At 41.8% G+C, this 118,280-nt stretch overlaps 4 protein-coding genes, 1 long non-coding RNA gene and 4 other non-coding genes across 12 annotated transcripts in view; 1 reads left to right on the forward strand and 8 right to left on the reverse strand.

Moving 5' to 3' along the window:
• LOC130179805 (AT-rich interactive domain-containing protein 1B-like) overlaps nucleotides 1-21,040 on the reverse strand; it is a 174,365-nt gene extending 153,325 nt beyond the window's left edge. Inside the window, exon 1 of the mRNA XM_056392867.1 lies at nucleotides 19,140-21,040. Coding sequence (XP_056248842.1) covers nucleotides 19,140-20,390 — 1,251 coding nt within the window. The 5' untranslated portion in view covers nucleotides 20,391-21,040. The remainder of the gene's footprint in view (nucleotides 1-19,139) is intronic.
• A 653-nt stretch (nucleotides 21,041-21,693) lies between these two features.
• On the reverse strand, nucleotides 21,694-50,410 carry LOC130179806 (uncharacterized). 2 transcript variants are annotated; one of them, XR_008829327.1, is made up of 5 exons: nucleotides 50,241-50,410; nucleotides 49,661-49,734; nucleotides 49,249-49,383; nucleotides 47,055-47,150; nucleotides 21,694-21,866 (listed from the first exon to the last, which is right to left on the reverse strand). It is a non-coding gene; the product is annotated as an uncharacterized LOC130179806 (long non-coding RNA). The 2 variants fall into 2 exon arrangements; XR_008829328.1 differs by lacking the exon at nucleotides 21,694-21,866 and adding an exon at nucleotides 44,123-44,264.
• A 5,169-nt stretch (nucleotides 50,411-55,579) lies between these two features.
• LOC130179899 (kelch repeat and BTB domain-containing protein 11) lies at nucleotides 55,580-61,051 on the reverse strand. The gene is made up of 2 exons (XM_056393033.1): nucleotides 59,986-61,051; nucleotides 55,580-59,320 (listed from the first exon to the last, which is right to left on the reverse strand). Exon 2 carries the CDS (start codon nucleotides 59,227-59,229, stop codon nucleotides 57,322-57,324), a length of 1,908 nt encoding a protein of 635 aa, XP_056249008.1. The 5' UTR covers nucleotides 59,230-59,320; nucleotides 59,986-61,051; the 3' UTR covers nucleotides 55,580-57,321.
• Nucleotides 61,052-62,442: 1,391 nt separating this feature from the next.
• Nucleotides 62,443-111,899, reverse strand: arhgef10 (Rho guanine nucleotide exchange factor (GEF) 10). Of its 3 annotated transcripts, none has more exons than XM_056393031.1 (30): nucleotides 111,705-111,899; nucleotides 104,437-104,546; nucleotides 100,253-100,645; nucleotides 98,578-98,922; nucleotides 97,459-97,495; nucleotides 97,086-97,174; nucleotides 96,715-96,771; nucleotides 95,960-96,147; nucleotides 94,785-94,901; nucleotides 94,018-94,129; nucleotides 93,674-93,786; nucleotides 93,511-93,588; nucleotides 93,251-93,430; nucleotides 91,546-91,662; nucleotides 90,995-91,087; nucleotides 90,268-90,438; nucleotides 89,272-89,417; nucleotides 88,411-88,595; nucleotides 83,900-84,015; nucleotides 82,421-82,548; nucleotides 80,822-80,922; nucleotides 80,360-80,481; nucleotides 78,766-78,852; nucleotides 77,597-77,823; nucleotides 76,831-76,988; nucleotides 73,378-73,520; nucleotides 71,269-71,443; nucleotides 64,387-64,509; nucleotides 63,354-63,879; nucleotides 62,443-63,265 (listed from the first exon to the last, which is right to left on the reverse strand). In XM_056393031.1, exons 2-29 carry the CDS (start codon nucleotides 104,471-104,473, stop codon nucleotides 63,374-63,376), a joined length of 4,344 nt encoding a protein of 1,447 aa, XP_056249006.1. In that variant the 5' UTR covers nucleotides 104,474-104,546; nucleotides 111,705-111,899; the 3' UTR covers nucleotides 62,443-63,265; nucleotides 63,354-63,373. The 3 variants fall into 3 exon arrangements, with proteins under 3 accessions (XP_056249006.1, XP_056249004.1, XP_056249007.1); XM_056393029.1 differs by having other exon boundaries at nucleotides 98,566-98,922; XM_056393032.1 differs by lacking the exon at nucleotides 94,785-94,901 and having other exon boundaries at nucleotides 98,566-98,922.
• trnai-aau (transfer RNA isoleucine (anticodon AAU)) lies at nucleotides 79,372-79,445 on the reverse strand. Its single transcript has one exon. It is a non-coding gene; the product is annotated as a tRNA-Ile (tRNA).
• Nucleotides 80,125-80,198, reverse strand: trnai-aau (transfer RNA isoleucine (anticodon AAU)). The gene has a single exon. It is a non-coding gene; the product is annotated as a tRNA-Ile (tRNA).
• trnaf-gaa (transfer RNA phenylalanine (anticodon GAA)) lies at nucleotides 102,389-102,461 on the forward strand. Its single transcript has one exon. It is a non-coding gene; the product is annotated as a tRNA-Phe (tRNA).
• Nucleotides 104,264-104,337, reverse strand: trnai-aau (transfer RNA isoleucine (anticodon AAU)). Its single transcript has one exon. It is a non-coding gene; the product is annotated as a tRNA-Ile (tRNA).
• A 504-nt stretch (nucleotides 111,900-112,403) lies between the features above and the next one.
• On the reverse strand, nucleotides 112,404-116,485 carry cln8 (CLN8 transmembrane ER and ERGIC protein). The gene is made up of 3 exons (XM_056394372.1): nucleotides 116,389-116,485; nucleotides 115,313-115,948; nucleotides 112,404-114,889 (listed from the first exon to the last, which is right to left on the reverse strand). Exons 2-3 carry the CDS (start codon nucleotides 115,850-115,852, stop codon nucleotides 114,563-114,565), a joined length of 867 nt encoding a protein of 288 aa, XP_056250347.1. The 5' UTR covers nucleotides 115,853-115,948; nucleotides 116,389-116,485; the 3' UTR covers nucleotides 112,404-114,562.
• Nucleotides 116,486-118,280: the final 1,795 nt, after the last annotated feature.

Here is a 118,280-nt window from a genome sequence, read left to right on the forward strand (position 1 = left end):
CAGTGTTGCTACTCTACAGGTATCATCAGGACTGCAGGGTCTTCATACAACCAACACTGTAATAAAAGATGTTCTCTCATATGTGCTTTATAGGCTACAATCAGCTGTATTGAGCGACGGCTGCTTCAGAAATTGTTTGAACGTCAAAAGAGCAATTTAGTGAACTATCATGATCCCTTATATCACCTGGTGGCTTAACGCTGCCTCCAACAGCTTCTTCCTGTTGGATAGGTGACAGTACTGGTGCTCTACACCTTATATATATGTAGCTGCTTGGATACTCTTGCGTCTTCAGTGTGATGTGCAAAAAAAATTGATTCATATTTTTCAGCTATTAAGTGTAAAGACCTATTTGGCACTCACATGGCGCAAATTAGCACCGTGTGAAAATGGTTCTGAATATCACCTTAAAAAGATGCATCAAACCTGATTGTGTATGAAAATTAGCCCCAAGATGCCTCTTTTGGTATTGATTATCTTCTCTTTCTCTTGGAGGGACTACTAAAGAATCCCAGCTCTTACTCCTGTGTAATGAAACCATTTTAGCCTGTGTGTATTTGTGAGGAGAAACAAATAAGGATAATTATTGTCAACGGATCCTCTTTATCCTCAGTGCCGCGTCTGTCTCTGGAGAATCAACATGCTGCAGCCAGAGCCGGCTGGTCTGCTGGGACAATCAGCCTTGTCTTTTATGTTATTTATTTAAACCATGCAGCAGAGCACTCTCCAATTCCTATTACACTGCGGGGCCCAGCGTTGCCTCGGCCTCCAGAACAAAGCTCTGCATTTCAGGCTTGAAACCCTGTGCATTTGGGCCTACTGTTTCAAGCAGAAAAAAAAACAAAAAAAAAAAACAGAAAGGGTGAAAAGAGAAAAGATAGGAGAGGAGAAGAGGGAGAAAAAGGAGAAGAGAGACTGCAGCTGTGGGCGAGTACAGATCGAGTTCCATATTAATGTGTGCAAATTCCCCCGCTCCTGCTGACTAAGATTAGAAAAATTAATTTCATGGATGCAGAGACAATACTGATGTCATCAAGCGGAGAGGAGAGGAGCAGCGCGCTGTTAACTCCTCCCTGTCCGGCCTCCATGAGGAATGGATCACTCTTTAGCATCGGTTCATCACTTCATTTCACTGCCAGGATTCAAGCAAGTTAACTAAATACTAAATCCTGTCAACCAAACACAACACTTAGCCTAGACAGATCTTTTTTTTTTCTTCTTCTATTTTTTCACATCAATGTATCCCATTCTAAAAACAGAACTTGTTGTGTAAGTGTGTAGTGAAGTAACTGAGCTGTGTGCATGCTGGTGTTCCCTTGTGACTGCCGCATCGCTAAGAGGACCAAATTCAGTGAATTATGTCTTGAAACACAATCCCATCCTGCATCTCAGTACGCACGCCTTGTTAGTAAAAAAAAAAGTCTCGTAACGAATGACAGTGTGAAGAGTAGCACTGGTCCGCGGGGAGCTGGGTAGAGCCAAATTGCCTTTCCTCAGCCCGGTATGCCTGGATGGCACAGGCAGCTAGGCATGAAGGCTGGCTAGCAATGAGAAGTATGAAATCATCTGAGGAGAGAGAGGTGCAGGCAGTGACAGTCATAGAGGAGATTGGGGTGGCGGTGGGGGGGGGGGGGGGTGTATGCATACATACACAGTGTATGTTTGGCAGTGATGCTGTGAGTTGAGAAAGAAAGGCAGACAGAGAAAAGCCAGATAACAGGCTGTTGTTATGCGGCCGGCCAGCCTGCCTTTGTGTTTGGCGCAACGCACATAATCGGTCTCTCTCCTGCGTTGTCCTCAGAGCTGTTGATCGGTGTGCCCTCTGCGTTTGACACCAATATTTACACCACACACAAACACACTCACACTCGCACACACATACATACACATCAGAAACTCGCTCAGTGCTCAGAAACACACCAACCACTTCCAACCCCCTCCCATGTGCATCAGGAAAAGTTGCCGGGCGTTCGGTTCGTCACGGCCAGCACAAAGACGTCATTAAGAGAGGAGAAGGGAGGTGGGGGATGGGACAGAGGAGGGGAGCGGGGAGGGAGGAAGAGGGAGAAGGAGAAGGAGAGAGGCTGCTTCATCTGTCTCAAGTGAGATTGGGGTCGAAGGGTCACCGGAGCCCTTTTCCTTCGCCGAGACTGAGAGTGAAAGAAGCAGCGGGGATACACACACAAAAAAAAAAAACCCTCAATGACAAAACGAGATGCGCCTGACATGCCGGCGACACACCATTAGAGAATGAAAACAAATAGAATGCAATTGTCTGCAAACAGTAGAGGAAACACGTGTGGAAGAACAGAGAGTGCATATTTGCCAGTCAAACCTCCTGCTAGGATGCAGTTTTCTGAAGAAGACTGAATTTATTTAGATTTTCACCACTGTAATACAAGGAATAGGGAAGACTAACGGATTAAAAAAAGATAAACATGTACAGGTTCTAGTAAGGGGGGGGGGGGAAGACTTTTTTTAATGGGACATTTTGTAGTGTTGTTCAAGTCTGGTCAAAGATCAAAATTCTCCATTCTCTTCTAACACGCTGACTGTTTTTACATGTGCTGAGCATGTGTTTTCAAACCATATGACAAAATGCTTTCAGGAAATAGTGGAGGCACCTCTAGCAGGGCTGCTCGCCTATTTTCATAGAATCTGATACTGATGTAGAAGAGTGCAGGCCTTGCTACAATCCCAGTCTTTTCTTGTCTCTCAGTCCTGTGTTCTTCCTGCCTGCCGTGACCCTGGGACAGAGGAGAGCTGCCGAAAAAGCCCATTTCATCTGAGGGCCGTGGTGGAACGAGAGGAATGCGCTCCTCTCTAACTTCCCCAGCCCGCAGAACCCCATGGAGAGATGCTGTTACACAGCCAAATGAAAGAGAGAAAAAAAGGGGCAGGAGAGAGGAAAATAACAATAACTCCATCTGCCCCAAAGAGAAAGAACAGGCTATTTGAGTAAATGCACTGCCCTTTCGCTTCCCACGTCCCCCGTAGCCGAGCCAAAATGCTGGTATTAAATATGCAGCCTAGATTCCCCTCTTATTCAAGGAAATCACCACCTTTGCTAATGGAATGGTATTGGAGAGGAACTGCGTTTCTGCAGCTTGGATAATTATGAACGAGGTCCCGTATCACCAAGTGTGTTTATGAATTAGCTATGGTTATTCATGATATTGTGCTCAGAGTAGGGTGAAAATACATAAGTGAATACTAAGCGAGCAGACCAACAGAAACGATGCTAAAGGGTCCTGAGGGGGCTTTCTCTGCCATCCATTAGTCTTCCCTGTAAGGCAAAGCTTAACAAGCTCCTCAGGCTGGGAGGCTGCCCATTGAAGGGAGAGGGAGGAGAGTAAATTATGAATGTGAAAGCTCCATCTAAAGCAAGTCCACAATAAGTCCTCCTTGTTATTAAGCTCTTCTCCACCTGATTTTGTTTGGCGCTCCTGAAACAAAGGTGTAATATTCCAATTAAAAAAAAAAAGTATTTTAATCAAGGATAAATATTAATAAAAAAGCAAATGTACTGTATCTATAAAAAGCAAATAGTCAAACTAGGTCACACCTGTGGTGCGGTTAAAGAGCCTCCCCTGAAAACAAGGATTTACATTCACGCTGTTTGTTTTGGAGCACTGCCCAGTCCTCCGGGGTGGAACCATCCATATTTCTCCTGCGGGTGATCCATCACTTAAAAAAAAAAAAAAAGACACACAAAAACACAAATAACAAACAGATATCCTGACCTTCCTTCCTCAGGCGGATATTAAATACTCATTAAAAGTCACCTGAAACAATTTGAACCAAATTGATTTCATTATCGGACTCGGCACGACACACGAGGCCCCCACTTCTGATAGCTCAGCGGGAAATTTACAAAGTTAATTAGAAAAAAAATTGATTTTCATATAATTTTTTTCCCCCTCCGCTCGACCATCATAAAGTGACATGGAGAGGGGCCTGTTGGTGCGTGGCGCCGGCGATGTTTTCAGTGTGGATGCGAACACAGCAGGTTAGAGACTTGAATATTGTAACTGGGTTCCAGCTTTCCGTGGTAATTTAACAGTGTGTGTGTGTGTGTGTGGTTATGATAGATTGTGTAATAGCATGTTATGGTAGTGTTGTTCCCCTTTAAACCCCGCTGCACCAATATCTCTTCACCTCTTCACCTCCTGTATACATGCACTGAAACTCACTCCACCCCACTTTCTTTCTCCCCACACCTCCACATAGCAGCAGCAGACATGGCCTTAATTTTCTCCTGTAATGAATGTGAGCCTCCACTCTTCCACCCCACTGTGAAGGCTTCCCCAGAAATGGGCTCCTCAACCTGGGTTAGGGGCCCTGGAAATAGGCTTCCCTCCTCCCGCAGCCCCTCCAGGTCACCCTCTGGGAGGCCGCAGGCTCTGTGAGCCCAGGCCAGGCCTCCCATCTCCTGGGCCATGACTGGGAATCAATCACAGAAGCTGGCTGGGAACATGAGGTGGGGGAGCTGGGTCGATCAATGAGAGGCTCCAGGCCTGTGGGAGCCTTGATGCATGGCCTGACTGCACATACACAACCATGATTCACACTGAACTCCACCATTCACTCCTATTATTGCTAAGCCCTGGGGCAGCAATGTTTATGGTGGACTGGCTGTGCCAGACCATATGAATAACATATGACTGAGAAAATTGAGTGACATTTGCAACTAAAGGGCCTTAATTAAATTTGGATATGATCACGCTGAAAATAACTGTCTATATACATCCCTTTTAAGTCTTTTTTCATCTAAAAGTTGAACGTTTTCATTTGCCCCATCTGTTTTATTCTGAGAGAATAAAATGAAACTAAAGCTAAATCTTAATGCCATTAAATTCAGTACTTATTAAGACTGCAAACATCTACAGAATCTGTATCAGAGCAAGCTACTATGTGGCCAGAATAAGTACCCTGATCATGAGTTGTTTTACACAGTGAACCTTGACCGACCTTTTATGTTCAGGTTTTTATTAAAGGCCAGACATATTAAAGGGATGCACATATTTCCCAGGGGAGGCAGCAGATCTTTTGGCAGCAACACATAGATTTCACCATGTGTCCAAATCTGTGAAAGAAGGTGTGTGTGTGTGTGTGTGTGTGTGTGTGTGTGTGTGTGAGAGAGTAACCAATGTATGTATTCACCCATGAGGCAATGTTCGTGTGAACCAGTGTATATATATTTTACACATTGCGGCTGATAGTAAAAAAAATGATTTTGAAAACAATATGAGTAAACTATATTTGTGGATATGAATGTGTGTGCATGCACGAATGCACACACACACACACACACTGGTATATTAACCAACTGTAAATGCACGGCATGTCTGTGAATGTCTGCTAGTATCAGTAAAACATGTGTAGAAGTATTTTGTGCATGTGTGTGTGTGATCAGTGTGTACCATCTGTGTCCAGATGTTGTGTAGAGAGCAGGCTGCGTGGACAGCCAGACAGTTGGCAGGCCTTCTGACAGGCCTGTGTTCCTTATTGATAGAGGGATCACAGAGACAGAGGAGTCAGCCGTGCTCAGCTAGACCACAATATTGTCCTCTCTGCTGTTATTCATCCAGTCAGCCAGGAGAAAATGGGATGTTCTGAGCCAAGTTTATAGCTGTCAGATCTGGGCCAAATAGGAGTTGAATAGGTTTCAAACATTTGGAAAACAGCATGAGGGACGTTTGATTTGTCATACAGATGCAGCCAGATTCTTGTGCCAGAGCTAAAGAATTTCATTGTATTTCAAGTCTGACAAGGATTTTAATACAGATGACTTTAAAGCTGAACCTGACATGCACAGCCCAGTGCGTCGGGGTGAGCGGCGGCATGGGCCAACATGTTGGCAGAGTGGTTAGACTGGTTCCTGAGTGCTTATGGAGGTGAGACTGAAGCACGGTGCAGCATAACAGAAAATACTATCTAACTCTATCAACATGTTTACTTAATCTAGTAATCCCTTTGATCTACTCAGTGTTTACTACACCTCATGAGCTCAAATACATCAAATACTTTCGATATCAGAAGCCATTATCGTTAGTACAGATACAAATATATTATTAGAAAATGAAGTCAATTTGCCAAAACTACAATAATTTCTATTACTATGAAAATCAGAGCCTTTATATCTTGGGCCTCAACAATGTCACACATTACTTCAGTTTCTCCACTTTTTAGTCTCTATAAAAAGGCATCTGTTGACTTTGCTTAGTTTCCATTATTGCCTTGCAGATCTATCTCCCTGACCCCGCACCATGTGCCATCTTTCTTCCCGGGCTCCTGCCAGAGTTATGGAGCAGGGCCGATGTTTATGGAGGGCAGACCTTCTTCCCAAAGCTTTGATCCAGAAAGTTCTATAGCCTATAGTTTTGCAGGGGTCATCCAGGAGGAGCCATGTGGGCAAGCAGTGTGCGTAAGTGAAAGCACATTGAGCTGCTCGTTTTAAGCGGAGCCCCGGTGCGGAGGCTAGTGCAAAAGGGCCTTGGAGGATTTGAGGGGTTATAAGGTGCATGTTGGGTGTGTGCATTTGTCTGCGAAGACTATGTACTTGTGCGGGTGTGGGAAAGGAAGAGATACTCAGCACTAATCCATGAGAAAGAAACACACAAAAATGAAAACAAGTGCCAGAAAATAGTGAATCGAAGGCCGACCCAAAATTTCATCAGGCAATATAACGGCTTTCATATCTGTCATCTCTCTTTCATCAAACCCCTCCGTCCCCTATACAAATTATTCATGCCAGCAGCTAAATGTATTCAAACCATTCTGTTTACTTTATTACTCCACTTTTATTCTGCTCTTTTCCCCACATTTGTTTACAAGAATAAAAGCCTACTCTGACAGAATTATCCCTCTGCACAACAAAAATAAATCACAGCGCTTGCACACACATCATTCACATTCAAAGAGCACAGCTAAATTATAGATGGCCCCTTTCTCCCCAAATATGCATTTCATTAGCATTTCCTTCGCCTGTTGTCTTTTTTTTTTTTCCTTCTGCCCGCCTGTGCGCATGACCCACTGACGTGTGTGTGCATGTGTGTGTGTGTGTGTGTGTGTGTGTGTATATGTGTGTGTGGGGGGGGGTTGACTAGAGAATGGGAACAGACTTGCAGCAAAGCAGGACGCGTCCCCTTTCCCAAGCCTAATTTAGGATTCAATTACAATACTCTTTAAAAAGCGTCGACTTCGCAATTAATTATTTTAAGATTAGCCTGACAGTAATGGGCCTCCCACCGACGCCAGCCAGCACAAGACTGGCCGCCTGCACCCCAGGACCACTCTGTCTCTCCACATATATATACACACCTTTCGCTTTCTTTCTTCATCCCCTTCATTCTCTACCTCTCCCCTTCACACTTTTAGCCTGCCTTCTCTCCATCTTCCTCTCCTGAGGAAGCAAGAGATAAATCTTTCTCCTCCTCACCTTCATCTCCCTCCCTCTGTCCTTTCTTTTTTCCTACCTCCACTCACCGCTGCATTAGACTTTCTTTCTTGTTGTTTTTCCCTTTCGTTATTTTGTGTCAAGCTCTGATCTCCTTGGTGGTTGCCGCAGAATTGATATTGCTTCAGTATGGCGGACTGCTTTTTACGAGCCACAAGGGCCTTCTCCCACGTCCTCCTGCGTCCCCAGGAAACACTGACGGATGAGCCCCGTGACAATGTGCACACGCACGTTAACACTTGCACTCATACATACATGTGCATACACAACCGTCTGTCACCGCTGCTGCCAGGCGTAAGCGAAAAAACACCACCGCCGTCCTCCGCCCGCTTTGATTGGAGCCAAGCGAAGCATTTTTTCTCCCCCTTCTTCTCTGCAGCTGCTTTTTTTTTTTCTTTCCTTGTTTCGGAAATGAATGTCATCATCCATCCCCTTCCTCTCTCCGCTGCAAGTCCACCCCCCCCCACCCCCCCCCCCCCCCACCCCCCGGGCAAACCTCAGCCGAAGCCCCCGATTCTGTTTATTTAAATATTTGATATGTAAGCTGTCATAAAATAAATGTCAGAAGAGGGAAAGGGAATGGATATGTGTGGTGTGGGGAAAGAGGCCATTATGGGTAATGGTTTCTGATGTATGCCACGGCCCTCACAGTGTAACCCCCCCCCCCTTCTCCAACCCCACCTTACAGACAAACCTGCACATGATGAAGCCGAGACACACTGAAGCAACAGGGGAATAGATGAGGCGGGGGCATGTACAATCTGAATGTGTGTGTTGTGTGTCTGTGTGCAACAGCTACACATGCAGTGACACACTTGTTCGGCTAGCGATATGGAAAATAGGCCCTCCCATGCACAATTGACTTCTAATACATTGTATACTCCTCAAACCATCCATTTACCAGGCATTGCAATTTCAGGGGCCCTGAAAGCAGCACTTTGCAAGCACTTTGCAAAATACCTTAAAAAAATCTCCAGCCTTTACAAATGCTCTATCTCACTAACTGCCAGTTCTTACATGTCTGTTAAAGTGTCAACACAGCGTTCACTGGTATATTGAACATTTCTTTATTGACTTGCCAGGATTTCCATGCTGGACACAAGACCCGGTGCTACCTACTGTTTAAACACCCTGCCGCCAATAACATTACAAACACGCACACGTCTCTCCGAATGCGTGCACACGTGTAAGTCTCCCAGCTAGTGGCACCCAAAGGATTACACGGCTGTGACAATTTCACCCAAGAACTGATAAAAAAAAAAAACGAAGGTAGGCGGGGTGAATAAATCAAGCGCAGCTGCTGAGAAAGCGAGAGACAGAGGGAGAGAGAGAGAGAAAGAAAAACTCTTGGTGAACAACCTTGAATTTCTCCTTGATGCAGAGATGCTAAAATATTGCAGATCAGCACAAAAAATCCTAATTAAGAACAAAAATCATCACAAAACGTTCATTAGCGCTGATGGTATATCGGCTTGGCATTTCAGGGCCTTTTATTCTCAGACCTTTGCCTAACAAGCTCCCTGGCCACACCAAAGGGGTGAGGGAGGGGGGAGTGACATCACACCAGGGTCAAAAGTCAAAGAGGTGTTGCCGGCTGTTGACCTCTGTCACCTCTAAATGCTCAAAAGTGCCGGATCCCCCTGTGTTTTTCCCCATCGGTCAGCACACAGGAATGTCTGAAAGGAGCTTTGCCTTATAATGTACATGTAAAACACACATACATCGTAAACGTCTGTAGGCTTAATACTCATATTCACTCATATAAAAAAAAAATCATAACACCGACTACATATACACACACACACGCCTATATTCAACCACTACACATTCTCACATACATTGTTGATACAACTATAACTCTCTCCCACTAAAGAAAATACACACCTCTCTATTACATTAATACACACACCTATAATCACCTCCGCTAACTCACACCTCATGTACTCATGCACACCTTCCCTCATACACACTGTTTCTGCGCGTATATACCTAAATCTCCTCCACACACACGCCCCCTACACCCCTCTGCCCCCTTCAGAGTCCGGGTCAGGGTGCCCTCCAGAGCGCTTCGCCCTCTCCGCTGTTAATTACCACTAATTGGCCCCGCTCGTTTTTTCCCCCTGCCATAATGGAACCATTCATCTTTACTACTTAATGAGTAGGCACTGTAGTCACCAGCCAAGGTCACCCACAACTAGCATCCAAAAGACAGAGAGAAAGAGATTTGGAAACAATTGGGGGAAAAGAAAACGAGGCGAGACAGAACAGTAGAGAGAGATGGAGGGGTTGTTTATGCTTTAAACAACCAGAGGAGAAAATGTGAATTTGCAGAAGTTTCCACACATGACTCTGCCTTTTGGAATGTGGCCAATGTGAAAAAAAAAAAAAAAAAAGGTTGAGAAATGTCTGGGAGCTGTGGGAGTCTGCAGTGTCCAACACAAACCACAACACACACAGGGAATTTCCAAAGACAGACTAATTAAAGTGCCTGTTATGCGAGTGAAAACAATGGATCCCTCAAAACAATGCTGAAAGCGCAGTCTCGCACAGTCAAACCGAGCTGTAAATATAAAATGTATTTTTCAAAATGCAGAGAGAGCCTCTTCACTGGCTTATGCACACATAATTATCAAAACAATCACTGCGAGTGTCGGCACAGACTCCAGCCCCAGCGGGTGAGAGGGCAACATGTTAGCCACCTCAACTACCATAAAACATCTAATTAACACTGAATGCTTTAAATATTAGTCCAGTGGCTGCTTTGTATTAATTTCTGTGGTGATTCTCTAAAGAATGCAAGTAACTCCTGGAAAAATTGGCCTTATGACTTAAGAAAATAACAAATACAACTAAGTTTGCTGCAAAATTGTGGAGATTTTGATAATGAAACACCCGGAAAATATATTCTCAAACTCTCATACTAACACAGTAGTAAATCTGGCATTCAGAATAAAATTTAACCACAACCTTCTCATCAGGAAAAAATAAAATCAAACTTTACAGGAGGATCTACATTAGTCTGATTCCAATAAACTCTTGCCAAATCTACTACTACCCACTGAATTATTAGAACTTTTCACAGTACACAGCAAAGTGTTTGCACGTGCACCCAGCAGCCAGCACATCAGACAAGACAACAACATCTTTTCTATTTTCTACCTGTGTGAGCAATGTAAGCTGCCAGACTCAGGTAGAGTAGAGGAATGCTTCACGTTCAAGCATCATAATTTGTCCTGGCGAGTAATGCCAAAATCTGACAACCAGCCATCGTCCTTGGAAACATCTTTCCGTCAGACAAGTCACATTGCGTCGTAGTTCTTCCATTCAGTCTCATGCAGCGTAGCGGAAGCAGGAACAGTCATGTGCTCCTGCAGCACTGTGGCGATCGGCCTGCACGGCAATGTTTGTAAATGGGACAGTTGTCTATGGATTATGTTAATGTGGTATTCCACACTCCCCTCTGGCATGTGTCTGACATTACAGTAACCTTTGCATGTTTAGCCAACAGTAACTATGGCTGTTCATTGAGTAGGGAGACGCACACGCGTGCTTGCACTTAGAAACACATGGAGACACACTGGCACAGTTGCACAGGGAGATTAACTGTGCACAGCAAACACCTGCTCTTGCAAACCGCGTTGATGTCCTTTGGAAGAATTAACATCTTAAAGAAATAAGACATTTAAACTCCAGAATAAAGTTCACTTGTGTTGTCGATAACTAATCCAGTTCATCCGGTTTGTGTCAGAGGGGTGGCTGGAATGTCGAACACAAGTTTGGCCATATCAGAGGTGTGTAATGCAAGAAAATGAGAGAAATACCAAGACTAAATATCTCTACTCCACATCCACTGCAACACATTAAAACTAAATTTCTAACAAAACATCTACTCCCACATACAGTTTCTCCAGTGACCAGTGTCAACTATGCATATGTGTGTATGTTAGTGTGTGTCTATAAATGTGTATGTCTTTGGAAGAGGATGTGGTGTGAAGTTGTTTCCTAAATTGCTGTGATAAAATTGATCTAAATGAGTAGCGTTAAGCCAGGAGTGACCACGAGTGTCCTGCCGTGACTGGTGTCTATAAATCAACAATATATCCACACACCAGCTCTGTTCACACACACACACACACACACACACACACACACACACACACACACACACACACACACACACACACACACACACACACACAGCTGTAATGGACAATCCTAGCATTGGTAGGAAAGAAAGAAGATGAAAGGAACATGTTGTGGCTGGGAAAAATACATGGTTGACCAGTCAACACAAAAGACAGAGAAAGATGTGCACACATAAGTGTTTGTTTAAGTGTATGTGTGTGAGAGAAAGAAGAGGATGAAGAAGAAAAAAAAAACTGAAGTGGGACTCGAAGAGAAAAAGAAACGACCCGGAGAAGCAGACAAAACTCATTAACAGAAACTCGGTGCGTTGTCCGTGTCCCATCGTTTTTCTATTTTTGTCTCTCTGTGCTTCACAAACAACAGACAGCACCTTGCTGGTGCTGTTTGGTTGTATTTTTTTTTTTTTTTTTGTAGCTGAGCAAATTGTCCCACCGTGCCAACGCTGATTAGGATCAACTCAAACCAAACAGCAAGACGTGTAACTGGAGTGCACAGTCTACAGTCTGGAAACAGAGAGGAGTGCAGAGGCTTTGATGTGTAAAGTGACAGATGATGGTGATGATGATGATCATGTTGATGATGATGATGATTTTCTCACAGGCTGGTGAGAGGATGGGAGGATGGTGACGGCACGCAGTTCATGTGTAGTCACACACACACACACACACACACACACACGTCGACTGTATAGATTACATGCATTTACATTTTTATCACTGATGTGACCAAAGATGCAAGATTATGCAGCAGGTTGTTGATTTTTTTGCAGCACACTGTGAGAACCAAACAATGAAAAAAAAGTACTTAAGTGTTAATGACATCCAAATGTGAGTTACATATTGTTACATGCTGTAATAATAAACACAGCTAATGAAACAGAAACCACTTAAAAATGATGTCTTTTTACAGTAAATAAAAAGACAGTAGCCTGAATTTACAAAACAAGGAAAATCTGTGATTGGATTTGCATCTAAAAATACTTTCACCCTCACCTCTAAGTTTTATTTGAAATGTGCTCATTTTGTTATTGGTTCTTTTTGCTCAAGGTTAGCAGAAATTCTAATAATATATAATAATACAAAGCCTTAATGGAAAATATTGTGCTGCAAAAATCTTCTAAATTCATATAAATAAATAAAACTCCCAGGATAATCTGCCAATTATCCTCTTCTCTTCCCTTTTGTATAGCTGAACTGTCGGACCATTAGTTCTATTATACAAAGAGGAAAGCGGTGGAGAGTTTGGTTGGATCTTAAAAATGTCACGCTGTGTCTTTGAATTGGAATTAATTGCTGCAATCACAAAATTGCTCATTTCTGGAGGGGCTGACCCGTATGCTTCCCATTTCCTCCACTGCTGGCCAGAGAGGACACAAGGGAACAAGGGAAGGCAGCAGTTATGGTAGTAGATCTGTTCAGTATAGCGTATAAATATTCAATAGGATATGTTGGTTGTCTAAATACCTCTGAACTGACTGCTGATCCCTTGGGAGACCTAGCTAGCTACTGAGAGCCAGGGACACAGAGGCAGATAAAAGAGGAGGGACTGTATTTAAAAAGAAAACAGAAAACAAAAAGAGAGGGCTGCAAAAGTGAAAACAATATGTACAGAGAACCTTCTGTTTAGTAAAGTATACTTTAACTTCCATACGTTTATTTAGAAAATACTCAAAGAAGGAAAGAAAGAAAGATCACCCCTCCTTTGGGATGAGAAGGAGGAGGGGATCCCTCCATTCAGCAGCTCCACGTGGCTAATTAGCATATGTGAAGGTCAGGGTGCTGGCTGTCGAGGGGTGGGGGGGGAGTTTGGGGCACCACCATAGCACCCACCGCCATGCGCTCTGGCACTCTGCCAGCCACACACACACACTAGTAAGTGAGGAAACCCAATATATTTGTGTATGTGTGTGTGTGTATATGTGTGGGTGGGGGAGGGCTTTTGGGGAGGGGGAGCCCAACAACTCGTAAATACTTCTTTTTCCTTGCATCGTTCACAAGGCTGAAGCAGGGTGAGATCCAGAGGGAGAGGATTTTAACTAGGCTGACATTTGCCAGAGTTCAGATCCTGATTTTTTTTTTCTCTCTCTCTCTCTCTCTCTCTCTCTCTCTCTCTCTCTCTCTCTCTCTCTCTCTCTCTCTCTCTCTCTCTCTCTCTCTCTCTCTCTCTCTCTCTCTCTCTCTCTCTCTCTCTCTCTCTCTCTCTCTCTCTCTCTCTCTCTCTCTCTCTCTCTCTCTCTCTCTCTCTCTCTCTCTCTCTCTCTCTCTCTCTCTCTCAGCCAGGCCCATTCCTGAGAAGTCAGCAGCCCTCCATGTGACTCACTTCAAATATCGCCTACATTTCTACATCTGTGGCCTTCCTATACTCCCCCCGTCTCTGCTCACACAAAGAAGACAGCAACTAAGTCTCCATGCAAGTATGTTTTTGTAAATCATGACCCTATGAGATGAAAGAGACAAATGAAGTTTCAATAAAATCAACATACAAAAAACATGAACCCACCGAAGTTACACTTGTTTGTGTTCAATGTGTTTTTTGTTGTTTTTTTTAAATGTTGTAATACATAAATATTAGCGGAAGTGCATTTGTTGAATAAATAATGACAAAAGCAAAACATCTGCTGCGATATAAAGCTTTGCATCCACGTTGAATTTGTGATTTACATGATTGTTGTAATACTGACAAGAGCTTTTCTTTGTTTTAGTGTTCAGGCTACATGAAATACAGTCAGTATAAGCTTGCAGTTTAGAACAATATCAATATGCCCAGCACTGTTAAATTATTGAAGACTTCATTTTTGCTGGTATGTGTAACTGTGAACAAAATCAGAGAAGCATGTTTATTCAGTTTAACTCGGCTGATACGGGAGGGAGGGAACAGTAATTTGCAATTTGTTTGCTGTGACGTTTTTTAAAGTTTTCTTTGTTTTTGATGGACTCATGGCTGTAAAAGAAAGAAACTATTGGCAGTAGTTGTTAGGTGCTGTATCTATAGCTCATCTATAGTTGCATCTGATCCAATAAAACCTGAGATAAATCCCACAAATCTCAGAATGCCAGAGGATGGCTCTAGTTTTCATAAATGGTCATCCTCAGTAGAATCCACCTCTGCTGACATAGACTAAATAAGGTTGAGAAATGAAATTGAAATGACAATCAAATCAAACCCAAAAGGCTTTGCACTACCTCAGCCACACGGAAAAGTCAAATTTTCCCAAATGAACAATTAACTTTCTTCCCCCAAAATTGCTTTGGTTTTGATTTTTCTGCTAACTCCTGACACCGACACTTTGGATAAGACAGAGCTGAGAAACAGCTGACACCAAATCAGCGCCTGCATGCAGTAATTAAATCCTTTCTTCAGGGCGTTTACACATCAACCTTTGACTCCAGGGGATGTTGTTAGTGCACAGTGGGGCCAGGCAGAAAAACTACAATTATCTTATTAGCCAGCTAATAATACATGAGCTTATGTCCAGTGATGTAACTGGACAGTTAAAATTTTCATTATTATTATTTTTTTAAATCAGAATTAAATGGCGTCTTGTGGAAACCACATGCAGACCAGGGATAACATGCGCCTGCCAATTACCTAAGCAGGCTCTGTGTTTCATCCAAGGAAGATGAAAAACGCTGCACGGGGTCCTTATCGGACGCAACAGAGTAAATTGAAATTTCACTCTAGTGCTGCTAATCAGCACTGTGCTGGCTGGCCAAGACAGAGATGTAAACAAAACAACATAAACAAACGACTGACGGGAGGTGGCAGAGAGTGGGCGAGAGAGAGGCACATTGTGAGAGGGGCGGGGTTGAGGTTGGACTGCTTAGTGCTGACGAAGGGGCTTAGCCTGCTCCTGCCTGTGAACACACTCACACATACACACAAACAGAGAGAAGGAACACACACTCAAGGACACACATGAGCACAAATATTAAACACACACCCAGAATAAAGAGAAGCACCCAAACACACACACACACACACACCTGCGTGCCCATTTCCTGACCAGACCCCATGGGCTGTCTGTCCGATGGAGAACATGCACCATAAATTAAATTCCAGCAGCCACAGTCAGGCCCATCACTATGCACAAGGCTCCCTGAGATAGCCGCATAATACAATGTGACATTGATGCATAGCTCCCATTATAAACTCTTTGTTCGTATCACACTAATAATTCATAAGAGAGAAATGTAAACAGTATGCACTGGAGAGCACTGCGAAGCAGGGATCATTTCAAGGTAAGCACATTACCAAGGATGGGATTGGGTCTCGTCTTTGATATGTAGAACTACTGAGCTTTGATTCCAATTCTAAAGAAAACAAAGGCAAAACACTGAGCATAATAGTGATAAATTAGTAGAAACTGTACTGTAGATATCCATTCATTTTTGTTTTATTAGGTCAGATTTTAAATGAGTTGCTGCTGTAATTATCTAAGCAACAACACTCTATTTCCAACTTGCTAGGCCCTCATTATTATCTACTAATTACTTTTATTGTTCTGTGTGCGTGTTGTGTTTGTTCTGATTAGTGGATAACAGACGGATCCTTGTTACACATATAGGATGAGACAGAAAATGCTGTTTGATTTATGAAATAAACTTAAATAAGTCATTTGGATTGCACATATGCCGTTATATTATTGCCATAGGTAGATGCTGTACGTGAGGAAGAAAAACACATGCTGAGTAGGAATGGCCTGGATTTAAAGCAGCTGAAGTGCAGACAAACATTCACGCAGAAGGTCACAAACTAAACACTGAATATTGTTCTGTTTTCCCTCAATCAAATAGGCCATGGTAATTTGAAAAACTAGGACAATGTCATTGTGATGAGAGCAGATTCAACACACACCTAAATATCTCATGTATCTCTGATGTGTGCACACACACAACATATATACACACACACACACACACACACACACACACACACAGTGGTGGGGCTCTGTCTTCATTTTGGTGAGTGGCCAGACAAGTGAGCGTGAGGGGGGGAGACAGCAGTGTAAATGAGGTGCACTCGTTTCGCTCACAGCTTGCTCCTGAAGAGAGGCAGTGGGGAGGGAAATTGAATTTGAAAGAGGGGAAACTGTGCCAACAGGTGACAGAGGCGTGCTCCGACCAAACGCACTCTGAAGTGAAGCGCAGTCATATCACGGGGCCAATTTGGAGGCAGTATTATGCACTACACCGCTCGCCTTTCTCACACAGCCTGTCAGTGCACAGGAGAGCAGTGCTGCTGCTCCAAATATGAATTAAACATAGGTCTTTTGTAGCGTGAATATACTGCTGCTGAAATGTTGGTCGAGTCAAGAAAAAACACAGTAGCACATGCACTTATTCCTAAAGTGGAGAACTGAAAAAAGAAAAGAAAAAAAAAAAAACAGAGATTTGCGGCATAAAATCTTAAATGTAAGATTTGTTTTAGGGGCTGGTTTGTTGGAATAATTATTGGCACTAACAATACATGAGTTTGGCTCATATAAGCTGTATGCTCTGACTGAAGGATTCATTAAAATGACTTTAATAAATATGTATATTTAATACCAAATACACACAACCGCTAATAATTATTGTAATAAGGAGTGAGATTACTGTAGGTTTCCGGTGACCATCTTATCAGCACGTAATTTGCTACAATCAATACCACAGCAAACCCTCCCACGCCATAACATTCACTTCATTTTCCCAGCATACAACGCAAATTGCCTTTGATTGAAACAATGTAGGCTAATGAACTGCTTTTGTTTTGTGAGAGGCAGACAGTATAAGCTATGCTCAACCACCTAGCCCTCCAGTCGTCCAGATGTGCCATCCAGCAGTGCGCATAATATAGTGCGTCAAAAACAACTGCAGAATGACGGCTCTTATGGAGAAACACTGTGGAGTCTTGGTCCAGAGTTCTGAACTGGCAGCAACTCGCTCCCCTGGCTGCAGAACTGCACACTATTGACAACACAATTAGAGAAGTATTTCAGCACAGGGTTCGGGAACACCCAGGAACTCTTGATTGCAGTCCCTCAAAACAGAAGGAGGACTAGTTGAATAATTAGTAACACTTGCTTCCTTTCCTCCATTGTTGCAGCTTGAGTGCCCTCCAGCAAGGCATTCAACCCCAGCTGCTGCAGTGCCCAACAGTAAAAGTCAGCTTCAGGGGTTATTATGTAAAACTGTGGTTAACTGTGAATAAGGGAGCTGCAGGAACAAGTGTTTCCTTATATTCCAAAATGTTAGAGCACAAACAATTTCGTAATGCTTTAACATCATATGTGCATTCTGAATCTGTATCAAACAGAACAAACAAAACTGAAATATCTTCACTGTATAAAAAGTAATTTAAGATCTCCAATTTAACCCTACATTAAAACACATTATTATTTTTCATTGAGAGCTGACACTGCAGTGTTTTTGTATGTCTGGATGTCTGTTCAGTGAGGAAAAATTATGAGAATAATTATAAGGAGCAGCCTAAACCTTCATAAAACTTCAATTATTGCGTTGGATGGCCTCCAAGTCTGGAGTATTCCCATAAGACGTGAATGCAGCATCACAACAGCGCCATGGCCAAAGATCCCTGCAAGAATGCTCCTCTTTTTTCCCGAAGTGCAGTCTGCCCAGCGGGGCCACGGGGAGCCAATCAGATGGCAGACTGGGTGTCAACTGTGAGCCAGGAGTACGGAGAGCTTTTAGCCAGTTTACCTCCACTATTCAAATTCTGAGCAGAGCTGCATGGGAATAAACGAGGCGCACAGAAGCGCTCCGGCTCGACACGGAGCGCACTGAGAGGGACGTGCCGACTTTGCACGGCCGCAGTGTCCGCTTGATTTTTCAAATCGGTTAAAAAAAAAAAAAAAAAAAAAAGTCAGGCGATTGGTAGTGTTATGGTACGTTAGCGTTTCTCTTGAGTATTCATGTGCATTTTCTATAGCAATATTTTACTTTGTTCGACGAGCGCCTCGAATAGGCTACAACACGTCCTCTAAACAGGGCGTTTCGCAACGTGTCTGACACCACGTCGGCAGAGAGGTGAATCTGCCCAACATGAATATTATTTTTTAGTCCACTAAAACTAAAAATGAAACAATACGGAGAACACACAACTGAAATATCAACTACTGAAATGTGGTGACAGAAACACACCCTCTGATGCAGCCTTTTAATTATTTTAAGCTAATTAAAATGGCCTTATCAATGAAGCTTCTTTTTTAATAAATAAATGCGAGGTCTCTTTCTGTCAAACTAAAACTCATGTAGGTCTAATATTTGACACGTTTACACAAGTCAGAATTATGTAGCCAGCCTGTAATGGCTTTTCTTCTGCATATAAATGGCTTGGTAAAATATTAACCCACGTTATTTTTCGAATAATTCACGTACAAACTTCAGTACATACTGGACGTTGTCCCAGGTACACCGACTGTTTTTGTCAACACACACAGACACACAGACACAACACCTGGTAATTATGAGTGACATATCAGCGCTGGGAAACTCAAGTTCACTGATGCGCCTGACTGAAGTTCCCAAAAACTCACCTGCGTCCTGCCGAGGCCTGGCACTCCGTTTCCCGGGCTCATTGAGTGAGGGTGGTTTCTCTGCTGTCCTCCCCAGACGTGAGCCGAGGCTGCTCCGTACTGGGCCCCCACATCTTTCCCCAGGCCCATACCGGCTTGCTGCTGCGCCGTGGGGCCACTGTAGTCTTGATAGGCACCGCCATAACCCCGCATCATGGGGCTGGGGGACGTCAGCAGCTGGTTGAGGGTCGGGGTGGCCCCTGAAGGATGCTGTTGCTGCTGAGTTTGTCCCGGGAACCTCTGAAAGCCACCCGAACCAGCTCCCAGTGGAGACTTGCCGTGGCTTGTTGAGGAGTTGCTGCCCATCATCATGTTCCCTGGTTGCCGGCATCCAGAGGGGCCCATCATCCCGTAGGCCCCGCCGCCGTAGCCCGCCCGGTACGCCGGGTATTGGTTGTACTGGCTGTTGTGGAACCCCGCTTCGTGGGAGTTCTCCATGCTGTTATGCGCCGAGGAGTGCGTTATCCCCATCCCACCGCTTTGTTGCTGCTGTCCGCCATGTTGCTCATAACAGGGCCTTGGAGTATAATAGTTGTTATTAAACTCTGAGTTGTTAGTAGTTGGCCCCAAGTTAGAATGTTCGTACCTGGTACTCGTCATCCTCTCCGCGGGTTTACAGGTGAGGTCCCCCTCACCTTTCCCTGGCATGTGCTGCTGCTGTGGCTCCCCGTGCCCCCCCAACAGGTTCTCTTTGCCTCCGTGGTGTTGGTGATCCATACCCCTGTCCCCCCGAGGCCCCTGGCCGTTGTTATTGGCGGTGTTATTACTTTGGATCTGTCGCTGCTGATGTGGCGCAAATTGGCCGAATTGCGGCGGCTGCTGCTGCTGAGGCAGCGGTTGGGACTGAGGGGAATCTCCGCTCCCCACACATTTCAGCTTGTGGTTCGCGATCAAACCCGTTTCCATCGAGGAAGTGGTTGAATTAGTCGACGCCGAGGCGGACGTAAGGTTATTCCCATCCTTGTCGTGGCCGTCCGGAGCGTTGTGAGTCGTGGAAGTTGAATGGACCATGTTGAGCTCGTTTCGGCGGTGATGGTCTACATTATTCAGAGTCCCATCTCCGGCACCCAGCATCGGTCCAGTTCGCTGTACGGTCCCTCCTCCTCCGCCTCCTCCGGATTTCCCCGAATTGAGCTCCCGACCCAAACCGCTGGATAATTTCTTATTTTTGTTATTAGTTCTGGTCGGAGCCGATGCCACTTGCGCAGCCATGGTCACTCCAACATCTCAGCGCGCAGTGACAGCAAGCTCCGACCAGCCTTGCACACAGAAAATGATACAAGAGGGGAAGAAAAACACAAGCTGGGTGGTGAAAAATATATTCAGTGGAAAAGCAAGCTTTGTTCTAGCGCTGGTGTTGCTGTTGTTGTCGTGAAATGGTGCGTCAGTGAGGCTTCATGTTGAGAGTTTCTCTGCCAGGTTTAAACGAAACTTTTTTTTCTTCCCCCCTCCGCCTCTCCTCCATCCCGGTTCTCGGTAATATGTAGCAGCGTCTCCCGGAGCCCTTGTGGCCCAGCATGGCATGAGAGAGAGCGGGCTCTACCAGCTTATCCACCTCCAGGGCTCCGGCGCGCCTCACATGGAAAATCCGGACTGGAGTAGCGAGCCATAACGCACACTGCATTTTGTTTCTGTTTTTTTTACGATGATTTGCAGGCTGGTTTTACAATAAAAAAAGATATACTGACGTGGCAGCATCTTGACATGACACACATTCCCTTATTTTCAGAATAACATCGAGATTTCGTTCAATAACTGCGTGTCAGGCGGACAAGGACTGGCTCCTTCCCTTGAGTTTAAGGTGCATTTTATTTTTCAAACAACCAATAACCGGAAAAATGTTGTGATTCCTAAATTACGCACGGACGCTGTTCCTCCGCTGCGCACAGATCCTTCAAATAAACGCACCACAAGATGTTAACTTTGCGCGAGCGAGTTTCTACGCAATTATCCAGATCTGATTTTCCCTCTTCCCACCATCTCTGTCCCTCGGCTCAAGCCAGTTCTCTGCAGCTCTGACAGGAGTTGGACACGCAACCACAAGCTGTGCGCAATAATGTTGCCATCGGAATAAGAATGTAATCACACTTTATAGCAGCTATAATGTTGTAATATCTGTAAGCACAGAGTTCATCCACTACGCCATCCACTGCCAACCACTTCTTTTCAGACTGAAAAGGAATAATGTTCCCCTTCAACAAAGAAGCACAGCAGTCCTGTAATAAGCTGGATACCAAGGAAATATCTCCAACTATAAACTATATGATATTCTCAGAACTATTCAATGTGATAGCAGATAAAAAATTGCCATTCAGTACAATTAGGTCAGTATGAAATCACTGTAAGTCTCCATAGGAATGCAATATGAATATTAAAGCCAGTCTTCATTAGGGTCTTAAAAGGCTACATTCTTTAATATCCTCCCTTCGATTTATTTGTCAGAGACAAACTTGTCTGAAGTGATAATGACAATGAAATGAAAAAAAAAAGAAAAAAAAAAAAGATCAACCTCAGGCTGCAGTGTTGGACCACACAAAACCAAAGTCTACAAGATATGCTCTCCCATCAGTGGTATTCAAACATGAATGTAAAATAGTGCTTAGTAAAGAAGCCGGGGTGTCTGTTGGGACTTGAATGAGCAGAGGGTCCGCTTTGATGAGATCAGATGCATTTGATCAACAGAGGGAGCTGCGGATGAAAGAGGGGGTGGAGGGGGGGAGGGGGGTGTGTTGGAGGGGAAGAGAAGGATTTGGGGATGAGAGTTGTGCTGAGGATAGCCATGATAATGATGATGACGACTGGTGGTGGGAACACATGTGAGGAAGATGATGCCAGTGGCAGAGGAAATGATGGCTACAGTAATGTTGATGACTACAGAAGTAGCGATAACCACATTTTTTAACACCTAACTGTTGCTTTAGGTCACACATGTTCAAAATAAGGAGGTACAATTCACTCTGCCTAATACTTCTGGCATACTTTGTGTATAGTGGAGGATAATTCACTATGAAGCCATGTCCGTGACAATGGGAAGACCCCTGCTGGAGATACAGTGTTAGTACAAGTTGGAGCTTTAAAAAAAGAAAATGTATTTAAAAAATAAGCAGAAACATACTTGGTATTCAAGTAGGACAGAACTGAATAAGGAGAAAATGTCAAAGTATAAATTTGTGATTTTTCCCCCCCAAATCACAAATTCATATTTTCACATAACAGCAAGAGGCTTAATACAGTTTTTCCAAATGAAAGCTCACTCGTTGCTTTGGAGACAAATAAAAGCAAGTGACATCCCCAGAAACCTTTCCCTACCGTTAGTCTTTATGAGCCCATATGGCAGAGAATAAAAGCTATAACATTGTTATGTTCCAACTACAAAGTCTCCATGGTGTTCACCATTCAGTATGCTCAGGCCCATCCTATAGCAACACCACACCAGATGGCCGTTTATCTATAGGACAACCTGAGAAGACATCACATTTACATCCCCTGTGAGTGTGTGAGAGAGAAAATGTATAGGTGACATAAAGTGACTGCTGTTGGTGTGTGTATCTGAGTAGAGGCAAAACTATATCTCCTTAAATGATTAAGGATTTCTATGTGTTAAGTGTCATCATCACTGGTTATGGGCACCTTTTCTGATTAGAACAAGCCTCATCCACACCCTTCCTGCTCTCTGTACTTTGTGCACATGACGATTCTGGCTCCCATCAGCATCCCAGATCAAAGCCTCAGCTCTGATCTCATCTAGAGCATCACTAAGGCTGACAGTGAGGGGACCTCGGGCATTAGCATATTCTATGATGGCGCCCGGCTTTTCAAGCCGTTGCCTCGGCTGCAGCTCTGGGTGTGCCGCGCTGTGGCTTTGCAACTCTAATTTCCCTCTCTCGCTCATTAAAAAAAGCCCACTGTTCTCCTTTTAATTCGCAGACACACTGATCTGTTTGAATGGCGAGGATGGGTGTGTGTGCGGGGAGGAGGGAGGTGGAGGAGGGCAATGGCTCAGCGCATTTGCATTTATGTTTAATTTATAACCTTCAGGGGCCCCCTGATGCAGCAAGATTGAAACAATAACTCCAGACAAACACGGGGAAGAGAGGAGGAGGAGCTGGAGGAGGGTGGATGGAATTAAAAATATACAGATCTGGGATGGTATGTGCTTTGAATATGTGTGTGTGTGTGTGTGTGTGTGTGTGTGTGTGTGTGTGTGTGTGTGTGTGTGTGTGTGTGTGTGTGTGTGTGTGTGTGTGTTGGCAACGATGTTGTTACAGCCTGTGCACCCTGTGCATGCATTTTTGTGAGTATTCATTCATGCATCTGCATCAAGGTGTATCTGAAACGCACACACACACACACACACACACACATACAAGCACTGACAGAGAGACAGAGGTCTCCAATCCGCAGGGGGGTAACATGCCACGGTGAGTGTCTGTCAGGAGGAGAGCTGGAGTCTGTTCTGGGGGAGTCTGCAGGGATCTCCCCCTTGCAGCACAGCAAAGAACAGCACAGCAGACAGCAGCAGCAGCAGCAGCAGCACAAGCCTGGCCAAGCACAGAAAGTGGGTCAGCCCAAAACACACACATGCACACCCAGATACACATACACACACACGCACACACAGCTCAGATGGATGCAGCCCCGGTGTCACACTGTGGGTGTGTTTGAAGGAAAAAGAGCATGCAGAGAGAAAATGCATAGATGATGGTTTGTGTACATGAGAGGCAGCATAGTAGTATAGTTTGCATTTGTGATGTTGAAGGGGTTTGGGGGGGGGGTGTGTCTTGTTCAAGATGAGGGGTGGATGGATAAAGAGAAAATGGAGGGGGGGTGTAGCTGAGACAAAAAGCCAGCCAGCTATTGTGAGAACACCCTATGGAAGTGCATCAAATTGATCCATAGTCTTTTCATTTCAGGCTTGGGTAAATAACAGCATTTGCATTGATCAGTCTGCAAAACCAGGCAAAGATGGGCTTGGGAGCATACAGTATATGTGTGTCTGTGTCTGTGTGTGTGTCTGTGTGTGTGTGTGTGTGTGTGTGTGTGTGTGTGTGTGTGTGTGTGTGTGTGTATGTATGTTCGTGTGGCTGGTAATAAAACACATCTCTTATTCCTTTCTGCTCCTTGTGGACTTGAGGGCCTCACCAGAGCCCTACAAACGGCTATGATGGATAAAATGTTTTCAACAACACTTGAGAAGAGTGGATGCTATTGTGTCCGCCTGTATACTGAAACACAGAATCACAGAATTCCCAGGACGCCACATGCTCTATTTATGTGTTATGAAAAACATGACTCAAAAGAAAACGGAAAACAGCTATGCTCTACTTTCACTGTCAGCTATCATGTGAAGTGTGAAGGGGAGGAAGACGATGAGAGCAAGATGCAGACAGAGAGAGGAGAGTGATTTTCTTCATCCACACGGATCCGATCCCGATGGTGACAGGGGAGTGGGCTCTCAGAAACCCCCCGCACCTCCACCCTCTCCTACCCCATACCCACCCTGTCCCCCCCAGTCACTGCTCCTCTCCTTCCCTCCCTCCCTTCTACTGACTGGAGGAGTGTGTGAAGTGTCCCCCGAGAGGCACAGACTCAAAGACGGTATTTACAAGATCCACACTGAGCCCACTTTTAACTGCCTGTGAAGAACTTCTCCCGCCGCCTTTGATGTGCCAACCTAATGGGGAAGAGCTCGCCGGCAGTCATTGCATATGTTAGCGAGGCAACGTGAGCTAATCCGCTAGCATTGCAAGGTAGACTTCATGCTGCTTGCAGTAAGTGAACACTTCAAATGCTGTATAGCTTTGGTGCATTGCTGCCCTTGGTAAAATCCCTACTGGCAAACAGACGCTGATACGATGCGTCAACTTTTACAGCAAATTAGAGGCACCAGCAGCAAAAGGCGAGCACTTTGCTTATTTCATGGTGGACTTAGCATATTCATGACTTTACATAAAAGCTTGCTGATGTGATCATCAAGACTATAATAAAAACTCAATAAGACATGCAAATTATAAACCCAATCATATGATCATTTATCCCGTTTATAGTAAGTATACTAGCAGATCCTACACCCATTTTTATTTCTACTTGGGTTGAAAAAACTATGGTGCAAAAAAATTAGACAGCTTTTCCATTCCCCTGCCACTTGACATTTCTACCCAGATGGGATGAGTAACATCAACAAAAGAGTCAGCTAAGCGAGCTCTCCCACATCGAAAAATCCACTACAGCCTGCAAGTCTGTCTAAGGCAGGTTAGCTTTGCTCTCCTTCCTGGCACACGTTGAGCAAGAGGACTGATGCATCAGACTGACTGGTGCCCCATGCCTTCTGTTAATTGTGAGGTCAAAGGTCACATGACACATTTAGGGACTCATTTTCTTAGTTGACCCACACCCTCAAACACACACACATACACACACACAAGCAAATACACAGAGGTAAAAGACTGACGCTTGTCCAACTTAGTTGTATCTTTAACAACGGCACTCAGAAGGAAGGCTTTCATAACAAACAGAGGCATTTGGAACGATTTTGAATTAGGCTAATTAGGTTTGTGTTTTGTTTGTTGTTCAGGAGGCATGATCAAAGTGATATTTCACCAATTTGTGTCAGTTCCGGAGGAGAGGAGGAAGAGTTTGGAGAATGCTGCCTATTAATTTCCTCAGGTTCGGCACGCTGTGCGTTAGGGACGGTAATCAAAACAAGAGAATTATGAATAATGAAAAGTGTTGATCAGAAATGAAACAAAACAGAAGATTTGTGCTTTATTAGCAGCTTATTAGTAACAGAATTGGACTCTACGTGTTTTTTTCCCCCGTTTTCCAGCTCTTTAAAGGGGGGGGGGCTTCAATTTCAATGCATGCTCAATCCTCCATGCTCAGCCTGAGTGGAAGAACAAAAATCAAAGGGATGTGGATGGCTTGACCCAGGAGCTCAGAGTCTGAGAGCAACCGGCTGTTTTGATATTATCTAATATTTATGAATAACTTCCTTGATATTTCCTTCGCTCCATGAAGCCGTCCGCTTTTACAGTGTTACACAATGATGTCTTAGAGGGGTGATGACGGAGATCAAACGGGGCCTGGGCTCAGTATACAGAAAGTGCTCTCTCTCTCCGTAGCCTGGAAGGAATCACAGCAGCGAGCTATCTAACTCTGTGTGATTGAAATACAAGCTCCACTAGGCTGCAGCGTGAAGTGTGATGATATTTGTATTTGTGTCTTTGTCAAAGGAATATGGGCACAGAGAGGGAAAACACTGTCACCATTTGAGCATGAAGACGTGTGTGTCTGTGTTTCTGCTTGTGATTGCCTCCTATGCATCTCCGCCGTGTATATGTGTGTTTTCTGCGTGCGATGGAGATGATTCCGCTGTCTGCCTATCCACGGCTTTCAGAGCCAGCCACCACACAACTATTCAAGGCTGTTTGGATCAGTTATGGCCTCAGATGCTTTTCACTATCTCTTCACAAAAGTCAAGTGTTCTCAACATGTTATTTGCCCAAAGTGGCCTTGTTCCATGGCTCTATTGTTAGACTAATGGAGGCTAGACGACACTAAGACTCTAATTATGGACATCAACGATCAGCCCTGATAATATTGCGAGCAAAGTGGGTAATTTGTGGCTGTTGTGCTGAAGGGTTGATGGGAGGTGAATAAAGAGGAAGGGGGGTGGGGGGTTGGGAGGGGGAAAGGGGAGTTGGCGAGGAGACGAGAGGTAAGGTAGTTGTTTTCTTGTGTCATCGCCCCATCGTCCGTCACCTTCATCATTCCTCCAGAGAAGAAAGCCAAGACGTGGGCACAGCAGGAGAATATTAATGGACTGTGTGACATTATGGTTCCCGCCCATTCAAAAGGAATGTTCTATTACATTATGGCCCATCAACAGGTGATTTCTCACTGCTCACTAGGCTTCATCGAAGTATACCCGTATTTCATAAAGTGCCTACACGGTACAGCTCAAGTGCCCATTCGTCTTATTTAATACAGATATTGCACATACAGTGGAGTCATGCTTAGAGATCAGTGGCTTGTTTGTGACTAAGCTTGCTGCATAGCTTTCCTCACATCTACTTCAAAGATTATCCAATAAAAATCGATTGAGTGTCAAGATTTGATTGAATGGATTTTTGCATACAAATCCAAAAGAGTGGAGCAAGAAGAAGTCATCTCTTCATCATAGCGCTTTCCCGTAACATAATTCCCTCAACAACAGCTACTGTGAAAGGTTGGACAAAGCTTGGCCTTTAGCTTAAGTGCGGACTGTGGTAAACAGCCTATCACAATCAATACAGTGCAGTGCCAGAATTGGCAAGACAGACACCAAAGCAACTCAGCAAGCCTGTGCCTATTCTGTCAACACCCAAAATCAAAGCCGCTCTCCCTTGAGTGATCTGTCCAAACAATTAAAATGGAACCTCTTTGTACCATCACACTTAACATGTCAGACAGAAAAATGAAAGGAGCCTCGTGTATTGGAGCTGCATGCCGTGACGCCTCCTGTGACAAGCCCCATGGAGAGAGCGGCACACCACAGGAATGACGGCACTGTTCAAATTTTAAATATGTTTTGACACAAAATCAAAAGTTGCTCACCATTATGGGGGAGAGATTCCCCGTTTTCTGTGTGATCACTTATTAGACCCCTAGGTGAACGAGGCAGAAATACTGACACCTGAATATTCTCTGCGCTTTCTTTGACATTTTTTTTTTTTTTTTAGCAGATCTGGGAATCATTTCACATTGTGAGATATCATTTCATAGTAAGATTGAAGCTCTGATCTCTCCACATCTGAGGCTCACGAAAAGCCACCAGTGATCAATGAGGATTCCTGAGTGAGTTGCTGGGTTTTATCTGCCTCACATTCTCCCTTCTGGTGTCCAAAGCTAGGTTTGCTGCTGTTCCATTTCTGATTGTAGTGGTATAGAAGATTTGACAGCTTTTCTGTTGCAGCTCCGACAGCGAATGTTGGGCTATTTCTAACAATCCTGAAAATATACTGAACTAGAATTACCAGGATTTTTCTGTCTGTTTGAAAGCTGATTGGTTTGATTAATTTGATCCCCGAAGCACTGACTAATCAGCCAAACAATCCCATCAATCAAAATAGCTGCCATCTGACATCTTTTTGTCATTCAACAATGGCGTTATGTGGATAATAATACATTTTCCTTTCACATTAATAAGCTTGAGTGGCTTTAAACATAATGGAAAGCAAGAATATTTCATGGGCTTTCACTGTACTCTATACATAATTCTGAAGATGAAATTCCTAATCTTCTACCAAACAGGGGAGAGGTTTTTAAAGCAAGACCCCAATTATACCCAGCCACAAATTAGCATGTTTAATGCAGCAAAATGTTTTAATAAAGAATAAAAGCAAGGCAGTAGAAAACAAAAGCCAACTGGGTAATAAGATTATCTCTGCCAGGCGCCCAGTGCACATCATTGTAGTTCACACAAATGGAAGAGATTATAAGTCACATTCAAAACAGCCTAATCCGTGAAAGACTCCCGATATGATTACTTTCTATTACATTTGGTGACTGAGAGCGATGGATTTATCTGGAATCCTGAGGAGTCTTTAAAGTACAGTTGGACATAAAGGCAAAGAGCCAGTTGAAGATTAGTTGAATCCATCTGTGATAAGCTTCAGCAGTTTGGCCACAAACAGAGATAAACACAAATCTGAAGACCAGATGATGTAATACACATTCGACAGCTATAGATTATCCCTGCAGATCAGAAATTTACATAATGTATCAAAGGCGTTATCGCTTTCCAAAATACGCAAATAGATTATTTACTCACGTCTGTCAAGAAACTGTAAGATTTTCAAGTTTTTAGTCACTACAGATCTGACTCAATGCCACCCCTCCTGCTGTATAGTGTTTACAGAGTTCTTAGTCATTGTTGTAGGTGCCGCGTCCCATCTCTCTTGGGCCGATTACAGCCTCCGTCATCCCTGACCTCCTCTTAGTTCCTGACAAGGTCAAACATCTCCCATTAGGGAAAACTAGGCCTCGCCTTTTGCCAGAGAAGTATCCAAGTCGTACATCGTGAAGGTCAGGGGCTGCATAATGAACTGGAAAATGTCACTTATATTACTCCCCATTTAAATAGCGGATTTTCCGGCACCAGGAACAAGGGTGATATTTACTCTTTTCCTGCGCAGGCCCGGAGCGAAGAGTCCTCTTAATCCAGCTTGGGGTGTGAAATTGAGTCGTATGTGTGAGGGAATGTGATTTCCTGGTTCCAGAGATGAGTGAGTATGCTATGCTATACTACACTACAACCAAGTGTTCTTCACCAGGGGAAAGACATGTGGAGAAAAACTGTAATACCTTTGTCCCTGTGCATTAGTGGCACCCACAGTTTTCAACAGACAGTCCTAAGCATCACACCTTGGATGCTAAAATACAGAAACGATAACAGTGAACATAAGAGGGAAAACAACAGCTAAATAAGATAATAAATGCATGATTGATATTATTCTAATGCCAAAATATATGCCCACTGAAGTGACGGAGCAATTACTAATTATTAGTCTGATTATTCACATTTCCCAGCACATTCACACACCGACAGGAATGTCAATGGCTGCATAAATTAGCGTGAGAATAAAACAGGAGAGGCGACAGTGCTGAGATGACAAAAGGGCATCCAAAGGAGAATGTTAATAATGATTCCTCTAAAACAATTTCCATTAATTTTCAGCCATCTCGCCAGGGAGTAATATCTACATGCCCGAGGCAGGTTTAAATTGCATAGTCTGTCTGAAAAGGAGACGAAGACTCCCCAGTGTCCAGCTGCTCTCATCAGAAAAGGAAGACTTGAGGAACACCCAGGAGACAGCACCACAATAGTGGCAGCTAAGCTATTAGCACAGCGTCAAAACCAGGAGAGAGGCTTACTGGATACTCATTGTTTTGAATGATGCTGTGTAACAACACACATGAGAGACATGTTCACGCCAAAGCTGGATTTCCTGGATTTTTCTTCACTTGATGTTGAGACACGCAACCTCAGGTGGACAGTGCTGCCAGATTGTAGCTCTATCTGTGCTGCCCTCTGCACAGCTAACAGGCAAAGTCAAAGGTAGGACGTGAATAATACGATCATTTCATATTCTGACTCCCTGCCAGGGAATGTGTCACTTGGACACCGGGTCACATACCCAGTCAGCATGTGAAGGCAAAGTTGGGGCCGCCAACTTCGCCGAGAGGAGAGGGAAGGCAGCCAGCTAATGTCACACATACCACCATCAGGGATCCTCTCCATCGCCCCTAAAGTTATTCTGTGGCCGAGCTGGCATCTCGTCTCTCTTCACGGCCAATGTGAGCCCGCTTTGCTCAGTGACACCGGGCACGTCTCCTGGGTATGGGCACACCTGGCAGACTGTCAGCGGGCACAGGTTTTAAGAGAGGGCAAAGAGGGTAAGGCAGGGAGGGGCTGGAGCTCTGGGATATCTTTAGGCCAGAGGTGACAGTGTGTAATAAACACACTACGGCGCTTTGCAGAGCAAGTCAGCTGACTCCACTCGCCTTCTGACTAAGTTTTAAGACTAATATAGATTTTGACAGAAGCTGCAAGTACTTTATATTTTCATGTCATAAATCCAGTATTTTCTCTATCAGACTCTGAAACATTTAATAAGTATTATTGGCTGATAGTATCTTGATGCAGATATATCAGCATTGCCACATATATTGTCTGGTAAATAATAAGAAAATTCAGAACAGAAATACAATAGATCAGATTTTTCAATACATAACTTGGAACATAATTCGTTAAAACCCTAATTTGAGGGATCCTTATCCCTTAAAATATTATGTTTATATTAATTTATGTTACAAAATGAATATCAGCCAAAATATCTTAAATATTGACATCAGTTGCAGCCTCAAAAAACCTATATGGGTTTGGTTGTAATCATGAGCTACTCCCACCTAAAATTTAAAAACAATTCAGTAATATTAAGAGAAATGCGTTCTTGCTCTGTCAAATAAGCTGAGTCCATCCTATCTGTTATAAAGATACCCGTTATAAAGACAAAATTCAAAGTTTTCTGTCCACATCAATGTGAATTATATTCACATAATTAAACACCTTGATTTATAGGTGAAAAATCTACATTCTGAGTGTTCCTCTGTTGGTCATGGCTAAAAATATAGGTCTGCTGTAAACACTAATAAAAAAAGACATTAACTCGGGTTTTTCTAATTTTACTCCTTGTATGTACTCCTTGTACTGTCAATCAATTTGACAGCAATACAAACCTCTAATCTTGTATTTAGTTTTTAATAGTAGGGAGGTGACTATTTTGTTTACATTTGGATCAATTGTCCAAAAAAAGCAACATACTGATATTACCTGACTCTCCATAATGTACAGTATTTGTCAGCTATAAAAAGTTGCAAGGGAAATACAAAACCACCAACAGCACCACGCACATATAGTATCTCCTGCCGCAGTCAGTCACTCAAGAACATATAATGAAAACAAAGTTTCCTCCCAATGAAACTTTTCTAATATCCTGTCCCTCGCCTGCTTCTCTAAGAGGTTGGATGTCTCATTTGCAAGTGAGGGCCAGGAGAAGAGACGGCTGCCCACCAGCCTGTCCGTCAGAGGAGCTCACTGGGGAGAGCGTGTGCGCGAGCTTGACAGAGTGTGTGTTGATTAATATCAGGAGGGCAGGGCAGAGCTCGGGCTGCGGCTGTCGGTGAGAGCGAGAGAGGACAGTTCTTCTCGCTGCCGCCCAGGGAGAAGTCTGCTGGCGGAGGGGGTAATGAGCCAGAAACAGGCTGAGAGGAGAGAGAAGAAGGCTGAGAGAAGAGGAGTGGAGGAGGCACAAGGACAGGCCACACTCTACCCGCCACCTCACACACACACACACACACCCTTCACTCAATCTCTCTGCCTCCCTTACCCTGCCATCTCTCTCTTACCCACAGTAAGCCAAGCACCATCAAGGTTCCCCTGGATTTTTTTTTTCTTTCACCATTTAACACTCATTCCCTACTTCCTTCTGTCTGCTCCGCTCTACATCACACTCTAACTCGAAAAATACATTTGTATATGCTTGCAAGCACAGAGTCACAGGTTACCTACACACATGTCCTTGTATTACTATTCATATGGGGGACTTTCCATTGTGTAAGGTTACATGTACACTACTCTCACTTCACTACACCAAATTACTGTGAATAAGATAGCAATTAATGAAGGTTACTTAGTTTAAAACAATTACATTTCACAAATAACACAATATTGTTTTTAAAAGGATGTACTGCCATTTTGGAAGATGAGTCAGAAAAGCAGATAACACCTTTGTATACTTAATATAGTAGATTTGGGATGTGTTTAGCCTAGCTTAGCACAAAGACTGGAAATTAGCCTTCATTGAAGTACAGCATTATCAGAACTGTTTTACTTGCATGTTGTATCTTGTTAGCTCGCAAGCTAATACATCAATTGTCATAAACAATTAAACAGGACCACAAATAAGACAGGAAAAATGTCACAATCAGAGCGCTGCTCGCGCTGCATACTTCTGTCCGAACCACAGAGAGCAGTAACTGAGCCCGACCCGAACCCCACATTCTGTTTGACTCTGAAGACGCAGTCTGCATCGAAACGTTAGTCATTGCACCTGATCATTACATTGTTGAAGTGAATCTTGTGCTCTGGTATCTTACTTGTTTGATCAGTCGTTCAGAAGTGAGTCATTGAACTCTTTGAGACGTTCTGTTTTTTATGTCCAAACCTGACAAGAGCCGAATATGGTTCATGTAAGCTGAAGCACTGAATTTCTGTTAACCTATACCATGGTCAAAGCTTGCCTGTTTACCCTGATTACACATGTAGGCTCCTTGTAAATGACAACGGCATTGCTTTATATAGGCTATGAAGATTGTTTTAACACACATACATTATGCACGTCACCGGCAGTTCTTCACACATACAATATGCTACATTGGCACTCATGCTTTGAACACTAACAGCACCTGTGGTTAGCCGTGACTTCACCCGACCCAAACTCGAACATTTCTAAATTTCTGTCTGAGCCCAGTCTGACCCATGAGGTCCCAACTTGGGTCAGGTATTCAGCCTCTATTATAGGCTGTAGTATTTGCTGTATTATTGTAGGGGTTACTACATCTAATTACTAAGAGTTAAAAAAAAATCAAACTGAAAGCTCCTCTGATCAATATTGTTATATTATCTAGGTGAAATGGGTGTCTTGTAGTAACAAACCCACATAGTATTATCACCAGACTGCAGGGTTTCAGCATCTTTCAGGCCATTGTCCTGCAACTTTATGTTTTGGTTCAGTCTGACTTCTCTCATCAGTTTCATTTCAAATGGTGGAGACTAAGACAGGGCTAAAAGAAGAGAGAATATTGGACTTACATTTTCCAGCTCTAATGCTAATGTTGCTGGAAGTGTAGCTAAGTAGGCAACTGTTTGTCCACACATTCTCCACAGCTTTATAATGTGATAATATTTCATTATTTTGATCACAGTTTGTTCCACAGGCCCCAAGTGGCCAAAAAATCAATTAATGCAATTTAATTTTTAGCTAAATGTAACCCAAATCCAGATCCTAACCCAAGTGTGGTCTCTTCAAATTACAATGGTTCACTCCTTAGATCAAAAACTAAAACAAGTGCAAGCACTCTGTTATTCAAAAATGTCTTCTTAAATGCATAATTCCATATTGTGGCTACCACTCTCTCTACCACTCAGTCCTGAAACAGGTGCAGTAGTTCACCATCATGTGAAAAAAAATGTTTCGAGGCCCTGTAAATCTCTCTGACTACACCAGCACTCAGACAACACTCATAACAGCAATGGCCCCAGAGCAGTAAGCCATAAAAAAGACACAGCCACAGGAAAAATGGGGCAGCATGTGCCTTTTCACAGTGGCCAGAGGGCGACGAGGTAAACAAGAGGCCATGGGTGGGGACTAAGAATGGACACCTCAGTGTTACGATGGGGTTGTGGTGTCGGGGGCTAGTCGTGCTGTCTGAGAATATTACCCTCTGGATAAATTTGTATTTTTGTAGAGCGTTGGCCACTGAGCTGTGTGCTTTCTGGATGGAGGATTGGGCCATGTGGGGACTATCTGCTGAGAGAGGATGCATGCACTGAGACTCATGAGAGAGAGCTGGGCACTAAGGGGGGGGTGGTGGGGGGGCAGGAAATAACATGAGCAATTTCATAAATGGAAGGGAGAGGCTGTGACTTCCTAAATCGTCTGTGAAAGACAGAGGAAGGGAGCGGCGAGGCGGGGGAGATGGTGAGTGAAGGGGACGACAGGGAGAGAGATGGAGGGAGGCAAGAGGGAGCGTGACGCAAAGTGTGAAAGAGAAAGAAGAGAGAGGAGTGAAGAGCCGGGGCTTGGTGGTAAATGGATGTAACTGGGTGAGAGAGGAAGGGGCAAAGTGAGAAAGAGAGAGGCTGCAGAGATGAAAAGATGAAGAGGGCAGATTTCCCACCAGCTGCAGGAGCACCTCTATTACCCTTTCCCTCTCTCTCTCTGCCTTTCGTCCCCTCCTCTATCTCTGTGTCCTATCAGCCTCAGTGTGGCATCCTCTCACATCAGATTAGCTCCAGCCCTGAGAGATGGTTCAAACTCCTCTGTCAAAGTTATTTAAAACACATCTGATGCTGAGGCCACGCTCCGTTCTGCTCCCTCCCACCATCTTTCTTTCTCTCTGTTCGTCCTTGTCATGGCCCAAACTTAGGCTGAAGCTGGAGATCCAGCCTCAGCAGCTCAGCTGGGATGCACATCTCCCCATGGCGTCGAAAGTCACTATCAATCAAACATGAGGGTGCGGGGGAGGACCTAGGTGTGGCAGGAGGCAGGAAGGAAGGGAGACTGCAGGAGACTTGCATAAATCACCAGCCAGGGGAAAGATGTCAGAGATAAACATGACCTGGATATTAACATTCATATTTCTTCTTTGAGCGCAGATCCAAGAAAATGGCCCTACAGAGGAACCGCCATTTAAAACTTGATTGTTTTCTTGTCAGCAAGACAAGTTACTTTGACCAAGAGCATAACAGCGTGCTTGGTATCCTCTTTTTACGATTTTTTTTTTTTTTATTCCTACAAATCAATAAAAACATGTTAGGTGAGAGTGGAGCACTGCAATCCAATACAACAGTTAAGAGAGGCCTGGCTTTATAGAGGCATGACTGTGCATTGACCAGCACACTATGGATGACTCTTGTGAGTGAGAGGAACAGATCACGCCATGAGCCACTGTGTCATGGCTTCATCCCTCCTGATGAGAAAGGCCAGTTCCGTGTGGCACGGCACTGCCCGGCGCAGCCCATTTTCTGACAGAGACGGCTGTTTGAGCTCTCCAGTCATGGTCTCTGTGATGAATGGCCTCCACTGCCGGGGAAAGAAAGGAAAAGGGGGCCTGGGAGCCCTCCGAGGATCAATACGTACGCACAGGAGGACCTGCTTCGCATGTTAAAAACCCTGATCCAGCCCCAGCCCCCCTGCCCGCTCGCTCCGCTGTCTCCTGCATCACTGACGGACAAGCCTCTGGGAGCGAGTGGGCGGGGAAGTGGTTCTGAGGAGGGAGGACTTCAGTGTGTGTATGTGTGGGTGCATGTGTATCTACATGAAGTGTGTCAGCAGGTTTCTAGAGGGGCTGGCATGTCAGCAAACTCAAGGTCGACATGGCACACACAAGCGCAAGACGCACAGTCGCACACAGACACACACGCTCACACAACTCTGTAAATCCACCCACTGTTGATGCTCTGAAAGGGGCCACACTGTGACATGGTAATTCAGAGGTGTCTAAGGCGATGGATATCCTATTAATGAGCCCAAAACAATGACTAGACTAATGAGCTTATAATGGGAATATTGAATGCATGGGAATGGGATTGGGCCTTGCGTGAGCCAAGAAGGGGGACCATTGAATGAGAGCCAATGCACAAGGGCTAGAGGGCTAGAAGCTTGAGACGAATACAAACTGCAAAGGGCGTAGCAGGGGCTGTAGGAGTAGGGCTGTGTGGTGGGGTGCACAGTCAACCCAAATCAATACACCCCTACCCGCCTCGCCTCGTTGGGTTTGTGATATACGAGAACAGGCAGCTTCTCTGAGCATAAATAAAACATGAAAATGCAACAAATTATCAGGCCGAATGGACAGAGATCTATTTACTCAGTAATGCTGTATTTTTTATTTGTCAGATCAGACTGGGGTAGGAGGGACTGATTGTTACCCTGCATCCAATTTGAGTCGACCAAGTGCTGAGATGTGATTCAGCCTCTGTTTGTGAATTAATGAATTAATCAAAGACTGGTTGGTCGGGGAGAGGGACGAGAAGCGAACCAGGCAAATGAGTGTACGGCAAGCTGTGACGGGCTAATAGCTGGAAAAGGAATTACAGTCCAATTGCTCTGTCTTATTCTGGCCCTAATGCTGCCGAGGCCTTTTGCTGCAGCCCCTCCGTGTGATTTGATTCCATTTGGAGAGCCTTATTTTCCTCTTGATCTCACACATTAAGGACCTTGCTATTCACCAGAGCAGAAAAAAGGGGGAGGACAGTCAGAGCAATGAAATGGATTAGCACACAGCTGTTGAGACCGGGCAGGTCAATGTTTTAAATCTCTGGCCCTGTCCGCTTAAATCTGCTGGCCTGTACTTCACAGACACTCATGGATCTAAAAGGGATGAATAGCTCTGAGCAAGATGGTTGAGAATGAAAAAAACCTCTGGTCTTGGAAAGGGTGAGGTGGTGGCCTTGTAAAATAGGCCTTTAGTTGCCAAGTAAGATAATCCTTCGAAGTGGTTTAAAAACAACAGAGGCCACATGGAAAAGATCCTAATGTGGAACAGCTGACTGGTCCCTCCGCCTTGACCATAAAAGATCTCAAAAGATGATCTTGCTAAACTGAAAGTGTTTAGTGCACAATAAAACACATATATTTAAAGAATGCTCAATTTCAAAATCCCTTTGGATCACTAAGAGGTTACAGGACTACCATCTTTCTGTCTTAAATTCCAAGTTATTACATCAGACGTAACGTTGACCTTCATTGGGCAGATGTCTCTGCTGTGTGTGTGTGTGTGTGTGTGTGTATGTGTGTGTGTATGTGTGTGTGTGCGCGTGATGCTGAGGTAAGGGATGGAACTTTACCAGCAGTGCGTGTCTGCCCAGAGCGCAGCCAGCCAATTATCCCTCTTAATTATCTATTGACGAGATGGAATTGATGTTTTTGGAGCGCTGATTGGATAATCAGGAATGTTGGCCACAGTTATTCTCCTTGGCTGATCTCACTCATCTGTCCAATCTGGTCTCCTTGTTTGAGTAATCTGCTCAGCTGCACAACATATTCCTACTCAACAATAATTTATGATCACAGTCAAAGGCATGGGAGATGTTTTGTTTTGCTACTGAGGTTAGCATTATGTATATTCACCAAGCACTTAATTCGGATCACCTGTACAATTGCTTATTTATGGTAGTTAGCCAATCATGTGGCAGCAGTGCAACACGTAATATAAGGACGGATCAGGAACTTCCGGAGATTTCAGAATGGAGAAAGATTGCGATCTTAGTGGCTTTGACCGTGGCATTATTGTTGGTGCCAGAGAGGCTGGTTTGAGTATTTTTGAAACTGCTCATCTCCTTGGATTTTCAGACACAACAGTCTCTACAGTTTACTCAGAATGGTGCGAAAAACATCCAGTGTGCAGTAGTTCTGTGGATGAAAACACCCTGTTGATGAGAGAGGTCAGAGGAGATTTGCCAGACTGGTTGGAGCTCACAGACAGGCCACGGTAACTCAGATAAACACTTTTCTAACTGTGGTGAGCAGGAAAATGTCTCAGAGTGCACAACATGTCCAACCTTTAGGCCGACGGGCTACAAAAGCAGAAGACCATTTTGGGTTCCACTCCTGTTCTCGGCTCAGCTCCTGTTTCGGTTTGGACAGGCAGATGGTAGGGTCAGAATTTGGCATCAACAGCATGAACCTATGGACCCAACCTGCCTTATGTCAACACTGGTGGTGTACTGCTGTGGGAATGTTTTCTTGGCACACTTTGGATCCTTAATACAAATCAATCATTGCTTTAATGCCTCAGCCAATCTGAGTATTGTTGCTGACCATGTGCACTCAGTTTACAGTTTACCACCTTCTAATGGCAACTACCAGCATGACAATGCGCCATGTCACAAAGTCACCTAAAGCAGGATTCATGAACATGACAATGACTTCAGTAAACTTCAGTGGGCTCCCCAGTCACCAGATCTGAATCCAGTAGAACACCTTTGGGATGTGGTAGGACAGGAGATTGGCAGCATGAATGTGCATCTGACAAATCTGCAGAAATGAAGTGATTCAACCGAGGCCGTTTTGAGTGAAGCGAGTCCTTACCCAGTATTAGTATGGTGTACCTAATAAAGTGCTCAGAGAGCGTATGTTCCACTGTGCGTGGGTTTAGTTAAAGACATCACAAGGCTTTTCTCACAATGGACCAATGTTTTCAGGAGCACGAATGGCGACCTTTTCCATTCTGTTCCATTCATTAACCTCCACCTTTATCTGCAGACAGGCCAATGCTTCTTATGGGGCTCCATTTCCAAAACAGTCTGATTCCGAACAAAAGAACTTAGCTGCATTAATTTCTGCCCCCTCTCTCTTTTCACATCAGCAGCCTATTTTCTTTAAACTCTCTTGGAGATCGAGCTGGCACAGTACCAGGCAGGCAACGGGAACAGCAGAGCGCAAGACTAGAGTGACACTGATTGTGCCTCCTCTAATTAAACCCTACCTGACCCCGGTGTTGGGACATCATTAGTTCTCCCTCATAATCATCACACAGCAGCAATTACATTCTGTTTGGCCCCATTTGCATTTCACAAGATTTCCCTGAACAATCAAAGACAGATTGGGAAAAGAGGAAGAAGCCAAATAAAGCATGGAAGTCCTAAAAAAGAAAGCAGCTAGATTCAATTTCACAACAGCATGCTGCAATGGTTTGTTGCAAAGAAAGAATGTCTTTTTGCAAAATATCATGGGACTATCAAGATTAAAGGTTAAACATGTTGAGTCTCAGTGGCCAGGATTGTAGTCTGGGACCACTTTCCCATACAGCATTAATGCTATCCTGATGTTCTCTGTAGGGACAGGAAGGTACGCCCCTTCTTGACAAAAAATAAATAAATAAATAAAAAAAACAAACCACAATAATTTCGAGCAGCACAAAACCGCATCTCCGACCCCTTTAGTCTTGAGAGTCTTGCATTCTGCCAGGAACCAGAAGTGGGTTTATTGCAAAGATGACTGCCTCAATTTGGTAACAGAGAGAGACGGGGACCGGGAGAAACTCAGACACTAAAAATAATCACACTCCAGAATACTCCCCTGCAGCAGCCGCACATCTCCCCACTTGCAAAAAGTACACTATACAGAAACACACAGACCAGTGCAGAATAGAGCCATCTATGTAAGTACGCACTTGAGGGAAAGTGCACAAGGGCAGATGCTCCATCTGTATTCTGGGTGACAGCAGCGTTGTGCTGGTGTAGCGTTTCTTTCCACGAGATGCCGTCTACACAGAAACAGTCATACGTCACGGACATAAAAGAGGGCCCTTTGAAAGCTCATACACACACAGTTGGCATTCGAACAAGCTGAAGGAGACTTTTTCCTACCAGCTCCTCTCATGCATCTGCTGTTACTAAATCTGACAACAGCAGCAGAGTAAGGTCGTTGTGTTAAGAAGAGAATTATGCTGGCAAATACCCCAGGGGCATCCCGCTTTCTAGGCAGTAGCCGATCGGACGTACATTCTCATCTCCATACTGCAGTAAACAGAAATGTTGTCATTACAGTTGAGTCAACTATACAGATGCTAAATAATATATAGAAAATATATACATAATACCTGCAGCAAGCTAAACACCAGGCCCCATGCAATAGAATCTCAGCAGATTTTCTATTTTGACACATAATAGTACATATCTTAAATTCATATTCAGAGAAAACCATGTGCACTGTTCAAGAATAAAGCATGCTGATGAAAACTCCTTCTGTTCACATCTGTGTTATCAACATCTCAGATTATTGTCAGTTCATTGATACTCCCCGACTTTTTATCCCTTCCCGTGTGACGCCCCCAAATGGCTTTTCTCTCCCAAACCAATCTCCACTCAAGTGTTTCTAATCTCTGCAAAGTCTGTTGAGAGACACTGTTGTGAGATGCACTCCTAACTGTGACTTGAAACAAGATTATCTGGCTGAGATACTGTGAGGTGCACTCATTTGTTTGGAGATGGAGTTTGAGCTTTTGGATTTATGACAAGGTTATACTGTCATATCAACATGGACACCATACAACTCTGTTACAAAGAAACCCAATAGGAGAAAATACACACAGAATTAATGCGCTCTTGAAAACATGTCTATGCACTGGTGTCTACAAATGAATCTCTGCCATGTGAATGAAGGAAACTAAATTTGAATCCATGTTAGAGACTACTACTACTTAAGTTATTTTCATTAAAGATGTCAATCTGTCAATGATTGTCCTTATTTACTGATTAATATCTTAATCTTTTAATTGTCAGAAAAGTGTGTTTTTGCAGCTGTGGTTATTTTTTATCAATTTTGCATCAATTCAATTTACTTTATTTCACTGGGATAATACACTTATTATCAATGCTGTTTTCCAGGGAATCCTGAATGCATATATTAAAAAACAAACAATTAAAACATAGCGATTTTTATATTTATTTGTAATTTTTTTTAGTAGTTTTCTGCTAATAATTTTGCATAATAATTTTTTTACCTCAGTTATAGTCTTTGTCAGCATGTGACATGAACAGCATAGCTCGTGCTGTATCATAGCCCATACCTGACAGTCATCAAGGAAATTGAAGGCTGTTCAGGTGAGTCCAGTCACACAGAAAATCATTTTATGCCTATCCATCACCACTATATGGGACTCACCAGTACGCAATCCCTTCTAAACAGGACAAATATGACAATTTATCCTGATAATCCCAAAGAAGAAGTTGAGTTACCTGGCTCACAGAGGTAATATATTAAATGCAAACTTAATATACTAATCAATCAACAAAAAAGGAACACAGTAGGACAGCGTACCATCTATTGGCTAGGAGTTCATATAGAAGCTGCCATGACTGTTAAGGGCAAGTGCACCACAGATGTGCCAGACCTTATGAATGCTATTAGGGTACAGAAGATTGAGCAGTGATAAATCTTGATTGCCTTCAGAATACATTAAGTCAGAGAAATGAACTAAACAATAAATTAAACAACTAAGCCCTCATCAAAAAAGATCCATAGTCGAAAAAACGCACTTTCTTATGTTCAAATTCAGTTTGATGAGTATTACCATAAATTGTGTCTCTATATTTTCACTTCCCTGGCCCACAATAAGCTATAGAATAAAATGAGCCTCTTTTTGAAATTGCAATTACTTTTTGAGGAAATTAATCATATAAAGGAACAACGTGATAAGAACTGCTAACAGGTTATTACAGCATGCCGTGTTCATCACGACTAAAAACTTACCTCATACCATCAGGAGAGAACAAAGTGCATTCTGGAGCCAGATTTCACATTAAGGCAATTTAAAATATTCCAGACTGCCTAATTTAGGGGTCGGACTTCTGTGTAACTTAATTCGACAAGATTAATTATACAATTAAATCCAAACTTCTCTCAATTATGTGGAGAAATGCTGCCTGCCTGCTCGGGCTGACCCCTCACCTTTGCTGAGGCGAGGTACCTGATAAGCATAATTTCAACAGGAGCAGAAGAAATTGCTGCCTATTTTGTTGCCGTGCTCAACTCAGCACATTATAGTTCTTAATTGCTGGCAGACTTCGTAACTGTGCCCTTGACATGGAAAGGCAAAATGTTATGCCATTCACTCGCACATTACTGAACATGCAGGAGCTCAGTCCTGATTGACAGGACAATCCATTGAAACAAAAGACTTAATCGTGTGTCAACTAATTGTTTAATTACAATTGGCAGGCTTGCCACTTCAGTTTCACTGATCTATCATATGCGGTGAACAAGAACATAATGACATAATATGGCGTTAGCAAAGTATGTTATCTCCAAAACGTGGGGTCAGCATGGAGCATCGGGAGGCTGACCTACTGTATTTGAGTGGACCTACAATTTGGTTAGCAGCCAAGTAATGTTCATGTCCTCTCTCGGTAAAATGTATTCCTTGAGTGCCCTTTCATATAATATTGTACCCTTTACAGCTGCATTAAGGGGCCACTGACAACCACTATGCAGGATCACTGCTAACCCCCAATCGTGTTTCTTTCATATTTATGTCGAGGCTATGAGCTGAACCAGCAGGACTGAGTTACAAAGAGCAGGTGGGCTCATCCGCCTTGACAAGCAGCCATTATCAACACAGTTCTTGGAGTGAGAGAGGAAAACCACCAGGGATGGGTGTAAAACCTCTTTCCTCTTTCAAAGACCTTCAAAATCTGAGTTTCTACCCTCGCGCTCTCTCTCAATCCCTCCCTGTCATCATTTTATTCGCCCTCTCTCTGCTCCCTTCAGAGGAGAAGGGAAAAAAGAAGGGAGGGGGAATGGTCTACTTGACCTTAATCTGCCCAGTAGTGAGTTTCAGAGAGATGACATGCAACCTCAGAGGTAAAGGGCAATTGTTTCTTTTTCCCCTCTTCTGAGAGCCAATTTACAGCCCCTGGGGACTTTTCTCTAAAGCTGCGAACTATTTCAGGTTCTGCCACATTGTTTTTGATTCACTAAGATGGAAGCAGCTAAAAGAGCAAGCACCTTCGCTTTCCTCATTCTCAATCATCCTGCAGCCCATTAAATTCCATTAATGCCATCCATCCTACAACAGACAGGGGTATATGAAGTGGCATTTGCATTTCATGGACTATACTGTATTTGTGACCTATAATGGAAAATGTTTGCTGCTTGCTGCAGTAGCTATTAGAACCAGTCAGCAATAACATTAATCTCATGGAAGCCCAACAACTTGAATTGTGCATAAAACGCCAACAAGGAAATAAATCCCATTGGTAATATTCTGTATGCATACCCTGTGGAAATGAATGAGAAGTGCCATCAGTGGCAATTGGCTTAAGGAGTGGATATATCCCATAGACTCTGAAAATCTGCATCAAAACCAAGAAATCCAGAACAGTGTGGAATGGCCATATCGATTTTATGAGCAAGCAAATAGACTAAAAAAAAAGAAGGCTATTCTATTCAAAAATCTCTTTCCAGTTACATTACCTGCACCTTGTGCTGAGCGTAATGTCCCAAGATACCCTTGCAAGGTTTTCCACCTATGTTTTATGACAAAATCATTTTCTGCTTCAAGTTCAAGTGGCATGACTGATTAGTCAGTTAGCACCCAGCAGGGTACTGATACAGAAAAACATCAAAACATGATCCATGATTGCTGGATTGTTAGGTGCCATAATCAGAACCACCTCATTAGCTCAAGCGTGAGCCAAACAAGGCTGACTCGAGGATATTTAGCCTAAATGCTAGCCATTCCTCAAAGTAAAAGTGATTTGCAGTATAAATCTATGGCAGCTAGACCACATCACTATAATGCGCAGAAGAAAGTGCATCTATTTTCCAAGCTATAAACAAAACATTAGTTAAGACTGGAATATTCATATCAGTATGTCAACAGACAAAACTGCAGCTCACACTTTCTAATAAAGTCACAAAAACTCTGACAGATTTGCCAAGTGCTCATATAGGCGAGAACAGTCAAGAAGTGATGCATATTTAACTATGTATAAAGGCAGAGAAATTAACCATGAGACAAGTCTTGCCGGGCCAATGTGAGCCATGAATTAATAATTCGGAGTGAAGTTATTAAGTTATTTGTTAACAGTAAATATTCTGTATGTGTCCCTGAGAGCATGACTTTTTAATAATTCGGAATTTTTAAACTTTAATGTTTAGCTCCATTCTGGAAACAATGGTGCTTAGCTGTAATTGATTCTTCCGGCGTGGAGTAATTATGATGGCTGTGTCGAAGTGGAGCTGGATCCACTTGGCCCTGGGTGATAGGAGAGAGAGCGAGGGGAGAACAGACAGATTTAGAGACGAGGAGGAAAGACAGCATGGAGACACGGATTTGGATATATCTCTTGACAGACAGCCTGACTGAACTGGAGGCAAAATACTACACACTGGTGGGAATAGCCTCAAACCCGGAGATATCCATCTTCTAATCCTCATGTTTTTTTTAGACCTATTCACTCCAACACTTTACGTGCACCAGTCTTGTTTATTTAAATGGTTTGGGACTGATAAACTCTCTCCACATTTCTTTCCATCCCTGTTGCTCACATCACTCTTGCCATCCTTGCCCCCAAAAGTGTCTTGTTGCTAGCAGGTCACTATGCCAATGGCAGCAGACAGAGTCGATCTCAGCAGGGTAGTATTTAATCCACCAGGGCTCAGTGTTAATTACTCACACATCCGCTGGGCTCTGAAGTGAGGCTGGGTGATGTACCCTGGCACTGCTCTTTAACAGGAATGATCCCACAAGCATGTGCAGCGTCTTTGTCTAGGGCCCATTACCTTGGCTCAAATTCATATATTAAAAGGCAGACATTCTAAACACCAGCCACAAGCACATCCCGTAGAGCACAGGGCAGAATGGAGCAGGGTAAAACAAACACGAATGGCAAAATCCCCCACAGGTAGAGGTGTACGGTCATCTGTGACTGTTGGGGTTTCCCATAGGTCAGCAACACACATCGCTTCACGGGGACCGCCAGGAGAGAAAAGCCAATTGTCTCATGGGGTAAGTCTCTATAGCTAATACACAGAGAAACACACACACACACACACACACACACACACACACACACACACACACACACACACGCAGGGTCCTGTCTAGAGTGGCATAGCAGGCCCTGGTCACAGCTGCTCTCCCCCGCCTCGGGAGGAATTGCTTCCATTTGGCCTGTCACTTTGGCCAGGGCCACTGTGGCTTTTCTCATTTGTCAGAGAGCGGGGGCGATCCTCTGGCTCTCACGGCTAATCTGCAGCCGCAGGCTAGAGGAGACACACACACACACACACACACATACGCATACACTCTCTCCTCTCTCATCTGACTGATATAGGCTTTAGTTCACAAGGGTCTTTTTACTCTTTCCATTCAGTAGGGGAAAACAAGAACAACAAGGAAGAGACAGAAAGAGAGATATGTCAAAAGTATCAAGGTCAAGGTTACAACCTCTCAATTTTTTTTATTTACACTGGCTGGATGGTGATGAAATTATATTCTCACACTAAAACAAAACCTTTTTTCTGTTGACTTGAAGAACTGCAAACAACACACAAGATAATTGGACATGGTTTTAGTAATTATCCTCTAATGGAAGTTAAAAAAACATTGCTTTAACTGTAACACCAAGGTGTCTCTGTTCCTCCTCTTACATGCATGAGCGCTCAGTTAGCACTTGATTGGAAGGAAGGAAGAAATGATTCAGTGAGTCTCAGAGAGAGATATCAAGGTCCAAATGAACATGAAATTGCCTGTATTCATAAATAGATGTACAGAATTCCTGGAGATCAACTTTGTCTTGCTTGATTTTATTGCAGTATATCGTGGAATAATTATACCACAACAGCTAAGCAATGCTGGCTAGTAACATTTTACAGCACTGAGGGAACGGAGCAGTCCAATTAAAGAGCTGTCACACAAGGCTTTGAGGGAAACATGGCCAACGTGCGGTGCCAAAACCGATCCTATCATTAGAGGCTGCCATCACTTTGAGGTACAAATGCTTTCAAGTCTTTCTTTCAGTCGGCTTCTGCTGCAGTCAACAGGTGATAGCTCTACTTGATTATTAGTCTCCCTTAAATCTACTAGTATCAATATGCAGCTACCTGTGAGATCTATATTGGAATGAAAATTTATTCCCATGATCAAAGGTGGTTCAAAATTGGTTTGTCTCTCAAGATAAAAACAAGTAAGTCAACGCTCTCTTGATGCTTTTAATATATTGAGAGACAAACAGAACGTCTCTACAGGAATTGAATGGGACACAGTGTCAGTACAACATGTCTCATAGCTCCCATGTAAAATAAAAAAAGCATATTTGGAAATAAGTAATTAGAAGTTTATGATCAGACAGTAGCATCTGGTTGGAGCATGACTGACTTTCATCTTCTGATAACATTTCAAAATAGAGCAAGGTTTTTAGTTTTTGAAAGAGAATACTGCCCATGTTCACAGATATTGCTCAAAGCATCTGAGATAACAGTATGAACTAAATACTAATGAACTAATGAGTTAAATCTATGCTCTAAGGCCATTATACACACATATTCATTTTATTACTTTAAGAGAAAGGAAGATAACTTCAGTTCAATTATGTAGTTTCTATTAACTTAATTTGAAAAGGACCGCACAAACACAAGCACATGCACACATTTAAAATAAATATGAAGCAATCTAATTGAATAACGCAGTTATTTGTGGATTATTCAACATATTCAATTACATACATATGTACTGAATATATATCAATAAATAACTGAAACTGTGTTACAGAAGAAAAACAGATAATTACTTGGTTAATATTTAACTAACTGCAGGTGGCTAATAACTGTCAAGCCATTTAAAACTGCACACTATATCTCAATTAAAAATACATATATTTTAAATTGAGATATGTACCCTGCAAGCACTTGAAAATCATGTTGATCTACAGGCAATATGCTCATTCTCATGCTCACAACTGCAGGTAGGATGATACCTTGTACTGGTGGTGAATTGTACTCCAGAGGCTGATGTTAAATTGAAAAAGACAACAGAGTTGAGTACCTGTGGATTAGTGGACCCGTTGATGGCACCATCTCTTGGACTCTTTATTGACCTTTGGCAAGTACAGTTCGCACAGATTACCGGTCCAGCACCACCCTAAAATGGTTAGATGTTAAAGCACAGGAGTTAAAGATAAGGAATTAGCTTCTCACACTTTATCTCAACAAGACTGATTTCTCTACATCAATGCTGCTTTTGAGAGCAGCACCTATGGGGGAGAAAAAAAAACATGTGATCATGTAACTTACTAACTATCCACTCCAGTTTGCCACACACATTGACCAAAAACAAATTGATCTCGTCTTTAATTTACAAATCATTGCAAAACATATTAGTGAAAACATAATTTGAGTGATGGTCATAACTTTTTAAGTATTTCTGACAACCTTAATATATTCCCAAGTTTAATTATTTCTTAATATTGACATTTCTAATTAAGCTGCATAATTGGAAAGCCTGTATGCAGTGGCAATCATTTCTGTGGCCACTGAAAAAATTAATATAAAAATTATTAATGAATACTACCGTTTTTAATTGCTGTGTACCCATATTCATAATTGCTGCCGCATCCTCCTTGAAATGACATGATGACAAATACAAGTGTCATGTCAGCGCTTTCTTTCTTCATCTCACACCTCAATCAAAGCTAATCCATTTCACCTCAGCTATGAACACTGAAACAAATTAAAGTCCCATTTCATTTTCCACCTTCATTAATGCATCTTGTTTCCAAGGTTACAATCATTTAGTAACTGTGGAACAAACAAATTCAAAGCAGTGTGCGCTTTGATATTTTGAGAGGAAGACGTGGATGGAGTTTACTGGGAAAACAAATCAGCACGGAGTTTTAATCCTCCAGCTCCAAAGTGTTCTGCACATGTTTATCATGAAACAAAGCCTTTTTCATCTAAACAAACATTTTAATATTAGACTTTAGAAGCTTACGCCCAGACAATAATGCTCATAATTTAAACTTTGTCTTGCCAATGTTATACCAGTGAGTACGACCTGAATGTAGAAGTCCCTGTCTCCAAATGCCGACAGGAGACAGCATGAGCAGTAACTGCACAATGTCATTATGTTCGTGGTGTTTCTTCCTGTGGTGTGATGTGACAATGCCAGACACAATGACCCAATTTGCCTGAGTGGCTATGGGGGGGGGGGGTAGGTTGCACCATAAACACTGTACAAAGATCGTCTTTGGGGCAACAGCACAATATCTTGTATGTAATGACATGCAGCCATAAAGAAATGTCACATTCGAGAGTGTTTACACACTACATCTTCTTCTTTGCTCACATATAAAGAAAAAAACAGAGCCTAAAGAAATGCAGGACTGGAGGTGGTGGGGGCAATGATGAGTTCTCAGACTAGCCTCTTTGGCATGCAAATCATATCTGAATTTCTCATTAGCATAAATGCATGAGCAACTTTAAATGCTTTTAATTTTCAATCTCGCCAAGCAGAGGAGTAATTTGTCACTGTCAGGATGGGAGACTAAAAGGGGGGGACCAGAGGGAGCCAAGGACTCCACGCTAAACTGGAATCACAGAAAATTTCTGATTTACTAATTGACTGATGTGCAGTTCAGTCGAGTTGCCTTGAAGGTGTAAATAATTCTGTGTATATTCAAATGGCAAAATGAGAGAGTGCGGGGTGGATACGGAAAAGCACATTACACGATGCTTCTCCTCAGGCCATACTTTTCTCTGGTTATTCTAATTTCCAGCCTTTTACATTTTCGCTCTGTCTCTCTAAAGCGGTACAAGTTTGCTGTTTTAGTACATAATCACAGATAATCAACTGGAAATTAAAACAAAATGTCACATTTTTTATATCTCTGTGCCATTACGTGAAAAGAGGGTGCTCAAAGCTGTTCAGCAGTGGAGCACAAAAACATTCCAGCAGCTTATCACATAAGTAGTTGTAAGTCATTTCAAATTTTATCTTCGTTCTTTCAAGATGTAAGATCAATTGACACTGTACTCTGAAGTCTAAACCACTAATGCCTCATTTTTTGAACAAAGTAGTTCAGATTCAGACAGACCTTGTTAGCTAAATTTAGCTGTAGGTGAAAACAGGGGGAAAAGATTTAACAAGCTCCCCATTTTAATGACTAAAACCAATTAAGCAAACATAATTAGTATTCCATAAGAAAACTAAAGACAACTGCAACATGGGGCTAGCTGCTTACCTCCAAAGAAGGCCCCATCAGACAAGATCTTGGTGGATGTTTCTGTCTGTATAACAAGTGGTCAACTGCTGGTGAAACACATGCCCTCACTGGTTGTACTGGTTCACCACATTGCCCCATTGCACACGTCAACACCTGCAATAGATTGGGAAACCAGACCATCATAGTTGAAACTTCTTCACACCTCCTGTGGGCAAGGCAAAGTGTAAAGAGATGTGAAACACTTAAATGGAAAGTCATAATGAGAAGGAGTCCCTATCCTAAATTAAGACTAAGACTGAGATTAAGACTACAGTGAAACTGTTAAGCAGCAGGTAAGGTTATTACCCATAATTATTTTGGGGTGGCCAACATTCCAACATACGTCACATGAAGTGAATTGCAAATTTGCCCACACCACACCCAACGTTACCTTTCACTCTTCTTGATGCTGGTTCTGGTGTTTGGTTTAGCCAGCCTGATGTAGATGCATTCAGCTCTTCCCCTCTGCAGAAGCAATCGAGAAATACAGTTTAAGACCAACTTCTCACCTCCGTTTCTATCTAGCCAAAGCCAACAGCAGTATTTATGAAAGCAGTAGCCTAATAAATGCTCATCTTCATTCATTTAACTTAGCTGTGACATGGTGTAAACTAAGCACAATTTTGTTAACTTTGACTTCAGCTTAGCCACCAGAGTACCATCTTCCGTACGTTTAATCGTTTAACATCCGTGTAGTTAGCATAAGGTTTACAAATTTAAGCTAATTAGCTGCTGTCCCGAGCCAAAACTGATTTCTTTAGAGATTTTAACCCTCTTATATACAGTCTGTGGTTTTAACCGTATTTCACGATCTTTGTCCGCACAGTGAAGCTTGCTCAGGTGTCCGGTATCACGTTGGCGTCTTTACTAGTTAACATTAGCCAAGCTAACGCTAACTTCACTAGCTGCTGAGCACTTCAAACAGCCAGCCATGACGCTTGCTTATACCAACAGTCACAAAAAGAGCGTACCTGGCTATAAGAGTGTGGTTTCAAATGCTTTCTAGTATCATTAACTTTGAAGAAACCGAAAGTTTTTTTGGCAGGTTGGAGAATAGCAAATAGGGCAGTGCGGTCATTGTGTGGCCAAAACACAGGAGCACTTCAAATGCACTGGTTGAAACATCAGGGGCTGTCAATCATCTGAGCTCCATGGCAACGGGCCGACAGAAGTTGAGCTTTGCTTTTATACTGAGAGAATTGTCGTGACAACTCATCGAGGCAATTAGTAAGCTTGATATTCAATTTCTTCTTAATCTAGATCTGCACTGAGGTTATATGGAATTATTAAGAGTACACCACTAAATCGAAATCATTAATTATATAGCATCGTTTCATTTTAATTTAAATCTAATTTAGTTCTGAGGGGGAAAAAAACACAATGTTAAACGTTCAGACTCCACAGATGACAATCATAATAAAAAAGGGCTTGAATACATTTATATCTTTAATTTTTTTTTTTTTAAATTAAATCACTCAAAAATGGTTGCAAACAAAAGCAAACAAAATAAAAGTTGTTGTTTTTTAACAAAAACATTGAATTTTCCATCACTAACGTTCAAAAATTCATAATTGAATCAATTACACCTTAATATAATAGCTGACACCAGAACATCTAAACGTAGCTGTATTGTTTACTGTTTGGTAAACTAGCTTAAAAGAACGAAACCCTTCAGTTCTGTTCAGTCATTTTGACTGTTGTGGCCCCTATTTTCTATTAAATAACAGGGACATTTGACCCATGAGAAGCACAACCCAGTTAGGCCACAGCTCGGCCAGCATGTGGACCAGCTATGGGCCATATCTGCTTGGTGTAAGGCAGTATACATTCTGCTCTGAACAGAGCTGTACACACTCCAGTACAGGCATAGATGGAAGAGGTTGCAGATGTGGCACATCCAGTCTTTACATCATGCTCATACTGCCCTCCAGTGTTAAAGGACTGAATAAAGGGAGAAATCCAGGAAGTGGACACAATAGAGGCAACAACTGTGCAATGTAAACCATTTTAAATTAACAAGCCTGGAACAAAGAGTTACTTTGTGAGGCAAATATTCAGTCTATTGTATGTTCAGGCTGCAGTGTGTGGTGTTGTTGTATTGGATTAGTAACTACATGAATTTAATTCATTTATCTGGCACAGTGTAGCTGAGCTGTAACTCATATTGGGGAGAAACCCCACACAACCACAAAAACAACAGCATGATCACGAACTGGACAAATACGCTCCAAAAACAGCTGTTTGCAGTGAGGTCGGTGGGTTGCCCAGGGTTACCCATACATTGCCTCTGGAAAAGCATGGAGTAATTTTTAATGATAAAAAACCAAACAAAATTAAAATGAAGAAAAATATCTTTCTGCTGTCTTAGCCCATTCAATGTGTGAAAATAAAAGAGTACACTGTAAAAAAGAAAAAGTTGAGAAAACAGAATTTCAATGCAGTGAGCCAGTTTACAGTGGCTTCAGAAAGTTGTTTTTTTTTTTTTGCACACTTTTTTGTGCTGTAGATTTCATAAGAAATGGCCATCGATCTATCTACACTGAATAAACCACAATGACCAATTCAAATATGTTTTTCGAACGTTTTCAATCAAAAACTTAAAAACCGGACTCTCTTAAAAGTATTCAGTGCTGTGGCCAAATTATGGTCAGGCGCATCCTCTTTGCTTTAATCATCATTGAGATGTGTCTAGAACTTGACTGAGTCCACTTGTCCAAGAAACTTTCTGTCGATCTCAGTTATAAAATTGTGGCGAGGCATTGATCAGGGAAAGAGTGTAAAACCTTTTCTAAAGCTTTGAGTGTTTCTGGGAGCACAAACTCAGTAACTGGCCAAGAAGGGCCTTGGTTTGTGAGGTGACCAAGAACCCAACAGTCACTATAAGAGAGCTTCAGCTGCAGAGATGGGAGAACCTGCCAGAAAGACAACCATCTCAGCAGCACTCCATCTAATAGACCTTTATGGTAGAGTGAATAGATGAAAGCTACTTTGACCAAAAGGCATATGACAGACTGCTTGGAGTTTAAAGGACTCTGAGAACATGAGAAAAACGATTGTCTGGTCTGATGAGACATGTCTCGAATCCTTTGGGCAGAGCTCCAAACCCTGTCTGGTGAACACCAGGCACTGCTCCTCACCTGACTAATACCATCCCTACAGTGAATGGTGGGGGGCAGCATCATCCTATGGGGGTGCTTCTCAACAGCAGGGACAGGGAGAATGTTCAGCCAAGAGATCCTTGAAGAAAACCTGCTCCAAAGTGGATGCGATTGGATCACTTCTGAGCACCTCAATGACCCAAAGCTTCAGGACAAGTCTCTGACTGTCCCAGCCAAAGCCCAGGCTTAAATCCCATAAAACATCTATGGAGAGACTTGCAGATGGCAGTTCACAGATGGGATCTGCCAGGAAGACTGTGATAAATTGACCAAATGCTAAATTAATGCTCTAAATACTTTTTTTTCATTTATGGGTTATTATGGGTTAGTGAGTGCAGATTGATTGGCAAAATATCAAATTAATCCATTTAAAGTGGGATAAATATGTAACTTTTTTCATAGAAAAAAATAATGATTTCCAGGGAATTTTACTCTTAATGCAATGAATGCTGGTAAGTATATATGAATAAACTGACAATGTCACAGAGTAGAACGAGTGAAGACTCAGTCACTTTCACTGAAATAAAAGACTAGCTTCATTTGTTGGCACAATTTCAGCTTTTACTGTAAATGATCATTTACGTCTCTAAGGCCTAATGACCTGTAATTGTTATTTATGCCAAAGAATATAAGTTGTAGTTTTTACAGTGTGTTAATACAATCATTCCTCCATGAAAGTGTGCTTGTTATTTTTACATGTTAACTGAGATACTTTTCCTGTGATTGCATCATTACGGAGGGATGGGAAGGTCGGATTTGGAAAGCTTTCTCTAACCCAGGTAGAATATTACAGCAGGTGAGATGTGAATGAAAATCTGTGATTTAATGTAAATGTCAGGGAAGAAAAGGAGACCTAAAAAATATGCCAAAAATATCTTTCAGTATCAATGTCCTCACTAAGTAAGGGTGGGTGTGAAATTATGTGTTGATGTACTGTGTTAAAAAAGAAAGGCCACTGTATGTAATGTATATAAAACCAACTTCCACCCTTTAATTTATCCTCACTGTTCTGTCCCAATACTCCTGCTACTGTCTCTGTGGTAGGAAGAAATAGTCCCTCATCTCACTATTCACTTAAATTGTTTGAATAAAAATGTGCAAATTCATTCATGCATAGGCATCCAGTACAATACACACTCATCTCGTACAACTCTGTTCATATTCAACTAATTTGCACTTGCACAGTATAAGCTTGGACAGTATAAACAACATAAAAAAAAAATCATAACTAAATGAAAGCAAAGCATAGAGCAGGAGAGAAGATTTCTTTGCTGCAGTAAACCAGAAAGCTGCTCATGTGGGTTTATGTGTATGGAGTTTACGAGTGTTTCATGTAGTTGTCTTGAAGCCTTTGGCAGGAGATGAAATTAATCTCCCATCAGGCTTTTCTGTCTTTGAGGAAAGCAGAACTGTCGCTTTTCTTCCCACTGTTAGGACCCTGTGAAGGTTGCGCTCTACTGTGTGACTTGCTCTCTCACAAACCCTGTTGTTCTTTGAGAAACAATCAAACTCACACTCCACTGTGATCCTTCTGAAAATACCAACATGCCCCTGCAACATACATTTCTGTCTGGGTATAGGTTCAAAATCATATGTGTGTGTGTGTGTATATATATATATATGCATATGAGCGATATTGGCCTTGAAGTTGGGATGTGGGCTGAATGAAAGACAAAATAAACTTGACAAAAAAAATGGGTCAACTTGACTTTTTTCTAACAACTGTTGCTATGTATGTCATTAAAGTCATTGGACCTTGATGTAAATTAATTGTTTTGTGTAGATTTTCTAGTTTTATAAATTTCAAAAACACAATCTTCCCCTTACAGATAAGAAATTCAGTGAGAATAAAACACACTGGTATGACCAGTTGCCAGTAGTAAGATCCTGTTGTAAAACTGACTGATTATTGCATCAGAGCAAACAAAAAGTACACTCACCATGGAGACAAGTTTGTTGTTTCCTGCTTGTGATCCCATTCCAATTGTTCAGTCAGGTCACCTAATGATGCATTTAAAGCAACATACCCAAGAAAATGAATGTGCAACTATCTTGGAGTTGCAAACTGTAGCTGCTGTTTAGCAAAAAGTTACGTGGTTTCACTTTAAGACACATTTAAATACTTGACGACAACACTCAACTTTGTTCAACACAGCAGTCAACATGTCTGCCCTTTTGTTGTTGTTGTGAAAACAGAAATAATATAAAGTACATGTAAGCACAGCTAATTATACCATGGCCACGTCTGTGATGATGTTGTGTTATTTATGTGTTTCACTGTAACCTGTGACTTCTGTTCACCTGCAATCCACACAACTTGTTACCCTGACGACTTGAATTTAAAGGTTTCTGAGTTTTTAAAATTTTTTTTTTTTTACCTTGTTTGACTTTCTGTAGATAAAAAAAAAATGATGGTGGTGGAAATGGGCTTCAATCAGCATTTCATTTTCTCTCATATTAAGCACTTGACTCTTGATCCGCTGATGATGGATATGATTGGCTTGTAATTAAGAGCTCCTGCATCACTCATAACTGGTCTAGCTCTATGGTGTTTACAATGGCTTAAACTCAACTCACAGATTTCCCCTTAAGCTAATACTAGTTAATAATTATTACAACATTTATTTTTTAGTTATTTGCAAGAAAAATACAGTAAACAAACCTCTTAAATGTTTTGAGGTGCTTGTTGTGTGAATACACTCATAGTTTGGCTGGAAAAACCTGGTTTAAACAAGCAACCACCGCATGTTGCCAGATTTTCCCTGAGGGTGTTTTTTGCATGATCTCCCTTTCAAAAATATTTCACAGGCAGCAACGAGAAGAATGTGACAAATGAAATAACACAATGATCAAAAGCTGGATTTACTATAATGATGTTCACAATGGTGTAAACTCACGCAGCCTACTGACATGGAATTTCCCTTCATGTTATACTCTGAATATTACAATTACTGTACATTCATTGGCAAGGAAAACAGTCACATTAGTTCTTACATGCTTTGTTGGCCAAGAGCTAATGTTTGTGCAGCAGTATTACTTTGTGCTGTTATAGTCAGTGCCCACTAGATGGCAGGTCAGTTCCATGCGTGACAGACCTGCCAAAACGAAGCAGCACGTCACCATCATGCTCCACACATATTCAGAAAACCAGATCATTTTCAGACACAAAATATTTTATTTGAAGCACTTAATTCTGACCGATAAACATTATCCAACAGCTTATTTGTTAGCCCACTCCATATGCCATGAACAGGAAGCCTTTAGCGTTGCATTACTTTACTGTCCATCACAGCAGCAGATCCAAAACTACCAAGTCCTTACATAAAAGAATTCACAAAAATACAGATGCCAGCCAGCCAGCCAAAATATCAAAACCACATCCATTTTGTCTGAGTCACATTGACTTGCATGGAGACACTTCTACAAATATTATCAAAAGCAATTTGTTCCAAGAATAAATCAGCATTAGCTTCCATACAAAACTCCCGCTGTGTTATTGCAGCTGCAAACAAGTACTGTGAAATGTCTAAAAGAAGGAAATTTAGAGCAGAATTGGTACTAATGTGCACTGATGCAAGAAGAACATGGTTAATTAGTGTCATAAAACTTCTTCGTTGAAGCAGTGAGGGCCATGACCTGAAATGAAGCACAGTGGTCTCAGTTGATGTTTGACTTTAAAGGGATGGGCCCTCACCAGGGAAGTAACCTGGTAACAGGTGAGCAGGCTGTTACTCTGAAACACAGACAGGGAAGGTGAGATTAAAGCAGCTTCTCTGTGTAATCTGCGGGACTGGGTTAAACCTTCCAGAAAACACCTGTTAGCAGCAAACACGATGCCCTTCCTCCTACAAAAACTACTGCTTTACTTTTTGACTCGACTGGGGTGACGTCTAAAGAATGCTTTTCATTAAGAACTTAATCCACAAAAGATGTGAAAATACACTATATGTAAGTTTGATAGATTTATTATAGCCTGACAGAATTATTATGCATCTTTGGCAAATGTACTAAATGTAGGACCTGTTACAACCGTGAGTAGGCACTATAAGCAAAATAGCATATTCTGAATCTAAAAATAAATGTAGTTCATGTATTGTAGTGTGGAAATGCAGAGTTGCATTGACTGATAAGGTCCCCTGAATTACGATTAGGTACTATGAGTTCCATAACTGCTTAGCCAGGATGAATATTTATGTGGCTTAAAAGCGGATTCAGTAGTTTCTTTTTTTTTTTTACTGATCATAATGTGACAATATTTCACAGGATTAATCGAAGGCGATGCAGGTCAGGGTTTGAGAAATATTGTACTCCTACTCATTTCATAGTTTCTACTAAATAGCACAGCATTACAGCAGACCCACCTGTATATTCTGTTTCATTTGCATAGAACCTGTGTTGCATCGTTCATAAAGCGCACTATAACTGCTTCCATACGGGTTTTTTTCTACAATTTTCAAGAAAACACTTGTTTTTGTTACCAAAGTCACCAGTAAACTAGTTAATATGTTCTAAATAATTTCTATTCTAACTACAAAATTGCACCAAAACGAAACTGAACACAGGAAATACACAAAATGATCCACAGTCACTTTCATCATGTCATCATCTATAGTCAGTTACAAGTATGGTTGCATTCATTCAACACTAAAGAAAAAGTTTTATTTTTAAGGCTTAACCCTGTAGACGCATTAAATTGCCATGCAAATACACACATTCCATTGCAAGCAGGCAATGAGACACTGAGATAGAAAGCTGACATTGAAGAGTGTATATAAGGTTTGCTTATTCCAGTTTTGCTATGACCCATGGAGTGTGTTATTCTGGATCTCTCTCACACACACACACACACACACACACACACACACACACACACACACACACGTGCACACACACACTATGTAACTTTCTCGGGCTTTTCAGGCAAAGTGAGAACAAAAGGGAAAAGAACGCCTTTGGCCTCCAGAGGCGCCCTGAGCGTCTCTTCAACAAAGTAGGCATTCTCCTCCTCCACTACAAACTGGAGAGTCTGGGCTTTGTTCACACAGTAGATGCAGTTCTCGATAACAGCACACCTGAAGGGTAAATGACTTCCAAGCCTCTGTGAAGCGCAATCATGCCACATTTTCACTATGGTGTTGTATTTGAAAACGTTAATGCCCTGCTCACGGTTGACGTCAAAGCGGTAGATGAAGCTTTTGAAAGCCACCATGTCGGTGGACTTCTTCCTGCTGTTGTTGTAGGGGCACTCCTGCCACTCGTCCCTCTTGGGGTCGTACTTAAGAAGGCGGTAGAAGAGGGAGCCGCCTGAAACATAAAGTTCTCCACTGCAGGTGGTGGCTTCGTGGGCCACCGCGAAGGCTCCCTTGGGCAAGGGGGCCACCGTGGTCCAGCGGTCCATGCGAGGGTCATATTTTTCCACTGTAAACAAACACTCCCCTCCAATGGCGTACAAGTAGCCATCCATAGACACAAGCTTTAGCTGGGCACGAGCCTGGTTCAGTGGTCTGACCTCAGCCCAGCGGTTGGTTATGGGGTTGTAACAGAAGACTTTGTCGGAAACCTTGCCCTTGTCCCCGTAGCCCTTTATTCCCCCTGCCACAAACAGGTAATTATACATGGTGCAGATCCCACACCCTTTAGTGTTTATGTCCTCAGGCATCGCAGTCAGAGGTCTCCAGTCATTTGCTGTTTCGTTAAAGTGGTAAATCATATGGTTCTCCTCTAAAGACCCCACCGACAAGGGGCTCTGCGGTCGGCTGCCACAGCGGCTTGGCGGCCGGCTCCCAACTCGATCGAACACATCATTTATCTCTGCGACCATCAGAGTCTTCCTCCCCTCCATTCTCTTCTTCAGGATCAGATCCCTCTCAGACCCAGTCAGACGGCCGTACACAGCGGGGTCTTTGAGGATCTGGAGGAAATTGTCACTCATGAAGCCGTAGGCCGTCTCCTTCAGTTCGCTCAGTCGCTGCTTTTTGGCGATGGTCAGAATCTCGTAGCAGTTCTCTGCACGGATTTGTTCAGACATGGAGTCCATGGCCGCCTGGACAGCACAGGGGATCTGAAGGATTTTAGCGCCCGTGATGACGTCCACAACGTTGTCCTTGCCAACATTCATCTGGGAAGTGTAAACATAGTCTATCAGTGTAGACAAAGTCTTGTAGCTCACTCCCTTCACTTTCAGGATATCTCGTGACAGCCGTGCTTTGAAGTAGTCGCTCTTCTCTGCCAGGACAGACTTGTGAGCGCTGATCGTCTGCCCGCCCACTTCGATGACTAAATCAGGCTCTTTTTTAGCCTGTGGGTTTTCAGCCTCCTGGCTGAGGTTCGATTTTAAGATTGGCCGATCAGTTTCCTGTTTGGCTTGGCTAGACAAGCATACAGAGGAATCTGCACCGTAAGACACTTTAGCTCTGGCGCCGTTGTGGATTTCACTGCTTGTACAATTTTGTTGCATGCCAGCGATGTGATTGGAAACAGTGGAGTCAGTATGAAGAGGGAGATCTAGCGCGCCCTTATCATTGGAGAGGTGGAACTGATCAGCTCTTGAGATGTACGAGCCGTTACCTTTCTGATGATCGATATGATTATTCTCCATCAGTCTTCCATCCAACAGGTATTGTTTCTCAAACACTGGAGGAGGGCTGAAATCCTTGTCATCCTGCAGGAATCCCTTAACATAACCTGGACATAAATTCCCGTCTTTGTCGGGAGGTGTGACAAGGTCAGGGTTCACAGCGTGGAGGATGACATCAGCCTCCACAGTGATGGTCCCTCCGCACTGCCTGCGACCCTCATTCATGCTGATGTGCTCACTGGTGATGGGAGACGGCGTCTTCACCGATCATGCTGAGTGGATAGAAAAACTTGTGACTGTGCTCCTCTCTCTTCACCTACAGGGGGGAAAACAAGGAGAGAATTTAACCAAGACTAAACAGAGGTGGGAGAAATGACTCTTGAGGCTGCAAAGACTTCTTTATTCTCTAAGGGGCGCCATTTCTCTGGTTAAAAACAGCATGGAAACCGTGAAATTTAAAGGAAAATATTACTTTGTTCTGCCATTGCCAACTATGATGTGAAATACATTCCTGTACGTGCCATTATTTCAGTCAATACATTACTTTACTTTATTTATAGAGCGCATTTCATGCACAACATTGAAGCAGCGCAACGTTTTAAGTGCATCTTTGTCTGACCCTTGAAATCTAAGTATTGCCAACATGCAGCTTCTTGAGGCTGTAAAACTGCAAGACCTACTGCAACCATCACCCTGCCTGTCCGTTATTTGTGATAATCTGGAGATATTCCATACGCATGCGCACATGGTGTCGCGCTGATGGGGGGGGGAATTAATCTCTAATATCACGGGCAAAGGGCGGTTGTAATTATATACCGAAAACTGATGTATAACGCATTCCCCGACCTTATCGATCAAACAATGAGAAAACAGTTGATTCAGTCGAGTCATAAAGGAAAAGGAGGTGTTTGACTGTAATCTCAGCCACATTAGAATCTACACAGAAGGATTTCTCTCTATTAGCAGTTTAATGTGACCTACCTGCGTTTCCTCGCTGTGATTCAACAACTCGGCACCAGCAGTTTCCCTGCCAGTCCCTCCACAAAGCTCAGTTACGTAAGGCAGTCGCAATCCTGATGAAGCAGCCAGACTGTGCTCCCCTGGATGACTTTACTTCACCGACAATTTCCAGCTTGTTTATACCTTCCGTTCACCTTTGCTCCAGCGAGTCTCTTGGACTGTTGCTTTCATCCGCTCCTGCGATGAAATCTCCCCGGGCTCCGTGCTGGAGGCGCGGCAGGGGGACGATCAAACAGTCATTTCAGGTCGCACCACCTCCTTCAGATCAGCCGTCGCCAAGTAATTTCCTCCGGTGGAAGCTGAGGAGAGCTGCTGCGCACATCCAGCTTCCTTTCCTCCAGGAAACTAGAGCTGTCCAGCGTGGACAGCAGAGATACTAGCTCTCAGCTGTCAGGACACTGGTTTTTGTTCTTTTCTTCTTCTTCTTTTTTTTTTTCAACAGATGACTACAGTGAGGCGGTTATTATTGATCTAAACCACGCCCCATTCAGTTGGTATTAACCCTACTCTCAACAGCACGAGGCTCCATCTGTTGTCCTCGCGCTGGACGCATCCAAGAGATGCGACATTCCTTTACGCATCATCCCTATCCTGGGTACCACAATGGATGGGTGGAGAGTAGGGGGTGGGGGTTAGGGGGGGACATGGAATGGGATATATGGGAAATCCCTCCCTCCTCTTATGCCTGTACACACATATAGTCTATAGCATATAGCAATCCCAACCAGAAACCTTTTATTTTATCATAAAAGAAATGTGTGACCCTTCATTTAAATAACCCGTATAAAATCCAATGCCTATTGGAATATTACCTTACTACTAGTGTATATTATAATAAAATTAAATGAATGACACTCCATCGCCTTCATATGTATTTTGTATTGCAGTAACGCTTAAGTAGTAAAAATCAATAAATGGTCCATTAGTACACACCACCTGTTTGTGCATGAGAGTTTATCACAATGTCTGTAGAGCTGACTGAACCTTTCCTTGAAATAAATTGCATGTGTGTACTTGAGGCAAGTTTGACACAAAACTTAGCAATGCTCTATGAATGTGAGACACACTTTCCTTCTTGTAGTGATCAAAAACTGTCTGATCAATCTGAGTTCAATGGGAGATACAGTCCGAAACAATCAGGGTGAAGCATAATGTACTGTATGTCTGTGTAGTAAAAGTAATCATGTGATTTGTATGGAAAAGTAACCTTAGAAGTGGAAATGTCATGGGCACGCGTGTCACTCCAGTGACACAAGAAGCATGTGAGACATGTACACTCAAAAGGCATATCCTCAAAAGGGCAGCAGCTGCAGTAGCCGGCGTTTTTATCCAGGGTCTGTAACCTTCCCTCTGCGGAGACTGCGCGTCTTAACAACCGGTCTTCAAATACAAAAATAGAGGGCAGCCACTGCGAGGGCATCACACAACTATCAGCCCTGTGAGATTAGACAGCATTCAGCTGGGAGGTTTTAATGCCAGATTTTCTGAGAACAAAGACTCGCTGAGGACTGATACACACACACACACAAAATGCGTATCTCCATGGAAACCTCAGGGTCAGAGGGAAAACAAAAGATTTCCAGTCACAGAGTTCTCTTGATATGCGAGAAATGGCAACACCCAGCCAAACAAACTGATAACTGGGTTACTTACTGAGACTGAGACTGAGGCGAAGCCATCTTCTACTCCTAGTTAATAAATACAAGTCAGTATTTAGTTACAGAAGTTAAAGATTATCTCAGGTAGATACTAGCAAAAAAAAAAAAAAAATCAGATCAGATAATATTTAGGATCATCCTAGGGTGCTGCGGATTGGAGCATGTGAAAAACTCCAACTTGGAGTCATCTCATCTATTTTTGTTAGAACTGACAATATAGTGAAACATGGTTGCGCAACAGTGGACGTGGGCGTTATAAGAGAGAAAATGTCTTGACCCTCTCTGTTCGGCAGTGGGAGAAATGAGCAGTGAAATCCAGGAAGAGCTGTATCAGGCTCAGTTCCTGCGGCCCCTCAGGCACATTGCTAGTCCCTGCATGTACTGATGGCTGCACACAGTTTGAGTGGAACAGAAGTACAAGGTTACTTTAGAGTCAAGAAAAATAGGCACACTGACACCGTTTCCTCCTTCTTTTATGTCTCAATACTGCCACTTGTTTTGAATATGATAAAAATCAGCACCTTCTCATTATTTTGTTTGGCTTTGAACTTTCCCAAACTGCAGAAAAGCTGCCACGTGGTTGACGTATTCTGGATAAACATGCTCACTAAAGCTCACAGAAATGCATGCATGAAATACACAAGTTTGCTCAATAAAACAATGTTTATGGATTTGTTAAAATATATAACAGACGTACAGACAAAATGTGACAAATGTATAAAGCTTTTTGTCTTTTTTCTTTTAAATATCGTTATGTGAGAAACAAAGATGCATTAGGGAAAAAAAAAAAAAAAAAAAAACCTCTTGTGGTGATAACAACTCTTTCTTCCCTTTATGAATAGAAACCTGGCCAGCCAGGGATTCTCCTCAAGCCTTCTCAAACTAATTCAGTCATTGAAATTTTTTATCCCTTTGCTCTCTTAACAGAATAGTTGGAGCACTGCACAAGCTGGTCCAATAGCAAAATGATCTGATTCCATAGAAACTCTGACCCCTAAACTCCAACACATGTAATCCTGAGTTGTCATACTTCATATTTACAACTCTGGCCTTGACAGATGATCTAAAGTCCGGCAAAAACCTAATCCTAATCTTACAAGAAACGTTTATGTAACAGTTTCAAAGCCCAGTCGTTACCTTACACGCCTTTCAAGCAAGACAATTTTGTTTCTTTTCAACACTGATTTAAATACTGCAGTCCTATACAGTCCACTGGTATGGCACAAACACTGGAGAGTAATGAAATGTATTAACCATGTTACAGAACAACCATCAACTTTGTCAGATGGTGAAATTAAAGACCTTTCATTGTTTCCGACTGAATACATCCTTAACAAGTACAGTATATCCTTTGACTGGTCTGTAGGCTGGTGTTTGCACCATCAAGCATCACGATTGAGTGGTTTTATCGACCCTTCGTTCTTTTATGGTAGGAGACATCATTAGAAACATTGTGGAAATAATGCTTGATGCAGTTCTGGTTTAAATAACACATTTAGTTGTTTTTGATTCATCTCAAATATTCTGTGAAGTGTAACACCAGATCTCCTTGTGTGAATTGTGTGTAGCACTTCTGTTTTAACCTGAAAGAAAGACAGAAAAAAAGGTTAAATCTCACAGGTATGTAATAAAATTTTGTACTTGTAACTGGTAAAATGCTATTTTACTAACCTATCAAGGTGTTTTTAAAGTCACATGTTAAGTAGGGGAATCTGCCAGATCATGATAGTGGAAGTGGTGTCCTCATGGCGAGACTGTTTGGTCTTTTTGTTCACCCTGCGGTGACCCAAACCTCCGGACACCACCAGCAGAGAGCTGACATCCACCTTGCTTGAGCGGCGGCCCCTCTGGTGGTGGGCCGGGTCATGGAGCATGTCATAAAGAGCCCCGTCCTCCGGCCCGTGCTCCAAGGAGCCCTGGGATGGAGCTAGTGAGCCGCAGGATGATGAGGACACGTTGTCCTGGAGAGCCATGGTGGTGCAGCCTGCCTCCCCCAACCACACGCCTCGTCCCTGAGGAGGAGTCAGGGCTGAATCTGAGGGCAGCTGGGTGCTCTCCACATCCTCTGTGTCTGTTGGCTGGACCGAGGTGGGAGGGGTGGAGGAGGGCAGGCCAGAGGGCCGGTTACACACTGCAGCAGCCACAGTGAGGAACTTGACTGGTCCGCAGTGAGCGTGTAAGGACACCATGCCCCGACCTGACAAGTACAGCGAAATAAGTATTCATCCGGTTTGTTTCACACACTGATGTCTGAGAAGTGAAACTAATAACCTGCAACTTTATCTAATGTCTGATTTGCCTCTTTTTTCTGCAAATAACCATATAATATAATTCAGTCTCACTAAGAATCATCATTAGATTAATTATCTATTAACCTTCTTAGTAAAGAGGAAGAGTAAAGCAGTCAAGGATGGGTCTCCTCTAAAGGTCAGCATTACATGGAATTTTATAATGAATCTAATTGATGATCAACAGAGAAAAATTTATTGTTTATGCTTTTGTCAACTAAAAATGCCAAATATTTCCTGATTTTCATTCTAAAATGTGAGGATTTGCTAGTTTCCTCTGTTTGAACACCTGTGGGCAAGACATAGCAGACAATTTCTGTCATGCTGAGGGAAATTGTTAATTAAAATAATGATTAGTTTGGAGCCCTATATGTAAGTACGTTTGAAAATGTGATACAGTGATGTATCAGTGTTACCTGTGACCTTGGGGATCCCCTGCAGTCTGGGGACAGAGAGAGCCACAGTCACCCCCAGGTTGGTCCCTACCAGAAGCAGACCATGACAGACCAGCAGACTGCTCACTGACACTCTTTGGTTCCCTTTGGATAAAAACAAAAGCAGAACACGGGTTTAATCTTACACAGATCAAGTCTCTTTATTAAGTAAATCTGTTGACAATTTTGTTAAAATATAATGTGAAACAGTCAGAGAATGATTCTTTGCAGAGATATCCTCCAACCCTGGGTGATTTAAAGTGTCAGGCGTGAACAGTTGGACCTCACATAGATGCACCGTGCACACTTGTGTCTCCTGGAAAATCAGAAAAGTGCATCGTTAATGGTCCACTTCACTGGGCTTGAATACAGTGTGGTGCGTGGGAGGGAGGGCGGGTTGTATCTGTTTTAGTGAGTAGGGGCATTTCTGCAGCGATGATGTTCAACGGTTATTTGTCTCCGGGGGAACGTAAAGAGGAGCCTGAATAAAAGCTGCTCTTTTCAAGTGTCTGAACACAGAAAAATGCACCATTATGGTCCGCTGTGAGTCAAACAAACAAACACAAAAGTGTTATGTAACAGCATGCTGTAATTAAACAGGGAGCTCTGCCTCTATTGAGAAAGCTTGTGGCAGCTACAAAAGAACAATCTGATCTGACCTTTTATTTTCCTTCCTGGTCAGAGAAATCATTGTGATGCCACTTTGGACTGTAAAAGCTGCTATTGTTAAGTTAACAGCACCTTTCAGCAAGGATGGCAATAAAGTCGTGCTTGCTGACAGTCTGTGTTAGGTGACTTATTATGTGCAATTTGGCTCTCGTGTCAGACCATCCCCTCACGGGAGCTATGTCAGGAATAAGCTATGTAAGAAATGGTATCTAGTCAGACATTTTTATCATCATTTTTTATGATTGTAATAAGAATCTGGGGTTTGGCGAAAAATGTCCTTTCAGTCCTGCTATGTGGGAGGCGAGACTGTCATGAGTCATTACTGCTCTAACAGCTTGACTTGAATTTCCTCCCTCAAAGTAATCCTCTTGGGCTTTAGGAAAAATTACTGCCAGTCTCTCTGCCTGACCCCCCTCACTAGAGCTGACCCCTTGCATGGGGCACACACACGACATACTGCCACACTTCCAGGAATCCTGCCAGATAGGCAGGCAGGTACAGTGGAAGACACGGCTCTGCGTCTTGCCCACATGTGCTTCTAATGAGGGCCCAGGGTGAGCAGAAACACACAGACTGCTGGTCGGGGACCTTGCTCAACTTCCTCCTTTCATAATATTTGGAGTTCCCCACCCAGAGGGTGAACTAAAATAAACCCAAAGTGAGCATCAACATGGCCCAGCTCTGGCCCTGATCCTATACTAGAGCACCACTTTGATCTGCACTTAGTCCTGACAACCACCAGCAGGAGGGAGGAGCAAATCCCAAACATTACAATAATACGCTGTATCAGCCATTCAATCGGTGTAGAAATAAGTCAGATCAGCACAATGTGAATTATCATGGTTTCAGTCTCTATACCTGGAAGTCATACCCTCATTCTATATTACTCCCACTGTAAAGATAATGGAAGTGTTCTAGGGCCTAAATTCACATTTTATCTCAACAGATTTAAATTTTGTTCACTCAATGATAAAAACACAAATTTTATCAGTTGCATCATCGAGTGAGCAAAGTTTAGGGTGCTGTATTTGCTCGCTCGCGGCTCTGTGCTTAGGTATGCTTTGAGCTAAATACACACATACACTAGCATGTCAACAAGCTCACATTGATGATGTTAAAATGCAGATGTTTTACTGGCATAATATTTACTGTGCTCACCAGTTAGTGTATCATGTTAGCATGCTAACATTTATTGATTATATGAGCAGAGGATCAAAGTGAATATAGCAAATTGTGAGGGGGGAAAAAGAATGTCTGTACCAAATTTCTTGGGAATCCAGCAAATAGTTTTCAAGACACGACTGAAAAACAAAATGTGATCCTCATAGGGGAGTCAGGCCAAAGGTCATGAATGCTTGTATACAATTTCATAGAAATCTATCCAGTAGCTGTAGAAATATTTCAGTCTGGATCAAAGTGGCGGACCACGCTGTTTAAAAAAAAGCTAAATACTAAATACCATAAGCTTTTTCCAAGAAGACATCAAATTTCAGACAAGTTTTGACTGGAGCTACTTCACAGTGCAGCTACAGCATGTTATCCGTTCCTACCCTGTTGAGTCAGTGCTTGGGTCAGTGCTTGGGTCGCTGAGGGAGTGGATGTTCATTCAGGAATAAGTGTGTTATTCATGTCGGGAGGTGTGCAACAACTGTGGCCTACAAACAAAGAAAAGCTGGAGGTGTTATTTACTGACCCCCCCTGATGTTTGTCTGCCATTAGACCATGCATGGCTGCCTATTTAGGTCACAGAGCAGCAGACAAAGGCAGACACAGCAGCCAGGCAGTCAGCCACTGTCCTCTGAGACATCATCACAGTACAGTTTGCTTTGATGGAGGCCCACTGCCTTTTGAAGTGCTTATTAAGAACTTTTTAAGATATTCCCTCTTTTATTACATTTTAAATTTATTTACAGTTTACACATTGATTTGCCTCTACTTTCCCTTTAAAGTGAGTATTGTAGGACTGTTTTACAGCTTCTGTTCTTGGCCTGATGTAGATTCTTTATCCTACTTTACTTTAGGAAAAGAGATTCAGTGGGCCCACCCTCGTCCCACAGGATGAATATAGAATAAAATAAATCCAAAGTCCAATCAGAAGATCCACAGTTCAGTTCTGGGAATATAAAGAAAAAGTAGTCTGTTTTAACTGCAGGAATTATCATCCAATCAGCTACTGATACCACTAAATTACTCTACAATATGAACTGCATAGGATTCTTTAATAAGCACCAGCTATGAGTTACAGTGGTAATGATGGCTATTACAGCATATTAACCCACTGTGTGTTTAGTGCTTGGAAAAGCAACTCCTCTCTCCAAAGAAGGGAGTTAGCAGAATTGTTCCAACATGCTTGAACATGAGAAGGATAACTCCACCTAGAGCACCACCTGCATTTAACACTGTACCATTCACAGAGGCATTCACACTGAAGAAAACGCCCCATGTTCGCCTCTCTTGTGGTGATATTGTTCACTGGGTCAATCCTGAGCCTGATTGTGTTCTGCAGACAAGCCAAGATTGCATTAGGGTCTGTAATGTAATCGTCCTTTATAATAATATGGACTTCCTGTTATTTTCTTCCCATTTACTGATATTATTTCTGGCTTGTGTCTCAGTAAATAAGAATTAATGGAGCAAAGAACTGTGGATGAAAGACCTGTCACTCTTTGCCTCTCACTCATCGATTACAGTTGGTCCCTCCTGTCCAAACAGTTTGGCTGGCAATTCCAATTACATCAGTTTGTGCAGAAACAGCACATTTTTTGGTCTCATTCTGTTCCCCAGCAGCGGCCAGCAGCAATAAATGCCACTGTGGAACACTATGGAAAACTACAGCTCAAAACACATGGAAAGCAGAGTAGCAGACAGGTGGATTTAATGCAACTGTATTTAAAATTTGCAAATCACAACCTTGTTGGTGGTTCAAACTGGATAAAAAAATGTTTGATTTCCATGCTGACTGACAGTCCAGGGACCCAGTACAGTTATCAGCGGAAGTGAGCTGTTAATGGCGAGGCCCGGAGGATGAAAGCTTTCATGTGTGGTGCTCTGCCCCAGAACCAGCTTCCTCTGCGGCTGCATGGATCCTATTAGTCAATATGGGCACTGAGGTCCCAAAGAAGGCTGTTTTTATCATTCACATCTGTCTGACAAAGAGGCCTTCCACTTAACTCTAAACACTGGGCATCAGAGAGAGATTCTTCCACAATATCAAGACACTCCAGATACTCCAAGCAGTTGGTTATTGCTTACATTTTTGCTTGCAATTAGAAATTTCCTTAAAGAAACTTAAAGGATTGTAAATTCAGAGCAGCCAGTACTGTTCATAAATCTGTTTTCTCTACACTCCAAAGCGTGACAATGCAGAAATGCTGTTAAACATTGTGGCACAGTGAATAACTTGTAGCCATGGATACAAAAAGCTGCGAGTGAATGGTTCTTTGTTATAGTTTGTTTTTAACCCCTTCACAGCAGTGGAGTTTGTCTTCATAGCTGCTCCGGCACCTAAGTGACATTTAAACCATCTCTGAAAACCTGATTACACTGATGAATAAATGTTGCTTTAAGTGGGAGAAGAGCCAGATGAAAAGAGCTACTATGCTTTAGCAGATTTTACACAACTTTCACACATCCCCTCATGGCATTTTGTAGCTAAATACTCCTGATGTTATTACTACCTTATGGCAACAATAGAGAAATCCTTCTGAAGACTAAATGTGCACACATGCCAGGCTAATCGCAGCACTGCTAATGATGCTGAAGATGAGATAGCACAGAACAACTACAGGTTGGTCATTAACTGAAGACCACAACACCCATACAGATTAAATCACAACACAAAACAGAACTCAGATCAAAACCTCATTGAAGTATCAAAATATTGTATATTCCAGTTTAAAGAGGAAGGAAAGGAGTGGACTGCCAAAAATAATTTATATGAAACTTCAAGACAACATCAGAAAGAATACTTCAGGAAATGCATGCCAGACCGCAGCTGTCTGCATTACTCAGCATGGAGGAAAAAGAGACTGAAAGCAGGAGTGATTGGATTGCACAAATCCAGACTTCATAACAACAGAAGCAATCTCCTCTCAATAACCAAACAAACAAAAAAATACAGTCATCATTTTAGGCTGTTTGTTTTTGGGTCAAGCTGATGTAACACGACAGATTACAAGATCCAAAGCTACAGGGTGCTCTGATGACTTCACCCAAGGACGGCTGACACAATAACAGTCATTTGATTTGATCCGAACATCCTCAGCGACAAGGTTTGGCTTAAACACACATGGCAACATATCAGGAAACTGTCCCGGTTTCACATCCCACTAAATACAGTATGATCTATTGCCACAGTAACAAAACCAGCCTCAAAGCTAAAGGACATGTGCAGGAACTGAAAGCAGTATTGTTGTGTGATACAATACATGACCTTGATTTTTGGCATGTACTGTGTGAATTCTTCCTCTAAAACAAATATTTACCCTCCGGAATAAAACTCATCTGGATTCAAATGGTCTGTGAGCTATGGCTCATTTGGCTTGCCTCCGCCTGACACTGTTCTGCAGATGTTACAACCTGTTAATGACAGGTTTACATCTGCGGTGCATTACACAATCAGGGATCAAGGGTGAGCCACTATGGTGGGATGAAGTAAGTAAAGTGCCTTTCAAAGCAGCATTACTGCACTCACTGGTAATGCTACACTAGATCTGCAGAAGGGAAAAACAACCCTAAGGAACTCCTACACCAAGAGATATTTAAGTTAACCCAAATTACATTAAAAAAAAGCTTGCCATCATTACATTTTGATCAATTGAGGTTACTTGTTAGTGGAAAAGGTGTTTATTTATACTTCTGAAGTGATTCATTTCTTTGTGTAGTTATGTACTCAAAACAAACTCTTGGTCTCTGATGTTTCATGCGGCTGAGGAATGTTATTTTATGCTGAACTCCACTAGTAGCTCAGCTGCGAATATGTCTATATATATATAATATATCAATCTGATGTCATAATTCTGTCTATGTTTTGTCAGTTATTAAAACAGATGTACCGTTATTTATTTATGTTCAACTTAGGGCTGGATTTTCCCTTTAGAAAGTGCTCTTTAGAAAGAGTTAAAATTACTTGAGGAGGTTTTTTTTTTCAACACTATGAATAGAGGCAAAATGAGAGGGTCCAAATCAAGTGTTTAGAATAAGGGAGCCTTTGAAAGAGGACGAGAGCGTGACAGACCTGCCATAACAAGAGCTGCCTGGATGAGCACCTACACTGATGTCAGCTAATTACTGACAGGAACCAAGTAAGACAGCACTTTGAAAACATGAAGTCATGGGACCTGCAACACCAACCACGCAAATAGGGTTGTATTTGAATAACTGTAGTTGACTAGATGATCACAAGATCGGATATCAAAAGAGAGAACGACCATGCTTTGCTGTTCATTGTCAGACAGTTTGAAACTCACAAAAAGGTTTAAGTCTCCATGAAGCATACAGATCACATTACTGACGGACACTCAACGGAAGGCAAAGAGAATTGAGAGTGATGGCGGTGGGTGAATTGATGAAGGTGGTTAAGACCACAGAATCAATATTACTGAGTCTTAAACCACAAGGTTGTATGCAGACCAAGGACTTCTACAAGGTGAGAAAACCTCTATGTTTTCAAATAAGTCACTGTGTGGAATGAATCATAACAGACAATCAAAGTAATAGCATCAGCAGTTTAAACAGGAAGATGTTGCCATGCCAATGCTGCCTCCTACAGGCAAAAAATTAACAGCTACTGGAATTGTTAAATTAGCACCACCTGCAGGCAATGGGTGTTATACCTATATTTTCTTTCTTTGATACCTACTGTGCATGTGTTTTGTTATTTAACATTTTAAACCTGTCGTTTTGGTGACTTTTGAGATGGAATTATGGAATCCTAACCAGATTTTATTTGTTGAAAATGTGAAAATAAAATGTTGGGGATCGGATGCAGAGGCCAAAATAAGAACAGTAAAAAAAAAAAAAGGGATGTAGGTTAACTGTAGTCTGTCTTTGGTGGTGAATATTTCTAACCATGAAAGAAATGTAAATTAAATAATTTTACATAATATTCACTTACAATTCTTTTATTTGAGCATTTAAATCAGATATCAAATCGGACTGGTAATTTGTCTGTCTCAAAATGAAAATGATGCTTACCAGGCAGTGTATTGTGGACAGGTGTAGCAATGTTAATGTCCTGCAGGTGCTCCAGGGTCTCTGTGTGGAAAAGGCGGAGTGTGGAACCAGAGCTGAAGGCGATCCAGATTCCGACACCGGCCACCACCATGTGGGACACCACCATGCCCTCTTCCTGGTGGGCCTCCAGCTGCCTCTGCAAGGGGAAGACAGGGCAGGGTGACAGGACTTAAGCATCACATACTGCACATTCACAATACAGAATTTCATTTCAGAATTTTATGACTGAAGACATCAGAATATTTTTAATACCTACTGGTGCATAGAACAGTATGTAGAACCTACAGGATCTCCGTTATAAGTTATGTCATTCTCATTAGCATTTGCATTAGCTTAAACACGTTTTCAAATCAGTTGCAAGAATGTGCAAAATCTGACAGAAAATGTCCCTTTGCAAGAGAATACAACGAGTTTTTGCACCAACAGCACACAATACTATTATATTAGTAACGTTTTAAGCTCAGTCTAAATGTTCCAGAGGCTACAGGGAGAATGTTTGGCTGTCCCATGTTGGCTGTGTGTGACTACAAACTAGAGAAATATTTGAAAAACCTAAGAGACCAATCAACCCACAGAAAATCTGTCTCAGTCTGTTTAGACTGCAGCAGCTCACGCATTGTTAGTGGCTGTTATGTCTAGGACCCTGTGATTATGCTTTACGATCGAAAATGAAGAATCACATTTCCACAATGGGCAACATAGAATATGATACAATTAGGTTTTTTTCGGGCAACTTGCACCAAAGATGTTTATTCAGAGGTGATGTCAATATTTCTGAAGATAATAAGACTGTCAGTTGTAGTCAAAACAAGAAGCACAAGGAGGGTAGTACTAGTATTCAATAAATCTCATATCAAATCAATTTCATAAACTTTTCTTAACTCTAGGTTTTCCCTTCATCCAGTAGTTTAAATTAGAATAGTTTCAAATATATGCAGAGTGCAAGTTTGCATTTGGTGCATGGGAAACCAATTACTAGGCTTTTTCCATCTCCACGAGTTACATAATCTCACCACACATTGCTTGACGTGTAGGTGGAGTTATATTTGGCTAAGGAGAGTTCATTCACAAGTGTCGCAGTACAGTGTGCTGATAAAATGTGGCAATGAAGAAGCAAGAAAAATAAAGGTAATATCTTTTCTTTTTGATAAGTGTAAACCTTGTAATTTATATTTGATCTACCTTTGATTAAAATGATTAAGTTCTTATCGAAGTATCCAGTTTCTTTGTACCCGTTTCACCATGCTTTCCTCTCTGGCTCAGTCTGTCTCATCCGCCTGACTTTCAGTCAACACTGAGGACTAACTGTAAGTCTTCAGTGAGGAAAAGAGAGCGAGACAGGCAGGTGGTCCGACATAATGAGCTTAATGAGGCTAAACAGATTATGAGTGAGTGCATGTTAGAGGAACGTTACTATTCCTAGAGCCATGGCAGGTGCTTCCATTCCTTAAACCAGGTCAGACACACACACAGGGAATACCATCCATATTCCAGGATATGGAAAAAGGAACACTGGGAAGAGAAATGAGGCTCCCTCATCTACTAGATATCCTTTATACCTTTAGTGACCATATTTCACATGTGCACCTTCTAGCGAAATATTCAAATAAACATGCGTATCCACACTCAAGATACTTTTCACAGAAGCCTTGACTGTTTCCCCTCACTTTCCTTGTGATGTTTCACTTCTCACATCTCCCTCTCTTTACTGAATTGCATATACTCTGGAAGCAGTCCTCAAATACTCATACGTTCAAGTAAACAAAACAGCTTTTCCAAACTATGTTTGTGCTTTTTCTTCTCCTCCATTCTCTAAAGAGACACAGATGTTCCCACAGACTTGAACAGATAGGACGATGATTAACATGCTAATCATCTTTTTCACTAGTGCTTGTTTCCTGCATGATTTACACAGGCAGACTGGGACAGATACACAGATAAAAAGACATGTAGCGACGGTTATTTACAGCACACGCATGCACACGCGCACGCACACAGACACAGCTCTGTTTATAATGTAGACATGGTATGTAATAACAGTTATAACAGTATCAGAGCTAGGTTTTATACCTCCACAGAATGTGTGTGGGTGCTGATGATGAAGACCTGTCCACCTGATGAAGCCCACAGGTGTTCCTCCACTGCCAGCATGGCCTTGACTGGGAGGACTCCCAGTTTCAGCACCTTGGGCTTGTCACAGTTCCACAAACCATCTGTCAGAACAAATACAATGTTGGCAGCTCAGTACTCAAATAAAACAATGATAAAATACCCTCTGAAAAAACGCACTTTGTATGCAAACACTGAGTAAATATATATTCAGTAATGATCTGGAATAAGTTGCAGTAAAAATACATATGACGAAATATAAGTGACAACGAACCAAGCAGCACAGTACATCTCTTCTGTTAGTATTATTGCATTCTCTGTTGCAGTGTGAACCCCTAGCAATTAATTCATGTAATAGTTGGTTGGTTCATTGAAGTCACTCTAGCAGTCACTTGGTCTTTATAAATGCCATCTGTAAAGATCATCTGCATTTATAACTCTTCTAATGCTGGTGGAGTGGCCATTGATGGTTTCCACAGCCTTCACTATGAATATAGATGGGCTGTGAGGCTTTAGTCAGAGCTGAGCTCGATCCCACACGCACCTCCTACACACTCTGTTATACATGTGCCTGGGCACCTACTGTGCCAGCTCTGCTGAAATGAAACATCACATGCAGCGTCTTTATAAATATCAACACATTACATTTCTGCAACCATTATATCCGCCGGTTTAGATTTCAATCAATATTGTCATAAAAGGAGAGGATATGTAAGTTTGTTGGACAGAAAAAAGTGCTATATTTGAAATACAGAAAAAAAAAAAAAAAATGACACTTTTACTGATGCATGTTCCTGATACTTACTTTGAGCTAGAAGGGCCCTGTGTGGAATACGAAGTTCATTTCCTGCAGATACCACATTCCCTTAGCTAATCTAGGCCAGGAAGTGAATGAGGCCTCACCAATAGTGTTTGTTTAAGAGAAGGCACAAAGGCGGCTATTGAAGGGAGAGGTGCCACGCAGGGAGAGATGTTCTTTCAGAGGTACAGTAATGACTGGGGAAGTAGAGGTAATCTCCCAATAAAGGAGCTAAGTGGGATTAGCATTCCAGCAGTCCTCTGTGTATATTATTGTAATAATCATACTGTGTAGGTGAATGCACATGACGAAAATAAAAGAGAAAATAAAAAAGGGAAGGAAAGGGAAAAAAATAACAGGAATGCCAACTTGGAGTCTTATGTAAGTGGTCTCTACTGTAGTGAGTCTGCCCACATCTCTCACTTCTCAAACTGTAGCATTCCTTCATGTCAGTGTCAGCAGCAACAGACCTCTCATCCCAGTGTGTGTGTGTATGTGCATAAACAGTAGCACATGAACCAGGCAGTGAAAGCCCATTAAACAAGCCCATTAATTTTCTTATTTTGACGACACTGCAACAAACAAACAACAACAGGAAAAAGTGGAGGCATGATGCAGAACGGCAGAATAGAGTTTATGGTCTGACTGCCTATCTATGACGTGTGACCTTTGCCGAATCATTGCCTCCTTCTTTCTCCATCTCTCACGGAGGAAATAGCAAGCATGGCAGAATGAGGCTGACTGTCCAGCTTCAGACACACTGCATCAACAACGGAGTAACATTTCTATGCAGGATTACTCAGCACTCAAGGCTTTAAAGACAGAGCCACATTGTGGTCTGTTCAGAGTGTTTTTGATGTCTCCTCACTGCTCGCTGTTAGGGTCCACTTTGATCAGATGACAGTGTAGCGTCAAATGATATAAGCTGATCATTCCCCCTAGTTCTGCTGGCTTTCTTCTCTGCTATGTAAACCGCCGGTCCGCTTTAAATGCAAATGGAGTACAGGCAGAGTCAGTCACTGTGACAAAGTACTTGAGCAGCATTACAACAGGCATGCAGGGTAGAGTTTCCCTACCAAACTGTGCAGGATGAGTCATCATTTTAGCATCAAGCATCATGTCCCAGTGACAGAGCTGTTGAAGGGTGGAAATCATACAAATCAGACTTTATGGCCAGGATTTCCTACTAAGAATTAGTTTGACACTCTAGTGGTGATGAATGGTGAAAAGTACCTACTGCTGGAACATTCAGTTACACCAAAGACCAGCACTCACAAAGAATGTGCCCCTGTCTAATTACTGGTGTGTGGAGAAAAACGCATATATACTGCATGTTTCTTCCAGACAAACTGTAGCTTGACTGAGGGAGGAGCGAGAACAGTTTTCCTCCTGTTTTTCTGTCCTCAGGCCATCACCCATATTCTTTCTGTCTCGGTTTCGGTCTCTCGCGCTTGCACACACAAGCCTTACAGACCAACATAGGAAAAACAACAAAGCTAGAAACTGATCAAGGAAATATTCAAGTTCTTTCTCTCTCTCTTTCTCAGAGAGGTTGGAAATCTAATTCGAGTCATATGAGGGCATGGAGAGGAATGAATATGTGTGACTAAGGTTAATAAAACATGCCTCTAGCAATGGCAGCATCACATGATAGTGACACCAATACTTATATTTGACAGCCAAGAATTACAGGGATTCTGCTTCCTCATGTTCAAAAATATGAAATTATTTTTACCCATACAACGTGACAGAGAAAAATCAGACAAAGACAGAGAGAAACAGACTGAGGAAGAGGCTCGGAGACCCTCTGTTTGCAACGCCATGAAAGCTAATAAGAGAGGCTGTGGGAAGAGAGCAGCTCAGATCCTTTCCTCTGTGCTGCGTTTGTGCTCGTCTGGGAGGGAAGACAGTAAATAGGTCACCACTAACAGATTGGCTTCTCCCAGACAACGAAGCGAATGGAAACAGAACCTCAACACAGAGCAGAGGAGACCCCTGACCTTGAGTTTCACAATGAACCTCTGAGTTACACACCAAGGGCAACACTGTGACTCAGAGATAAACAAAAAAAAAAAAAAAAAAGGCAGTTGAAGCAATGGACCACAAAACAACAACATCTCTTGCTTAAGCTGTGTCAATTCAGCAACAATCGCTTCAGCATTTTAAGACATTCCATTTTCTGCCTATCGTTGGAAAAAGGCACCAGATGTGTTACTTATGGTAAAGTAATATCAGCAGAAGTGTGTCAAAAGTTGATAAAACCAAAAACAAAGTCATTAAGGCAGCCACAACACTCTTATTCATGTGCATGGCCCATTATGGTTAAAGTTACAAAATTCAAGGCTAGTGCAGACTAAACAAGTCAACAATGTCGGCCTACACTCTCAAAAAAAATCTAATTAACTCAATGAATGCTTTTCTGTTTTGCACGATAACTGTGATCTAACCCCGTAATTGCCCAAATTATAGCTATTTAAGAGAATCAACAAACGGCAGAATTCTGAGACTATAACAGAAGAGATACACACATTCACAAGTCCACCCCCTCCTCTCACACACACACACACACACACACACACACACACACACACACACACACACACACACACACACACCTTGTGATCTGGAGTAGATGGCCACAGAGCCGCTGACCAGGCCGGCGTACAGACAGTGCTTCTTATAGACCAGGCTGGTGACAGTGGACTTGTCTGGTGTGAAGAAATGCTGCAGACGGACTTTCTTGGTTCGTTGGCTGCTCTTATACACAATGATGCTGAACAGGGCAGGAAATAAAATTAGTTCTAAATTATTGACTCCAGTGATTACTTTGGTGTTTGTGAGACATTTTACAGTGTTGTCTTAATAGCATGCAGCATTTGACGCTTGACAAACATGATGTTAAACTTAATTAAACCTATTTTGTTGCTGAAACAAGTGAAACATATGATGTCTTCTCAGCAGAGGAATGAATTTCCTTTTTGTAATTTGAGTTCATTCAAAGACTTCCTATGATTATAAGACTTTTTAGTAACAGAATACACTGTCTTGGTGCATGCAGCACATACAGATGGACACAGCATTGATACTATGAAATGCAGCATTGCATTATGGCCCTTTGATTTAGTGCAGCTGGCCACTACTACTGATACTACTACTGATAAACTTTGGAGCCAAATGAGAAGTTTAGAAAGACACCCTTGACTCTTTGAACACTGACAAAAAGTTGACACTTAGTCTTTAAACTGCGCATGTTTAAAAGTGGTGTCTATTATTAAAAGGTAACTTATTATATTATGTGGTAAAGCACAATGTGTTTAGCAAAAATGTGTATGGATACTGCAGACACACGTTTGTGAGTGCACTGTGTGTAACCGTCTGTACCTGCCCTCCTCCATGCCCAGGCAGACACTGGGAGTATCACTGGCCTTTGCTGGGGGGACGTGGTTGTTTTCGGGAACCTTCTCGCCATTTTCCTGGGGTTGCTCAGCTGGGACATACGCCATGCAGAGGATACGGGATTCCACATTGAAACACTCAGTCACCTTAGGGCTGGAATTCTGCATGGCCACAATGGCTATCTGGCCCATCTGATTAGTGCAACTTGCAACCTGGACAAAAATAAAGAAAATCTTACTATTTTGGGAATGATTTAAACCATTGATACAGTGCAGTTCTGACTGAACATCTTTCCATGATATAACCAGTCCGGAAAGCTGAGTGTGTGTGAAAAGAAAGCAAACAGTACTAAGCAAATACAGCTGAAGTACTCTCAATATAATTCATGAGAAAACACAAAAGTTCCTCCACAGAGCAGAGTTTAATTACATTAGAAAGTGCACATCAAAACAAAATAAGGATAGGCCAATTTAAAAACAAAATAATTTAACTCCTGAGACATTCAGTCATGTTAAAAACAACTTACATTAAACAATTTAAAAATCTCCTCTTTGAGTTTAACATCTTTCAGCAATATTTAATATATGACTTCACCATGAAAATAACCAGCTAAAGAGATGTTTATATCATTAACAGATCCAAGGTTTTCCCTATTGGACAAAACAAAGCATTAGCAGTGATTATCATGGTTATGACTGTCATTGTTTGTTTTGAGAAAAACTTAAAATACCGAAGCAATAACTTTCATACCCATATTGTCTTTCTCTAGGGGTAATTAGATATTTTAATAAATAAACAGAAAAATGTTACCATCTGCTCAGCTGAGGCATTATAGGGAAAAACAGCCCCCTGCCAAAACTAAGAGCGGGGCTTATTGATAGAAAAGTGTTTAAACTTAAATAGTGTTAGCTGTTGAAAATAAGCAGACACTTGACTACCCAACACACTTGACAAAACTCAGACGTCAAAGCTGATGCCCATTAATGAGTTCCTACAGAACTACAAATTTAGTTTCACGGTCTGAATGGAAAAGGCCCACATTATTGTAGGCAACCATCATAAAATTGGAATAAGGTCTATTTTTGTGAAATTGTTTAAATGTGAGCTAACGCAGTGCTTCTCTTCCAAGGGATGAAGGAAAAAAATTGTCTCACCCAGACACATCCATGGCCCACGATTGGAGTGTCTGCTGTGCTCTCTGTGTTGATGTGGGGCTCTGGGTTATGAACAGCACACTCCACCTGCCACATAAGAGGAGGAAACAAGAGAGGGTGATAAAAGAAATAGTCAAGTCACCGTATAGTAATTCACAGAATAAATAAAAAAGATGTTACTGGTGTCCAGTCCAGTTAGTCTCCATGAGGTCCAGCCATATTGAAGTAACCAGCCTAAATGAGCTGACCTGGCACTGTGCTTTTTGACGCCAGTCATTGTTCTACTTGAGATTTCAAGGTAGACAAATGGTCCGGCAGATAAAGCGCACATGACATTACTGTAACATGTGCAGCAAAATGGCTCAAATACATGACTAAACATCTCTGTACACAGAAACATCAGAAAGCATTTAATTGATTGTTTTTTTGCATTGTGCTATTTTAAGTGGTTTTCTTGTTTGATAGTGGAGAAAGACTTTCCCTTAAACAAGTGGGGCATATTACATCAGCAGAGAATCAATACCATCTCATTTGAAATGTGCCACTTAACAGTGAATTAGTATAAGAACCTAAGTGATCATGTCAGTATTGTCTATTTAAAACCAATGGCCCGTACGGGGATCGAACCCACGACCTTGGCGTTATTAGCAACACGCTCTAACCAACTCAGCTAACCGGCCACATATAGGATGTCTGGTATTTATTTATTCTCTCACGCATGGCTGGTAGACATTTAACATTGTGCAACATACAGTCAGGCACATACACACAGGCATGTTGACAATCAGACAGTTGATTTAAGATCAAAAGGCAAAAACCCAACCTAATCAATAAAACAAGACAAGGTCAAAACCTACTGTATGGCTGGACCGCGTAATGTCAATGTGTGAAATTGAAGACATAGTTGTTCTATTTATTGTTTAACTACGTACTGTATGTCGTGCTATTTCATTCTATTTTCATTTTGTTATTCGTTGGGTTTATGTTCTATTATGTATATTGAGCAATTTCATTTTATCTTTATTATGGCATTTACTGTGCTTATTTTTTTTTTTATCTCTATGTATCTATCTATCCAGCTATCTAGGTGAAAGACGGCTGCTTTGCCTCTCTGCACCAATTTATTTTTAAGAAAAACAAAGGCCAATGGCAAATCTCCAACTCTGTCATGTAGCATTTTGCAGAACAATGGTGGAACTATGATCACTCAGTCAGGACCTGTTGCTAACATGGTCTTATAACTAAATTTGACAGTGGAGAAGGGATGTCTTGAGGATTTCTGCACCATCTGACGTCAGCAACAATTTACTTACATCATATGACCTGAACTGGTTAGGCTTCACTCTCATTAAAAGACTCTGGCCCGTACGGGGATCGAACCCCCAACCTTGGCGTTATTAGCACCACGCTCTAACCAACTGAGCTAACCAGCCACACATAAATTTTTCTAATAATTGAATTTCCAAAAGTTCAGTCAATGCTGGTAGACGTAATACTATAGTAAGTCCAGTGTGATATAGAGGGATAGTTGTGGCACTTTTGAAACATAGACAAATGCACAGAGACTACAATATGGACATTCAGTTGTTCTCACCTTGAACTCCTGTAGTTTTGACATGACCACAGGCATTTGTCGAAGCAAGAGAGGATGTTTCTGCTTTTTGATCTGATTTGCATCATCCTCTGTAAAGAACCAGCCCTGCAGGTTGTCCTCCTCTGATGTAAAACACACACACCACAAATGCTTTATTGATTCAGTAATGAACAGCATGCAGTGAGTTTTTAAATCACACGTGATTTGTTTGGAGAGGAAAAGAATCCAGACGTGACGTGATAGTAAAACTAAATCATCTTATTTATAATTAACTTTAAACAGCTTTCAATCTCTCATTAGATCAGTCATAATATCTAGTTAACCCAACAACTACTGGCCAGTAATGTTTGATAGTAGTAATTTGTTTAATCATAGGAAAATGACTGAATATACTATATAAATGCATGCACACAATCAAAATGGAAACCGAGACAGTGAAAGTGTAAGACCAGTGTACACTACCTAGAGCCAGTTTAGCCATCTGCAAGTTACTGATCCATGACTGTTTGATGGCTGGGCTGAGAGTATTGAACACTGCACTGAAGTAAGTGGGTTTACCCGACCTGCCAATAGAGAGGACAAAACAAAAACACGAATGATGATAAAAATAAAAGAGCAGTGCTTCTACTTTCATTAAACATTCTCTCAAATTTACTTAACATCTTTTAGATTATTTTCAAGCTCTATGTGATAATGAGAATAATAAGAATTCACAACTTCACTTTTGATGATGTAAGACTACAAACTTTTGTGTACTGCCTGGTGCTTGTAGATTATGATGGATCAAGAAACACAAAATAGTAACGTTATTTTATATTTCATGATATTCAAAAGAAAACAAAAATCACTTTCTGCATGAGGCTCTAATTTATGACAGAAAACATGAACTGTCTTAAGGAGATCAGGTTAGATTAGGCAGTTTGAAATTAAGAAAAGTTGAAAGTTAAATTACAACGTAAACGCCAGGACACAGAGCTTTAAGAAAAAAAAGCCTCACATTAAAGAGTGAGTTAATGAACTTGACATCGTTGAAAGTTTTTGTGAGCCAAACATCAGAGATGCTTTAACAAGATGTAATGAATGATTAATGTCCTGCGAGATGCGTCAACACTTTGGCAACCAGAGGGCCTGAATTAGCACATACATTTCTCTAAGCAGTTAATGTTAATGTTTGAATATTCTTGCAGACACACAAGTCCGATGATTAGCATCTTTTACAGTAAAATACCTAATCAGTGATCAAAAAAATAAAGTTCTGTTGGGCTGAATTCCAAATGAGGGAGCAAACGAGTCTGGGTGTTCAATGCTGACTGACCAGACTGACTATGACAGAAATGCGATTGAAGTCAATTTCAATTATCACTTCTATCAGCAGCTCATGTGCACTTCATGTGTGTGTTTTTGTTGTGTGTGTGTGTGTGTGTATGTGTGTGTGTGTGTGTGTGTGTGTGTGTGTGTGTGTGGTGGGGCCCTGTTTGAAATGCGTCCCTCCTGCCACTAGCTGATGGCGAGTGTTTTGAGTGTTTGTTTGCGATTGAGGGATCAGCGGAGGAATGAGGGAGGCACAGCTGTGTTTCCAAACATACCCGTGGATAATCTCACCAGCTAAATGGAGCAGGGATGAGGGATGGAGTGAGGAAGTGAAAGAGAGAGAGAGAATATGACAAAACCAAAACAAGGTTCACCCTTGGGGGACCACGTGCGGACCATAATAGTGTGTGTAAATGTGTGACATGAGCGTTTGTGTTCAGCAACAGCTGCAGCACTGAGAAGACTTTGGTTGCAAACAATGATGAACATTTCCTCCCCTGAGATTCATGCCTCAGATTAGAGCTGGTGAGGAAACTTGTTTGTCCAAATATCCAAATGTGCTCTAATACTCTCTGCTAAAGCGATAGGTGGAAGAAGGAAGCAGGGTAAAAGGGGATAAACACAAACCTAGGATAAACAGGGCGAGGGTGGAGGGCAAGGACTGAGACTGGAGACTGTTACATTGTTGTACATGTGAAATAGCAATTAAAGCTAAATAGGTTTTTTATGTATGTGGAAAAAAAAACAGACTTGTCTTGTTTGCCAGGCAGCTGGAGTTGGATCCTACACCGGTCAGCTGCCCTGATCTCCTCCTCCTTCTTTAGTATCAGCCTCTGGAGACCTGATACCCAGTCCTGGGCCACTGTAGGGTTTACATTCTGTCCACAAGAACATGGAGGGATAGAAAGAAAAAACAGAGACAAAGAAGTAGGTGAAAGAAGAAAGAAAGAAGAAGTAAGAGAGGCATAAATTGCACTTCAGAGCATTTCAACATCAATAAATCCTAACCACATTTATTTAGATACGGTATAATTAGGTATAACTATATGTTCTTCTCAGATTCAATTTTAAGTGGATCTGCTCTCATCTACATTAAGTTCCACAAAATAGAAAGACCTGTCACTGTAGTGCAATCCAATACAACAGTCCTGTTTCAAACACTACCTTTGAGAAATGTATAATTTCAGTTTTTTGGGAGCTTTTGTGGTTTCTAGTATCTTTACTCCTCCGTACATATAAATGAGGTGGAAACGTTATTACACACTCATTTCAGTGTTCTCCCGTATCAACACACACAACCGCAAAAAATACCATGCAGTTGATTCAATACACAAACAACCACAACTGCAGATATTCATTGGTTTGACTGGCACAGTTGAAGACTGGCTTACATACTCTAGTTCAAGTGCAAGTACCAAGATTCTCTCTGCAGGAAGAAGCAATAGGAAATCTGGCCTTAAAATGTCAGTACTAATTAGACAAACTGTATGGAGAACCTTTGAGTATACATGTATAATAAGAAGACGAAGAAGAAGACGAATAAGAACTAAATGAAATTTTGTTCTGAGAAAATGCTTGGCAGTGTACAGCTCACATATATCTCAATACTGCCCCCCTTTCAGTTTCTCCCTCCCTCCATCTCTGGGACACATATCTCTCTGAGAGCTTCTCTGATACTCTGCCTCCCACTCTGCTTTTGACAGATCTACCAGCGCAGCACAAACACAGCCTCACACACATGCTGTGCTCTGCAAACTAAACTTCCAACCCAGCAGCACAGGCAGGTGTGTGTTAGTGTGTGTGTGTGTGATGATATGACAGGCTTGAATGGTGCAAATAAAGACCTAAGAGACTCCAGATCTCCACAAGACAAATCGTCCATGCTTGTGCGTTCCATAGCTTAAACATTATACGCCTACATAACAGCCCAGCCCCATCTGAGGGGAAACACAGAGAATGTGATTTTTAAAGTCCTGAGGTACATTGGAGAAACATTTGTCTGTGTCTATTTTTGTCAAGCTTCCAAGAATATTAATAGACACTTTTCCAAAAGACCTCCTACTTAGTCAAAATAACATAAAAGACAAGTACTCGATTATTCATAATAAATCAGACTTATGACTTATGGATTAATTCTTTGCCTTTCTGATTTTTTGACCTGTTTTTAGAAAAAAATACTGATTCTCTTTCGGACTGGCAGTGCTTGTGTTTAGTGTGGTTGTACGGTACCTGATAGTTTCCTTTGAGGCTGCCGATCATGCTGGAGATCTGGTTGACCAGGCTGAGGTCATGAATCAGGTTCTGCAGATCTTGGTACAGCTGACCCGGGCCCATGTACAGCTTGTCTACACAGAAACACACAAGGGCAAAATATTAGGACAAAAACACAATTCATTGTTCTTACTCTCTCTCTCAAAAATGCGAAGCTAAGCCAGCTGTCCAAAAACTAACTCACATTTAATGTTACAGCGTTTAATGTTACAAGGCTTTCATAGACTCGTATTAAAGTGGTGAGTTATAGCCACCTTTTCAGCTCATAAATCAGTGACTACAATCCCATACAAAAAGCAGTGTCCTCATGTGAGCTGGAAAGAATAAAAGTACACAAGACTGACAGATAGCAAGGAAATTGAGCCGAGACCTAAAAAGCTGATGTTTCCAACAGTCCGCTTACAAAATGTTGGAAACACAGGCAGTAATGAGTGAGGCCAGTCTGATGACAGAAGCAGTTAAAAATGGACTAATGAAGACAAAGATCAATAAGGGGCAATCATTCAGTTTCCCACAGGAGCGCTGACAGCTCTGCAAACTTGGCAGTGATTCACACCAGTGTGCTCACTTGTCCACAACAACAACATTATTATCTAATGTTTAGCTTTCAGAGGCCACACACCCAATAATGTATTTGTTTTCGCATGTCAGAATATATCCTCCTGTCTGTTCTTCACTTGCGTACCTACTGCATGAATGCTGCAACAGGTTTGCAGGTAGGTATTTACCTCTTCACTACTGCCCCTGTGCTCAAAATATTAAACCTAACGATCACTGTGCTATATGAACAGTTCAGTGACCTTGAGCGGTCACAGTTTTGTCCTGTATCGAAACGAAACAACGGCTTGCTTTGTGTGTACACAAAGGACTACTGCACAGGACACAGAGCTCATCGAAGGTCTGACAGGCCAAGAGTCTCTCTCTCTCTCTCACACACACACACACACACACACACACACACACACACACACAGACACACACACACACACACACACAGTCATGGCGATAATCATGGGGAAAAGCACACAAAGAGCATAGCTGGCCAAAATTGCCAACTGACAAATTATTGCGGTCATTTGATCACAAGACTCAATTAACAAGTTCAGGACTCTTTCAAATTAAAACCAAACTGCAAATATTTGAGTGTGTGTATGCTCTTTTCTATATTAATTTCCATTGAGAGTGTTTATCTGGGGACAAAGAGTTAAAGTGCATTAGAGTCTCTGGCACCTTCAGCTCTGTTTGCTTCTGCCCTTCTACTTTCCTTCCTTCTCCTCCTCCTCATCTTCTTCTACAATAGTCCCTATGTCTATCTGGTGCTCGAATGCCATGGCAACCCAGTCCAGTACTCTCCTGAAGGTCTCGCTGACTGGGCATTCAGGGGAAACTTTACCCCAGTAACACATTTGTAGGTGGTCTCCAAGAAAATGACTCTTAAGACGTCTCCCTGTGAGTCTGTACACAAGAGGCTGCTTACAGACTGAGAAATTCTTTGCTGGCCTCAGACATGCGTGAGCACCCCTTCACACCAAAGCACATGCACTACACAGCAGGCCCACTGTGGTGTGCATGGATTTGGGTTTCACTGATGTTTCCATGGTCAATGACCTCCTTCTTCATTTCATTCATGTCTACAAAACATCTATAGGTTATGTTTATTTACCTAAATCGTTAATAAGATCAAATGAGAAATTAATCGTTGGAATGTGTTATGCACTTTTTTTTAGCATGTTTCTGTTCATCTCACAAATTTCCTTGTCTAAAGGAGTTACATGCCATTTTCATGTCTCATCAATCTTAGCAAAGGCTGAGACGACGGGGGTTGAGTTCAGGTCAGAGCAGAATGCTGAATAAACCCTCTATATACTTGGTGTGTCATATTATGAGCAAATGCAGCAACAACACTTCATTACAGCCAGTATCACACAACACAGTAAGACTCTACTAAATATTATGTAATTTTGTCAATAATTAATTAATTTAACTACATGTTTTGCAATATCCCTGTACATGATTGATGTTTAAATAAAACAAGAATTTAAATTCTTTATTCCACTGAATGTCCTCGTCATCCTTGAATAAATGCACATTAAAAGAAAAAAAGAAATGCCATTATAAACTCAACAGTTCCAGAGTTTAATAGCATCTCTTGATGTTTATTATCTGTATTTAATAGTACAAATAATAACACACCAGAGAGAACAGAATTGTACCATCACTGGATTGACCATTCCCACAGACTAGACTGGCACTGTGTAACCCGTTTTAAGTGGGATCCAACTTCCTGAATGGCTCTTTGTTAGAGCGCCAAATGCCAAGAGTTTTCTAACAAAACAAGCCTGGGAGCATCTTCAGAAGCAGGCCAGTCATCCCAGCAACTACACACTTCCAAAAAACAAACAATATATCTACAAATTACATACCGGCTGTGATAGCAGGAGGGAAACATAACTTTAACTGACCAGTATTCACGGTTGTCTGATGGCTATGCATCATAGAGAGGAGATGAACTGAGCCGAGAGACATACTGAAAGGTGACATCATGCATAGAGTCTTTTCAATGTCTTTTAGCAGGCTGGTCACCGAGCTGCTTTTGGCTGAACAGGGGAGTGAGAAACAATAGTTTCCACTTATTAAAAGTTCCTGGACAATGCACACATTTGTATGCACACACACCCACTTCCCCAAAGACACACACAGAACTGAGGAGGGAACCGAGTGAAGGTCAGTATGTTATTGTTAACCAATACAGTCATTCAATTCTGTCCAGGGAATAAACAGCTCTTTTTGAAGCACTGTGGTCGATCCATATAATCTTAAAATCAACTTCCATAACATCTAATTCAATTAAATGGTATTTAAAAGAGGAAAACAATACACTGGGACCCATATGGCCATCCTTGGGCCTTTCAGGAGAGTGCATACACTTGTATCATCACATTGCTTTGTGATGAGGCTGTGAACCTGTCTGTCAGTTGCAGCCTTAGGAAAACCTGACAGCCAGACCAGATGTTACACAGGCCTGTCTGTGCCATCTGTTACATACGCTCATGCAATGGCTGGGCTGTCCATATAGCTCTGTGAAATATCAGAGCAGGACAGGTGGCCTGAAAGGGGATTAGTGCAAAAGAGAGGCCCCAAATGTTGCTGCAGTGGAGGTAAAGGGAAAGGGATATAAGCAGATAAAAAAAAAGGAAAAGTATTTTAAGGCAGTCGAAGAAGGGAAAAGTGTGAAAATTCACCATCTGATATTTTCAGTAGAGGACGAGGTTGGGCGGCAGGAGGGTGTATGTGTGTGTATGTGCAAAAGGGCCCATATGGACCATCTATTTCACATGCCGTCGACTGCATAATAACTCCACAAAGCAGGGGGACCAATAGAATAACATGGGCATTGTCCCTATTAATTTAATTTACAGTTTCCACTATTATATCGTGTGCACATGGAGTGGAATATATCGTGGCTAATACTGAACAGTAATCTTTTGGTAGTCAGACACAGACATGGACTATATGATAAAACCCATACAAAAACATCACAGGATGTATTATGAGATAAAGGTGACACTTAGCAGCAAAAGACTGAGCCTTATGTAACTGAATTACAGATAGATTTGAGGGAGAAGGAGAATGAGAGTAAGAGAGAGCATGAGAGAGAGTGGATGAGCTCAGTGGTAGTAATTCCAGCCCACTACCATTGGCAACTGAAAGAGTGTGCCTTTGACCTCAGCTTGAATACACATAACCTTTGACAGACCAGGGATAATACAGTATAAAAGCATTCACAAGCCCAGAAATGTGCACTACCATTACCTCGGCACAAACACATGCACAGAAAAATCTAGGTCCTAGAATAAAAACTGCAGTGCTGTGACCACAAAATCATACACTCTCGTTATGCCTCTTGTTTGTCTGATCTGGGCCTTTTAAAGTGGCTGAGCAGCTGTCTGTGACAGGGGAGAACCCAGTGGAAAGACTGAAATCATTGGACTCGGCAGCCAGCAGATCAGAGGATTGCAGAAGGAAAAAAATACACACTCGGTGGCTGGAAGGTCTTTGGAGGACTGACACCATTTTAGAAATGTCTGAAAATGTCTGGCAAGAAACAACTATGTATTTATTCTATGTATTTATGTAGGAGACAAGATCTATTAGTTTCTTAAAATGGTGCAACACTGTAACTTGATTCGTTCAATCAGTTATCAGGTAGACAGAGATATTTACCTTTAGTTACCACTTAGAAAGTAATTAACCAGACACCAAGCACACGCAGTTATTGGCTCCTATCCCAGAGTCTGAAATCCACATGACCTGTGCAGGGATCAGTCCTCAACTACTTGGTACTCTCTAATCAACCCAGGTAATTAAACTCTGTCACCTTTCCTACAAGACCTTTTGTCCTGAGAGCACAGAAAGGGAAACAGGTACAGACAGACAGACACATAGGTGTATAAAACTGTGGTTCATACTTGGCTTAGCGTTGATGACCACCTTCTCCCCAGAATGGGGTGTTGGGTAGCGGCTGTTGTCAGCCATGTCCTCACTTGATCCGAACTCTAGCACCTCCACAAAGCTCAGAGGCACGCTCCACTTTAGAAGGAACTTCTGGTCCAGTGGAGCATTTCCACTCCCGCTCCCACTGCCATCCTGACATCTGGACAGAGCAGAGAGAGATGAAGGTTATGTGACAAAGTGGCCCCGGATCATGGTGTTAACACCCTGTTTGTGGAGAATATATGTATCCTCTGCACTGTGTGAGGAGAAGGCATACGAGTGCAAGAAATGCTGAAGGTAGGAAAAGAGAACAGTTAAGTGTCTGTGGAGGAGGCCTATGGATGCCATATGTGAAAGATAGGAGCAGATAAATGTCACTCATCTGGAAAACCAAACTTTTCGTACAAGTCAGTGCACATCTCCTAGAGGCAGTAAGTGGGGACCAGCATCTTACAATTACAGGACTGAAGCTGACAAGCTCGGGAACAGGGCTCTCCATCACTCTTCCACAGTGGGTACATATTGGTCCAAACCCAGAGACTCTGTGTGGCCAAAAGTCATCCCAAGGACACCAGTTACATACAAAGCTTACCATCTTTCTCTAGCTTAGTTCACTTCGGGATCAATTTTTACTGAAATCCCAGTTGCATTAAATATTCCCCCACAGTAGACAAAGTGATCTATTCAATGAAGACCGCAACAAAAATACACACAGAGCAATTAGTTTCTAAAATTGCAAAATGGTTAAGAAATTATAGGATATTGCACCCAAGGACCGGAGAAGGTGTAATTTAGAGGAGAGATTAAGAACAGGTCTGGTTTGTGGTCACTCTTACCGGATATTGGGTGTGGCACACATGAGTACATCATTGAGCAGGAAGAGACGCCGCTCCTTGGTTTTGATGATTTCACCACGCTCGTTGTAGACCGTCTCTACCATGTCGTCTGAGCGAATCAGGTAGCGGCTGCCATTGCTCAGAAGCTGAGGGATAGAGTTGATAACTCAGAGTGGTACTATTTCAAAGTGTAGTAGGAGTGTGGACCTTTGATTAAAGTTCTGTTTATGTACCTCACTAACAATACCAAGCTTAGAGAAGGAATGTAGTCCATTCAGAGACCAACAGCTCTCACATTTCACATTACATAAAAAAACAACCCTGATGCACTTCAGCCTATACAGCCTCAGATAAAATCTTAAAGTAAACACTGTCGCATGTGTTTTTTTTAAACTCTAGATATCAAAAAGAAATCCAGTCTGTTTCATCTTGGTCTTCTATCCTCCATGTTTCCTGTCACTCTCTACTGTGAAACCACACATTTTGGATAACAGCATATAATCCATGGCTATCAACAGTGACTCTCTAACAATTAAAGGCCATGAGGAACAAAACTCCTCTGCCCCATGTGAGGTATCCTGTAAACACACGTTTCTACATCGATGCCAGAGTGGGTGGCTGCAGATAGACAAATAATTATACCTTATGGAAAGCTGGTGTTGTGTGCACATGTTGTGCTAAGCCATACGCTAAAAATATGGTGTTCAGTCAGGAGAATAGTTGGTAGAATATGTGAGGCTCAAGTGCCTGATGGCCGCCCACACTGGGACAGAGAGAAATGCGACAGCATATGCTAAAAGAATCAAGCATCAGCCAAAAACTTGCACACTGACTGTGAGCAATGAGTACATCATCAGCTCTAACCACAGTCTTAACCAGCATGTAAAAAAAATACACACTAAAAAAGCAAAACCACACGTATCAAGAACAATGATGGTCTCACACAATTCAAACTACAAACATGTATGCAAGGGCAAACAGGAGAAACAGGCAGACCTTGTTGAGGTAGCGTTCATTCATGGCCTTTGCAATGTGACGGATCTCACAGCGCTGGTCAGCTTCCCTCTTCTTTTCATTGAGCTTCTCTGCCAGTGTTTCCAGTTCAGTCAAGGCCATCTGAAGTGGCAGACGGTCTGCATGACCCACTGGTGTGTTCTTCAGCATGTCCTGATGAGGAGGCACAGAGAGGTCACACATTAGTCAGTTATTAGTTGATTGTCCACACTGAGGACCAGAGCTTTTTACTTGTGTCATTGTGTCTTGTGATCTTGCATCCACTGGCATTTGGTGGAATCATACTCTCTCCAATTTTCTATATCTATATAGCACACATCCTATTTAATAACAGAATAACTGTAGATTGAACACAAGCTATTGTGATTGGTATTTGTAGACACTCAGCTGCTGCTATACATGTTTATACTTAAAAAAAGGAAGAACCAAAGAAAGAGCCCAGTGTCCCATATTATGTGTAAGGTTTTCCGCAATAGACATGAGCATACTTAATATGCCAGGGCAAATGAAAGCAGGATTAAAAGAGATCTGAAAAAACCATTTCCCCTCGGGCATTTCTCTTGCCTACCCTTGAGGTAAGCATTTTGAAAAACAAAAATGCCTCGACTGTGTGTGGTTAGCTCTCCCTCTGGTGGTGAATACAGATACCACACTGTCTTCTGCATATTGCAGTTACTGTAAAGGAGATCCAAATAAGAGGTCATTATACCTGAAGGAGCAGAATGAATTGTGGGAACCTCTGGATAGGTTTCATCATCAGTCCATACAAAGTCATCCTGTCAGTGCTGCTCTCTTGACGATGCTGCAGATGAGAGGATGGGTTACTGCAGTGCAGTGAGGGACCAGTCAAAGCCTTTAAAAGGGGAAGGACTAGGAATGATGGTAGAGGTGTACATAGTTGTACTTAACAACTCTCTAAATGTATGTACATCTGAGTAACATTATTCAATAATAACAATAATGTAATAAATATTTATTAAAATATTTGTAATGTATTTAATGTGATTAGTTTTCATTTCTGTCAACAGGCAGCTAAACAGCAAGAATTTCACTTAATGAATGGTTAAAACAATTAGTTGTAAGACCTTTTTTTTTTTTACTGAAATGCACAAAAATAAAAGATGTGAACTATTATTAAATATTAAAAATATTTGTTTATTCCCAGAAAAAAAGTAGATTCAATCCACTTGCAAGAAAATTATTAATTGACACAGTTCTCAAATAGCAATAACACTTTGCATTTGTGCGTTCCTGTCAAACCTTGAGGAAGTCCAGGAAGCCAGGTTTGGATGCGCACGTCTTCCTCACCACTGCCATTGCATTGCTGAAGTTGTTCACATACTCACTGTAGGCGTCCAGCACCATAGACTTTGAGAACTGTTGAGAAACACAGACATTTTAAATACACTAACCACTTGTAGGATCAGTTTTGGAAGGGACAGACAGAAGTATATCATCCTGCAGATAGTGGCAACACATCAGAAAACTCTCTTGTATGTTTATCATTAACATTGATCATTCTTCATATAACCTCCACAATCTTTGTATTAATTGTGAAATGCTTTGATCTTTTTTCATTTGCTATTTTTTGCAAATAGCTCTTTCTTGTTTTGTGGCAGTGTAGAATAACTGAACAAATTAACAACTTTATGGAAAAGGTCATCCCTTTTATGTCCTCCAGACTGGACCACTGCAGCACCCTTTATCGTGGTATCAGCAGGTGAAACATCCAAAAGCTTCAGCTGGAACTAACTGCCTGAGGATCTGAGACAGGTCTCCTCAGTATCCTCTTTTAAATATCTTCTTAAAACTCACTTTTATAGTATGGCTTTTTTCTTAACTGATGATAATTGTTGTGATTGTTTTAATTTAATTTGTGACTGTGTTTTGCAAGGTGCTCAATAAAAATGAAATAAATGAACTGTCAGTTAATGAATCTTTTTCATGGGAACTGGCAGTAGATGGCTCTTTCTGGATTTTTTTGATGGGATTTTTCGCTCGGCATCCAGATGTAGAAAACATTTCAGGAGGTCTAAAAATGCCGTCCTATCTTCATGCTTAAGAGCAACCTGTTTAACTTCTCAGAAAAGTATTCAGCTCCTATCACAGTGCCCTGCTGTTTGCAGACTCATTGTGTGGAGCATAAAATCAGATCACGGTCACGCACAGAATAATGGAAAAAGTCCCATATATATCTGTGGCCTGTAGAATTAAACCGCATTTGCTGTTACCATCAGTAACTACAGGTGTCGCCCAATCAACCAGGACTGAAATCTCAGAGATTGTCACTTTAAATTTTGTATTCTTTTTTTGTCCATTTGTAAATTGTTTATGTTTTCTAATTCTTTTTAAAGTTGGGTTGCTAGGGAGAACATGTATTAAAGTATACAGTAAATGAAGAAACAACTTGATTAAACAATATAAATGTAACCTTATCTTCATATTATTGTATTTTATTGTATATATGCAAGTCATTGGGAATATTCCATTCCAAAAATAAGCTCTAAGTGCGTGAGTGCTGTTTTATGATGAGATGAGGACTGTGAGGTGAAAGAGGGCAGTGAACAGACTTCAAATCGGTCTCATATGGGTCTCACTGCTCCTCTGTTGTCATGCCAGGGGTCGATTTTCATACAAAAACAAGGAAGTGAAGTGAGGAGCGGGATTTTGGGACATGAGGTCTTTTGTTTTAAAGATGTTTGCCAGTGCTACAGTGCTGTAAGAGAACAGAATGCAGCTCTCTATGTCATGAGAGCACGTGTCTTTGACATGAAGTAAGATGGTCAGACAGGGAGGAGTCTGGCTGTGCAGCATGAAATCATCATAAATCCCATAAATGTCAAGCTGATTGAAAAACAGCTGGACTCAGGGAACTCTGGGTACCACAGTTAATGTAGACTATTCATTTGTAATATAATGGTGCAGCTCTTGTAAAAAAGGCCTTAAAATTACAGTCCCATCTTACCGATGCCACAAAGACATCCCCAATCATCTCCAGGCTGTCCCACTCAGCCACGCGGCTCGCCAGGGCAATCTGGAACAAGAAGTGGCACTGCAGGATCTCACGCACACGATAGAAAGCCATCTTCAGTTTCCTGTCGCTCAGCAGCCTCGGCTCAATCTGGGACAGGGGCTTCTCGTATTGCTGAGAAAGCAGATAAAATGAACTGTAATAACAAGCACTTAAAAGTGGATCTGGCATTCGCTGCAGTTGTACTTCCATACCTCTAGTATCCTCTTCAGTGCATCAAGATAATTCTTCTCACTCTCCAATATGGATCCCAATATACATCGTCTCACAAGCTGCAGAGAAAAAAATAAACCAGTGGTCTTCGGGCATTTGGCGCGGTTTTCTTAAACAACAAATTAACAAGTGCATGTTCATTACCTGTTGCTGTGAAAGACCCTCTGGGGCTGGACTTAGCACTGGCTCAACATTGAAACAGTCCACCTCAATGAAGAGTTCAGACTCCTCATCCTCAAAACAGGCTGACTTCCTCTCTAAAAGATTAAGAGAGAGCAAGTAACGCTGTAAAAATGGCTGCAATTAAGCAAACATGCTGTAGGAACAGAAAAAACGCTGTCCTGAATAAACCATATTAGCCTTCAGTAAAATACATTAACACTGACTTAACATAAACAGAGGCGCTAACGGAGGGTGTGTATAGTTAAAATGGATTTACACATTTATTGCTGTTTATGAAGGCAAGCTGTCTTTTTACGGTTATATACCTTGACAGAATGACTTGGTTTTGATGAAAGAGCGTCCCTTTTTCACTGCAGCTTTTGTTTTCTCAAGCCCATCTTTGGTCCCCTCCTTAGCTGCCTTCACCAGCTTTTGCATCTTGAATGAGACAAAATACATCATTATCTATATTGCAAAAGTAACACCAAGTAATTTCACAGTCAGGGATGTCAGTCCAAGGGGAAGTTTAGTTTACTAAAGTTTAGTTTACTTTGTCTAAACCTATGGCTAAAAAGCTACATACTGGACTGAGCTAAGCAAGAAAGAGGCAGTGTTAGAGCAGGGATGAGGATGAACGGAAGATCATGTAATACAGGAGAGCAGAGCTGATCAGAGAATGACAGTAACTGGGACAGCAGCTAAAAGTAATACATAAAGACTGGTTTACATTATGAGAGACATTGTAAATGCCACAAATATTTATATAGTTTTTCAGCTACTTTGAAAACATCTTAAATTAATGGCTCAAAATAAAACTCAATTGCTGGTGTCTCAGTTTACTGAATATATCCTAAGCTTTACAACCTCCAGTGCATAAACAAATAACGAGAAAGATTAATGCAGCAGACAGGGAGGCAAATGAATTGTATGCAGACCCATCACCAGTACCACCACCACATGTCATTCACATCAGAGCGGTATAAAGGTACCGTGTTAAGCGTCAGATACCCAGAGTTGTTAGCTAGACTGAGAGTAGAGGGTTGGGACTACTTTGCCTAGCACAGGCAGGTGAGGTGAGCCTCAGGTAGTTTACCTTCTGCTCGTGTTTCTGTTTTAGCTGCTGCAGCTCTACCGTTCCCACTGTATTTGCCATTAGATCTTTCATCTTTTTCTCATAGTGTTCTTTCAAGCGAGTCAGATCTTGAGAGAGCTAAACAAAAGCAAAGCAAGCGTTACTGGTTATGGTTTTGGAATGAGCTAGAACCTTAATTTTGAAATTTCTGTTGCTAGACTGCCGACTCTATCCTCCTCCAAAAATCTCCTGTCGCATTAGAAATAATTTGAATGAACTTTTCCAGAGGGCAATGGTGTCCTATGATCTCATGTTCATCTGTACTTTTTTCTTTTTGGAGCCCATTGAAATATGACAAAATGCACTTGTACAACATACAGGAAAATTAATAGTTAATTTGTATCATTAAAATGTGATTCATTGATAACTGAATCTGAGGAATATAATATTATAACAGAGCTCATTTCTGACCATTGCTTCCAGCCACAATACTGACTGTTTTGCTTTATTACTGCAGTTTTTGTTTTGTTGATTTTTTTCAAATTGGACAATAGTGTAAATGTGTATGTGTAAATAAATATGTATCAACTCAAAATATAAAATATACAAAATAGCTTTCCAATTATTGGGGGCAATTTCCACCTTATATTTAAGGTAATTGGCATTTGATGAAATTTAAAAAGATTTTTCTTGCCTGAAGGAATCAATTAATTTCTGACTGTGGTACTAAAAACAAAGTGAAGTTGAATTCTCAAAACCACAAGCCAAAACATTACAGAGTGCAGCCAGCTGACTATAAGCCAGAATGATCGCTCTCAGATCTGCAGAAGCAAATGGACTGTTGATTCCACATCAAACAGAGAAATGAACTGTACATCATTGACAACTTCATCTATAAATAGTTTATCTACAAGTTAAGAACAAGCACAATAAGAGGATTTGTTTAACTCAGAAATTTAAACTATAACTTCATATAAACAAATATATGACCTCCGGTATCACAGCTGATAGTAAAGTGGATATGTGGAGGAAGGAAGAGAAAACACAATCCCCTATACTAAATTCCACAGTAACAAATAAAATGAATCCCTGCTTTATCCACTGCTGTCATCCGCCCACCCACAGATGTACAGTATATTGACACAGGAGCTGGTTTTTGGCTGTAATCTAGACAGAGAAATGGGAGAGTTACACACATGGGTCTTCCTCTGGGGCGGCTTCCCTCTCATGAAGGCGTGGGGCAGGCCGTTCTCAGGGCGACCCTCCCCGTCACTGGCCTCATCATAGCTTTCAAACTCGCTAGAGCTCCATCCGTTGTCGAGGGAGCTGTTGCAACCACCCTCCTCACCAAGCTCCACGTCATCATAGATCATCTCATCTGGATCTGTATGAAAAAAAAAACAGGACAGACAGAGAAAATATATTTTCAGTTCAGCTTCAGACTCAGATCATGTACTGTGCATGTAGATAAACAGTATAACAATATACTGCACTGAAATTGAATAGCCTTGAAATCAATATTGTTTTTGTGAAGCTGATAATGCTCAATTTGTGCAGAGAGTAGAAATGTGCTCATTTTACATGGTCATTTCTGATGCCATAGCTGTGTGGCATTGCATTGCATTGTATCATAGGGTGTTCCTGTTATTTTTTTAACAGCTGCAACAAAAACTACTGAAATCATAAGCTTCACAGAGGGTCATTTTTAATTGAATGGCTATTGATGTGGACTGTAAACCCAAACACTCAACATCATCATAATGTTAATGTTTAATAACATTTTTACATTCAAAAGCCTAAATGCATAATTCAAGTATCCCAGTTTTGAAAAATAAAAAAGGCAAGGAAACTAAAAGTGAAAGTGAGCAGCCCTGATAGGCTTAATGCTACAGGCAGAAACTAAAAATATTGAATTTGTGAAATGAAGAAATGAAAAAGAAATTTCACAAACCTGTGTTGGAGTCAGAGTTCTCTCTGGGCACGTCATCATAAATCACCTCATCTGGATCTGAGCCACGAAACAAACATTCAAAAGAGCTAATGCCAGATTTCTTGTATCACATAGCTGTTCACACAACAAACAGGATGTAATGTGAGAGGGATCTAAAAGACAGGCACACACAAGGGTCTGCTTCCTCAAAAGAACAGGGAAGGAAGTGTCTGGGAATTCAGCTGTGTCAAAAGAAAAACGAGATAATAGCAAGCTGAAGGAATACACTGTGAAGCAAGTCCAAAGAACTGAAACAACACCAGTATTGTCTCCTTGGGAATTATAAATGCATCTCTACAAAATTTACATTAATTATGGATGTCATTCCTTACTTTCCATCCACGCAGTGTTGGCAGGATCTGATGCCCATTTAGCCAAAGCATCCTCTTCTCTAATAGGTGGATACTCTTCGCTGAAAACACTTGAAAAACATGGAAACAAAAATGTATCTCTACAAATGAATATCTTCATTGTCGGTATTATGTCAGAAAATCTATTAATAATTCTTTAATTTCCTGTATAAGTAAAAGTGATTTAATCTATGTATTATTATCAATTGTCAATAACTATAACTGTAACTTTATGTGGGGAGTATGGGAGTATACCTTTTATATATATATATATATATATATATATATATTATTCTTAACATATCACACTAAATGTATTAATGATTGCTATAGACATGCTCTGACTGTCACACACCTGTCAGCAGAGGTGTTGCCGGTCCCAACCACAGTGACTGAAGGAGGAAAAAGAGAAAACATTACACAACAAAAAACCATAAGACTATATGTTTACTTTCCTGAAACCCTGTTTCTACAAAAACAAAGTGTTTTTTTCAAACAAATTATACACATTTTTCTTGAGAAATCGGCATATCCATGTCAAGAAACTCCAAAAGACCTCCTGATTCCAAGATTTAGGAACTCTTGTGTTGACTTTTTTCATATGACGCCACCAGATGTCACTGACGATTCCGTGTTTCCTACATTACCAATGGTTTAGTCAAGATGACGTTCACTTGAAAACGTGCTTTAGTGAATTTCAATTCACACGCTCATGTAATTTAAGATTCAATGATAAGACTAACCTGTTTTTCTAGTGAGTTTTGTCATGGCAAAAGTAGTGATTGTAGAAAAATGTTCTGGCTCAGCATATCGTGGTCAAAAAATCACTGAGATTAAAACCAAAACACTGCACAAATGTAAATAAGTTTGTGCATTATCCTACAAACCTACGTGGTTCAAAACTCTTTCAATGTGACCTTGATGAGATAAATACAGTGTAATCAGTCTCCTCAGAGTGCCAGGCCACAGGCTTGGACACAGCTACTGCAGGATTTTAGGGAAACCGGAAAATCCTTACAGCCAACACAGATCTTTGGGGAGGGCTAAATTTAGTCACTACTTCCTTGTGGCAAGGCTTTAGGAAAAACAAGAGAAAGAAGAAAGGAGACAGCAGTGAAGTAGCTGGGTGTGACGGCCTTGTATCTCTAGGTTTGTGTATGATGAGGAAAATCTTGCTGAAAGGACAGGATAAACATAAACAGAGCACAATAGACAGTTTTGCTACGCAGAGAACAGTTTCAAGTATTTTTCGGGCGTTTTATGTCTCTATTAGAAAGTTGAAAGTGAAAAGATGACAGGAACTGAGGAGAGAGAGTGGTGGAGAATGCCACCCCAGTAACCCAGATATGCGCAGAATTTTAAGGTGACCTGGATGTTTAAAAAAAAAAAACACTATCTATAAATACATTATTATCATAACTATTTTATGAATCAAAATTTAGATATAAAAGTACCCCCGCACACTCTACTTTACCATCCTCATCCATGGAGAGGTGTCGAATGATGACAGGTGTGGTGTAAGTTGGTGTGATGAGTGGGACACCAGAGGGGGTTGCATAGCCACAGGGCACTGGGACTGAGTATCCTGAAGTGATGCCAACAGGGCTAGTGTTGATATCTTGAGTGTCTTCCTCTTGTTCCTTGGGCTCCATTGGTGAGGAAGCTGAAGAGGAGGGGCCATGCTGCTGCTCAAGCTGCTGCAGCTGGAGAGGAGTGATGTCAATCACAGAGTAGGGGTTGACTTTGCCCTGGGAGGAGGTCCTGGGGACGGCCTGCGGAGGGTGAGGGTCATCAGTGGATGGATCCTGGCCTTCACTGCCTGGTGAGAGAAATCGGATGCAGTTAACTTATACAGTTACACATACAGTCAGTGATTAGCACATTACAACAATGTAAAAATACCATGCAGATGTAGCTTACTTGTAATTACACAGTACTTAATTTGATTATAAATATACTTTTGAGACAACTACAGACACAGAACCGGTCTATACACACCCTGTTTTAAAAATGATCACACCTACTACCTAAATTCATCATTGTGGGACAGGGTTTGAACCTACAACTTTAGCACCATCATGATGAGCATATATACATTACTGCCTTTTTCATGTACTTAAATAAGGTGTGTCTGACTGCCAGTTGCAAACTTTATGCCAATCACAGTTGGAAGCAATTCTTTGCTATGCGTGGCATTGCTTGAATTTGGTTTATTTTTAGTTGGCCGTATGGACATTTATTTTCAATCATTGGCCTTCATGTTCTATTAAAGTGATTTCATTAATCAAGTAATTATGAAACTGAAACCTTTTAGACTGTTGTCAAAGGTTACAGTCAGTGGCATTTGCTCAGAGCTCATGTGTAAACCACTAATGCTCTACCATGGACAACAAACGGATCGGTACAGGGCGTCCACTCCAAAAAGCCCTATTTTGAGTTGGAAAAAATATTCCATTTGATTCGATCTTTGTTAGAACAGATTTGAGTTTTAGACTCTCAGAGGACACTTTTCGAAAGCCATTCTGGATGAACCTCACTTTTTCAAGGAGCCTTGGTTGAGGATTAGGTATGGGTTATAAATGTAGTGGTCATTTAGTAAATTTTACAAGCTTGAATTGTGTTATGAATGTATTCAATGGAGGTTCCCATGGTAATAGAAATACAAGGCATTTGTGCATGGGTTCAAATCATGAATGCTCTAGGGGCACAAGCTGAAAAATAAGTTCTTTGCTTCAGTGCAGTACTACAGAGTGACTACTGAGTGAGAATAAACAGAGCCTAGCCCTTCCTGCTGCCGCTGTCACAACTTTGTGTGATAAAAGCCAGACAGCCTCCGACACCACGCTGCCAGAGATACAAGGTGTCATGAGAGAGACAGACTGCCCCACTTAACAGCCTCACTTGAGCCTGAGCTGAAGGGGCTGGATTAGAGCGAGATAAGGTACACAAAGCACAACAGGAGAATGTGGAGAAGTTTTGACCACTGCCAGAAAACATCACACATATTCAAGGCATTATCTGCAGTTAACTAATGTTGAAACACAACTGTAGTGTAGAGGAGTCTCTGCCCGAAGGAAAGGCCAAAATGGGCTCAAATACTCTCTTCCATAGAGCCAACAACAAAATGTCAACACTTTTGAGCTGCAAACCTGTTTTTCCAGGATCTGCCTCTGCCTCATCATTAAGAGGAGGGGGTGGAGGTAGAGGTAAATCTGTCTCTCTGTCATCTGTCCCCTCAACAGCAGATGTCCCCTTTCCTTGTTCTGTTGCTCCACCTGCCGCGGTGGCTCCACTTGTGGCAACCGCTGATGATGCAGCTGTGTCGGATGTGGGGGTAGGTGCTGGGGGGTCCAGGATGGGTAGATGGCCCTCAGGATGACTGGCCACCAGGCTGTCCTGGCTCTGATCCTTGTTGCTGGGGGCTGGAGGAGCTGGAGGTACAGGGGGTGAGCGGTCAGCTTCAGGGACGTCATCGCCGCTGTCATCAAAGTCGAAGGCTTCTCCCTCATCGTCATCTGCCAAAGGGACGCTGTCTGCCAACACTGGAAACAGAGATAGGAGGAGATGTTGAGTGCTGGATTAGAGTTGGGCAATATGTGTTGCAATTCACCAGTCTGTTATTGTAAAAGCCCTAATATGGTGAAGATTTTATCTCTACTGAGGTAGCTATCCCTTTAAAATACTAGGATGTTGGTGGCAATGCTGCAATTATTATTCATTATTGTCATACAGTTATTTCACCCATAAACAGCATCTCATCCAAATTTCCAGAACATTCACAATATTGTGATACACATCGCTATAACAATTGAAATATAGTGTGGGCGGGGATTTATATCACCAGTCCAACTAGAAAAAATGAAAAATATCCAAAAGTGCAAATTCATTCCCTAGAGAGAACATATGTGAAAGAGCATGATTACAACAGTAACCAAACACAGTATTTGCTTTGCACCAAATGACAATTAACGTTTTCTTGAGAAAAGAAGTCCTTAAGAGACGATTACATTTGAATCCTTATGTTACAGTATGTAAAGTCAACGAAACTGCACACAAAGCGCTAATGTGTAAACTTCTGAAAACTTGTGACCTGTTTGTCTACTGTAACAGTCACATATAGTCTTTATACAAAAAAAAGGAACACAAAAAATTAGCTTAGACTAATAAGTTACATAACTGGAATGACAGTAGGGTAATCATATCGCACTGTATGTTTTTGGGATTTGATGTTAAATTGAGGTAGGCTTTAGTTCAATAATCATATTATTTCACTCACAGACTACTTCAGAGACCGTTTCCAGATACACTGTGGGTGGCAGTTCTAGACCTTGGGCTGTTAAATTTACAGGACTGAGCCACATGCAGACTTATAATTAAGGGTGGGGTCTACTACAGCAGTATGTTTTCTCAACAGAATTTTTTACATCAAGGTTTCGCACCAAACAGAACATCAGCTGCTCTAATTTATAGCAAAAAACCAACTAGGGCAGAGCTACAAAATATAGTTAGTGTTCAAAGGCGTCACGTTCACATCAGAGCGCTCACTTGGCAGAAGACAGGAAGGGAACAACAAATGTCTTTCCAGTTTCCACACTGCAATTAGGCCAGCAGGAAAGAGAGCTGTTACTCCCCTCAGTGAGTAGTGCAGCCTGGGTTTATGCTTTTTTTTCTGATCTGATGAATAGAGTGTGGCCCTGGGTCAGTGGATCTCAATAAAAATCAAGATTAGGAATGCACAGGCTCAACTTGCATCAGCTGGTTTTGTGTTCCGGCACTAAGAGCTGAATGTGTAAAGGCAGTATATTAGTTTTCATTCAGTGGTGTAGTGAAACAAAAAAAGAGTACAGCAAATATTCAAAAAAAAAAAAGAAAGAAAGAAATTTCAATTCAATACTGTGGAAAATATTGGCTCATCAGCTAAACTGGGTTCACAGAAGCATAAACTGAGCCAAAACCACGGAGCCTGAGTGGAAGAAACTCTTATTACCACCAACCCTTGAGCTTCTCCATAGGGTTGCTGATTTTCCTTTAGGGTGCCAACATTTAGGGAGGTTCCTTTAACCTCTAAGAATGATACTCAATCTTTGTCACAGTTTTACTTGCAAGCATACCATGGATTCTTTGTGAGCACTTTCATCAGTAGTCACAGCTTGACTGTATTAGCCTACAGTCTAAAGTCTTACTCTCATATCCTGACTGTGTTCCCAAAAAAAACAGAAAATTCCAAGTCTGAATGAGTTCATTTCCAGGACATGTCGAAGAGATATCCGCATAAGAGCCACACAGCCGAAATAGCTCAGTTGGGAGAGCGTTAGACTGAAGATCTAAAGGTCCCTGGTTCGATCCCGGGTTTCGGCATTTTTGACCTGTCCTTTTCCCTCTTCCACTTCATTGTAGATACATGCCCATGTAAATCCTATATGAAGTTTTCCCAAATACCTAGGCTGCAGCGTTTCCTTTGGACACATTGCAATATCAGTTTAATGTCCAACTTCCTGCCTTACCCAGTTAACTCAGGCATTTATGTGGTCATTTATAGTTTGGCAGATAAGGTTATTCTTTACACACCATTACCATCAAATGAGCCATAGTCACTGTTGTAACATGCTGTGTTCTGCCTCCAGGCCTGAGTGGTCCACTGATAGTGACCAAGTAAATCAAGAAACTCCCTGTAGCAAGACCCAATAACTTTGAAGTTCCTCACAGCAACATACACAGCTCTAAATCACCAGTACAATTCCCCCAGGCGTTGACAGGTAGCTGTTCCACCCTGTACTCAGTGTGTGAGGAAACGGTCTGTTACTAACGTTCCAGGTCAACATTTTGACCTCATGTCCATCTGCGCCCGTGACTAAAGGTGAAGGAAACGAGACGTGTAAAGAGCAAACCTAGAAACAGAGATGCTATCAGTCTTTTTCAATCTGTGTAGTAATGAATGGTGTGGGCCGCAGAGATAAGTCACAGCTAGCTGACTAACAGCCTGTGGTACTCCAGGACTGTGGGGTTTATGTCATATGCCAATACTTGATATGCACTCAGATCCCCTCTCTGTGGTGTCAATGCAGAACACTTGACTGTGCCAGAACAGAGTAGGACTTGATTTGATTGGATTTGGCCAGATGGTTAATCACAACTAGCCCTTCAATAGTACATCTGCAACTATGTGTACATAAGGCCATTGACAGTTGGCTGTGTGGGAATGCATGCCAGCAGCTTAATTACAGAGACTGTCCTGGATGCTGACCTTACAGTGTAACCACACGTGTGCACACACACAAACATGCATAACCACTCATATGAGGATTGTCTTGTCCTTCTAAACTACAATCATATTGTTCAGGGCCAGCCCTGAACTGGGAATAAAATATCTTTCTATTCTTGTGAGAACGCAAACTACAAGCTCATGGAGGAATATATATACAAGTGTATGAATGTGCACACTGACACACAACCATAGCCTAGCTGAGGTTCCCATTGTCAATTCATAACCACAATATGGATTCTGTTCGGTGGGCTTATCTCCACACTGCTTCATAATGGTCTGCTCAAATGAGTCACTGGGTTACGATCCGCTCCAGCATCGCCCTGGCAACAAAGCAAGTGACTGGCCAGCTGGAGACGAAGCATTTCTCTGGCCCGTGTCTATCCCCGGAGGCTGTGTGAGTGCGTTTTTTTGTGTGTGGATGTGCGTGTGTGCTGCTGCAGCAGTATTCAGCATAATACTGAGGCACATTGTCTGGTATTCACAGCAGCGCAGCACATTTTACCCTCCTTACTCCCTTGCTCCTCCACCCACATACTCCACAGTGGCGGAGGAGTGGAGAAGAGGAATCCGTGTTGTTTACTCATACTGTCCAGCTTCAGCAACCCCTCCAGGAAGTGATCTGACCAAGATGACCTACAGAAGCTAGCAGATGACACTATTATAATGATTAAACTCTCAATAAAAAACGAAAACACGAAACATGACGAGAATGTTGTCTGGAGTTGAGCCATATAGCATCTCAAAATCTCCCCTCAGCTCTGCATCAATGTTTTGAAATTCAACTGCACTTCTGTCTTTAGACTAGTATATTCAATGTTTAATGCTAATTTGTTGTGGTCCCACTTTATGTCTATAATCACTTCATTCAATTCCCCAGATCTCAACTCAAAAGCTGTGGCCCGTACGGGGATCGAACCCGCGACCTTGGCGTTATTAGCACCACGCTCTAACCAACTGAGCTAACCGGCCCATGGTGACCCCCTTCCTTCATCCATATTTCTCAAGTTACTCTGTGAAGTTAAAGCAAAGTGCATAGCTGTGTGAGTGACAGAGCTTTGTTGACTTTACTTTCAGGAGGTGGGGGAGGAAAGTCTTCCACATCCATGCTTGCTGCTCCTCTCCGGCACAAGCTCTTCAGACCACTGCATGCAGGGGATCAACTACGCTGACACACATTCCTAAAGGAAAAAGACAAACGTCATAAAATGGCAAAATAGGTGGGTTGATACACACATTATTTCCAAATTAATTAAGCTCTGAAGAATGTTTCCATACATCATGAGTTTGGCATTTCTGGGCCGGCCTATGTAAACCACTCAGTCTCCGAAAGCCCAACCACACTTGTTATTCCACATTACTTAATCACAGCAGCAGTTCATCACCAGAGGAGCATGGCTGTGTTGTGGTCACGGTCTGGTACCTTTTGTGTCAACAGCAGAATCTGAACCACAACTAATTCAGACAAATGAATGAAAACAAAAGAAGCTCTTATAGCGTTCCTGGGGGCTGTTGACACTACCACGTGTTTAAGTGTACACAACATTCTCATTTGCAAATTGTGGGCGTGAGTCATGTCATGGGTATAAAGGAGCTTGGCCACCATTATAATGGATAGGCCATACCCTGTGGAGTAACTATTATGAAAACAAGAGCAGCATGGGTTTCTCTGGTTAAAACAAAGTTATTCAAAGCAGGTTTATGTTCAGATTTCAACTCTTGCTTATTGTGGTGATTAAGGCTACATACATCCCTTCATCAGTTTACTCAGCTCAGCCTTTATCAAAATGTACATATTTACTAGAGATCTTAAATCGATTGGTTTCCCAGAAGTAGTTATATTAGAAATTTACACACTTTCTTCAAGATAAGAGTGTAGATCACAAATGTAGATCGGACAGTAAACACAGCTGAAGGGAAACACTACTTCTTTCACTTTGAAGTGTTTTTTGTTCAAACACAGGAAAAATGTATTCTCTTGCTTGATTTTCGAAAAGGTTACATTATCCCACAGGCTGTGAAAAATAGTTCAATGTAAACTAAAACCCAAGGATTATTATCATGTCCGTAGGTTAACCCAGGTACAAAGATTCTGCTATTAGATTTGGCTTTTAACATTATTTGAAATTAAATCACAGTATGTATTAGCATTTAAGGTGCAGAGGTCAATGTGACATTTTGACTTAACAGCAACCACACATTTTGGCCCAGGGAAATGTCATTAGCATGCTGAGGCAGGAGAGACCTTTGGACCTGCATGGGCATGAGAGACATTGCATTCCTCAGCAGCACAGCCTTTGTTTGATGATGTACAATTCGTATCCAGAGGTGACAGTTTCTGTCAAAGGCCTCCTCTAGAAAAAAAAGTTGCTCTACTTCCAGACTTCTTCAGCTTGTTAGTATCCACAAAAACAGATGACTAAGTCATGACATCATGCTGTAGCATAAAGCAGCCATTGTAGTGGTATGTATGTCCCATATTCTACCCATGCAATGGGCCTCTACAGTTGAATCCAAACCACAACATAAGTTTACAACAGTCTACTTCTGACTAAGACAAACGCACACCACAGTATTGCAGCAAACAAGATCCAAAAGATAACTCATTCTGATTCTCAAAGCTTGTTTTGTCTACAAATAATGTGAAATCCTCTGCTTCTTTGTCCTCCACCCTATTCACAGGGCACAAGGCCAGAACAGTGGATGTGAGCACACAGGGCCAGTGTCTGCTGAATACAGTGCGACTGACAGATAATGCTAGCACTAACAGAGGCAGGTAGAGTATGCATAGCCTGAGGAGAAATAGCCAACACAATAGAGAGGAGACGACCAAAAGCAGCTACAATGTTAAATAGTATGACTGACGATGAGGCTGTCTTTAGGTTATATATTGCACAGCCTGAGAAAAGTTATGTACAAGTCTGAAACATGGTTGTAAACTGACTGACACATTTTGAAGTCAGAACTAACAGCCCTGCCCTGACAGGAGCTTTGAAGAGTGACTCATCTCTCCCTTCAAATGCACTGTTCAAGGTCTAGGGCAGCAGGAAAAAGGAAGGAAGGGAGGGGAAAAGAAGCCAAATATTCAGGTGTGCTCTCTTGAAGCTGAGGCACAAAGGAGAGAAACCACATTGTCTGTTAAAAGTGTGCATCAAGCCAACACGATGACATTTATTGTCTTCTAGAGGAGCTGGCTCAGCATTTGATTGCCCTGTCACACATCAGTCGAGAAGGAAAGACAGCCTTTCTCACTTCTGCTTTGAAACCAGTTAGCAAATTCCTCCAATCCTCTTCTCTCCTATAATTAGTCTGATTTTCGTCTTTTTACCTGCTTCTTGGGAGAAAACTAAATGCCCCTTTCTGCAAATTACATCCTGCATGACCTGTGGTGTGGTGTGACATCAAGTGTGGTGTGCACAACACAAGCACCTGGCTCACCCCATGGAGATGACCATCTCAACTAAATCCTACATCTCTAGCATCCGTCAGCAGCCTTTGTATACTGCATCGTTGTATATTGATACATTGTGCAACAAAAGCAGGTTAGTATGTGTAGTCTGTGAACCCTCACAGAGAGGCAGGAAAACATTCCTCAGTATGCAATAACAATCTCTGTTAATCTGCTCAGTATTTAATAAAAAGGTACTGTATTCCAGTCTAATCTGAGAGCAATGATTGAGGACAGAGCGGAAGACCAGAGATGTAAAATCAGCCGTATAGTTGATGACAGACTCAGCTGAGCATGTCATTACATGTTGGGAAGGCTGAGCTGTGCTTTGCAGACAGGAAAACAGTCATCTGGCCTGCTGGTGTAATGCAGACAATTTGTTCACAATGTGTTATCCTAATAACCTGTGTGAAAGAACAGACAACGACAAGGATCAAAAAACATGTTGACAATATGTACGTACGATAAAAATTGTCAACATAATCTACGTTGTGGAGGATAAATTGCCACCTATGTTTAGTCATAAATACAATTCTACAGCCGTCTGTGGAATGGCACTTTAAATGTTAACTTAGAGGTACCTGAGACAGATACTATTGTACATTAACTCTACATTCACTAGATTTCACAGGGATTCCTCCCCCATTTCAGACTGCAAAAGGGGGTATTAGTTTATTATAGTTTATTTAATAGTTTATTTAAACTTTTTAAATCGAGGATAGGTTGAGAGCATGTATGCTCCAGCAACATCACATTTCTCTAAATTCATGATATGGATAAATGACGTCATCTAAAGAGAAAAAAAATCAAGGAATGATGGGAATTACGGAGACAGAATCACAAAACAGACAGAACATATTTATACATTTGTCCATAGTTTACATCACAGATATCTTATACTTTCCCTATAGTTTCCAACCTGGAAAAAAAACTACAAAAAAACAAAACAATTAGCCATTACTTATGACAACCGGAGATCTGTTGAAAATTAATTGTGTGTGTTGCTGAGAGCTATTCTACGTCAAACAGCCTGGTTGGTAAGGGGTTTTGATTCTTTCGTTTTCTGCACCACACTTAATGACAAGTGGCATTCCACGCACGGACTGAAAGTCATAAACAAAAGCCTGGAGGAGAGGGAGTTGAGAGAGACAGACTTGTAGTCTGCTGTGAGTGTCTGTCTTTGGCTTTGCAGTTCTTTGGCTGGCTGTTTTATTGAGCAGTGTGTCCTAATCTTCTCCTTCTACCAGGCTTACAGTAATCAGGCCTCGACCGAAAACAACAGATCCCAGGCCTACAAAGAGTGGACGGACAGGCTTAGCAAAGCACTGTGATGTATTTGTGGGGAGGTTCAGGGGAGGACAGGACAGTGCCCTGCAGCATACTAAAAAGGAAAAAAGGTACCGCATTCTAGTCTTAGTCTCTATTGCTACAAAGAACTTGCACTGATGAGGTCCCACTATTACATATTAATATATTGCTTGTACTGTTATCGGATTCTCATAGGTGCTGTAGACCATTGGCTAAAAGGATCTGTGGCCCATACAGATATCGAACCTCCATCAAACTCTCATGGCATTACTAAAAAAAAAACACTCTGAGCAACTGAGCTAACCAACCTTAACACCCACTGTTTTTAGTTTAGTTGTATTGTGAACAACATAGTGACAGCCTGTATCCTGAATCTCAACTCAAAAGCTCTGTAGCTCATACTGGATCAACATTCGCAAAATATCAGTATCTGGGCCAAGCAGTCTTGACAACGCACCACACTTCACCACCCACCCTGACCTCAAAAGGGGTGGAGAAGCTTCGATACAGGCACAAGATAGCTGACTTTAAAAAGTGAGAGCCCTGACTTGTTGAAACTGCTGTTGCGATCAGCAAAGGACAAATTTAAAACATATTCATAGACACATAATAAATCACAGATAAGCAAACAATCTTCCATATAATTACATCTCCTTTTGTTCCTGTAGAGGCAAAAGTTTTCTCATGCATGGCAGAGAGTTTACGCCTCCATTCAATCCCCCACTCAGTGTAATATAACCTACCCTCAACACACTGAATAACCCAACCAGAGGATGATTCTGGTATTCCCTGTCAGCTACCAATTATAATTACAGGCCTAATGGGTGTGGATCGTAGAAAAATACACTTCAATAAGCGGGCCGGCTGATCTGCAGTGGTTTTTATCTGATGTGAGACGTATGAGCTATTGGACACGTGAGGGAATTGCATGTCAGCTGCAAGCACTGAAGCCACGTTTATAAACTAAATGTGGTCAATGCTGAGTTACCACAATTGCCCATTACTGCATGGTGTCATCCATCACATTACAGTATGTAGTGTGAACATTACGATGCATCACACAGCGTTAAATTACCCCATTATACGCCTAGGAAGATTCCTACTATAACAGCTGTATGACATTTTTTCATTACAATCGTAATGGTTAATTTCTTATATTGACCTTAACTTGGAGGCAGATTCTGTTTTCAGTTAAAGAGACAAAATACTGATATGGCCCTCCTGGATTGGGCATCACTGGACAAAATTAAAGATCAGGGCTGCATAATATTTCTAATGTGGTGTCCATTTGAAAACAGAGGCGGTCGCAGTCTTGGCTGTCACTGGTCTCCACCCACCCAATGAGCTTTGAGAGCCAAGCATGTCAACAGAAGAGCACTATATAGTGTCTGGTGAGCAGTGGATAAGTGGCTGCTCCAAAGAGCTTTTGTTGACTGGCTGGAATTAAGCTCTGAAGGCATTTTAATATGAATAGAGCAGCTCATTCAGATTACAATAAATGAGCGCAGGAAACTGCAATTTAATCGTCAGTGTACCGGTCAATGCACTGACTTCAAAGTGTTGAGCCACTGTCTGAAGCCAAGATTGCCAATGACCTACGATTTTCCTTGGCTGCTAAGAATATCGCTCAATTCACAGAGCATGGCACTAACAAGGGCAATGGAACAGAGGGATCAGACATCTTGGTGATTGCGGGATCTATAATGCCTACCATATACAACTTAAGTGATGTTCCCAGGTCAATTCTAGCTCCAAATTTATCAGACACATGTTCCCAGCTGCTAAACAAGTGTGTGGTATGTGAGCAATTTCTCACATCCACCTGCAGATTAGAGCAGTGTTTTTTTTCCCAGCTGTTGCTGAACTATGTTACAAATACATGGATTATCTCAGTGGATCATTGCAGGGGTCGTGGGTGGACAGTGAATCCATTACTGCCTTTCTAAAAATGAATGGTATGCTCCTCTGCTCAACCACTGTGTACTCTGGAACCCCAAGCTTAGTCATGGTAAACAGAAGACATTTCCATGAGCCGCTACTGGCAAAGAAGAGTCACTGGCTGGTCACAATTACTTTAGCAATTAGCAATCCCTGGCATTTCTCCACTAAACTACATCTGTGTTGACTATAACCATGACAGAGGAAGATACTGCAGTCCCAGGCTATACCACGTTTTCATGTTGATGAATAAAGGAATGATAGGATGCTAACATACTGTCTCCCAAGGCATCTACATTACAGACATGGCAAATAGCGTTAACATTGATTGCCAACATTCCTTTCCTCAAAACATCAACAGTTTTTTCCTAAGAGGTCTACGAAAACATTCACAGTCAAAGCAGTTGTGGTTTGATGAGGAGAAAGTGTCACACATAAAGAGCTCTGTGTGTCTACATGTCTCACCTGAGTTCTTACATTAGAAAGCAGTAAATTTGAGTGAGGAAAGAATTGCCTTGTGCTCCTTTAACAGCCTTCCCTAGGTGTTATTACAGTGGGTCGAGGTGTTAAGGATCTGTATTTGCAGCCAGGCCACCCTGGTTATTTGCTAAACAAATTACCATTGGAGACTTTTGTGTACTTGCATGTGTCTGTGTGTGTGTGACCCCCTGAATGTTCTAACTCATCCATGTATTGGCTGAGTAAACTGGACATGCATGACACCAGACAATACAAATGAAGATCAAAGCACTCTTTGTATTTAAACCATCCTTTGGGGGCTTTGCTAAGCTTTAAAGATTCCTGGAAGCACTTGGCTGTTTTTTGTGCAGAGGGGCACCTACTGAAGGAAATAGTTTAATTAAATTATGGTTTTACTACCTGTTTAGACTAATCTTCCAGTTGACTGAAGCTGTGCAGCCCTTTCACTGAGGAATGCTATGCATGACTACTTGAATTTGTAGCTGGGTTGACTGCTCCAGCTCAGGGAGACTTCCCCACTCATTAATGATTTTATGTTAGTAATAAAGTTCTTATATTTTCTATATCTAAGTTGTGTATGAATGAAGTCATGGTTATTATCAAGATGGCAACTTGACATGCTTTTAAATCACTATTATAAATGGCAAAAGGCTATCTTGCACCTGCAACTGCATCCTTGAAGAGGGGCAGGGGGTTGAAGAAAAGTTTGAGGTTGTGCTCAAAACAGAGACATGTATCAAAAATGTTAATGACAGAGTCGAACCCTGAGGAAATATGCTAGTGTCCTGTTGAGTTAACATGTTAAACAAAAAAGAAAAGTTTAGTTTTGGTCTTAAAACAGTTAATTCCGAGATTAGGACGCGTTAATTAACATAACTGTGTGGACAAAATGAGTGACTGTCTTTGTCATAGCAGGTAGTTGAGAGTGTTGCAAACTTGGCAGTGTAGCTAGGGCGCCACGTTATAGCCATCTCCCAATACACAGTTTTAAAAACAAAATACACGTTAAATCACTATGATACACAAAAGAAACATTTCTCTTGGGGTTAATAAATAATTGCCTTTACGCTGAAGCCCACCTGAGAAAAAAAACAGATGGCAGAACAGTTAAGTTAGGGCTGTTTAAAACTTTGACAGACACGTAAAAAAAATGTCCTCAACTCACCATTGTATGACTTTTCCCCAAAAGAATGACGTTATCCTTCTGCTGTAACACTGTACAAGTGTTAAACGTGGTTCATTTTTGACTTCGACACGACTTTAAAAATACATCAAAACACATCCAGCGTTTGCCCAGTGTCCCTCTTTTAACTTCAGACTCTTCGATGCAAGCTGACTCCATCCATGAAAACGCTTTACCCTCCTCCTAGTCGCTGATTGGCCGGCGGGTAGACTTGGGGAGACTCTGATTGGCTGTACGGAACACCAATCAAGCTTCCAACGTCTTCTCCTGCGGGATCGCACAGTGGAGTTCCGAGCTGCCCACGTGACGTGTGAGGTGGCTCCCCCCGAAACAGCTGTCCGGAGATGATGTTGCATTAAAGTTTTGTCGCAATCTGTGAGTCTTGTGTTCACATAAATTTACACATCCCACCCCACACCCCTGTTTCAAACTAGGATTGAATATAAAACGGCGCGTCTTTCCCCAACACTTTGAGTTTTGGGGGAAAACCACACTCATTTTTTTTCATGTATTGCTTGTTTTTTTGTAAATGTTATTGATTTGATCTTGAAAAACATCTACCAGCTTAGTAAAATATGCCAGTCTGTGGTGATACTTTGAAGACAATAAACCTTACAGTGAAAAAATGTGTCAAACTCAAGGATGTATGGTTACGCCAAAAACGACGAAACATACAACATATCTGATGAGATAATTATTCCCATGCTGCCACCTACAGGCACAGTCTCTATAGCACAACCTTAAAACGGACAACATTGTATGTGAGTAAACATTTTAATATGCAACTCAAAGTAACTCTAATTAATGCATTTCCTGATAGAAACATGATGTTTAACAGCACAGAATTAATAGATAATCCCCCAAACCATCCCATTATGTTACAGTACAGTATTTTTATGCCATTATAACAAATTAATGCAAAGTGTAAATATGACAGCTTGATGTTAGTCATTTTTGCAGTATATATATTAGTCTAGTTGGTGGGACCAACTAGACGAAACACTGGTGAAAGGAGGTTCCCACCTGATGACCCCAAAGACATGTTAGTTATCACTGCTCATTAGTCAGTATAGCTAAAATTAATAGTTATCATAGGACATGTTAAGCTTAGGGAGCTATTCACTGAGTCTGGTCCATTTTCTGTAGCACAAGTTTCTTGTGTTTACCTTAAATAAAAATAACATCACATATACAATAAAAGAAAAATTAATTATCTACTTTATAACGGAACTGATGAAAATATTTTAAAATGCTATTAACAGATTTCATTATCTGTGTAGATCCAGCTGTTCAAGTTTAGAAATGCAGACAAAATAAGAAAAAATAAAAACTGAAATGTCTAAAAATCTAGAGCTTACTTGCATACTTAGACATGAGCTACAGTAGCAATGATGTTTCAGCCAGCACACTGAGGATCTGAAAGTTTGCAGAATTTGCAGTGACAACTGACTGAACAGTTCCTGTGCCAGATAAATGACAACAGACAAACCAAATACTCAAGGCCAAGACTTCATGTACAATGAAGCCATTGTGTGGAAAAACACAAAACCAAAATCTTTTTGAAATACTGAAGAAGCTTCAGTAGAAAGAAACACCTACTTTATTAAAACATCTCTAGTTTAAATTACTTTCACTCATAACACCAAAAACAAGCATGATGAAACTGATGCTTGGTTAGTCTGTATTAATACTGCTTCAGTTTTGTCACATTACATCTTCATTTTGGACAGCAGAGGCTTTGTGGAGTAAAGTCCTGAGCTTTCGTCCACCAGAAAAGAAAATTCAATTAACCGCCTTCTCTTTCATGACCACAATAAACAGTTCCCTCTCTGCTGAGAGAGGATTCATGGATGTGAATCATGATTTGACTGATGCAATTATCCATTTTGTACATAATAGTTCCAGTAACCAACCTTCAGAACCTAATTATTTAACTGTAACTCAGTTTTCCAGTCCACGCTGCCCAATCAGTGCTAAATAACTGTCTGTTGAAAAAGCACCAGTGCTACAGATGACAAAGGCCAAATTCTTGACATGACTTTACTAGAGTGGTTTGGTGACTACTGAGAATGAGTATAACCTCTCCTGTCTTCCGCATGTTGTATCCCCAAGCGCAGAACATGTTGCTACTAGTCGTCATTTACCTGACAGAACAACTGGCCTTCACTATTAACAGCAATAAACCAGAAGCAACTGTGGGCAAACAAAGAGATATACAGTACAATACCTCCTCCATCAAGACAGGATGTAAATCTTGAAATACTACAGATGTACAGTAGCTTCAAAAGCTTACATTTCTTTTACATATTGTGTTATTTTCTTTCCAATTTAATATAAAAAAGTCAAAACTATTAACTTTATAAGCTGATTTTTCTTTGTAAATTTTAATTTGTAAGTTTGTGCTACTGAATGGCTCTGGCAAGATCCTCTCTCTCACATATTTTTCCTCGTGTCAATAAATAGCCAATCACATGACTGTTATAGTGGACATTTCACAACACAGTGTTGTGAAGGCCACACAAACAAGCAGGGCCCCACACGCTTTACACAACCACACCTACCTATGAAGAGCTAATCAGATGGAAAATAAATACTCTTTCCTTAAGATGATCAAAAAGAAAAACTACATGGAAACTGCCTGAAAGTAAAACCTGATGGAAGGCAGTGTAGCAAAATGTATCTATGTGGTACCAGACCAGGGACTTAAGAGTCCTAAATCTTAAGAATATCCGTCTCACTATCACCACACCAAAAGTCACCTCACACCTCCATTATGAAAGAAAAACAGGTTAAAAAAATTATGATATCAGTCAGATGAGAATTGACCTCCTTGGTACTCCTCAGCTGGCATGAAGTTTGGCAAGAATCTTTGAACGGTCCTCCGCGGCACCGTTTAGGGGAGCCGGCTTGTTGCCAAAGTTCCAGTCTACAGGGTTGAGCAGCTGCATGGTCTTCCTGTGCGTCCAGATGGGGTTGATGATAACAGTGAGCAGACCGAGGCCAGAGAAGAACAGCAGGCGTTGGGGGAGGGCCACATGGGTGCTGATCTCCCCCCAGTTGGTCAAGGTTACCCACCACATGTAGTAGGTGAGCACCATGCGACAGTGGAACATGTGGATCATCACCCACTGGTTGGCTCTCCAGAACAGGGTGCGTGCCCAGCCGGCCTGTTGGGTTGAACGAAACACAGAGATGGTTAATTACTGAGAGAAGCATCATGAGACATGGTAGCATTTTATTACTTTTAACAAAGCTCCTTTTTATACCAAAACCTCTTTTTATGTAGCCTACATGTCTGTAACTTATGTGTACTCAAGTCAAATTTCTGGGGAGGAACAGAGAAAGTTCAGGTATAGACTCAGTCCTTTTTATAGAACTTCCTCTTTCTAAGAAAGCCAAACTTCATTTGGTCATATGATACACAAGACCTAAGAGGAACTGAAAACTGGTGGAACTTCTGATCATTTGTTGACCACAAACTGTGACAAAAAGATAATCAACCAGCAGTGGCAGTGCTGCATTTACTCTGTATTGTGATAAGTAAGATAAGCTCCTCTATGGAGCAAAGTGATGACAGTTTTATTACCTACCTTCAGTAACATCCAGGATATACAGGTAAATGGTGTGCTCATCTCCAGCAGCAGTGTAACCATCGGCAGGAAGTGGCCCAGGGAATCCCACACCACTGCCCCTGCATATCCCGACAGGGCAAAGAAATGGTGTGTCGCCAGTGGGAGGTCAAATGACCAAAATACCACATTGGAGGTGTGAAGCGCTACATTCTCAAACACAAAGAAACCTGTGGCTGTGAGGACATTAAACCATGACCAGTCTTCTTGGCCTCTCACTCTGTCTCTGGTTAACTCAGAGTCCTCAGTCAGGGCCCGGAGACCGGCTACAGTACTTTGGATTCCAAATGCCGCCCGACTGGCTGCAATGTTCCAGAAAACTTTCTCCTTAGCAGGTAGGGAGTTGTAGGTGCGTGACAGAGCCAGAGACAGGAGGTGAGAGAGGAGGAATGTTGCTACATAGAAGCCAAATCCTAGGCCAATAAGTCTGAGGCGATAGTCCCATTGGAAGTATTCTGCACTGGGACGGGGAAGAGGGCTGGTTTGCTGGTCAGGATCCATGGTGATGGAGGGAGGTGAAGCTCAAGCTCAGGGGAGGCTCAGCTGCAGGTGGGACTGTGGGCAGGGGCTGGCACGTACATGGTGTGTGTGGGTCACCTGCAAAACAATTGTTCAAGCTTATGAAGAAAATACAGACAGCAAATCATATAACACAAATAATATATAGTAATACATTACTTTCGCTTTAACAAATGAGCCCAAGCTCCATTAAACGATGTGTTTAATTCGCTGTTTGACTTAAAAATGACTTTACAAAAGTTGGGTAGCTTTTATGTACCCCGGATTTTTTGTAGTAACTCAGAAACGAAACACAACCAGTTCTACACCTAATAAATAAATAATAAATATCGTTTTACCCATTTAAGCCGAACTTTTACATCAAGTCCTTTCAAAAACACGATGAGTCATTCAAGTTTCAACATAAACAACTGTGTGGTAGAATTAGCAGAAAAACACACCCAAATGTGGCTGCGACCGACTCAAGTTAAGAAGATACCAAGAAGAGGCAATAATTACGACTTGCTTGTAACACTCACCGTACGGACGAGTTTCCACTGAACACAGTATGACGATACAGCCACTGGAAGCTACAACAGAACAATTCACATCATACGACTTCAATTTGGTCATGTGACCTGCAAACAGGAAGTCACGCCTCTTCTGAACTTCCGGACATCTCATTGGTGAACGCCGCTGAGAGCCAGAATCCTACTGGTTGTCTCTTGACTTATCATCTAAATGCCAAAAGTCTGGTTTGGTTTTATGGTTTTATTCTGTCTATAACGCTACGTAACAAACAAACAAACAAACCACATGAACAGGACGTGTATTCATCTACAAGTTGCAGATATAAATTATATGTCGTTACATGGAGAAAAATAACATGAAAGCAGTGTTATTAAAAACAAACAATCAAAAAACTTCAGACAATTATGTCACGGGAAATTGTGTAGCGTACCCTCAAATGCACTGGGCAAGAAACAATGTGCACCCTGGGCAGATTGCCATAGTGATAAAACACATTGACGCCACCAAATAAACAATACATATCTCCGCACTGTTAGAGGAAAGCCACAGAGACACAAGGACAACATGTAGGCTCCACACACAAAGGGTCTCGCCCCATTGTGATGAGACAGTGTTTACTTGTTTATGTGATGAAAGCACATGACATCCCACAACAACAGGGTTATATGTTGATAAGATTTCCCAATCTTTATAGTCATTGAATATCTGTTAGGACCCTGTCAAACCTTTGAAGACATCACTCCCCGGTGAGGTGGGAACTTCACAAGTCAGAACTGATGAAACTTCTTGAACTAATGGTAAACAGGTTAAAATAAAAGACAGAGAGTTAGCAGCTGCCTTTTATGCACTACATTTAGATATATCATGTCACAATAATTACAGCAATGTAAACAATCAAATATTGAAGTCAAATTAAATCTTGATTTGGCAGTAAAGGAAGAAAAGTATGCAAAGAAATTCAGCTGCAACAACTGTTATTTGAACAATGCATGAATTTCTTTCTTTGTCCAACAGGGGGCGACTTTGCCACATATATTTGAGATTGTGAGAGAGAGGGCCCAGGGTTTAAGTTGAGTTCTGCACATGGGTTCTACAGTGTAACCTTTTTAATGGAAATATCTTGACACTAAAGTTAATGAATGGCTGTTGAATGACTGATTTTTTCATATAAAACCAATCTAATATTAAATTGAAGGAAAAGGTTTACAGTAGCATATTTTAATCAACTTGCAATTAAAGTATTGACATCTTCCTGATTCTCTTGCTAGTTTTGTTGAGTGGGGCAAATCACACCATTTTATTCGCCTGACCTTGAAGTTCAAAATGTTGCAGTAATTAAATCCTTTGGGAGCTTGTAACTCTCAGTATTCTGACAGCTTCTACTTTTCCTACAACTTACACCTTTATCATTTTTATTAGTGCATGGTGTTTCATTATTCCTATCCATATCTCTGCCAAACTTCAGAGTTAGAGGATGTTTCATCTGTCAGAATAACTGAAAACGCCTTCAGACTGATGATCTGGATTTTGAAATTTGAAAGTACAATCCTGATATATTGTTGCAATAATCATATTCTTGCAGACATCCCTACAACCTGCAGAAACATAAGTATTAAGTGTCTATATTTCAGATAAAGAAATCAACATTAAAATTAGGCAATGTTATTTGACAACTAACCTAAATATAGCACTGTTGTTATTTTGTCACGGGCCTGAATCAGATTACCATTACAACAGAATGCACATATAATCTGTAGCAACACTATGCAATACTGGTCACAACCAGCTTTCCAATACAAAATGTCTCAGACAAACACCATGTTGGATATTAATCATTCTATTGTGTTGTGAACCGAAAAGATGCTCTTCAGCAATTGGACCAGAACATTATATTATGGGA

Source organism: Seriola aureovittata, chromosome 13 (genome assembly GCF_021018895.1).
Source record: "Seriola aureovittata isolate HTS-2021-v1 ecotype China chromosome 13, ASM2101889v1, whole genome shotgun sequence".
NCBI classification, from domain to species: Eukaryota; Metazoa; Chordata; class Actinopteri; order Carangiformes; family Carangidae; genus Seriola; species Seriola aureovittata.

Excerpts from the sequence above, each read along its gene's own strand:
- arhgef10 (XM_056393029.1), bottom strand. The coding sequence starts at position 104,473 with ATGGATGTGGAAGACTTTCCTCCCCCACCTCCTGAAA. Across the intron at positions 97,496-98,565 it reads TGAGGATGGTAAAGTAGAGT|TCACTGTGGTTGGGACCGGC; the intron begins GTGCGGGGGTAC and ends TTCCTCCTTCAG. Across the intron at positions 93,787-94,017 it reads AACCAAGTCATTCTGTCAAG|AGAGGAAGTCAGCCTGTTTT; the intron begins GTATATAACCGT and ends TTAATCTTTTAG.
- cln8 (XM_056394372.1), bottom strand. The coding sequence starts at position 115,852 with ATGGATCCTGACCAGCAAACCAGCCCTCTTCCCCGTCCCAGTGCAGAA. Across the intron at positions 114,890-115,312 it reads TATCCTGGATGTTACTGAAG|GCCGGCTGGGCACGCACCCT; the intron begins GTAGGTAATAAA and ends TCAACCCAACAG.
- LOC130179899 (XM_056393033.1), bottom strand. The coding sequence starts at position 59,229 with ATGAATGAGGGTCGCAGGCAGTGCGGAGGGACCATCACTGTGGAGGCT.